The 144179-nt window shown below is 37.4% G+C and overlaps 1 protein-coding gene across 2 annotated transcripts; it reads left to right on the top strand.

Moving 5' to 3' along the window:
* Positions 1-57411: 57411 nt before the first annotated feature.
* UGT8 (UDP glycosyltransferase 8) lies at positions 57412-143659 on the top strand. 2 transcript variants are annotated; one of them, XM_007087623.3, is made up of 6 exons: positions 57412-57617; positions 87053-87876; positions 134039-134181; positions 135919-135995; positions 138836-139055; positions 141042-143659. In XM_007087623.3, the coding sequence occupies exons 2-6, from the start codon at positions 87055-87057 to the stop codon at positions 141403-141405; spliced, it is 1626 nt and encodes a 541-aa protein (XP_007087685.2). In that variant the 5' UTR covers positions 57412-57617; positions 87053-87054; the 3' UTR covers positions 141406-143659. The 2 variants fall into 2 exon arrangements, with proteins under 2 accessions (XP_007087685.2, XP_042839945.1); XM_042984011.1 differs by lacking the exon at positions 57412-57617 and adding an exon at positions 57666-57699.
* The last annotated feature ends 520 nt before the right edge of the window (positions 143660-144179 follow it).

Here is a 144179-nt window from a genome sequence, read left to right as displayed (position 1 = left end):
TCAGGGATATTGGCCTATCGTTCTCTTTTTTTACTGGGTCTCTATCTGGTTTAGGAATCAAAGTAATGCTGGCTTCATAGAATGAGTCTAGAAGTTTTCCTTCCCTTTCTATTTTTTGGAATAGCTTGAGAAGGATAGGTATTATCTCTACTTTAAACGTCTGGTAGAACTCCCCTGGGAAGCCATCTGGTCCTACACTCTTATTTGTTGGGAGATTTTTGATGACCGATTCAATTTCTTCTCTGGTTATGGGTCTGTACAAGCTTTTTATTTCTTCCTGATTGAGTTTTGGAAGTGTGTGGGTGTTTAGGAATTTGTCCATTTCTTCCAGCTTGTCCAGTTTGTTGGCATATAATTTTTCATAGTATTCCCTGATAATTGCTTGTATCTCTGAGGGATTGGTTGTAATCATTCCACTTTCATTCATGATTTTATCTATTTGGGTCATCTCCCTTTTCTTTTTGAGAAGCCTGGCTAGAGGTTTGTCAATTTTGTTTATTTTTTCAAAAAACCAACTCTTGGTTTCGTTGATCTGTTCTACAGTTTTTTTAGATTCTATATTGTTTATTTCTGCTCTGATCTTTATTATTTCTCTTCTTCTGCTGGGTTTTGGGTGTCTTTCCTGTTCTGCTTCTATTTCCTTTAGGTGTGCTGATAGATTTTGTATTTGGGATTTTTCTTGTTTCTTGAGATAGGCCTGGCTTGCAATGTATTTTCCTCTCAGGACTGCCTTCGCTGCATCCCAAAGCGTTTGGATTGTTGTATTTTCATTTTCATTTGTTTCCATATATTTTTTAATTTCTTCTTGAATTGCCTGGTTGACCCATTCATTCTTTAGTAGGGTGTTCTTTAACCTCCATGCTCTTGGAGATTTTCCAGACTTTTTCCTGTGGTTGATTTCAAGCTTCATAGCATTGTGGTCTGAAAGTATGCATGGTATGATTTCAATTCCTGTATACTTATGAAGGGGTGTTTTGTGACCCAGTACGTGATCTATCTTGGAGAATATTCCATATGCACTCGAGAAGAAAGTATATTCTGTTTTTTGGGATGCAGAGTTCTAAATATATCTGTCAAGTCCATCTGATCCAATGTATCATTCAGGGCCCTTGTTTCTTTATTGACCGTGTGTCTAGATGATCTATCCATTTCTGTAAGTGGGGTGTTAAAGTCCCCTGCAATTACCACATTCTTATCAATAAGGTTGCTTATGTTTGTGAGGAATTGTTTTATATATTTGGGGGCTCCCGTATTCGGCGCATAGACATTTATAATTGTTAGCTCTTCTTGATGGATAGACCCTGTGACTATTATATAATGCCCTTCTTCATCTCTTGTTACAGCCTTTAATTTAAAGTCTAGTTTGTCTGATATAAGTATGGCTACTCCAGCTTTCTTTTGACTTCCAGTAGCATGATAAATAGTTCTCCATCCCCTCACTCTCAATCTGAAGGTGTCCTCAGGTCTAAAATGAGTCTCTTGTAGACAGCAAATAGATGGGTCTTGTTTCTTTATCCATTCTGATACCCTATGTCTTTTTGTTGGTGCATTTAGTCCATTTACATTCAGTGTTATTATAGAAAGATACGGGTTTAGAGTCATTGTGATGTCCGTAGGTTTCATGCTTGTAGCAATGTCTCTGGTACCTTGTCTCACAGGATCCCCCTTAGGATCTCTTGTAGGGCTGGTTTAGTGGTTTTTGTTTGTTTGGGAAGACCTTTATCTCTCCTTCTATTCTAAATGACAGACTTGCTGGATAAAGGATTCTCAGCTGCATATTTTTTTCTATTCATCACATTGAAGATCTCCTGCTATTCCTTTCTGGCCTGCCAAGTTTCAGTAGAGAGATCCGTCACGAGTCTTATAGGTCTCCCTTTATATGTTAGAGCATGTTTATCTCTAGCTGCTTTCAGAATTTTCTCTTTATCCTTGTATTTTGCCAGTTTCACTATGATATGTTGTGCAGAAGATCGATTCAACTTACGTCTGAAGGGAGTTCTCTGTGCCTCTTGGATTTCAGTGCCTTTTTCCTTCCCCAGATCCGGGAAGTTCTCAGCTATTATTTCTTCAAGTACACCTTCAGCACCTTTCCCTCTCTCTTCCTCCTCTGGAATACCAATTATGCGTATATTATTTCTCTTTAGTGCATCACTTAGTTCTCTAATTTTCCGCTCATACTCCTGGATTTTTTTATCTCTCTTTTTCTCAGCTTCTTCCTTTTCCATAATTTTATCTTCTAGTTCACCTATTATCTCCTCTGCCTCTTCAATCCAAGCTGTAGTTGTCTCCATTTTATTTTGCAGTTCATTGATAGCATTTTTTAGCTCCTCCTGGCTGTTCCTCAGTCCCTTGATCTCTGTAGCAAGAGATTCTCTGCTGTCCTTTATACTGTTTTCAAGCCCAGCGATTAATTTTATGACTATTATTCTAAATTCACTTTCTGTTATATTGTTTAAATCCTCTTTGATCAGTTCGTTAGCTGTTGTTATTTCCTGGACGTTTTTCTGAGAGGAATTCTTCCATTTCGTCATTTTGGCTAGTCCCTGGAGTGGTGCGGGACTGCAGGGCACTTCCCCTGTGCTGTCTGGAATAACTTGCATTGGTGGGCGGGGCCGCAGTCAGACCTGATGTCTGCCCCCAGCCCACTGCTGGGGCCACAGCCAGACTGGTGTGTGCCTTCTCTTCCCCTCTCCTAGGGGCGGGATTCACTGTGGGGTGGCGTTGCCCGTCTGGGCTACTTGCACACTGCCAGGCTTGTGGTGCTGGGGATCTGGCGTATTAGTTGGGGTGGATCAGCAAGTTGCACAGGGGCGGGAGGTGCAGGCTCAGCTCGCTTTTGCTTCGGAGATCCGCATTGGGATTTTGTTAATTTGATTTTCAGACCCAGTCAAGGACCCTGAGAGGTTCAAAAGATTTTTTTGCCTCCTCTGTAGATTCTTAGAGGACACATGATAGAATACAAAGAACACCTGAGATCTATTCTTACCTAGGCATTTATCTTTTTTGGTCTTCAAGTTTTTCATCTATAAAGGAGACAAGATTAAAGAGCAATAGTGTTGGGGCGCCTGGGTGGCTCAGTCAGTTGAGCGTCTGACTTAAGCTCAAGTCATGATTTCCTGGTTCGTGAGTTCAAGCCCCCCATGGGGCCCTGTGCTGACAGCTCAGAGCCTGGGTCCTGCTTCAGATTCTGTGTCTCCCTCTTTCTCAGCCTCTCCCCCACTCACACTCTGTCTCTCTCTGTCTCTCAAAAATGAATAAATGTTAAGAAAAATTTAAAAAGAGCAATAGTGTCTTTCTAACTTTACAGAATTATTGTTCCATTTTAATAAGGTAATATTTGTGAAAGCATTTTAACAAAATTCAAACACCATGGAAATGGGGGTAATTTTTAATGGTTAATTATGTAGAACTGAAAAGAAAACTAAGGGAAATTGTATTTCTACTGATCTCCAGGTGTGGGAATATAAAGAGATAAAGTAAGACAAGGGCAGTGCGTGCTGAACGCAGCACATGCTGCACACAATAGCTGCTCAACCAAGGAAAAACCAAGACATACTGAAAACAGCAGAAATATTTTTCCTTCAAAAATGAAATGCTTAGGTTACTAAGGAATATGGAACCCATGCTTACCCCTTACTTCGCCCCATGCATTCTTCCTGAGTTTCCTAATGTATACGTGAGATGGTCATGTAGTTAGAGTCATGGTATGTCTCATATGATTGATTACCTTGTTATTCTGCTTTCATTTCCACGTACCATTGTTTACTCCGCAATAAATACAAGAGAGCTACCCAGGTCAGGGCTGCCCCCAGCCCTCTCTTGCTTAAGGGAGCTTTACTTGGTGTAGTCTCTCCCAGCCTCTCATTGTTCCAAACCATTTGGACTCTGAGTAATCCTTTCAGTCTTGCATCACACCCAGCAGCACGTGATACCCAGGTTATGAGTTCCTTGAGGAAAAATGCTACATTTTAAAATCATTATACTCTTCACTACCTAGTAGAGCACCTAAACACAAATTACATATTCTGAGTATTCACGGAAAAATGATCTCATCCATTTAGAATTACTCATTTCGTAAATGAGGTGACACATGAGACAAACCTTAAACACTGGACAGGACTTTGAAAAGCAGAGTTGTTAGTAAAGTCTCTCCAAAGTGAAGGAACAGCATCACAGTAGTAGGAGAAGAGAGAGTATGTGGGTATGGAACTTATTGAGAAATTCCCCAGGATGCTCTGAGATATTTCCTAACCATTTATTTCTTCATTATTTCTAGAGTCAATATAAGCAGGTCTAAGGGTGTATGGAAATCTTCATGACAAATCTCCACAGAACATTTAGATTTTATCCCCATCAAGGTCCCCTTATCCAGGAGTCAGTTCTCTCTGAATTTTTAATCTTTCCTTAGAATGCAGAGCATACAAAAAGTCAAGAGTGTTGAACAAGTTTCAACCTTTTAGTTAATGAAACGAATATAAATTAAATCAACAAACATATCCTTTTTGGGGGGAAGCTATCAGATTGACAAAGATAAAAGGAATTATAATACATGAAGCCTAAAGTTGATGAGGGCATTGAGAAATAGATATTTTCAAAGTATTGCTAGTGAGAGCAATGTTGCAGTCTTTGAACAAATAGTGCAGTTTGGAGATGCCTGGGTGGCTCAGTGGGCTGAGCATCTGACTCTTGATTTTGGCTCAGGTCACGATGCCAGGGTTGTGGGCTGAATCACTACATGGGGCTCTGCTGAGCATGGAGCCTGCTTAGGATTCTCTCTCTCTCTCTCTCTCTCTCTCTCTCCCTCTGTCCCTCTACCATGCTCACCCTCTCTCTCTCTCTCTCTCTCTTTCTATGTCTCTCTAATAAAATATGTGTATGTATATATATATATATGTGTGTGGATATATATATATACATATACATATATATATCAGTTTAGCAGTGTTTGTCCAGAGCTTTTAAATTTTGCATACATTTAAGAATTTATCCTAAAAGACTATATGTGTAAATTAAAAATAGTGATCACAGGGGCACCTGGGTGCTCAGTCAGTTGAGTCACTAACTCTTGATTTCATGATCTCACAGTCATGAGATGGAGCCCCACATTGGACTCCACACTCAGCATGGGGTCTGCGTGAGACTCTCTTTCTCCCTCTTCCTCTGCCTCTCCCCTACTCGCACATGCGATCTCTCTCTCTTAAAAAAAAAAAAATACTGATCACAGAATTATGTATAACACTGGAAATTTGGAAGCAATGTTACTACCTCAAAAAAGGAGATTGATCAAATAAATTGCCACATTCATAAAATATAATACTACGCAGGTATTAATGTGATTGTGAAAAAAATTATGCTATATAGTACAAAAAGAAAAAAAAATATTACCAAGTTTTAAATGGTTTAAAAAATTCAAGTATTTTATTTGTCACATTTCTTTATGTGGTTGTGGAGAGAGTAACCAAAATCTTGAGTGGTATTCTCTTGGAAGTGAGAATATTTGCATTTCTAAAATTTCTTATAATAAAAAAGGTATTATTATATAATAAAATAAGATTTTTTTAAGTACGTTTTATAACCATGTAGGTGACAAAGATTCTTTGTTTGGCCACACTTTTGTCAGTTTTCTGAACTTTTTCCACTTCCATGTAAGACCTAATTTTAGCAAGAACCCTACGAAGTCAGTTTAATCAGGACCCTTCGCCCTTGACATCACCCTCAATATGTGACCAGGTTCCTCATCCTCTACCATCATACCGGTGATGTGTCATCACCCTGGGCTGTCTTCAGCAAAAATTCTTTTAGGTAGGTTCAGATAGAATTCCCGTCACCCATGATGTTGCCTCTTAGTAATTTTCCACCTACTGACTCCCACCCTGTAAGTTGGTTATAAATTCCCACTCACCCCTGCTATATATTTGGAGTTGAGCCCAGTTTCTCTCTTCCACTGTAAAATGCCTTTGCAGTATTCCTTATATCTGTTGCAGCCATCCTGAATAAAGTATGTCTTATCATCTTAACAAGTGTCATTGAATATTTTTTTCTTTGACGTAGTTACCCTTCTCTTTTCTTCCCAATTCTCAGTTTATACTGTCTCTAATAATAAGCAATGTCGAGAAGTTAAGAGATCACAGTTTTGCTAAAGAATGAGATTCTTGAGGAAGATCAATAGTGATAAGGGTGGAAAAGTAGGTGAAGGAGTCTAAACAATAAGCTGGCAAGTTAGAGTAGACTGGCTATATTGATTGGTGAGTGAGAAATTGTCTTCAAATAAAATGGGTATGTTCTTTCTAAGAACAAGAGACAGAAGATTGAGAGCACTGAGTTTTGCATTGTAATGGCTTTTCACATATTTCCTCTGTTTGGCTTTACAGAGAACAAGCAGTAGAATATTTCAAGGTCTCTCCAGATGGGATGCTGTTAACACTCAGCTATCAGTAGGCAGAGTTGGATAAGATAGTAAGGTCAGCCATACAATGACAAAGTATGCCAGTCTATGAAGAACATTAAAACAAGAGAGCAGTAACAACAGTGTATTTAGGGCTTCGTGGAGAATTCTAGTTGTAACATGGAAACATGTAATTCAATTCTTCACCTGCCAAAGTGGAAATGGCTATAATGTTTCTTAATAGTATTATGGTTTTGATTTATAAAACTTCTTTTTAAGTACTGTCTCTTTATTAAATAAATATAAAAGAATTAATACAAATAGCATATTATATATACAAAATAATTTTTCAGCCTAAGACAGTCTTGGTTATAGTCTATTCTTTCGTCCAATTATAGATCATAAAAGGGGATTTGACATGATTCTAACTGGAAGAGAGTAGGGAAGTTCAATGACAACTCATGATTCCATTAGAAAATACCCGGTCTAAAAATGAGAAAACAACCAAAATGTTTGGACTTATAGCAGTTTTTATAGACCAAGATAAAGGGAATATCATACAACACTGAACCAATGCAGACTTCTTAAATGACCTATCAGAGAAACTAAAAGAAATTTTTAGATACTCTTTGGTAGATTTTTTTTAAAGCATGTTCTCTATAAAAGAGGGGTAGGAAGTAAAAAAAAAAAGAATATGAGAGTCAAAGGGAATGTATTTGCTAGAGAAAAATTATAGCATGGTTAAATATGTAATTTTAATGACAATAATTAAAATCCATATTGGATATAGAAAAGAGTGAAATTAATAATTCATAGAATAGAAGCAACAAATGTGATAAACCATTCCAGAATGCAGGAAAAAAGTTAAGTAGTACAAAACATGAAAGCTATCAAAGAGAAGATGATAGCTGTGAGAAAAAGAAAAGAGATATATCTCATGATTGACAGGTATTTCTGAAGAAGAATCAAGTCAGAAAACTTGAAACAGGAAAAGTAATCAAGTATATAATTTAAGAAAAATTCACTTTCAGGGAGCCTGGGTGGCTCAGTCAGTTAAGCGTCCAACTTTGACTTAGGTCATGATCTCATGGTCTGTGAGTTCAAGCTCCCCGTCGGTTTCTGTGCTGACATCTCAGAGCCTGGAGCCTGCTTTGGATTCTGTATCTCCCTCTGTCTTTGCCCCTCCCCTACTCACACTCAGTCTCTCGTGCGCTGTCTCAAATATAAATAAACATTTAAAAGAAAAAGAAAATATTTTTCTTGAAAAAAATTATTGATTGAAATAGCATTCATATGTTATTGAAAAGGAGACCTACTTCCTAATTAAATACTTAAATGATGAGGATTTAAAATAATCAAGGAGTATTTGGACTCAAAGGAATAAATTCAGGCCAGCCTCAGTTTTATTTGAATGTTAAAAGCTAGAAGAATTTTTATACATTTTTGAAAGTTACGATCTTCAGAAATCTGCCTGTTTTGTTTACTCCTGTAACCTTAAAAAACTGGAACAGAGTCTAGCACATAGTAGACACTCAGTAAATATTTTAACAAGTGACTGAATGAATAAATAAAAGTTAGTTGCCCATGATGCATGAAGGCAAAACATTGTTAAAAATTTAATTTTACAATCATGCATCCTTCTTGGACAACAAAAGAAACCTTTTAACATGGTACTTTAGCAGATGAAAATATGTACTGTGATTAATATTTTGAGCATTGAGAAGTCATAATATCAAGTCAACCATCAGTGCAGATAGTGGCATGAGGGTTGGGCAAAATCACCACTGTAGACAGCCACACTAGTGAAACCAGAAGTTGGTGGACAGGTTGCTTTCTTCTAGTTGAAATATTGAAGGGAATAATCTAATTGTGAGTTTCTTTCACTTTTTATAAACCTAAACTGTAATTGCCACACACACACACACACACACACACACACACACACACACAAATTCTCTTGAACTGACTCAATTGATTTCTTAAAGGAGTCAATTCTGCTATTCCTGGAGAGATGCCACACCCTTTACCCCCTACACACAGAATGGGAACATACCAAATTATTCTTGCATATAAAATATTTGGGGTGAATTATTTGTATTTTTTGTCTGTGTTTTCTGATTTTATTTTATCATGCATTTATATTGAATGATTTTTTTTGGAAAAATAAATACAAAATTACCATAGTGGTATGTTGGCCCCTGGTGGTTAAACATCAATGGAATGTGTAAATGAAAATAAGAATTCAGTTTTTGTACTGTTGAAAAAGAATAAACTCTTCATTTGAGAGTCCAGTAAAATACTGAGAAGACAAACGTCTTCTCTTTTGCACATGTTATGTTTGATTTTCACAACTGTCTAGTCATAAAAGCTCTGAACAAATTTTCTCTAAGTTGGCTATTAAACTCCTCATTATATCTTTCTGCCAAATCAACAACTCAAATTAGATCTTGACCCTGCATATTAGCTCCTGGTTCCCTGTTTCTTCCCCATGCCTGAAAAAGCCATCACTGACTTTCATAATTCAGGCCACTTTCAAGAGTCTTACTCGATTCAGCAAATTTGCCTGAGAGGGAATGAAGCGTGGAGATTTAGATGGAACTGTCTAACACAAGAACATGTTATTCTATCATTAATGAGAAAAACTAAGTCATTGGTTCTGCTGTTCCCTGGGTTTCAAAGTCAATTTGGTTTTTCTGAAGGTAACTGGCAAAAGTGAGGAGTCAAATTATTAATTCACAACAGGAGACAGCATGTTATTTGTTACACAATCAGCCTTCGGTGTTCTAAATGATGCACTCAATGAAGATGAACCAAAAGAGGTCACCTTCAGATATATTATTATAATGAAAATTATTGATCTGGGATCAGTGGAACAAGATTATACCAAAGACCCCTTTCTTTTGTGAAATACAATTTTTCAAATATGACAAGAACTACAAAATAAGATTAATGTTTTCTAGAGGAAAGCAGATTCTTCTGATCCACTATTTTGGATTGTTTACCTCTGCATCCATAGGCAGAGTTTTAGCTCTATGTAACAGCAGAAGGACTGAGAAGGCTCTAGGATGTTATTGTAACTAAGTAGTTACTATAGGGGACAGGAAGAAATTCTTTAGCTAGCAGAAAATAATTAGCCACCCAGAGTTTGCATCCAGGTAACAGAGTTATCTGCAAATTTGTTCCAATACAGAAAAGCTAAAAGAATACAACCAACACCCATAAAGATGGCTACCTATTATGAGAATAATATTGCAAGTTAAAAATAGTTTGGATAGAAGAGAAAATGGTTTCAGAAGTGGTTCATCAACCTCAATGCAAATTTTGCACAAAGAGGAGTGCACTGTGAATCCATCATACTCCACTATTGCCTTTCACTAGACTTTGTTTCACCTTGTCAAGGAAATAGTTAAAAAACATGAAAGACTTTGACTAGGATGCCAGGCTATTAAAGCCATTTTAAAATTATCAAGTTTCCATCGAGTGATTATCAGAGTGAGTGGAAATGGGCCCTTGAGGAACCACATTTCAGTGTCAAATTGTAAAATTCAGTGTTGTGTCCTAATAACCCATTTAAAACCTTTAATAACTTAATGTGATCATTAAGCAGATGAATACATGCTTTTATAGTGTAGAAATTAGAAAAAGTGGCCTCTGCTTTGTTGATAATATAGTTCATCTATTTGTTCAATATATATTTGAGTACCCATTAAATGCATTGTAAAGTTACCGAGGCACAATGTGACATTTACTTAAGGTCAGATATTAATTAATTAATTATTGAAGTTTATTTATTTTTGAGAGAGAAAGCATGAGTGCAAGTGGGGTAGGGGCAGAGAGAGAGGGAGCGAAAGAAAATCCCAAGCAGGCCCTTCACTGTCAGCGTGGTTCCCGACGTGGGGCTCAAACTCACCAACGGTGAGATCACCACCTAAGCCAAAGTCAGACACTTAACCGACTGAGCCAGCCAGGTGCCCCTTAAGGTAAAATATTTTAATCAAATGTTGATTTTGTTACTCAGCAATTTTATTCAATGTTATTATCTCTAGTAATTTGTTCATAAATTATTTTGGGTTTTCTTTGCAGAAAATCATAAAATGCGCAAATAATGACAATTTCATTTCTTTATTTCCAATCATTTATTTTACTACTATTCATTGTTTCATTTTACTATAATTTACTTATGAAAATTGACAGAGATTTCTTTGGCATCAGTTTATTCCTTCACTTTTCTTTCTTTTCATTTTTGATATTTTTAACAAAGTATAATACACACATAGAAATGCATGGAACAATGTGTATAACTCAAATTACTACAAATAAAGTATCTGTGTAGCCGTCACCCTGATTAAGAAGTAGAACTTTACAAGAATACTGGAAGCTCCCAATAGGCCCTCTCAATTACAACCTCTTCTTTCTCCCAAAAGAGTAATTGATAATCTGACTTTGAACATCATAGTTTTGTTTTCTTGTTTTGAATATTTTGTAAGTGAAGTCAATAGTATGTTTGTCTTCTATTGCTCCATATTATATTCATTATTTATTCTTGTTTTCATTTCTAAGTAATTTTTTTCATTTTAAAAACTATTGTATATAATATTAATATAACATAATATATATATTTCTGCTGATGGACATTTGGATTGTTTCCAATTTTTACTTATATAAGAAAGACAGCTCTATACATGATCACATGTGTCTTTTAGTGCACATGTGCATATATATATATATACATATATATGTGTATATATATATATACACATATATATATGTGTGTGTGTGTGTGTGTATATATATATATATCTTAGCATATATCTGTAAGTGGAATGAATGGCATTAGCAGATACTGATACTCCATTTTCCAAAATGGTTGTACCAATGCATATTTCCATCAGCAGTGTAAAAGAATTCCTATTGCTTCATATTCATGCCAGAACTTGGTATCATCAGTTTTTAAAATTTTGCCATTTTAAAATTTGTATAGTTGTATCTAATTGTTTTAAAAAATTGTTTTCCTGAATATTAATGGGGTTGGTCATCTTTTTGTATCTTCATATGTCAATTAGATATCTTAAAGCTTTATTTTGCCTTTCACATTTAGATCTATAATCCACCTGTAATAGATTTTTATATATAACGTGAAGTAGGGGCAAGATTCTAATTGTTTCAGCACTACATACTTCAGTTCTACCTTTATGTAAATCAAGAATTAATACCATTAAAGTTATCTTACTATGTTCTGGACTTTTTACATTTCTATATAAGTTTCATAGTCATATGCCATGTAAAAAAATCTTGCTGAGAATCTTGAGATTGCATTGACTCTCTAAGTCAATCTGCAGTGAATTAACAACTTCAAATTTTGATTCTTCCAATCTGTGAATATAGTATATTTATCTACTTACTTAATTTTTCTCTTATTTCTCTGAACATTTTGCTTTCTATTTTTTTATTTTCTAAGTATTTTCTTGCACATATTTTTTCCAATCCGTTAAGTCCCTAATAGTTTTCAAATATTGTTAATTTTTAAAATAATTTTCTGTATATGGAAATCATTTTCTGTATATGGAATTAAAAACTGATGTTTGTACATTCATTGACCTTGTATCCAGCAATCTTGCTCGATCATATATTTATTTTACCTTCTCTTGTATTTTTCTAAACTTTTGTCACTTTCTAATTCATTTTCAGTGTTTCATTCTAATTTTTTTTTAATGTTTATTTATTTTTGAGAGAGAGACACAGTGTAAGCAGGGGAGGGGCAAAGAGAAAGGGAGACAATCAGAAGTAATCTCCAGGCTCTGAGCTGTCAGCACAGAGCCTGACACAGGGCTCAGACTCACAGACTGAGAGATCATGACCTAAACTGAAGTTGGACACTTAACGACTGAACCAACCAGGCGACCCTTCAGAGTTTCATTCTAATTTACATTAGACATTCATAACTTTCTCTCCAGTTGTGTCTAATTGACTGTTAACCCATCCATTGAGTTCCTAATTTTAGTTATTGTATTTTTTAGTTCCTGAATTTGTCCCTAGTCATTTCTTTCATAATTCTAGTTCTTTGCCAAAATTCTCCACACACACACACATATATATATGCGTATATGTACATATATATGTATGCATACATATATATGTGTATTTATACACACACACATATATATACATATATGTACGCATACATATATATGTGTATTTATACACACACATATATATAATCTATGAACATATTAAGGATAATTATTTGAAAGTACATTTGCTAATTCAATTATCTGAATTAACTGAGTTTATTTCTTCTTTTTAAAAATTCTGTTAATGTTTATTTTTTAGAGAGAGAGAGATGGGGTGTGAGCAGGAGGGGCAGAGAGAGAGGATGACACAGAATCTGAAGCAGGCTTTAGGCTCCGAGCTATCAGTATAGACCCCAAGGAGGGACTTGAACTCATGAACTGCGAGATCATGACCTGATCCAAAGTCAGATGCTTAACCAAATGAGCCACCCAGGTGCCCCTCACTAAGTTTATTTCTATTGTCTGTTTTATCTCCTTGGTTTTGGCACAGTTTAGCCTCCTGCTTCTTTAATGCCAGAAATTGTGCATTTAATTTATATTTTATATTTAATACCAAATATTTTAAGTAAAGAAAATTATAAAAATATTAGAAGACTTAGAATGAGAACTTAATGTTATCTTCCTCCAGATGTTAACTTCCTCCAGAAATTATCTGTAGTTGTTTTTTCCCCAGGAGGCTAGAACCAATCTCAGACTACCTCAGACCAATTCTGGAACTGAAATTATTATCCTTACCCCTGGAGCTGAACGCTTTTGGATGTATACCAAAACTTGTGAATTTCGTAGTACCATTCTCCCACTGGCAGGCTCTGAACATCAATTGTTTTTAGCCTCAGTCCATTGAAGATGTTGATTTCTTCAGTTTCTCATCCTCTCAGTTTTCTTTCCCAGGATCTGCATATATCCCTAAGGAAAAATTGGCTGCAATGCCACATTTACTTAGATGCATTTCCTTCTTTCTCCTTCCAGATCTTATTTCCACAATTTCTCATTGTTTCTTTTGTTGCTGTTGTTGTTTCAGTGTTTTCTTTTTATTTTGGGGTTTTTTTTGGTTTTTTAGTTCTGCCAATGGCTTCAAATGTGTTTCTTGTGTTGGTCTACTTTATCCAGTTATTTTCAGTTTAAGTGTGGAGCTTAATTATTTAATGTTACTCTGCTGAAATTTAATATTCTTTCTTTCATTCCTTATTTCCATTCTAGCTCTGAAAGAAAATTATGAGAAATGTTCAACAAAAGGGAATATATAGGAACATCTATTGAGTGTCTGTTATGTGCCTCACTATCAGCTTATATTTTCATTAATCATCTCCAAATTCTGTGAAATCATTACTTTTTATCTATTTTTCAAGTTTAACAAAACAAGAAAAACAAAATAACCCCAGGAAACAGTGGCTAGAAATTCAACCCCATGAGTGCTTGTCATATATTAATGGGGATAGGGTTAAAATGCAGTGCTTAATTCAGGAGGTCTGGGCTATGTCTTGAGACTGTATTTCTTATAAACTTCCAGGCGAGGTTGTTGTTGCAGTTCCATAGATAATTCACTAAGAAGCAAGGGGCACCATCATACCACCAGAATGGTTTTTCATCTTTGCCTATAGAGCCTTGTAATTCTTATTAGCCCTCCCCATCTTCCAGAAAGTGTATCATCTCTTTTCCTCTCCAATACTCTCCTCCTTTGTATCCTAAAATGACTGCTCCTTCCCTATACAGTTGACCCTTGAACAATTCAGGGGGTCGGGTCACAGCCCCTGCACAGTCAAAATCCATGTATAACTTTGACTCCCCAAAACTTAACTACCAAAAGCATACTGTTGACTAGAAGCCTTACTGATAACATAAACAGTCAACACATTTTTATGTTCTATGCATCATGTACTGTATTCCTACAATAATCCCTAACTTTTTCTTAATTTTTTTGGTATTTCTAGGCTATACACTTCATTTGCAAATTTCTTCAAATTGTCACAAATCTGAAAAAAAATTCCAGTGTATTTTTTTTTTCAACATTTTTTTTTTTTTTTTTTTTTTTTTGGGACAGAGAGAGACAGAGCATGAACGGGGGAGGGGCAGAGAGAGAGGGAGACACAGAATCAGAAACAGGCTCCAGGCTCTGAGCCATCAGCCCTGAGCCTGACGCGGGGCTCGAACTCACGGACCGCGAGATCATGACCGGCTGAAGTCGGACGCTTAACCGACTGCGCCACCCAGGCGCCCCTCCAGTGTATTTATTGAAAAATACCCACACAGGGTGCCTGGGTGGTTCAGTCGGTTAAGCATCCAACTCTTAATTTTGGCTCAGATCATGATCTCACAGTTCATGAGTTTGAGCCTTGATTGGGGTTTGGCTCTGACAGTGCAGAACCTGCTTGGGACTTCTCTCTCCATCTCTCTCTTTCTGCCTCCTCCACTCATGTGCTCTCTCTCTCTCTCTCTCTCTCTGTCTTCAAAATAAATAAACTTAAAAAAGTAAATTAAAAAAAAAAGAAAAGAAAATTACCCACGTAAAAGTGGACCCGCACAGTTCAAACTGTATTGTTCAAAGGTCAACTGTATTTACTTGCAGTCATATTCTAACTAGGTTCCCTCATTCCTCATTTTAAAAATCATCATTTGAACTTACTCATTCCTGAATCCCACTTCTCACTTCCTGCTGTTCAACCATTAATCTGCTTCCTTCCCTGCCACACTCTCATTTTTATTCAAAATTTTCATCAGCTGGAATGATTGCAGACTTACATATAACTTAGTCAACAGCTTTTTAGCTTCATGCTTTCCGGCCTTCAGTTTTTAGTTGTGTCTTTCTCTTCATTATTTATTGCTGTCCAGTAAATGGAGATTGAGTATTAACATGCAAAACATAAAAGAGGAAGAGCAGTAGTCTTTCTAAGTACAGAAACCAAATAGAAGGAATTCTAAATAGTATTTTCCAAAGTGAGGCTCATAAACTTCCGTGCTCACCCAGATAGGCTCTTGGTAATAGGGGGAATATTGAAATAGTTGTGCCTATCATAGAAAAAGCCTAAGGAGACTGAACACAGAGAGTAGAAAAAAGGACTACTAGATATTTATTTTAGGGAAGAGTCACTAAATGGGGTTTGTGATAAGGGAAATTACTTATATTACCATCACCTTTAGATTAAGCATGATTTCTTAGTCTTCTTTCTGTCCTATGCTTCCCAACTAAACCCATTCTAAAATGTCTGTTTATTTGAGTCATACAGTAATAAGTGAAAGGAAGAAAATTGTGTCAGAGGAAGAAATCAACTTTATATGATCTCATAGCAAATGCTTTCAACATGTAATATCTAACCTTCTCTTCATTTAGCATATAAATAATGGCAAGCTCACTCTCCTGGGGGAAAATAAAATCTTATTATTATGTAATATTAAGAATACTCATCATTTTATTTTACATAAATTTTAGTTTGAATATTGATTAAATATTTAAGTGATTGTTAAATTTGATGCTAACTTTGCAGGGCTTCAATCATTCCAAGACTTCTAAGACTTGTATGGTGGTTTCTTAAACAAAAGAAACAAATTACCACTGAGTTTACTTGAGAATCTTATCAAAGAACACAAAATCTTTATTAATAAAATTTCTAGCCCACTCAGTTAAAAATACCAAATGTCACTCTTGAAGAGATATATGGGAAGACTGAGAGGATAAATGTGTTAAGGATAGAAAGGATAAAAGATAAAGATTAAAAGATTAATTTTTTTAAGTTTATTTACTTTTTGAGAGAGAGAGAGAGAGAGAGAGAGAGAGCAGAATAAGGGAAGAGAGAGAGGAGAGAGAGAAAATCCCAAGCAGGCTCCACAGTGTCAGGGCTCAAACTCAGGAACCATACAGAGATTAACAAACACTTAACTGACTGAGTGACCCAGGTGCCCCAAGGTTAAAAAGTTTTAACCTTTACTTCAGTCCATGTTTTTGTGTAATCCTCTTCTACTAGAAAACTTAGATCTCAGTGAAATGCTACCTAACAAGTTATATATTATCAACAAGGTCAATTTTACTTTAAAAGCAGTTAATTTTTACTTTATTTTGATTCTATTTTCTGAATTCATACTAATAATATCTGTACTATAAACAGTTGTGTGAGCTTAAATATTTTAGTTGCCTTTCCTTGATTAAAAAATAATGGTGTGGGAGAGGGATAATAAAGAATGCAATTTAGGAGACAATCAGCCAAACAAATTTAAATATACAATCACTGACTTTTATTTCTGACTCTAATCTTTATTCAAGTTAATTTTCATTGCTTCCAAATGGCATTGCAACTTTTCTAGTAGAGTCGATTTCTCAGTTTTTAAATGTTTCTCAAATATGGATTCTGATGGCTACTTCTGATTTAAAAAGCATTAAGAGTAGTCATTGGTTTCCTTTGGGCATATGTAGCCCATGATAACAAGTGGTCTATTCATTTATTAGTTGGAAAATGTAGATGTACCTACATCTTAAAAAGGCAATACATATTAAATGTGTGTATAATACATATATATAATAGGATAGGCTGTATATATAGGATAAGAAATAAATTATAGAGTAATAAAATATAAAACCTGTCCACATAAACAAAATGAATAAGCATAAATAGTGTTTTTACAGCCATCTAAGTATGTATATGTATATATATATATATATATATATATATATATATATATATATATATAGCTACTGGCCTACCCAAACTGGAACTTTATGTATCTTCCAACCAGCAGTGTTTCAGTGCATTTAAAGGGGATCAAGTGAGAATGTATTTGGTATAGCAAAGCCAATCCAATGAAAGGGAAAACTAGCCAAATAAGTATCTTTGTGATGGCGTGTGGTCAAAACCTAGTAATTTAGGAAACCCAGCTAGTCAGTGGGAGTAGTAGAAGCATCATAGGCAATGCTGAGCGCTTAGAAGGAATAAGTTAGTAGGGAAATACCAGGAAATTCCATGTCGCTGACTCTAAAAAGAAGTGAGCTGGTAGAGATGTAAGTCTATCTTCCTCTGTGTTTTTCTCTCCTTCCTTCTTTTGACAGAGTATGAATAAAAATTGGATGGCAGTTTGGACTAAATTCAGAAAGAGACCACGGTTAGCACCCAAACTAGCTGACTTCCAGACCTCTCCAGAAAGCTCCCAGGCATTTTCAGAGTGCAAGAGCTGCTGATTTGGCAAGTTAGCTGAATTTCCTGGTTTGTTTTGTGACCGTCCCTCATCCTTTTCTGAGTCCCTCTCCAAATTGCCCCTTTGAGCCCTTTTACCTCCTCCTCTTTCTTTTCCAGACAGCCAAAGATCAAAAACCACAAAGCCTGCTTTTTCCCTGTTAAATCACCTTTTTTTCAGCAAACAAAATCACAATTAAATGTGAATATAAGGATTTTCAGTATGGTTAAACTGATGAAAATTCACTGTAGGGTATATTCGTCCATTCCTGCCATCCTCAAATCTCTACTCCGCTCCTGTTTCTTCCCACTTGCCTAGTTAACAAGAGATAAATCACCATCAAAGCCAAATAATTTCATTGCTTGTTTTTCTTACTCTTGATAGTTGCAGATCCAAGAATTAAAGCATCGTTAGTCAACTAATTTGGAATTTTTTTGGCAATTGTTGTTATATAATATGAAAAGTAAAAAAGAAGATTAGAGCACTCCTAAGAATCTGGTAGATGAAAAATGCTGCCTGAATCTCTAGAGCATATTTATTTTAACCAGGGCAGTATTTGCATCATTGTGGCTGTTGGACAATGTCCTGAGTGTTATCAGATATTAGTGACTGCTAAATCATTCTCTATATGAATGTTAAGACAGGTACTCCAACACTATATCATACAATACTGTCAAGATAATGTAATTTAAATAATATACCAAACTTGAATGGCATCAGAATGACATTATTTTTTGAATAAATTTGAGTCACTATAACCAAGAAGAGATTTTATCCAAGAGAGGTGAAGTCTAGCTGTAGAAGGCTGGAAAACAGATGGATGATCAATAATAATAATAATAATATCTGGTTTATTTATTCAGGTGTCACTTTACACAATAAAAAAAATAGGGTCAAAATGTTGATGGGTCCAACCAATAAACATTATTGACTCAATTGCAAAAAGCATTTCTTAGGTATCTTAGGTTGGAAAAGTTTGCTGATCACATATTGTACACTTTTGCCAGGCTTACACAACATATTTTATGACTATATGTATTAATCTAGGATGATTTTGGAGTAATTAAAAAAAGTGAAGTTGGTTTTAACGGTAGGAATAGGTATTGGTTAATAGAATTAAAAATCCAAAAAGAAGCAGGCTTTCAGCTTGGCTTATCTGGCACTTTTAGAAGGTCATCAAGTCCCAGATTCTTTCTATGTCTCTGCTGGGACCTCCACTGTCATCTTTTTTCCTGAGATTGATCCCTTACAGGGTCTTAAAATGGCTAACAGTTATATATGAAGATACTTGAATATTTGTTCATGGCAAATGCAAGAGAGATAGTAGCCTCCAGAAGGTCTTCCAGAATAGTGAAGAGAAAATCTTCCATAAACTCCCTACCAATCACTGTTAGCATCTCAATATTGTGAATGCTGCTGGTGCCCGTCTCTGAGCTAAAAACTAAAACTGGGCATGTGGCTAGCATTGGAACTACCAGGCCCACTCCTAGAGCTTCCTAGCAGGCACTTAAGCTACACAGCTGAGATGTAGTTAACTAAATAATATTGGAATTCACTTTGGAAGGAGATATGAGATAATGGATTCTGAGTAGTGAACAGCATGTCCATGATAACATCCCAAAAGGGAAATTGTTCATATATTTTTAATGTCAGTGCACATAAGAAAGAAAAAAAGTATTAGCCAGGGGCTCCTGGGTGGCTTAGTCGATTAAGCATCCAACTTGGGCTCAGGCCATTATCTCATGGTTCACAAGTTGGAGCCCCATGTCAGGCTCTGTGCTGACAGCTCAGAGCCCGGAGTCTGCTTCAGATTCTGTTTCTCCCTCTCCCTCTGCCACCCCACCCCCACCCCGCTTGTGCTTTGTCTCTCTCTCAAAAATAAATAAAAATATTTTAAAAAGTATTAGCAAAAGGATAATTTCCACTAACAAAATTGATTTTCAGAAGTTGTTGCTGAGGAGTAGATAAAATTCAAGTTCAAAGATATGCTTGTAAATGGGAATTTCCTGCCTTGCACACCTCAGGGAGACAATCAGAACCTCATTAGCTGTCCTTCAAGTTAGGCCTTCTTTGCCCTCTTGTTCTACAAGAGCCCTGTCCCTTTTTTCAAAGCAGAGTTCTCTCTCTGATGGCATGGCCCAGACAGACTCAAACTTTTAAGTGATTGAATCTTTGAACCAGAAAGCATGTTGTCCCTTTAGCTGGACTCAAGCTCTATAGGTAATTCAATTTTAAAGGAGTTTCACTTTTAGAACATAGTTACAAAGTTCAGATATCATTGATCAAGTCCAATTCAATTATAGTGCTTATTATGTATATCACTCTAATATGTTTACACATTAAGCAGAAAGTCCTCAAGTTGTATACCTGTATTGTCTGTACATCTTGTTCATAGTGATAAAATGTCTTTTCCTAAAAGACATTGGATCTTGCTTATTTATAACCAACACTCATAAGTACATAAAGTATAAGCCTTCCCCAACTTAGTCACTTAAATCATATCTATTTCTAGGAATAAAAAATATCCTACTCTAGGGGAAAAATGCCTCAAATGGATTTATATTAGATTTCCCTTTGTATTAGTTTATGGTGAAGACTACAGCAAAGAGGTCCAAAAATGCAATGGCTCACATGGAGATAGAAGGTTCTCTCTCACATATAAAACTCCAGAGAGGGTAGTTGGACATGACTGCATGACATCACCCAGAGACCCTGGCAAGTAGGGCTGCTGTACCATCCTCTGGGGCATTGTCCTCATCTGCACATTGAAGTCTGGTCACCTCCATGTACAGTTTCTCCCAGTGGGAAGGAGGAGGAGTAGAATGGTGCACTCATGTAGTGTGATAAAGCATGGCCTGAAGGTGGCATGAATCCTTTCTCTTGCATATTCCATCAGTGAGAATTCAGTCACATGTTTACTCTGGCTACAAGAGTGGGAGAGAGAGTAGCTCTGGCTGAGTGATCAACTATGGTTTTAATTCTTTGTTCCTATGACAGAACTGATTCCAAAAGACAATAGTTTCTGACACTATTCATACATATTGTTATTTTGCATTCATTGTGTCATATATTTGAATGTGAGTAGTCAATCTAACTTGAACTTTATAAGTTTGAAAGGAAAAAATTGACATCGGATGATTGTTCATTAATTTATTGATCTTTTCCTTCTTAGCCCTGATAATATTCTTTCATGAACAAAAGTGATTTCTGCGGAAGGACAATAATAATATTTATTAAGAAATGATTCAAAGTTTCCTTTAAGCTGAAAAATGAAATCAGCTGAGTTATAAGCAGAGTGGAATGAGTAAGCTGTTTAACCGCTCAGATACCCACCGCTACTCCTACCATGAGTGTGGATCCAGTCAGGTGCAGTGATACCTTCAAGGCAAATACTTTGGATGCACAAACCATTTCAATGTTCCTGTTTCTCCCAACAGGAGAATTGCTTTATAATTCCCAGTTCCTCATATATAATTTGGTTTAGAAGTTTAAATTATTGCCCCTGTGAAAAACACATTCTTATTGAATTTATAATTCAAAAGTAAACCATAGCAGATGCTTTTGCTCCACTAAGAAGTGAAACAGAAAGGATGAAATAATAACAAAAGTATACTGAATGGAAAATTCTGAAGAAAAATTTCATTTGAATTCAATTTGATTGGAAGAAGGGACACGTGAGAGAGAGAGAGAGAGAGAGAGAGAGAGGAGAGGGTTAGTAGAATCAAGGAGGGTGACAACCACACCCCCTCAAGGTGAGTAAGAATATCTTTCTAAGCTATAGCAAATTTATATTCAGCCACCACTATAGCTAGCTGAAACCTTTTCAAACTTAGAGCAAAACTATGTGTGTTTAGAGGGAAGAGTGATAGGAACTCTCTTGGCACAGAATTTCCAGAGTTATGTAAATCCAGAGATGATCTCAGGGTATATTGGACTTGTATCAGCAACACTATCTTTTTATATGTAGCTTAAAGCTGTGGAAAAACTAAACACACGTGCATACTATATACTTTTTTCATAATCCTTTACCTCACTAAACTTTGCTAGAGGTGCTGGGTGGCTCGCTCATTTGAGCGTCGGACTTTAATACGGGTCATGATCTGGGCTCAGTTGGTTAAGTGTCCGACTTCAGCTCAGGTCTTGCAGTCCAGGAGTTGGAGCCCCGCTTGAGGCTTGTGTGCTGACAGCTCAGAGCCTGGAGCCTACTTTGGATTCTGTGTCGCCCTCTCTCTTTGCCCCTCCCCCACTCACACTCAGTCTCTCTCTCTCTAGGTCTTCCTGAAAAATAAATAAACATTAAAAAGGTTTTTAAAAAAGTACGGGTCATGATCTCACAGTTGTGGGTTTTTTGCATTGGCAGCGTGGAGCCTGCTACCGTTCTGTGTCTCTGTCTTTCTGCCCCTCCCCCACTTGTGCGTGCTCTCTTTCCCTCTCTCTCAAAGATAAATAAACATTTAAAAAAATAAAAATAAAAGTTAGGGAACTGCCCTTCGAGAGGAAGATGACTCCCTATCTTCCTTCTAAGTCATACGTTGTTGAATCACAAGGGAAGGAAGCCTAGCCATTCTCTACCACTAGAGAAATGTTTACACTTCACACCATTCCTATACTGTGAATCCATCTCTTTGTGTTGTAACCACAGTGATGATAATGGTTAGCTGCTGTTTTTCACCTTTATGATACCATCTAAGTACCAAGTCACTGTTCTTAAGCTACCCAGCTTTCTTCAAGAGGAACAACCTCCTTTCATCATGTGATCTCTTACTGTCTAACTCATATGAGTGCATTTGTGGCCACATATATAATAAGCCGTGTGAAGGATATAAGAACCTACAGTATCTTAACTGGACTTCAAAGAGTACATATTTATTTCAATAATCTATTTAGAAGAGAAATATGATATAGCGCCTTTGGACTGGATCCTCAGCAAAGGAAAAAGAGGGCAGTTGCTCCTGGTCTGGCATGGCTTCTGCAAATTCAAGATCTTCCTGGCTGGAAACCTACATCATATGTGCAAGACCAACTTTCAAGTTCCACACAAAACCATAAATCTTGATTGTGCTCCCAGCTGTTCCAGAAACCCTGGGAAACACAGATAGTCCTAAGCCAAGTTTCAAAGTACGAATTGGTATGGCATTTTTTTTCTTTCCCCACTCATCTCATTGTCTCTTCCATTATATTTTATACCCCCAGAAACCCTATGTTCCCATCTTAGTTGTCATTTACTCCCCTCATACTATGTCACCTGTCAGAGGCTACTTTGAGTTATCGTATTATAAAAGGAGTAACAGAGATAGCTAATTTCAAGGACTGTATCATTTGCTCTTACATATTCTAAGGCATATTCATGCTCTTACATATTCTAAATGAACACAGATCTATTGTTTACCTAAAAATGATCAAATTTAGAGGCTGGATTTTAAGCAGAAGTACAAGCAGGTAAAGAAACATCCCAGAGAAGGAGTCCTTTTTCTATAATTTCTAAAATCCAGCCTCATAGAAGGATTCTGACTTCATCTAGGCATGTATTTGACCCTGTTGGGAAAGCTACCTGACTTATGGAAGGTGTGCCTCCTATCTCATGTCATCACATGTTATCTAATTTAAGCAAGCTGCAGGCACACAGGAATTCCATTAACCTCTGAAACATCTTCCTGAAACTCTGGTCAGAGAAAGGATCCTGTTCCTCAAGAGAAAGCTTTTGGTAAGCCTATGGGAATTTTGACTTAGGGTCATGTTGAAATAGGTAATGGCCAAGGTGGCCAAATCAATTGCGTATTTATGGCTTTATGATTAAGGCACATATTTAGGCGAGTGCTTGAATCATAGATGCATATTCAGACACCACTCTGAGCATAGAAGGATGTGAATAGATGGCCTGCTTGTAAAGAAAATAAAAAAGTGTTTTACAGATCAAATTCAGAAACAAATAGCTATAACAAAAACATTCAGGAGACATGGCTTGTCCAAGAAAAAGTAATTTATTAAGTATTTAATAACACTGGACCCCAAATCACTAAGGGGAGGTTTATATTAAATAGTAGGTATGGTCACTATCTGTAAGATAGAAATTTGTAAAATAAGATATATAATAATGTGATGCAAAGACACATGTAAAGCCGATCATAGCGAGACTTAAACTGAAAAGTTCCCAAGAATGGCTTCTAAAAAGTTGCATGAAGTTCATTTCACTATAAGAAATGATGTGATGGATGACAGGTGACTGATAGAGAGAGGGTATCCTGTTTTTAAAAATACCACACTGACATCTGACAATTCAAGTAGCCTAACAGAGACTGTGTGATAACTCCTGTCACTATTTAACTTTCCATGTTATCAAAATTCCAAGTGTGGCATAACGAAATGGACATGGAAATAGGAACGGGGACTTTTACACTGTAAAGTTATGGCAATTCGCAGTCTCTCTCAATCTCAAGCACAGGACTAGTGCGTGTAAGAACGTTTCAGCTCGTTAATTGTGTGATTTTGTGAATATGATATACAGGAAAGCATCCCAAAAATACACCAGCCTAAAATCATAGAATTTTAAATGAGTGTTTTATGATAGTATGGTGAAAGTGTAAATTAAAAAAAATGTTTTATTTGTAGGTTTTATTTTCAACTGATAATAATTAGGTAATAATAATAATAATTAGGTATTTCTTATGATAATTAGGTATTTCTCCTGATATTTTCACTTTCTATCCTTTGTCAAAAGAAAACCAAATATATATTGCTACAAAACTAAGAGACGTTGTGAATAGATATTTGAGGCAATCTGAGTCTTCAGCCCATTCTGGGGGTTGAGTTGCCTACCAGGGACCTAAATCTCTGACATCAGACAGGATAACGTCTTTATCTGTATGAGCATAAATCCCATGTCAGGAGTCTTGGAATACACGGAAGAAACACAGACATAGTGTCCATTTTTCTACATAGAGATAGATGTCTGTCTTGTTGGGCCTCATCTGGTTCACTCTTCCTAGAATAGAAAGAGCTTTGAGGCTGGAGATCTCAAGCAGCTCAAGAGAACCACTGTAGCCCCTAAAGGATGGAAATGAGTGGAGGAGATGATAGCTGTCATGAGAGCAAACCTTGCCTATCCCCTTAGCGTGTTATGACCACATTAGCAACAACAAGAAGGAACTGGCAGACACCTTGGGGATGAAGTGACTTGCCACATGCTTAACATAATTACAAGATCATCATTTTTACAAATAACATTGAGTTTTTAAAGAGCTCTTTTGGATCTTTTTAAAGATAATGTTTATCAACGTAGTATAGCTTTTTCGATGAGAGTTCAACTCTGATTTCGAGTCACACTGCCTACTGCCTGGCCTCAAAGTGCACTTTACCATTTACCTTGAGCAAATTATTTAACCTCTCTGTGTGCCAGTTTCCTTATTGGTAAAATGCTGATAAAAACAATATGCACCTCATTGGATGGTGGGATAAAAGGAGTACTTAGCAAGTGCCTATTAACAGAATAACTAATATTTATTAATCATTATTGTTATTATTATACTTTATGTAAAACCAACTCTTTGCTATAGATTTCTAAAACTAAAACCTCAGGCATCTGGTAAATGTGTTCTTAAAATCTGAACTACACTAGCATTTCTTCCTTTCTTTTTTTTTTTTTTTCATTTCCTTCCTTGATAGTCACAGTAGTTCAGATGTACTATTCCCAAAGTCTTTCAAAATTATGATTTCTCTCAGGGCGTTCATCTTCATGCTTGTCATTCAATTTTCTGTAATTTCCACTTTCTCTCTCCTACCAGCATTATGCAAAGTTGTGAAATGGGTGAAGTTAGTAGATACTAACACTAACCTTATGATCTCATATTCCAATGGTAAGTGTTTGTCCTTGCTGTTTTTGTTGTCTGTGAAGTATCCCACCCATGAACTTTCTAGTGGGTTTGTGTGGACTTTTCATTTTATTCTCTCAATTATCATAAGCATTTAGCTAGTAAGTATCATAGAAACCTGGAACTATAATGTTCAAAATTTCAACCACTTTATTTTATAGATGACCAATTAAAGTTCCCAAAGAATTGAGACTGTCTTTCAAATTCTTACATATTTTCTAGCTAGTGCTGTTATGATATAAACTTCAGATTCTGTGATTTTGTTCATTTCTCTTTTTAATGCACAACCTGTCTTTTGTTCTCTTTCTTGCAGAGTTCTTAGCAGCATTCTCAAGTGAGAAATGATGACATTCGAGTTATGTCTCTTAATAGATACAACATTAGCCTAAAATAATGCATGCTGATTTCAACATGTTGGTAGGCAGAGGAAATAACAGGTTTAGATGCTAGAAGTGTCTCAGGACCATACAAATTATTATATGTAGGCACCACTTTTTCTATCAATGTCTCCAAGCAAATTACCTCTGAGTATAAAATATGTTCCTTATTGAGGTCAATTTCGCCTGGCATGGTATTTTACACACACTTTACAATGACTCTGCTAAGATAAGCTAGTTTTAACCTGCCATATCTTTTCACTGTAACTAACTCTTATGAATGATGTTGCTAACAAATACTGTGTTGATAACAAATCATTTTTTAAATCATTTTAGAATCACTTACACTTTTACATAAGCTTCTATAAAAACAGTACCCGGATTCTTATTTCTCTTTTGCTTAATATCCAGCTAACAGTAAGCAATTACCTGAAAGGAGTAAAAAATGGAATGAGAAATACAATCACTCCTCTGTTCTTCAAAAAGAAGACAAGTATTTTAATAAAACATTTCTCCAGGAACTGTGGTTAGAACTAATGATATACTTTTTAATAAATTATCCTCCTTGTTTTGAGGTAGTATTTTTTTAAGTGTTTATTTATTTATTTGGGGGGGGGGAGGGCAGAGAGAGAGAGGGAGAGAGAATCCCAAGCAGGTTCCATGCCCAGCTGAGTGCCTGACACGGGACTCAATCTCACAATCGTGAGAGATCACAACTTGAGCCAAAATCAGGAGTTGGATGCTCAACTGACTGAGCCACCCAGGTGGCTCTGTGAAGTAGTTTATAAACTATTAAAAGAAAATAGAAAAATAAAAAAAATACACATAACCATATGTTGAAAGTACATATAATCATGTAAGAATAAAAGTGCATCCAAGGTACCAGAAGAGTTCAAATAAGGGGTATTGATTCCAGAGTATAGGAACCACAGAAGTTTTCCAGAGCAGGTGACTTTCATTTAATTTGTGTTAGAAATTAGCTAGGCACAAAAAGTGGGATCTTATTCCAGGAGCAGGAAAACAAAACATGAGCACTATCCATGAGGGAAAAAAAATGGGCCCAATGATTCCAGTATCCCGTTAGATGCTCTAAGATGGGTTGGAAGATGAAGAGAGTAGAATGGGGACCAAAGATTCATCAAGCATTCATAGATCCATGGACTGACCGTGTAATAATGAAAAATGAAAGGAGTTGAGCTATGGATCCTTTACACCATCATTGCTGTTCCCTGCCCCCACTCTGCCTCACTTGCCTCCACCTCCATGAGCCTGATAATCTCTCCACAGCTCTTCACTTACTTAAATGTCATCTCTGGTAAAATGTCCTTTAACACTATTAATGGTACTTTGGAATTATCTCAAGCTATGAAAAGAACCATAATTGACTGATAGGTGATGTAAATTCCCAAGATTTTTACCATATTTTCATTCTCTGCACTCTGTGCATCCTTTATAAATACAGTGTTGTTTCTTGTCATGTTGGAAATGTGAGCCCACTGTGACTAAGTTCATATTTAATACAAACACAACATTTTGTTGGCTCTCCCTAAATGTTTTTTTAAGTACATTTTATTTTAGTTTTATTTTAGAAAGAGAGAGAGAGAGAGAGAGCACTAGCAGGGTGGAGGGCCAGAGGGAGAGAGAGAGAGAGAGAAGAGAGAGAGAGAGAGAGAGAGAGAGAGAGAGAGAGAGAGAGAGAATCTTAAGCAGGCCAGACATGGGCTTCAATACTACAACCCTGGGATCATGACCTGAGCCGATCGAGAGTCAGATGCTGAACTGACTGAGCCACCATGGCACCCTGGCTCTCCCTAACATTAAATATTAGTGAAAAGAGATGAAATAGTACAAGAACAAGACAGTAATTAAAACAGATCCAAACTGGGGTGCCAGGGTAGCTCAGTTGGTTGAGCGTGGGACTCTTGATCTCGGCTCAGGTAGTGATTTTGTGGTTTGTGGGTTCAAGCACCACGTTGGGCTTCTGCACTGACAGCATGGAACCTGCTTGGGATTCTGTCTCTCTTTCTCTCTCTCTCTCTCTCTCTCTGCACCCCCCCCCCCGCTTATGTTTTCTCTCTCTCTGTCTCTCTCTCTCAAAATAAATAAATAAACTTTAAAAAATAAAACAAAATAGATCCCAACTGCTTCCACCTTCATTGGAAACATAAGGGGAAAAAGTGAACACTTCTTAAAATATAAAACAGAAAATATTTCTTGGAAAGCATGGGCTATTTAAAGTCATCAGACATTTTTGGACTGAAATTCCTTTATATACAACAAAAAAGTAGTTTCCGGATGTCCTTACATTCATAATAAGAATCTAAGATATGTTTACCATGTAATTTGGATTTTTAAACATTTTCTCCACGATTCCATTAAAGTACGAAGTTTCGCTCCTCATTGTTTTAGATAATCATTTAGTCAGGTAATGAATATCACATGGTACAGGAAAAACTATATACATATATACATTTTAATTTTAGCTTCTCTGAAACCCCATTGTTCCCTTCAGGCTGCCTTTCTGAGAGTCCTTGCACTAAACGCCTCTGGTTACATTCCATACAAGACAAAGGCATATTTTAGGGATGTACCTCTTACAAAGAGGTATTGATGGACCAGGAATCAGAGTTTGGACAAATGAACATTTCATTATAACACAGCCTAATTGTTAAAGCTCTTCTTTTTGAAAAGAATAAAAATTTCATTAGTCATCACAGTAGCTCAGCACAAACTCCTCCTCCTTTCCCGCACAATGCACAGAAAGAATGGCAGTTCTAAGCTTAAACATCTTGGAACCTTTGGTTCTTCCTTACTTTGGCTCCAAGTGTACTAAGAAGTATTTTACTAACAACGATGAAATAACTCGGTAATGTTTTAAGCTAAATTTTAGAGATGGAATTGTTTAAAAAAGAAAGAAATCTCAATGATCCCATGCAAATGTAGTTCAAGTTAAGAGCTGCCTGCAGGGCCTGCTCTTCATTTGTAGGGCCCCAGCGTGATTTTATGAGACTATTAAGGATTCATAGGGTCATCCTGAGGGTTAAATAAGATAAAGGTAGAAGTGCTTTATAAATTATAACAGTTTTGTAGCTATAAGGAAATAAAATTTGCGTTGGTAATCCTTATCTCCACATAGCTTTTAATTTTAGTATCTTTTCAGCCTCTCCAGGAAAGATATGTATTGATTATTGCCCTAAGCATAAAAACTGCCACAGGGAAGGACCAAGATACAACGAAAATCACTAATTTAGAATCAAAAGCCCTGCCATTAATCAGACAATAATATTGAATAAGTCACATATTATATTGGAAGCTCTGTGTCCCAGTGGTGAAAATGTGAAGGTTAGACTAGATGAGGACCACAAAGCATATGGCACCAGTAGTCCTGCATCTGAGTGAGAATTGCCAATTAATGACAGAAGGGTTTCTGGCTCAGAATCTTTGCCAACATAGCACCTCAGTTAAAGTTGGCTCTCTGAGTTTAAACCTACTTCACCAGTTGGGACTAGATAGTCTTTTTTTTTTTTTTTTTTTTTTTTTAAGTTTATTTTAAGAGAGAGTAGGAGCACTTGGGTGGCTCAGTTGGTTAAGTGTCTGACTCTTGGTCTCAGCTCAGGTCTCTTTTTAAATTTTTTTAAACATAATTTATTGTCAAGTTAGCTAACATACAGTGTATACAGTGTGCTCTTGGCTTCGGGAGTAGATTCCCATGATTCATAGCTTACATACAACACCCAGTGCTTGTCCCAACAAGTGCCAACAATGCCCATCACCCATTTCCCCCCCCATCAACCCTCAGTTTGTTCTCTGTATTTAAGAGTCTCTTATGGTTTGCCTCCCTCTCTGTTTGTAACTTATTTTTCCTTCCCTTCCCCCATGGTCTTCTGTTAAGTTTCTCAAATTCCACATATGAATGAAAACATGTGATATCTGTCTTTCTCTGACTGACTTACTTCACTTAGCATAATACCCTACAGTTCCATCCACATTATTGCAAATGATCTCAGGGTCGTGAGTTCAAGCCTTCATTGAGCTCCACACTAAGTGTGTGAAGCCTACTTAAAAATAAAATAAAATAAAATAAAATAAAATAAAATAAAATAAAATAAAATAAAATAAAATAAAATAAAATAAAAAATAAACTGTAATGGAGAGAGAGAGAGAGAGCAGGGGAGGGATAGAGAGCAAGGAGAGAGAGAATCCACACTTTCAGCAAACCAGACTGGACTCAGGGCATGATCTCATGAGCTGTGAGATCATGACTTGAGTCAAAATCTAGAGTCAGAGGTTTAACCAACTGAGCCACCCACGGGCCCCAGGACTAGATAATCTTGTAAGTTTTCTTTCTTCTAGGTCTAAGAAGCTGTAGTTGTCATCTATGATTGTGGATAAATCACATTCTCTGCTCAAAATTTTCCAGTAGCTCAAATTTTCATTGAGGGTAAAAGCCAAAGTACTTAAATGAGCTACTATTCAATCTCACCTTTATTACCTCTTCCCCTTCATCTCTCACCTGTCTCTCTCTCTCTTACACAACCTGCTCCCATCACACTGGCCTACTGCTTGTTTCTAGAACATACCAGGCATTCTCTCACCTCAGAAATTTTGCAGTGACTGTTCCCTCTGCCTAGAATACTCCTGAATATCCATGTGCTCACTCCCTTATCTTCCCCAAGTCTTTACTAATTTCAGCCTTTCATCTGTCTACATAGGAGTTGGCAAACACATTGGCCAAATCTTGTCCCTGCCTGTTTTTGCAAAGCCCACAAGGTAAGAATGGAATTTACATTTTTGGTTGAAAATATATAAATCAAAATTGTACACTGTGACACGTGAAAATTATATGAAATTCAGATTTTGATTTATGAATATAAATAAAGTTTTATTGAAATGCAGGCTGCTTTTGTAATAAAATGGCAGAGTTAAATAGTTACAGTAGGGACTTTATGGTCCACAAAGTCTAAAATATTTATTATTTGGCCCTTTACAGAAAAAAGTTTGCTGAACCCTAAGAAAGATTTAGCAATTTGTTAAAAATTGCCAGAGGCACTGGTAATCATGATTCCTTCTCTTTCTTAATTTTTAAAAATGAAATTAATCAAATTATACCATATTACACAAGTTCCTTATATATTATGTATACTTATTGTCTATTCAGAAGAACACGAATTCCATGTAGTTAAAGAATTTTATTGTTTTGTTCCCTGATATATTCTCAATACCCTGAAAGGTGCTTGCACATAGTAGGTATTCAATAAATACATTTTCAGAATGAGTAAATTCTATGGAAGATACCTACATAAAGTACAAATAGATTAGACAGGGAAATCAGGGGAAGATGATATTTGAGGGTTAACAGGTACTAAGGACTCATTTTTCCTAGAAACAGTACTAAACAAAGAAAATTTGTGTAGAGTAGTCTGAAGTAGAGTCCATGAGATGGAGAAAAGAAGGTTGAACCCAGGTTGTAGATGGCCTGGAATGTCTGATGAAGATGCTTGAGTTCTAATCCTATAAAGTTGTATATTTTAGAAAGATTTGTATGATAATGATACAATATATAGTATGGGATGGAATGGGTAAAATCATCATATAGCTGAGCTGAATCTTCTTTTCAGGAAGAAAGTCCAAAAGAATGAGGGTCATCAACTACATTGTTCCACAATGGTCTGGGAGATTGCCAAGTCTATAGATCACCAGGCATCCGAGTGCCCACTAAGCCCAGTAAACCAAGAAGTGATGTTAAAGAAATGGACACTGGCTGATTTGTATGAACTTGTTTAATCTGTTCTCAATAGGTAACATGATTACATCAGATGATCTATTTAAGATACACCTGGATTCAGAAATGAAGTCATTAGGTTATGAATTATCTATTCATCTATTTATTTGTCCAATCAACCTCACCCATTAGCCCATTTATGACATAGTCTTCCTAAACTTTACCACCTATCTCTGTTATTCTTCCTCAACAGTTTATAAATCATGTTTCATAAAGTTACCTGTGTTTCCTCTTTAATAGGTCAGATTTCTGGTGGATTCTTATTGCAACGTTTTAGTTTGGGTAATGTGAGATCAAATAGCTGATAAGGACTTAACCTGCTGATCCCTGAAGGACAGGGTGTGGTTGAGGACAGCTCAACCAGTAGATTGATAGCTGAAGATAAAATAAAAGTGCCAGTAGATAAGATAGCTGAAGACAGATCAAGATCATAACAGAGCACTTAAAATAGTACACCAAGTAAGCACTCCTTCAGATGCTTCCATTTACACAACTTGCAGTCTTCTACCCTCTTGCACTTGTCAGGCACCATATATCAAATAATTAATACAAATGGGGTTGATATTTGAGTAAATTGGACCAGAGGAACATTAGAAGATTTAATCTTTTGGAGGCAGTAGTGAAGGGCAGGATGTTTCATGAACATTAAAATGTTCTCTATAATTGTCTTTGATTCTGTCAGTGACAGCAATATTCTGCCATTTACTGATCAAAGGAATGTTTGTTGACGACCTACTCTAATAGCCAATGTGCTGTAGTTACAGATCCAATGTGAAGAAAACAGAGTCCCTGTATCATTGAACTAGGAAAGTTGTACAAGTATAATACAAGTGATAGGAAAACTGTAAAGGACAGAGAAGTACCAAACCCAGGCTTTGGGTTTCAGAGCTGGTGTCTTGGAAGAAATATCATCATATAGGCTGAGACACAGATCAAGAGGTAGTAGTGAGTTGATGCAGAAGGAAGAGTCCTCCCACAAAAAAACTTTTTTCAGGAAAGCTGTGGCAGGAGTGTCAGGATTGGGGTCCCTGGATCACTTTCTAATACTTTTTCAATGTGCCCTCTACTTTCCTTACATAGCACTTAACACAATGTGTAATTCGATATTTATGTGATTTAAAAAATGTCCTATCTTTCCATTACCTGTTTTGTTCTCCCAGCTTTTTGGTACATATTAGGCACTCAGTCGATATTTGTTGAATTAACAAATGTCTGGGAGGTGAAGAGAGGAATAGCAGAAAAGACACTAGATGGGTAGCCAGGAGTCAAACTAAGCAAGACTTTCTTGACCATATTAAGGAGTTCTTACTTCATTCTAAAGATAGTAAGAGAGAAAGTGCTGTAAACTACATTTTGCATTTTAGAAAGTTAATTTTGACTATAATGTAAAGGAATAGATTGGAAAAGAGCAGAAGTCTGTTTGTGACTTACCTGAGCAAACTGGAATTATGCCATTGGGAGTGGACTTGAAGGATAGTTAGGAAGATAGATAAGGCTGGTTTGGTTAAATAAGGAGGGAAGAGTAAAGGAGTTCTCCAAGATGATTCATAGGTTTTGCATTGGGCAGCTAAGTGAATCATGTAGAAAAAGTGTTTTGTCTTTGTTTTGGGTGATGAAGGGATACATGAGAGGTTCATTTTTGAGCATATTAAGTTTAAAATGCCTGTGTTGTCATCTAAGAGATGTCCAGGAGGAAGTTGGATAAATATCTCTGACACTCATGAGAGAAATCTTGGCTGCATATAGAGATTTGTAAGCCAGCAAAATACAGATAAAGTTGTCTTTCGTTGATGTAGCTAAGGACTCTTGTAAAACCTCCTTCCATTGACAAGCTCTTGAAGGTGTCTCTTCAAAGCCGACTCCAACCAGTTCATAAACTGGTAAATAAATCACAGAAGAAGGTTTATAACTTTGGAGAATATCACGTGGTCTCTGTCAGTATTGTAAAGGCCAAAATGATGCGACAGCCAACAAAGTGACAGCTGGACTGTATAGGCCTCTACTCCCCAGTTCAGAGTTTACTCCTTCAGCTCCCTACTGGGTAATAATTCTGGGTTGCTAGTTTATTTTGAGGCTTTTTGAGAAGGGACACACGTACCAGGGGATCGTCTGAGCATTGTTATCCTACAATATTGAGTTAATCATGTCATTACACTATTTACGCATATAATTGCCTTTCACCTGAAATTTAAATCGCTTTTCTTATTTGCTACTTCTCAACACTGACCTCTCATTTCAGTTATGCTGTGATCCATGTAGCAGAAGAGGATGGTATGTGCCTTGGATGTATTTTGTTTGATTCTTTTGTTATACTGACAATGTTTTTAAAGGCAGTTTATCTAGTAGGTGTTATACTTAGTTACAACACAAACACCTAAGCATGCATTGTCTTTCATCCTATTTATCTGGCATTTATATTAAATGTACACCATCTGCAGGTATTTGATTCATGTCCCTTACCATACGGTTTTAACATCAACAACAAAAGCATGTGTATAGCATAAAAGTAGAAGAGTAGAGGAGAAGATGAGCTAACATGTGTGTCAGGCATTGGTAGGAGGAATACTTTGCAAAAAAACTTCCTGAAGAAGTTTTACAAAAATGGATATGCTGTTTTTCCAGGTAGACTTGGCAGAGGGAACCACATAATCAAAAGCAAAACATGAACAAATGTTTTCACGAATGTATAGGCAGTACGGTGTTGATGGTTTGTAATATTTGCAGGCAATAATGGGCCTCAAATGCCATTCAAAGGGTTTTGGAATTACCTTAGACAGTGGGGAGTTAGGAAGGTGTTTGACACAGAGAAGTATAATCCAGCTTTCACTTAAAAAAAGAGCACCTTGGCAGCGTTACTGATCATGGACTTGAAGGAAGTAACGAGCGGTTATGTCACTTTTCATGGCATTAGTATCTACACAAATTCAGAATCCACTATACTACTGAAACCTTGATCTCTGAAATCTTCTAATATAACCTCCTGATCTTTTAAGTCTCCCAGTAAACACAATCCTCATTATTTTTAAGGACCAATAGCTCCTTAATCTATCTTCCTTGCCCAAGCCTAGTGTTCCTTCTTGGCTTCACTTCTGTATCCCTATTCAGCCTGCAATGCATGGATCAGCATTTCAACTGCATAATCACAAACACCTCAGATTCCTTTGCCCTTGACCTGAGCCCAACCTTTTTGCGAATCCTTAGTTCAAGGTACACTCAACCAAATACACTTGTCCTTTGTCTATGAATAATGTTCATGAAAACAAATGATTAGATTATCTTTATGCGGAATCCTCACTGTTATCTTCTAATCCTTTTACTCTTTGTTAATTCCTTATCTCTTGTGTTTTCCAGTTTCTGACACCTGGCAGTTATATAAATCTCTCAAGAGCCTTGTTAAAAATTTTGGAACCCCAACTCAGATTGAGAGAAACAGAATCTCCAAGAAAATCTGTATTTTAAATATTTTTAAAAATATTTTCTAATGCTTATTTATTTTGAGAAAGAGAGGGAGAGAGGGAGGCAGAGAGAGAATCCTGGGCAGGCTCTGTGTTGTCAGCTTAGAGCCTGATGTGAGGCTTGATCGCATAAACCATGAGATAATGACTTGAGTGGGAATCAAGGGTTGGATGCTCAACCAATTGAGCCACCCAGGTGCCCTGGAAATCTGCATTTTAAAATAATATTCTGGTTGATCCTTATAATATGATAAATTTAAGAAACAATGCATAGATAATTTCATATTTACATAGCAACTCCTCTGAATATATTTCACAAGTGTAAAGTTGTAGCTCAATTCATCTTACGATTTTGCCTAAGTTAAACACCAAAATAATGAAACAACTTCATTCTTAATTCTCTTATAACATTCCTTTACTCATTTTGTCTTCTAGTCCATCTTCCTTTCAAAGTCTGACCCATCTATGTGTGTTCTCTCCCCTACACTCGTATGTTGGAGCCTAACCCCCAATTTGACGGTATTTGGAGACAGGACGTTTACAGAAGTAATTAATGTTAAGTGAGGTATTTATAAATAGAGACAACAGATCTTTCTCTCTCTCTCTCTCTCTCTCTCTCCTATTTTTCTGTGACCTGACATACTTTTCCACCTCCATCTCACATGGGAAAGAAACTCTTTCAAACCTACAAGACCAATCTGACAAATCACCCTTTTTGAGAAGCCTTATCTGGCACTCCTGTAGCTTATATCCTCTTGAGTCTCCAAAACACTAGGAATAATTGTAATGATGTGTTTATATGTTACTAGACAAGTAGTACTCCTGTTTTTTATATTCCAATGCCAGGTATGTACTTAATATTCACTAAATATGTATTGAATAAATTAATGAAAACAAACTATCTTTTTAATTCAATCTTGTACCATATAATTCTGTGTCCCATTCGGATCAAACTAGCATGAACATTTCTTTCTTAATACTTCTCTTCATGCTCCTTTCCTCAACCTGAAACATACTGACCATCTCTAACATGTTTGCCTAACTCCAAAGACAGCACCTTTTTTACCCATTAAATTAAATACAGATATATATATATTTTAATGTGTATTTATTTTTGACAGAGAGAGAAAGCATGCAAGCAGGCGAGGGGCAGAGAGAGAGACACAGAATCCGAAGCAGGCTCCAGGCTCTGAGCTGTCAGCACGAAGCCTGACATAGGGCTTGAACTCACGAACCACAAGATCATGACCTAAGCCAAAGTGGGACGCTTAACTGACTGAGCTGCCCAGGCACCCTAAACACAGGTATTTTTGATGTGACAGATAATGCTGTTTTACTGAACCTAAATCACTTAGGTTCACTTAGTATAATCACTAAGTGTTCTTCATGTGTCACTAATTTAATTTTCACAACAACCCTATGAAGTAGAAATTAATTATTATCATCATCATTTTACAGATCAGGAAAATAAGAGACAAATGGCCAGTAACTTGTCTAGTAAAACGATCCAGACTCTCAAGAACTAAGATTTGGATCAAGGCATCCTAACTCTAGAACCTGGGCTTCTGACCAGAATGGTTTACTTCATCATTGTTTGCTAAGTCTGTGTAATCAAATCTCATACTCAGTCAAACTGACCTGAAGTAATTCATCAATGATAATTTAATGAGATATCACTTGATAACTTTATAAGCTCTTATTCATTTAAAGAGAAGTATCAAGATAATTATGAAATCTGTTGGAATGGAGTATCTTATCCAATGATTGCTGAAAGAGAGAACATAAAAATTATTTTTAGCCATATTTATTACTTCATTTATAGGTGTAGTAATTCTGCAAGATGGTTGCATAACACAATAGAGGAAAATTATAGGTAAGATTTCCTGGAATGAGCTATTGTGCTACCATTTAAACTATTTTAAATTGTTTTGCACACAGAAGTGGATCCCAACCAACAAAATATCAAATTATTGTCAATATGTAGTCTGACTGCTGTGGAGTCTGTCCTACCATGTATTCTACAATGAATCAATTACCCTCCTATTTTCTGTTACTTGAACTACTGCCAAACTTTTCTTGCTGTCACATCCTGTGCTGATATTTGGCCTTGAATTGATGGGAACACATTTGTGTTTGTGTTCATAGGTTGTCTTCCAAAAGATATAGAATGCACTAAAATTAATTTTAATTTCTCATAGAGTACTCTAGTATACCAAAGAACACATAGCAGCTGAAAAATTGTTGGCTAGATAAAAAAAACAGGCCACTCTTAGAAACACATACTCTGTTCATGAGGTCTTAACATCACAGAGGCTATGGCAGAAGTGAGATATACAGGAATAAGGAAACAGGGTCAAAAAGAAAGTAAAATGTCTTTATTTTTTTATTTTAAATTTAGTGTAGTTAACTAACATACAGTTTAATGTGAAATCTCCTTATTAAAGGTTACAGCACAGCTTAATAAGTTGCTCAAATCTTTTTCTTTCTGACTCAGGCCATACAAGACTTAAGGGAATGGAAAGATAGAAAAGCTATTCAAAGCACACAACAGGAAGACTTTTAATTCTTCCAAATCACAACAAAAGCTCCATCCACTTACACAGTATTAGGTTTGGTTTTTTACATCTTAGAAATGAATGAGGAGGGCTTAGGCCCCCTTAAATTACTACAGTTTAGAGTATTCAATAACAAGTAGCCTAAAGACGGGTGGCTTGAAGAGAAGACAAACAGTATGGGTTTTTTGTTTGTTTGTTTTGTTTTTTTAAGAGTCCTGGGCTGAGAGTCAGGAAGCATGGAAATCAGGTATTAACCCACTGTGAGACTTGAGGCAAATCGGTGCCATTTATTTGTTCATCAGTATCCTTTACTTTCAAACAAAACAGTTGGACCAGGACAGAGGTCTCTGTTGTCCAGTTCAGACTTTAGGCCTTATGATCTCTGAGGTGATTGCAGAACATGATGGAGGAAATCATAGTTAAGATTTCCTGTAATCAAGCCACGGTGCTGTGCTAGTATCTGTGTTGTGGGATATCATTAAGATATTTTAGCAAGTAACATTCTATCCTCTTGGATAGGGTTTAAGACATAACCTCTCTGTTCTGCTGTATTCAGTGGAACGTACATTGTGTTCCAGTCTGTACTTTTTGGAAGGTGGAGTGGAACTTTTTCTTCTTGGGAACAAGTTACTCCACTCTGACTTTTAAAGGACTTGATGAAGATGGATTATACATTTAAACCAGGGAAAGCAATTTTAACACTACACCTTAAAAATCATCTATCAGGGAAGTATTATTTCATTACATTAGTAAAGTAGCAGTAAGTCTTTTTAAGGTGGTAACCTGTCATCTGTGTGTTTAGTCTGTATTTCATAAGAGTACAAATCTACAATGTACATGTATGCATAAGCATGTGTATATTTAATGCAGTTGATGGTGACACAAGCATAAACAATGTAAGAATCATCAATCCCAAATAAAGAGAAACCTACTTTTTTGCACCATGTATTATGAAGTTAGTCAAATGTAGATACTTCTTTCTTTAAATAACTCCAAATAGCTCCTTGTATATCACATGTAATAACTTCCAAGCTTTGTGTTCAAACGAATTACCTGGAGCTGTTGCTAAAAAAATACTGATTCTTGGTCACCACCCCTGACTTCCAGAATCTATCTCTAGCACAGTCACTCAAACTTTGGTTGCATGCTGAAATCACAGAGCTTTAAAAAAAGCACTCACATTCATGAAGTCAGACAGAGAAAGATAAATACTGTATGCTTTCATAAGTATGTGGAATCTAAAAAACAAACCAAAACAACACAACAACCACCCCAGAACAAAAAACATCTATAAAACAGATGGGTGCATGTCAGAGGTGTGCATGGGGATGGGAGAGATAGGTGGCAAGTGGTGGGCAAAATGAGTAAAGGTGGTCAAAAGGTACAAACTTCCACTTATAAAGTAAATATAGGCATGTAATGTGATGTACAGGGTGATGACTATAGTTTATAATACTATATTGTGTATTTGGAAGTTGCTAAGCCAATAAATCTTAAAGTTTGTATCACAAGAAAAAAAATTGTAACCGTGTGTGGTGACAGATGTTAACTAGATTTATTGTGGTGATCATTTTGCAATATATACAAATACTGAATCATGTTGTGCACCTGAAACTAATATACTGTTATATATCAATTATATCTTGAGAAAAAATTAAAACAAAATGAATTCATGCCCCAGTTGAGCCCTAGAAATTTTGATTCAGTCTGTGGTATGGCTTGGATATCTGGATTTTTCAATGTTCCCTAGGTGATTCTGTGGGGCAGATGAAATTGGGGACCACTGCTCTAGGGAATAAAATCAAGAATGAACTGCTTTACAAAGGTTCCCAGGTGATTCCAATCACCAGGAAAGTTCAGAGAACAATGATCTTCAGATGACCATCTTCAGGGACAATGATCATCTTTCCAAGATGTCTTCGGAACCCATATAGATTTAATTTACACTGTGTTTTAGATCCTAACTCCATATCGCACCTGTATTCTGATTCACTCTCACTCTGGTGCACCTAGCTAATCTTCAAAGCAATGATTCTGTTGCATTAAAACTTCTCAACCAGTAGTTGCTTTTGAAAACACAAATTTTTAAGCCACACCCCAGACCTGAAGGTGGAGTTCAGAGATGTGCAATTCTAACAAGCCTCCTGAGTGATTCCTGGCTGGAGCAAAGGTTGCAATCTATAGCATTAAAACCTGCCTGGAATGGAGAGCAAGAGAAGACAATGAATGGTAGAAGCTCAAGAGGCAGATATTAATATCCTGCTGTCATTTCCTCCCAAGTACAGCACCTTTCATAAAGTGAACTAAGCCATTGTGTCTTAATACTGAAGAAACCTTTTGAAAGTATTCACTTTGTGGATTGAGAGAGCTGTACTTATGAAGGGTGGATATGACTTATGAGTCAGTGAATAATACCTTGTTACTTCAAAAATACAGTTGGCTACCTACAGACATTTAAGTTTGGGGGCGTGGGCTAAAATCAGGGAAAGTAAGGTTATCAGCAGATAGTCACTTTGTAGCTCTTTGATCTTGCTGAGTTTTCCATGTAACTCCTGAATTTGAGATAATGAATTCATTTTCCAGAAAAGAAAATCTTAAAATTTTGATTACTATAATCCAGGTGTATATTAAAAGGTTTTTTCTTATTTTCACCAAGATCTCCCAACATCTCAGAAATAAATGGCCTAAAATTAAAGATTAAAAACTTTTTATAAAATACCCATTTGCTTAACATATATTTAACATGCTAGACTGTAGAGCAGTGCTGGAACTGGATATTCTGTCTTGTTACCACTGTATAACTAGTACTTGGTTCTGCACCTAGCATATAAGTGATTAAAAAAATATTTTATGATAAAATTAAGGCCATATCTGTTGTTAAAAATTCTCCAAATATGGGGGGGCACGTGGATGGCTCAGTCGGTTAAGCGTCTGACTTTGGTCATGATCTCACGGTTCGCGAGTTTGAACCCCACATCAGGCTGTCTGTTGTCAGCATGGAGCCCACTTCAGATCTTCTGTTCCCCTTTCTCTCTGCTCCTCCCCTGCTCAGGCTCTCTCTCTCTCTAATAAATAAATAAATAAATAAATAAATAAATAAATAAACAAACAAACAAGCAAACATTAAAAAATTCTCCAAATATGAAAAGTTGGAGAAAAAACTCACTTATAGTTAGAATCATGTGGAGAACAACAAGAACAGTAGGAGAAACAATCTAGTAACTTCAATCATGGAAATATACAATAAACTTACAGTTCCTATGGCATTTATTCTGTATAGGAAAAATACAGACATTCTAATCATCCATTTTAGATGTGAAAAGTCATGATTCTTGACCCCTTCATCCAATACCTGAAAGCCCAAATTAGATGCTGGACTAGTTAGTGCTTTTTAGCCTTATGTAAGTTATGTAGTTAATATTAGCTACATAATATAACTCTATCTAGATGGGTTCGTAGATGGTAATCCAGCTAGCAAAATATATATCTATCTATGGCTGTATTAGAAGTGAAGATTATTTAAAGACCATGTGATTGCATGACCAACAGATTCCAATATGACAGTTTGTAAGCTTTAAACATAATCTGATTTTTGTTAATTTATTTCTTTGCTCTTCTTCTTTTATTATTATTTAGAAAATGATGACAAGTTAATGAAATTTCATATAGGTTAGCCTGATGATACGAGTATTTCACAGTAGATAAGAGCCGTGACTGGTAGACTGGCCAACTCTGGTTCTTGATTATCACTTAATAGCTGTATGTATCACTTTATATGGGTCAAGATCCGGTCAGGAGAGAGAATACCAGTAGCTTGAATGTTACCTAAGTATAAAGTTGTTATTTAGGTAAATGAAGTAGAATTCTAGATTTCTCAGAAGTTGCAAGTGCAGGAAGCAACCCTCATCTCCAATACTGGGAGAACTGAGCTACAGAGTTACGAAATTTAGAAACTTAGGGGAAAGACCCCGTGGGCAAGGGACCCTCACGCCCCCAGGAGAGGAGCTTAATGAGGCACACTTGATTCTCCTGCATCTAGAGAAAGGACTTCTGCTACTGGAGTAAGGAAACATGCAAGGCTAATTGCCCAGAGCACACAGAAGCAGACATGAAGCCTACTGGGAGCCTGCAGGAAGCAGCCAGGAAAGAGCACACCCCCATCTTCCTCCTCCAGCCTTGCAGTTGCCTTTTCATGTCCCCTCTTGGCAGAGCCTTACATAGGCCCAGCTGGAGAAGCAGAAATGGGGCTTCTCAGCCTCAGAATCAAAATCACAGCAAAGAAAGGTGGTTTGAAGCTTAGAGATAAGGTAATGACTGGGGCAGGGAACACAGTGATAAGTGTAGCATGGCAGATAAGAGCTGGGACTGGTAGGTTGCCCTAATTTAGTTTCTGACCCCATCACTTAATAGCTATGTGACCTTTGGTTACTTATCCTTGATCAAATTAATTTTCCTTAGGTATAAAATGGCAACAGTGTTAACATCTTGAAGTTTTGGAAAGTAAATTCAATATAAAGTAAACTGCTTAGCATATAGCCTGAGATAAATGTATGACAAATGTTAAGTATTAAACGTTTTATTTGTATTATATAGCAAGATAGTACCCTGATTTCTTTTAAGTAAGACTTCTGACTATATTACTGATCAGTGGTTTTCAACTTACATGTCTCCAGTACCAAGGGACACTTAAACTTATAGTCACAAACCTGTAAATTAATATGCACATTTCAACCAACAGAATTCTGAAAGTATATCTACTATTATTCTTTGATTCACCTTTTTCCCATTATGTACCATGCCCCTGGAATTATAGAACTTATGGTTTAGCGGAGGATAGAGGCAACTAAAGAATTCAATAAAATATTATAAAGACCAGAATAGGAATATAGCAGAGATGGGCACCTAAACTCAACAAGGTCTCAGAAGATGTCTTCCAAGGAGTAGAAACTTAAGACCTGAGTAGGCTAGCCAGGCAAAGTTTGCAGGGAAGACAGGCACTCCACATACTTCATAAAATTAAAATTAAAAATTTACAAGCAAAAGGTGTGACAACTTTTTAGTGACAATGTGAAAGCTAACATCCAAGGAACATATTAAAGATCTTCAGGTTGCACAGTGAGAACGTTTAGTCCTATTTCTTGAAAGAGGACAATGTCATCTGTGTTTTTTTGTTATTGTTGTTTTCAATCCTAGAGAACTCAGTGGAGTTCTGAGTAGATCGTCAAAGCTCAATACAGACTTGTCAGAAAGTAGAGTTCTATAGTTTTATATTATAATAGCTCAGGGTATGCCTGGGTAAGATTAGTATCTATCACATATTGAGGCCCTGAATAATCACGGAGATTATTTACAATTTTTATATCTTCTTGTTGAACTGTTCCCTTTATTATTATGTAGTCTTCTTCTTTATCTCTTGTTATGGTCTTTGTTTCAATGTCTATTTTGTCCAGTATATGTATTGCTTAGGTGGCAACCTAGTTCATGCATAAGTATCATCCATAGATCTAACCATTTTTTCCTTCCATCTTGCAGGTTTCTTTTGACATCCATTTGCCTGATAAATATTTCTCCACCCCTCACTCTCAATCTACAGATGTCTTTGGGTCTGAAATGAGTCTCTTGTAGGCTGAAGGTAGATGGGTCTTATTTTCTTATCCATTCTGTCATGCTGTGTCTTTTGATTGGAGCATTTAGTCCATTTACATTCAAAGTAATTATTCACAGATATGTATTTATTGCCATTTTGTGACCTGTTTTGTGGCATGGAGATTACAAAATGTGAAAGGAATTGAACAGTGTTCTATTAATCCAGTTAATAACAATCTAGTTTATTTATTTGTATCTATCTCTACATACATATGATATACTTTCAGAATCCTGTATATGAATAGCTGAGCATTCCTGCACACAACAGTTATAGAGTGATGCTTCAAAGGCAGTTGCATCACATTTTTTTTCCCTCTTGGACCTTTGTTTTGACTGCTGAAGAGATCAAAGAACTATTGCTGTGAATGTCTTGGCAGAGTTATCATTGTAGTGTGAAATGACTGTAGACATCCCTGATTTCTTTTTACAATTAAAATAACAATTATAAGGGATAAATTTAATTTTTGTATTTAGTTTTCATAAATGGTATTATTTGTTGTATAGAATACCATTGGCCAGGACACCTAGATCTCTTCATTCAATTCCAGACCTGCTTTTAATGATCTCTTATCCTCTGACCTAATAAATCATACTTTGTCCTAGACCATTATTACTTTATAAAATACATATGGTGTTAACAACCACAAAACAAGTAACAAAATGGCATTAAATACATATCTATCAATAATTACGTTGAATGTAAATGGACTAAATGCTCCAATCAAAAGACACAGCATGACAGAATGGATAAGAAAATAAGACCCATCTACCTTCAGCCTACAAGAGACTCATTTCAGACCCAAAGACATCTGTAGATTGAGAGTGAGGGGTGGAGAAATATTTATCAAATGGATGTCAAAAGAAAACTGGAGAAGCAATACTTATACTGGACAAAATAGACATTGAAACAAAGACCATAACAAGAGATAAAGAAGAACACTACATAATAATAAAAGGAACAATTTAACAAGAAGATATAAAAATTGTAAATATTTATGCACCCAAAATAGAAGCACCCAATACATAAAACAGTTAGTAACAAGCATAAAAGAAGTAATCAATAGTAATACAATAATAGAAGGGGACTTTAACACCTCATATTTTATATCAACAGACAGATCATTCAGTCAGAAAATCAACAAGGAAACAGTGATTTTGAGTGACACACAAGACCAGATGGATCTAGCAGAACATTCCACCCTAAAACAGCAGAATACATATTCTTTTATTTTCTTTTTTTTAAAGTGTATTTATTTATTTTGAGAGAGAGAGAGAAAGAGAACACCTGTGAAAGAGGCAGAGAGAGAAAGTGTGTGTGTGTAGGGGGGTAATACAGGGGTTAGAGAGAGAATCCTAAACAGGCTCCACATGGTAAACATAGAACCCAATGGGGGTCTTGAACATGAATTGTGAGATCAAGACCTGAGCTGAAATCAAGAGTCAGAAGTTTAACTGACTGAGCCACACAGGTGCCCTACATTCTTTTCAAGTGAACATGGAACATTCTCCAGAATAGATCACATATTAGGCTACAAAACAAATCTCAACAAATTCAAAAAGATCAAAGTCATACTATGCATCTTTTCTGACCACAACACTATGAAACTAGAAATAAACCACAAGAAAAATCTGGAAAGACCACAAATACACTGAGGTTAAATAACATACAACAAACAATGAATGGGTCAACCAAAAAATTAAAGAAGAAATCAAAAGGTACATGGAATCAAATGAAAATGAAAACACAGTGATTCAAAAACTTTGGGATGCAGCAAAAGCAGCTCTAAGAGGGAAGTTTATAGCAATACAGGCCTACCTTCAAAGCAAGAAAAATCTCAAATAAATAACAACCTTACACCTAAAGGAGATAGGAAAAAACCCTACAAATAAAATCCAAAACCAGCAGAAGGAAGAAAATAATAATTAGAGCAGAAAGAAACTAAAAACAAAAACAAAAACAAAAAAACCCAAAAATCAAAAACCAAAAAACAATAGAGCAGATCAATGAAACCAAAAGCTGGTTTTTAAAAAAGATTTTAAAAAATTGATAAACCTCTAGCCAATTCATCCAGAGAAAAAGAGAAAGGACTCAAACAAAATCACAAAAGAAAGAGAAAAAATAACAACTAATAGCACAGAAATACAAACAATTGTAAAAGAATATTATGAAAATTACATGCCAACAAATTAGACTACCTAGAAGAAATGGATAAATTCCTAGAAAAATAGAATCTACCAAAACTGAAGAAGGAAGAAATAGAAAATTTGAACAGACTAATTCCCTGCAAAGGGATTGAATCAATTATCAAAAAACTCCCAACACATAAAAGTCCAGGACCAGATGGCTTCACAGGAGAATTCTACCAAACATTTAAAGAAGAGTTAATACCTATTCTTCTCAAACTATTCCAAAATAAACATAAGAGGAAGGAAAACTTCCAAATTCATTCTAAGAGGCCACTATCACCTTGATACCAAAACCAGATAAAAACACCACACACACACGAGCTTTATAGACCAATATCACTGATGAACATAAATGCAAAAATCCTTAACAAAATACTAGCAAACACAATGCAACATTACATTAAAAAAATCATTCACTGGGGCGCCTGAGTGGCTCAGTCAGTTAAGCGTCCGACTTCGGCTCAGGTCATGATCTCACAGTTTGTGAGTTCGAGCCCCACATTGGGCTCTGTGCTTACAGCTCAGAGCCTGGAGCCTGCTTTGGATTCTGTGTCTCATTCTCTCTCTACCCCTCCCCCACATCTGTTCTGTCTCTGTCTCTCAAAAATAAATAAAAATGTAAAAAAATAAAAATAAAATCATTCACTGGAGTGCCTGGATGACTCAGTTGGTTAAGATCCAACTTGAGCTCAGGTCATGATCTCCTGGGTCACAAGTTCGAGCCCCATGTCAAGCTCTCTGCTGTCAGCGCACACTTGTTCAGGGGTCAGTTTTTGTGCTTCTGCTAAATGCATCAGGTTATAGTTTTCTCTTGGCACTCACCATTTATGTTTATATGTGTGTGAGGGGAAGTTAGAAGATATGGGGTCAAATAAAAGAATGAAAGATATAGTTCATGCGCACAAGGAACACACATTCTAATAGAAATCTGACATGTATATAAATAATCACAGACCATATCGTCAAGGTAAAATTTGACCAAAGAGCTATGGTACATGAAAGAAGGAGAGCATTCAGGAATGCTCACAATGGAGTTTAAATTTCATGATAGTTAGGATTTTTTAAAAATGGAAATGGAGAAGACTATGTTCCATAACTCTCCGTATTTATAATATATTTTCTCCTGCAAAGCATACATCCCTAGCTTGGAGACTGACTGGTTTTGCTCGAGTGATGATCTTACAATGGGATGTAGTCAGTTTGGGCTGTATCTTGAAGGACATAATTGAGCATCTATAACCAGTTTTCATTTTTCTTCATTCTGTTTCTGTTCAACTGACCCAATAAGTTGTTTTATGTGAGTTTTTGTCATATGATATATCTTTTGCTGAATTTAGGTCCAACCTAGCAGACCATGTAAATGTATGTGTTTGTGGGGGAATTTTAGTGGAAGAAGTGAGCCTACTTTTCTCTTTCTTAACATCAGGCTATTTTGGGGAGGTTATTTGTTCTTTGTATCAGACCTTTTCTATTTCCTAAAACTTCATGTTCCCCTCCCCTGGAAATTTCAAATCCAAGACTGGAGTCATGTACTTAATCAGCCTGACTCCAGCTGTATTTGAAATTATGTGAACACCAGTGGTGTCACGAGCTGTCACATATATTTAGCTATGGTTCAGCTGCCTAGGGAGTAAATATTTTCATTCAGGGGCTTCTGGTACTAAGCAGCCATTCACTTATTTATTGATTTAACACAAGCATACCTTTTAGCATACCTTGAACCAGGTAGTGTTCTAGGTCCTGAAGATGTAACAGTGAATTTAAAAACCAAAGTCTTTCTTCTCATGGAGATTAAATTCTAATGGTAGCTCTGATTAGCTTGAAAATAAACTAGCTATCAAATTCTGCTCAAATGTCATTTTCTCAAGAGAGACTTCTCAGACATTTTTTAGATTCTGTTCCCATATTACTCTGTTAGCTCTGTTTTCTTTCTCCCTCATAGCGATGATTTGCTCTTCCCTTTGTCTGTCTATCCTTATTTCTCTTCTCCCTGGTCCCCTCACTAAGCTGTGAACTAGAAGGCAAAGACCAATATGTCACCATCTTTGTATTAAAAGAAAATATATTCAATAGATCTTTATAAGTGAATGAATGAATGCAGTTAATATTTGGTAATCACTGTTTGTGAAAACATTAGGGGCAACCTCACCAAAATGTCTCTCTCGATATGTCATGGAAATTCAGTGTGTATGGATTTCTAACCACATGAACCAAACGTGATATTCCATACACTCCATTCCATGGAGTTTGATGGTACATGTTTAATTAACAATCAGCAGTTTAAAAAAATGTCATATCTTGAACTTCTGGGCTATAAAACATGTGTCTTTTAAAATACCGTTGTAGAGAAATGTAGGGAATGGCTCCAAATGTTTTGGAAGATCAGCTCACTAAGCTGAGAATTTCCAGAACTTGATGTTAATATGTATTAGCTAACTCTGGTCATGCAACATCATACTTTTCTTTTATTCTACTTTGATACCGTATTCTGCAGAAATGTATACAAGGAAGCTGCTTCCCAGAAATGACATTAAAATTGAGTTGTGGGGTGCCTGGGTGGCTTAGTCTGTTGAGCATCTGACTCTTGATTTTGGCTCAGATTGTGATCCCAGGGTTGTGGGATCAAGCCTCCTGTCAGAAGCGTGGAGACTGCTTAAGATTTTCTCTTTCTCTCTGCCCCTCTTCCCCATTCACATGTGCATGCTCTCTCAAATAAAATAAACCAAAAAAAAGTGAGTTGTAAAGAAAACTGGTAGTTGAACAATCTACTTCACTTTCACCATGTCTAATATACTGGGGGAAAATAACTATTAGAACTTTAGCAACAACCTACAAGACCAGTACTGGCCTCACTTAGAGTCAGCCGTACCCAAGTTCACTGTGTCAAGGCTGTAGTCAGTCTAGGGAAAACTGATTTGACTGCTGAAGATACATGAAAAGTGAACACATTTTGCTTCCATGTTGTATATATAGGGCTTCCTTAGAAAGTGGAAAGTATTACCAAAGATGTCATTTGGTGACTTATACAATACTGGAGACTTTAGAAATTCTCTTACATCTTACCTCATTTAATCTCTACGACTCTCTAAAAGGTATTTTATTGACATTTTGCAAGTTGGAAAATGAGGCATCAATAAGTTGTGTGATATACTTAAGTTCACATGCACCTAGTAATTGGCAGTACCAGAGTGAAAGTCCAAAGTTCCAAGGTTGCCTCAGTGAGGTCATTTAATATAAAGGGAGGCATTTTAGAGGCCATAGTAAATACCAAATCAGTTCTGACAGTATACTGATAACATGCTGATAAACATGCTGGTTGAGACTGTAACTTTTTTGTGTGGAGGTGATTTTCTTCTATGAAACTACCAGCAAGTGGGTGTGAAGAAAGGTAGACTGCTTTAAGGAAATAGTTAAGGGGAGGGGATTAAAGAGAAAAGAGGAAGCAAGAAAGAATTTCCTATTCTTTGAGCAATGTAAGCTTCTCATTAACTTTATATACACTGTATTAGTGCTGGCATGGTGCAGAAAAATATTTCAGCAACGAATCTTAATACTATTTAATATTCATGGGGATATTGCAATCCACTCCATTTCTCATTACCATTTCAAGGGTTTTAAAATAAACATTTGTTGTAATTAAGATACAATTATTATATTGCTATTGTTCAGTTATAAGTCGAGAATCCAAATCAGGGTGAATTCTAAGATATTTCAAAGAAAAATTTTTTAAAGTAGGCTTCATGCCCTACACTTGAATTCACAACCCTCAGATCAAGACCTGAAATGAGAGCAAGAGTTGGATGCTTAACACACTGAGCCACCCAGGTGCCTCTACTTCAAACAAATTTGTATCCACAATTTACAATAATCATAATTTAATAACTTCTTTCTATTATCTCTAAAAATTATTAGAGCTAGACAAATGCTTACCATCAAAGTGCCTCAAGTTTTCTCATCTATAACATGAAGGAGTGAAAGAAATAATTCTGAAGTCTGGCTGACGATTAAAATAAAATTGGGAGCTTTTGGGGCACCTAGGTGGCTCAGTCGGTTAAGTGTCCGACTTCGGCTCAGGTCATGATCTCATGATCCATGAGTTCGAGCCCTGTGTCGGGCTCTGTGCTGACAGCTCAGAGCCTGGAGCCCGTTTCAGATTCTGTGTCTCCCTTTCTCTCTGCCCCTCCTCTGTTCATGCTCTGTCTCTCTCTCAAAAATAAATAAACGTTAAAAAAAATTAATACAAAAAATAATAAAATTGGGAGCTTTTGTTTTCAATAATTAAAAAAAAAACCTTTTATATAGTTTTATATTTACAGCAAACTTGACGATACAAGTCGAGAGGCCCCATATCCCCATACCCGTTTCCCCTTATTAACATCATATATTCATATGGTGCATTTGTTATAATTAATGAACCAGTACTAACACATGATTATTAACTACACTCTATACTTTATTCAAGTTTTCTTACTTTATCTTATGTCCTTTTTCTGTTCCAGAGCCCATCCAGGATACATCATGTTAAGTCATCATGTCTCTCCTTATGCTCCTCTCGGCTGTCATAGATTTTTAGACTTTATCTTTCATGACCTTCATAGTGTTGAGAAATACTGGCCAGGTATTTTGTACAATGTCCCTCTACTGGAGGTTAGCTGATGCTTTTCTTCATAATTAGACTTGAACTTTGAGTTTGGGGGAGGAAGACTGGAGATTTCCTAAAATACACATTTTTGTACTTGTTTCTAATTTGGTGCTTCTGGAGTGGGAATCAAGACTAAAATTTTTCAAAATCTCCTCAGGGTTCAATCATTAATTACATTGTCTCTTCTGGTAGGTGCTATTTTCTATGTCTAAAAACAATCTGACGAGTTAAGGATTAAGGTTTGAGGATCTAATCTTCAATTCTCAAAAATCTTTAATTATTTATTTCCTTTTGATATTCTAGCCTTTTTTTTTCTTCTGAAACTCTGTATGTATCATTGAGTTAATATATTCTCCAGGTCTCTTAACTTTTGCATGCACATGTATGTGTGTGTTTCTCTCCTTCATCCTGAAGGAATTTCTCAGATCAAGATTTACTAATTCCTCTTCACAAATGTGAAGAATTTATTCCATAGAGTGAAGCTTCCACTTTCTTCATGTTCCAACTTTTCTTGAGATAGGTTTTTGTTTCACATTTCAAAAAGAATTTTTTTTTATTTTGACTTTTAATAGATTTATTCCTTCATTAAGTGTGTTTTAAAGCCTTTGTCAAATAGCTTCATAAGATTAATTTTATTTACAGGGGCACCTGGGTGGCTCAGTTGGTTAAGCATCTGACTTTGGCCCAGGTCATGATCTCATGGTTCCTGAGTTTGAGCCCCAGGTGGGGCTGTGTGCTGACAGCTCAGAGCCTGGAGCCTGCTTCAGATTCTGTGTCTCCCTCTCTCTCTGTCCCTTCCCTGCTCATGCTCTGTCTCTGTCTTAAAAATAAATAAACATTAAAAAAGATCATTTACAAAGAATTCAGGTTTTGGGCCTATGGTTTTAGTTTGCTTTTCTTAACACTAGAGTTTTTTGTGTGTCTTTGGATTTTAGGATACATTTTATTTTAACTGGAGAGGACTTTTTTCTTGCCTAATTGTTTTCAGTACCTCTAATTGCCTTCACCTGGCACTCCTGAGCCACCAATCCAGAACCAAGTTTAGTAACAGCATTTTAAGGCTCCTGCTGTAGGTAAATATTGGGGATATCAAAAGTCCAGCCACTCCAAAATGAAGAAATCAGGAGACTATAGATGCTGGAGAGGATGTGGAGAAACAGGAACCCTCTTGCACTGTTGGTGGGAATGCAAATTGGTGCAGCCGCTCTGGAAAGCAGTGTGGAGGTTCCTCAGAAAATTAAAAATAGACCTACCCTATGACCCAGCAATAGCACTGCTAGGAATTTATCCAAGGGATACAGGAGTACTGATGCATAGGGGCACCTGTACCCCAATGTTTATAGCGGCACTCTCAACAATAGCCAAATTATGGAAAGAGCCTAAATGTCCATCAACTGATGAATGGATAAAGAAATTGTGGTTTATATACACAATGGAATACTACGTGGCAATGAGAAAAAATGAAATATGGCCTTTTGTAGCAACATGGATGGAACTGGAGAGTGTGATGCTAAGTGAAATAAGCCATACAGAGAAAGACAGATACCATATGGTTTCACTCTTATGTGGATCCTGAGAAACATAACAGAAACCCATGGGGGAGGGGAAGGAAAAAAAAAAAAAAAAGAGGTTAGACTGGGAGAGAGCCAAAGCATAAGAGACTGTTAAAAACTGAGAACAAACTGAGGGTTGATGGGGGGTGGGAGGGAGGGCAGGGTGGGTGATGGGTATTGAGGAGGGCACCTTTTGGGATGAGCACTGGGTGTTGTATGGAAACCAATTTGACAGTAAATTTCATATATTAAAAAATAAAAAAAAATAAAAAATAAAAAAGTCCAGCCACTAAAGTCAGCTAGCAACTTGATTTGATTCCTAGTTTTGAGTTTCCAGACATCCATACAGCGACTGTTTTCTATGTAGCCAGGTTTCCAGCCTTTTTATTCAGACTTTGTTCACATGTGTGGGAGTCCTGGCCCACTCCTGGTTTCAAGGAGTAAATCTGGCTGATTATCCTCTTCCTGTACAGAGCAATGAATTAGTTACCAATTGCTGTATAACACAGTACCCCAAACTCAGTAGGCTAAAACAACACACATTTACCATCTCACCATTTTGTGGATAACGAGCCTGAGTATGGGTTGCCTGGGTCCTGTGACCAGGGGTTTCTCAAGGCCAAATTCTAGGTGTTGGCCAGGCTGCCTTCTGACTGGGCAAGTATATACTTTAAAGCTCATTCAGTTGTTGGCAGAATTCAATTTTCAGCAGCTATATGACTGAAGACCACAACTCCTTGAGGGCTTTTGGTTCAAAGCCACTCTCAGGTCCTAGAAGCTGCCCATAGTTCTTTGCCATGAGGACTTCCTCAACATGGCTGCTCATTTCATCACGCCTGTAAGGAGAGTCTCTCTTCGTAGGGAGGGCCCAGCTCCTCTTTTAAGGGCTTTCACCTGATATTCTTAAAGTCACACCTACCCAGGATAATCTCCCTTTTGATTAACTCAACATTCCTGAGATTTGGGGTCCTAACATATGAAAATTCTCTTTACCTTTGTCATATTCTAATGGCTAGAAGCAAGACAAAGTCCTACACACACACAAATGGGAGGATATTATAGGAAGCAGGATGCCAGGAGGTGAGAATGATGGGGTTACCCTGGGGTCTGTCTGTTACAAGCACCTTTAGTCCAAAGACCACTAACTGTGTCCAGTTCCAGAAGTCGCAACCCTTGGCCCCAGCTTGGATCTCTGCTTTGCATTTCTGTCCTATTTCTAGTTCAAGAGGATGTTTACCTTGTTTCTTAATTCCTCTATGTCTAATTGGTATGTTTTTCCCTTCTGTATTATATCAGTCATCAATTTTTGTATGAAATAGAGGTTATGTGAAAGTATAAATTTAGAGAGCTATTTTACTCTATCCATGTTTTGTAAAAATTTCTACTTGATCAGGGTTAGAACAGGTTTCTGAAGCTCTAGATGTGTTTTAATGGTAAGGAAGTATTTGACCAAATGTTTTTGGGAAGAAGGTCTGGTAGACAGGATTATTTATGGTATGAAAGGATAAGTAATTGGTAAATGAAACTAGGCACATCTAGCCATCACATTAAAAAAAATTAAAGTAGTTTGTGTCTGTTTTACAGTAAGAACCTCAACTTCTAATGATACCCTGGAAAGACCCATGCAATATTGATATCCTCACATTATAGAAATATGCTGTCACTGAAGTAGGTTTTTTTCTACCTGGACTGCCCTTTTTATGGGATGTTCCTTCAGACAGTTTATTTTACAACATAGTTCTTTGCTACACAAAAGTAAGGGATACAATGAATGAAAAACAAGGCAAGAGTAGAGATACTCGAAACAGGATTCCAAATATAAAGTAAAATACACACAGGTAACATGGTAAGTCTGAACACTAGGGCCAAAGTCCTTGGTTTTATTGTTTTTCATTGACATAGAAATCTACTTTCTCTGTAGACCTTGGGACGGTCAGGCTTAGCGTTGACACTTATAGACAAACATATGCCTAACAGTTTTATTTGGGAGCCAAAGTCTGAGAAAGTGACTATTGAAGCACTATAATCTCAAGAGAACCACATGAAATGAGTCACGAATAATTGCTTATACCAATCTGCCAAGGCAAGACCCTTATATCTTTTCTGAAAACAATACAGCTAGTTTTTTATGTTAAGAGGCAGAGGATATAATCCTAAAAAAATAATAATGGATTCTGGGGGTATTTAAGCTTCCTAATAAATGCAAGTTGATTCTGCAGGTTAATTCATGTTTACTTTGGGAAGCACACAGACCATGATACCAGAATGATGGAATATAGGTTAGGAAATTTTGATATTTTAGAATTATGTATGATGGATCTGAGAGCTGCTATAGACAAGTGATAATAAAAAGATATGGATGAAGATTAGCATCTATAAAAGTATAAAGTGGATATGGTAAACATGACCACATTCACCCAGTTCTGGAATATTAGAACTGGTTGGTATTGCATGGAGCTTGCAATGTATTTAGGTCAAATAAATTACGTGCTATAATTGCAATATATTATAAAACTCTTTAGTTCCGGGAGGCATTACAGGCTAAATATAGAAAGGCTGTCATAAGTAACACCTGCAAAATGGGTGGGAAAGGAAGCTGTTGTGGACACAGCCTTACCTTTGATGTCATGCAGCACCACCTTCCTCTCCTTTAAAATCTTGGCTGGGGGCGCCTGGGTGGCTTGGTCGGTTAATCGTCCGACTTCAGCTCAGGTCATGATCTCACGGTCCGTGAGTTCAAGCCCCGTGTCGGGCTCTGTGCTGACAGCTCAAAGCCTGGACCCTGTTTCAGATTCTGTGTCTCCCTCTCTCTCTGCTCCTCCCCTGTTCATGCTCTGTCTCTCTCTGTCTCAAAAATAAATAAACGTTAAAAAAAAAAAAAATCTTGGCTGGATCACTGAAACTCAATATAGGGCTATATAAGAATCCAGTATGGCAAAGTTTCCAGTTCTGAAAGGCCAAAGGCCAAAAAATTTGCTACATCCATAAGTTTTCTACAACTAACTCTGAACAGGGTTCATCATGAAGTTTTGGAAATTATTTTATAAGATTTAACTTACAGGGTACTAGATTAGATAGCAAAGTTTCATTGATGCCATTTTCTAAGCATGCAAATAAATATTGCTTTAGAAGGACATATAGAATAAGCTAATGATGTCTACTATCATGTAATCAAAATTATTAAAAGTATAAGCTTTTTTGGCTTGCCTTTTATATGAGATAGTCTTTTAGACAATTAAAAAAAATATTTTGATGAGAATCTGGAAGTTGTCAGGTGATCTAGACATCTCCGTGATTTCTACAGTTCCAGAAATCCCTCTTTGTTCCTCTGAGCCTTCTTCTGTTACAATTTGAGCCATAGGTTAAGATTTTCTAGCATAGTCTATAATGCATAATAAAATCAAATTATGATGAAAATGAAAAAAATATTTTGCACACATTAAAATTATGGAAAATGGAAGAAATTAATTTGCACATATAAAAACATGGAGTATGGCACATAACTATAGAGCGTTTAATTGAAACTGAAAGCCGGGTGTTTGGAAGGTAATAAGAGATGGACAAAAGGAAAAAGTGAAGAAGTGATGGTGTGCCTGTTTTTATCTTACGGACTTTGTGCATGATCTTCATTCTCTGTGCTCTCAGGTTTAGTGTTCCTATAAATACAGCAAGTCAGAGTCCACAGGAAACAGGAATTAAAATAACGGCAATAATTTTAAATTGGATGTATGGAAAATTACATCCCTCTTATCACAAAGCATCTTTGTACTGTGCTTGCTTATTGAGCAGTTGTTCTGGGGTAAAAGAGGAGACACAGCACAGGGACATAATCCACACACAATCTAGTAATGCATTTTCTTTCCGAAAGTCTGGCAAAAATCTCACCTGATGTTCAGCTTATATGCTTTTATTAAGCAAAGGAATGTGACACAAATTTTAGAAAGTTTTTCATAAATAAAAGTTATAGTTGTTGCTTAATTTCTAAAGAGTTTTTTTTCCAAGAGTTTACATGTGTAAGATCAAAACAAAGGCTTGCAATTGCTTGAACAATAGCTTGAAGCTTGACACTTGAGGGAACAGAGCTTTTAAAGTAATGCTTAAGTTCTCTTATGTCAGATCATTATCTGTTATGTCTAATGTTTATTATTTTTAGGTTTTTAAAATGCAAGTTAAATAAAAAGCAAATATAGAGGACGGTAATCTCCTTAGGCCAGGTACAAAGACTGAGAACATATTTCTAGTGTTTTTCACAAAATTTCAAATTTCTAGTCTGCAAAGAAAACCAGTGCATTTTTTTTTGTTTTTTGGTTTTTTTTTTTTTTGGAAATCGGCATTTGAAAAGTCTACATCAGTGAACATTCTTTAGAATATGGACTTTAAATCCTGGACTTATTAAATATAGGAACATTAATAAAATGAGAACAATTATGTTTATTAGCGTTTTTCCCCATTTATCATTAAGTAATAACATACAAAATAAAACAATTTCCGGTTTCTTATCTAAGTGCAGAGTGTCCCAACCTATTTCTGAAATTCGGTTCGGAGGAAGGAAAGAATGTCCTGACATGGCATTTTTAAAATTTTCAGTGTTTAAACGTGTAACGTTTGTGCGCAGTGGCAGCGTTTTAGCTTCTGGAGTTTATGCCCAACATGATTTTTGCTTTTCTGAAAGCTGTAACATAAACAACTCTGCTCACGTCGTATATGTATTTATTGAGTACAATGCCAATCAGGCTTAGAGAAAAATCGAACAACTCTGTTAGGTTTTCCTGATTCCCAGGAAGCTCACAATCTACCATCAGACTCTTAAAGGTGCTTGGCCTTTCGGGTCTGAGGCGCCGCAGGAAGGCTGCTCCAGTAGGCCTGGGTACGCAAAGTTGCTTCCTGGCCGGAACGCCAACTTGGCAAATATCTGCTCCTGGCAAACACAGATTAGTAAGGATAAAGTCTTCACAGACTCAACCAAGCAAAGCATAAATGGCCCTTTCAGCTCGAGCCTGCAAGGAGGGATGTTACTGAGCCCAGAACCCAAATTACTTTTTCCGGGCTCCCCAAACTCCAGTGTTTGTTTTAACGCTTTCGGATTCACGAGGCAGGTGCCTAACTCTCCTCCCTCGATTTCTTTCGCTTATCTCCTCTACCTCCTTGCCCAAGTTCAACTTTTTAATGGATGCAGGAAAAGCGCAGTGAGCTAGGAGGATGGGAAGGTGAGAGAAGTGGCGCTATCACCACGTAGATTCGTGCTGAGCTAGCGTGATGGGGGGAAGAAAAAGGCGGGCACCGAGAGCAGAGGGGTGGTGGCAGAAAGGGCACAAGGCACGCCTTGCAGGGGGAACAGGAGGCGGGGCCACGTGCCAGTCCCAGGGTTCCCAGCTCGAGCGCGAGCGGAGGGCTCCCGAGCATTCCAGCTTGCCAGCCGACCGCCACTCCGCAGGCGAGCATCCCTATCCCAGGACCTGCCCCTCGCCCAGCCCTCGAGCGCGTGGCAAGAAGGCGCGTCCGCATCCATGCCCCAGCCCGGGGAGCACAAGGCGTTCGCAGACCCAGGCGTGTGACGAGAGGCTGAGCGCGTGGCACCCGCGTCGTGCCCCGCTGAACCAGACGCGGGAGGAGAGGGGCGCGCTCCAGCTCTTCCAGCAGTGCGCTGGGCGGGGCGCGGCTGGGTGGGTTGGGGGGGGGGCGGCCACCCGCAGGGAGCAGCGGAGGAGCAGGCGCGCTGCGGCCCCGAGGGAGGGCACCGTTAAAGCTTTGCCATCAATTGTGAGCCCAGTGAGTCCGTCCTAAGCTAACACACTAACGCTACAGCCTCCCTCACGCCCCCAAACCACCGAAGGCGGCGACACCTGATCTAGCGCACAAACACGGGTCCCTTCTGTCCCCGGATACAATTACGCGGCAGACACACTCAAACTCACGCGCAGCAGCCAAGAGCCGAGGTAAGTAGAGTGAGCACGCCGTTCCAGCCGGCGGAAGGGGGGCGGGCTAGGAGGAGGAGATGGGCGTCGTTTGCTCCCAGAGGTGAGTGCTGAGCGAATGGCTACGATCCAGGGGCGGGGGGGGGGAGGGGAGGGATTGGAAAGTGCAGATGGGGTTGGGCTGAACAAGATAGGCAATGGGGGAGTGGGGTTGGGGGGTAGGGAGAAAGGTCAGGGTTGTGGGGCTGTGAAAGAGATTGTTCCCAGCTACACTCGATTGCTCCCCTACTCTTTTCCTCTCCCATATGGCACCGGTTTGAGGGTCTTTTCGAATTCGTGTGTGAACTCGGAGAGAGGAGGAAATAACTCGGCGCGGATCTGGTCGAGGACCTTGCACTTGACCCTGGAGGGATGGGCATCGGGGAGTCCCAAGGCCCGAGCCGCTGAGGGCAGCGATGGGGTCCAGGAGGTTTCGGACCTCTCCCAACAGTCTTCTACTTTGTCCTCTCCCTAAAGGGGAACTGGATGTGTTGGGGGTGGGGAGTGTCTCGGAGCTGCGCGCGCGCGCGCGGACACAAGCTCACACGCTCACTCACACTCTCTTTGGACCTTTGAGCTTCTGCTGGAGCCCGCGCGACCCCCTAGGAATGTACAGTGGTGGCAGGGTCGCGCGCGGTTTCCCGCGCGGTTGGGGAAACCGTGCGGCGTGCCCTCGCAGTAGAGAAGCCTATGCAAGCTGCTAAGGTTAGAGAGGAGTTGAGAGGAGGACGCGCTGCAGGAAGCAGGGCGCCTTCCTCGGGCTGGAGGAGCGGCGAGGGGGCCTGGGATGCGTGATTTGGGTTTGTACGAGGCAAACCGCATCGGCAGGCGCAAATATGTGCAGTGCGATGGGGCAAAAGGACAGGCAGAGGTGGCGAAGGGCGTACCCAATCTGTATGTGTCAATTTGCTGGTTTAATTTTAGGTGTATAAAGTTGTGTACGGTGAATGTACTACTCTGCAGCACTTCCTTGGGGAAAGAACCGCGTCTGTACATGTACCGCTGGTTGCCATCACCTTAAAGCATACCAGGGCACGGGGGAGGGAGATGGGGAGGAGCTGGATGTCCCGAAGACTGACTCTTCCGAAGTCTAGGTCTTGTTAAGTAGCCTTTCTTAAGGAGAGGGAGAATCAGAAGAGGACGGTGGTGGGCGGCGTTCTCAGCCAGGAGTGACCCCGTGCCACCTCTGTATGAGTCAGTGTTAGTAATAGGGACAGCCTTTTATTTCAGGTGGGTTCCACCTAGAAAAGATCAAACAACAAACAAACAAACAACACTACACCAAAAAGCCTCAGCCCCCTCAGGCTGTCACCTTGTATGATGAATTTTTGCGTGAAGGTGTGGCTGTTTGGCTATATGCCAAACTTTACTTTTTCTGGTAATTTCATGTTCCAAAAAAGGTCTCCACTCAGAATTGCTGTGCTTTATATCTTTGGTGGAGGGGAGGGGGGGAAATGACTGCCATTAGTACGAAGGATAGAAAGTCCTTTTAAACTGGTTTTCTAATTATATTAGGATTAATCACACTTTGTTCTCTGGAGATTTTTAAATTAATTGAAGAGTCATGCACCTCAATGTTATATGATAAAGGAATCCAGAACTTTGTTCACTGAGTAAAATCATAAGTCAGCATTTTTTTTTTTCCAGTCCCAAAGTGGATTTAGTTTTCTCCTATCTCCTGATGGATAGTTTAAGGTTTTGCTTTAGGAATGGAATTCTGTTCAGCAACTATTCTAGATAATTCCAGTGATAAATAAATACTCTAGTATTATTTGATTTGCCTGCCACCCGCAAAATAAAATTGACATCTAGCGTTGTGTGATTTATTGCTATAGGATTGTTTAAAAACTACAGTGAAGTGTATTGCCTTGACATTTGGTAAAAGCTTAATAGTGTATAAGTACCTGGGCATAACTTAGTAGAAACAATACTTCTGACTTGATCTGGCTAATACTACTGAAGACATTTAAACTCTTCTTAAATCTACACTTCCCAGAGCTTTATGCTTGTTATGTTAATACTTGGTGCATTTATTAGGATAAGTAAACCAGTGGAGTAAAGAAAGATATTTACAACAAAATTTATTTTTTGTAAAATCTATTGTTTGTGTAAAGAGTTTGACAGTTAACGTTTAATTTGAATTACTTAAAACATTTCAAGGTACCTTATCAGCTTAATTACCACTTAAATATTGATAACAAAGGAAGAAAACAACCATATTCCCAATTCTCAAACTCCTTTTCAAAGTTATTTATTTATCGAATAATATTGATTTGATGTTGCTTAATTCACACTAGATTTTCAGAATATACCAGGAGAATGAGAACTTTTTATTGCTTTTGTAATATATAATAATACTTAATTTATTGATATTGTTACCATCTGGGATGTTGCTTATTTAGATAAGCGCATTTTCTCCATAGCTGACCTCTCACGTGATTAATTACTGAAACTTAAAAATTAAACTATTAAAACAAAAAAATAATTTCTAAATCTTACACTCTTAGTTGCTTCCTTGGATTTAAGTTAATTTTTCTGTTGGGTTGTCTTTATGAGCATGAATTCATAAAGAATTGAATAGTGCTATTCGTTGAGGTGTATAGAGCTGTTTTTGTTTATAGTAAATGGTCTTAGTCTGCCCAGTTGAAAAACTAGATTGAAGACAGAAGTACTATTCTTCCTTTTATGGTTTTTCTGGGTCCTCTTTCTGTTATCAGCTGTCAACTTTCTACTGTCAGGCTGTGAGCGAGTCTTGCTGCTATATTATCTGTTGTCTTTTTTTCTGTGAAATGATGTGGGCTATTGCCTGAGTATAAAGCCTGTGGACTTTGGACAGATACTTGCCGTTCTCATGCTTTATTTCTGGGCTCAATCACAAGCTATATGGTGCGGTTCCTAAAAGGATGACCTCTACATAAATGGTTTTCATGTTGTTTTATAGAATATTTTGTGTGTGAGATCTTAAGAAGAAGAGTGACTTAGTTTCAGACAGTTCAGTCTTGTGAAAAATCTTCGCTTTTCTGAGAAATTGAAGCAGCCCTTAAAAAAGTCGGTTGAATATCTGACTCTTGGATTTGGCTCAGGTCATGATATCACGGTTTGTGGGATTGAGCCCCGCCTCAGGTTGTACACTGGCAATGCAGAGCCTACTTGGGATTCTCTCTCTCTGCCCTTCCCTCTTTCTCTGTCAAAATAAATAAATAAACTTTAAAAAAAAAGTTTACTTTACACTAGGCCCAGAGTGTCTTTGTTTGAGAATATGAATACAGTGATATTTTCCATACCACTTCCTGCCACTGAAACCAGCTAGCCATATATAATATCGTTAATATTTTCCTATTCTGGAAGCCACGAATAAGAAGTGTGGTTTGATAATCTTGTTAACCATACTTGAAGGTAGGTCAATCATTTCAATATTATTTTGCATACCTACCTACGGAGGAACTCATCAAATTAGTTTGAATAAATTAGTTTAATTTAGTCTTGAAAACAGTAGCAATCAATATCTTCCCAATATAAAGCATTTCACAAACATTCATTCTTCTGTTCAACAAATATTTATTAAAACCACACTGTGCTCTTGTGCTCTGGGGATATACAAACACGTAAGAGCCTGGAAGGGCTCTGGGTGTAAGAGGGTTAGTTAGATAGAAAACAAACTAGTTTCAGTATGTGCAAAATAGTGCCATAAGGTCTATGAGTGTTGTGATGAGGATATGCAGAGTGCCCTGAACAGGTATTGGAAGTGATCGAAAGACTAGAGAGGCTTCATAGAGAAGGTGACATAAAAGGCAGGGGCAAGGTCATGAGGGGCTGTTTGCCATCATAAGGAATATGGACCATTTTCTGTTCAAGTCTGTTTCAAACAAAGGAGTGATTTGATAAAAGACAGCTCTCACAGCCATCTAGAAGGGTAGATCTGAGGAATATGAGATAAGAACAGCAGTTTAGAAGGTACTGGAGTGATCTTGTTAAGGACCTTATATCATAGTGGTAGCAGTGAGATGAAGAAAAGTGTTTGGTCACATAGATGTTAAGGTAGGAGAATCTAGGATTAGGTGAGCGATTAGGTGAGCAATTACATGATGGGTGACATAGGAGGATGGAATAGGGACTTTAAAAGGTTGGAGGGGCAAAGATGATAGAGTTCAGTTTTGGACATGAAGAATATGAACTACCTATAGAAAATCTAGTTCTGGGCAGAGAGGTCTTGGCTGGATAGATCAGGTAGATAAATGGATGGATAAGGATGGATGGATAGGTAGGTAGATAAATGCATGGATAGATGGATGGATGAATGCACTGATTTAACAGTTTTCAGTAAATGGGTGGTTGTACGAAAAAAAAAAAAAAAAAAAAGGAAGTCTATAGGTCTTCCAGGGCAGGTACAAAGACTAAGACGGAGATAGAGACCTAGGGAGATCTTAAAGTTTAACAGTTGGGTGAGAATCAAGGAGCCAGAAAAAAAGAGAGGTACAGAGTGGAAGGCAGGAGGACAATTAGGAGAGAACAGCTTTTTAGGAGCTGAAGAAAGAAATAAGTTCAAGAAGTAAGATCAGGTACTTAAATGGGGGTATCAGACAGTCCTGGTTCTGCCCCTAACTCTGTGACCTTAAACTTAGAATTTAGTTCTCACCTATAAAAAGAGAACCAAAGTGCCTACACCATATGTCTACTGTGAGGATCAAATGAGATGAAGTCTGGCAAGCTCCGTGCCTAGAAGCTTACTGGTTTGTGTTCAATAAATGGCTAGCTGTTTTTATGAAAAGCTGAACTTGGATTTGGTGATAGTTTATGGGGACTATTGCTTTCAGCAGTACTTGCTCTCAGGGTTTCAGGAGGGTGATTGAAGGTATATTTCAGATGAAAACTTGATCAGATTTACAGCCTTTGGGGAGGAAGCCAGTAGAATAGGGGTAATTGGAAATTTTGAAGGGAGCAGAAAGAGCAGTTTGAAAGCATTGCCTAAGGAGAGGGTGGGAATTGCATCAAGAGCTCTGGGAAAGCCCCTGGGATCCTCTGGACAAGCCATGCCTCTACCAGCCTGAGGGTCTTGTGCCACACAGGTTTGTTTGGTCTTTTTGTTCTTGTTGTTGTTTTAAGTTTATTTATTTTGAGAGACCGAGCAGAGGAGGGGCAGAGAAAGGGAGGGAGAGAGAGAACCCCAGGCAGGCTCCATGCTGTCAGAGCAGAGCCCGATTTGGGGCTTGAACTCACACACTGTGAGATCATGACCTAAGCTGAAACCAAGAGTCAGACACTTAACCATCTGAGCCACCCAGGCGCCCCGCACACAGGTTGTTTTTTAAAAGCCTCTAGTAATCAAATCATAGACATTTTAAATGTTTTGTTAAACTATTTTTGGTACCATAAGTGAGTTCTAGTTTCTTAGATAATCTAATAAGGATATGGATTATCCATTTTAAAAGAGTCTGAACAAAAACAACAAAAAAGACAAGTGATATTAAAACTGAACAAAATATTTAATATTTGATGATTCAGAAAGCACTTCTATATCTTATGGACTCTGAAAAGTCAACACTATGGGAAGCAGTTATTAACTTGTATAATGGACTGATTCATTATTTTTTTTAAAAATTAGATCTACTGTAATCATATTTAAAAATAACCTACTTTTTTTCTTTAGGATTTTCTCTATTTGGATGAAGTAATGCTTTGTATTAGTGATAAATATCTAAAATTAGATTTCTACTTTAATATGTGTGTACAATTTCTACCCTGTAATTAGTGGACATTTTGAGGAAATGTTTGCATGTATAAACTGGTTTGGGAACCAATCAACAATTGAACATAATGCATATTATTTACTAATTGGTTGTAAGGTATATTGGTAATAATTGGTTATAAGTAATACTGGTTTTTCTTTTTTAGTTCAAATTAGTATATATGTTTCAATACTTACTGTTTCTCATTTGTCATTTGTTTATATACCATTTAGAGTACACATAGTTTTTCAAATTTCTAATAAGTGTTTTTGAGTGAAATGAAATTAGATGATCAGCATGTTTTAGTTTTTTATTCTTATCCTTATCCTTATCCTTATCCTTATCTTTATCCTTATCCTTATCCTTATCCTTATCCTTATCCTTATTCTTATTCTTACTCTTATTCTTATTCTTATTTTTTTGAGAGGGGAAGAGGGCAGAGGGAGAGAGAGAATCCTAAGCAGGCTCCACACGTGGAGCCCCATGCAGGACTCCATCTCATCACTGTGAGATCATGACCTGAGCCGAAATCAAAAGTCTGACGCTCAATCCACTAAGCTCCCAAGGCGCCCATAAAGTCAATATTTTTAAGGTGACTCATTATGTGTGTAGTTTTCATGTGTTTTATGTGTGCAGTTTTTAATCTCTGATGATGTTCTTTACTTAAAATTCTCTAGTCACACTTGTTTTTTTTTTTACCAGGATCTCTGTATTTTGGAGTTGAATTTTGGTGCTTTTTGTTCACTGCACTAACTTCCTCACAGTGTATGATCTTGTTCTTGCAAAGCATAGTAGTCTGTGTAGTCCCATGTTGTGTATTCACCAACTCAGTTTTAGACTATGTACTGCCCTGCTCAACACTGCCTTAAGATATGACAAATGCTAAGTTGAAATTGATTTGGACACACGTGCCATGCTTAGGTCAGCATTTCCGAGTGCAGAGCCAGAGAAAAATGGAACCTTTGGATTTATGAATGGCAGGTATCTAGGACAGCATAGGTCAGTTCGTACTCTTTGGCTAGAAATTTGTATAAGTATTAAAACATTTGGAAAGCATGTGTAATTAGGAACATTTCAGACATACTGTGTATTTTGCTCTTAGCCTTGTGCTATTTATTTGTATTGTTAATAATCAAAATAATCACTATATTTATTATATTTGCCTTGACTTGAGTTAGATAATAGAAATACATCTGTAGGTATTCCAATTTACTGACAATTTTACATTATAACTGATTTGGTAAATATTTGCTTGATTTTGGAATATCATTCATACAAAATATGTGTAAAATTATTATGCACTTTTCAGTCTGTTTTTAAAAGAATTAATACTTGAAATATTTTCAAGATGCTGAGTCATAATTTTTTAGCTATTTCATTGGCTATAACTAATTTTAATAAATAATAACTGTAATAACCGTAGGGCTGATTTTCCCCAAAGTGAGATGTTTTAGTTTAATAATATGTCCTCATGAATTTTTAAAAACTTTTTTAATGTTTATTTATTTTTGAGAGAGAGGCAGCGTGCAAGTGGGGGAGGGGCAGAGTGAGAGAGGGAGACACAGAACCTGAAGGCTCCAGGCTCTGAGCTGTCAGCACAGAGCCCTATGAGGGGCTCAATCTCATGAGCTGTGAGATCGTGACCTGAGCTGAAGTGGGACGCTTAACCGATTGAGCCACCCAGGTGCCCCCTCATGAATTTTTTTTAATGTTTTCCTGTTTGTTTGTTTGTTTGTTTTTCTTAAGTTTATTTATTTTGAGAGAGACAGAGAGCGAGTGTGAGTGGGGACAGAGATAGAGGGTAGAGAATCCCAGGCAGGCTCTGGGCTGTCAGCAATCCCATGAACCATGAGATCATGATCTGAGCCAAAACCAACAGTCGGCACTCGACTGATTAAGTCACCCAGGTGCTCCGTCCTTGTGTATTTTTAAATTATTTTTTAAAAAGGAAGTAGAATCCAGTGTATTTTTTGTATGTTCCTGAAAAGTTGTGTAAAAATTCAATTTTTATAAACTGACTCATGTTTATAGAATTTAAAATAAAGGTGATGGGTATACAGATGTTTGTTAGTCTTTATACTTTTCTGTATGTTTGAAATATTTTACAGTAAAAAATGTGGACAAACGTGGACACTAAGCATATCAGTGTACCCAGAGACTTTGTTATTTAAAGCAAAATTTTATTTTCCATAAAAAGAATCCTATTTTGATTAATCTGTTTTGCAAATTCAAATTTTCCTAATCTACTTAAGGAAACACACACCACCACCACTCTGCCACTAACTTAGGCATTCTTCTATACCACATTTTTGAATGTAGTCATAGCCACCAGAATTTCTTAAATTTCTAAATTAAGATAAAGGCTTAATGTAATCCTCATCTCATAAAATCCCTTATTCTTTTTTTGTTTTTTTGAAGTTTATTTATTTATTTTGAGAGAGACAGAGACAGCAAAAGTCGGGGAGGGGCAGAGAGAGACCGAGAGTGTGAGAGAACCCCAAGCAGGCTCTGTGCTGCCAGCTCAGAGTCCGACATGGACTTGAACTCAGGAGACCTTGAGACCATGACTTGAGCTGAAACCAACAGTCTGATGCTTAGCTGACTGAGCCACCCAGGTGCCCCATTATATCTCTTATTCTAAAGGGGAGACATCAACAGAAGGATGTTTCCTTTTTTTTACACTAGCAGTGGAATGAATGATTCAGTAGTGTTGCCTTCCTGCTTTGAGAGAGTTGTTCTAAGACTGGGCAGTTAGTGCAGGCCCTGCAGGCCCTTCCCTGTGGGTTCTCATACAGAAAGGCCCTTGTGCTTTACATAGCTTTTGCATTTGTGCTGTTGTGCCTGTTGTTCATTTGTACTCTACCAGCCAATCAGGAGAGCAGGGCTTAGAGGAAAACTAGTCAAACAGGTTTTCCCCGTCTATTTAAATGGGGGGAAAGCAGTGAAATTTGTGGATAAGGTCAAGGGTGAAACTATTTTAAGGAGTATTAATGCTAATCACTGACTCTTATTTTCTCCTGGGTTTTGAAAATACTTTGGGGGCATATGTGAGAATATATCTTAATGGAGCTAGAGTGAGCGTAAGGGAAACAGAAAGAAGTAAATAAGAAATAGGGAATTAGAACAAGGTAGAGAGAGGGAAAGGGAAAACAATAGTGGAGGGGAAAAAAACCCAAGAGGAAGAGGACAAGTGTTTCCACGTCCTATCTAGCCTTTGTGTAAGCTTTGATCTGAGAATGAGTTTAATTAAAACAAGCAAACACCTGCAGTCTTCAATATCCAAAATAGGGAACATTCTACTGGGTCAGGGCTGAGGCTTGGTAGGAATATTCGTGGGAAAATGTTGTAGTTACTATCTCTTAACACTGACTTTATCTTGCAAGTAAGTACACAGTTCCTTGAACAATAGTAAAATGTTATATTCATACAGCTTTTTTGTAGTTTGCAAATCCCTTACTCATACACTCTATTGTTTTATCCTCATTCCTCTCCTGAGCATCCAGTAGATAGTCATGTTTTACAAACCATGATCTGGGCTTGCAGAACTCTTAAGTAACTGCTGGTGGTCACTAGGAGAGGCTGTGAGGATTTGGTGTTGGAACACAGGCTTCTTTCCTAGAGCTGTGCCCTGGAACCACAGCTGACCGACCACCTGCTGAAACCTGGACCCTATTGAAATGACCTCTAAGTAAGTCTTTAGACCTCACCAGAGTCTTTTTACCCACCTACTGAGATTTTCTTCCCCTTTACCCTCTGGAATGGTGAGCTAGTCATGCTCATGGATTGGGGTTTTATTACGAATAAATGATTCACAGATTTGCAAGTCTAGTTCGGACTTCTTAGGTACACCTCTCTCTTTGTAGAGTCTCCAGGTCTGACACCCTCACTTGCCGGTCTTCAGGCATAGATTTTGGTGTTATTTTGGAGTCCAACCTCTCCTTTTCCCCTTATATCTAGCCTGGTCCCTAATTCCATCACTGTCTTCACAAAGATCTTTCACACATTGATACTTTCCATTCACTTTCTGCTGTCCCTGTCGCTTCCTGACCACATCAGTGCCTCCTTCTCACCATACCCTGGACCTTGTTTTCTCCACTCTCCATTCCTCACTGGGTTGCATTTGCCTTCCACGAGTGCTATTTGACTGTGCCATTCGTTTTCACATGAGAAATTCCAGCTTTCAGGGTTCTTACTGTCCAGCTGCATTCTGATCATCCTCCAACAGTTTTCCATTTATCAGGTTCCGTTTATTCCTGGAGGTATAAATGGATATTCCTCCACCTGATTCTTCTGCTTTTGTTTCTCTCTGTACTTAGCAAAGTTTCATTCTTCACTATGTTGACCCTCAAGTCCCATCTCAGATATTGCTTCCCAGTCTCTTGTGCTTTTCTTTGGATTTCTTTTTTACCTGTGCTGATGATCCTTTAACACTTAATTAGATTAATTCTCCAAGGAGAGTATGAGCTCTTAGAAGGTGGGCTCTCATTCATAGTTGCCTCGTAATGCCTTGGACAAACATACTGATGACAGGATATTCAAATATAATTGAATGGTATCTTTAGTGACTCCTAAGGCAGCAAAGAAGGTCCATTCTCCAATTTTCTATATGTATATTGCTGCTTTTGCCCTTTTGTTCTTTCCCAACTGCATTATTCAAACTTGAAATGTTCCATCATTTTATTTTTAAATGAAATATTCTATTCTACAGAGACCACTGTATCACTTAGTCACAACAGACAAAATAAAGTCTGATCTGTCATTATCTGCTACCTCTATATTATAGGTCCTTTGAACTCTTTATTATAATATAATATTTATTATAGTTTAGTAGGTTTTTCTTTTTGAGTTTACCTGGGGCTTCTAATGGATGGAAGTACACTCACAGCCAGCTCTAGGTAAGGCTAATAAAAGGAAATAAGGACAGAGATAACTAAGTGTATTTAGTTTTTGTTTTGTGTTTATATTTGAATGTAAACACACCTGATATCATGAAACAGTAGGTGGAGAAAAAAAATGATTACACACATGAGAAAGATCTGACTTCAGAGTCATTTGAATGGCTCCCTTCCTCCCCACCCCCCAGATAAGACATTAGATACTAATTAATTCAAAGCACCAGTTCAGGCCAAGTTCTTTTTTCCCTCTTCTGTGGTTATTTCCTCCTTTGGCAATCAGCAGAATTCTCTGGTTTGAAACGTCTCCTTCCCTATGTCTTTCTGGGTAGGGCAGTAGGAGTGGGAATAGGAATAAGAACATATTTTAAGGAATCTCTTCACTAAAAGAAAAAGAAAATAAGCAGGTTTGGTAAAACTATTAATAAGAAATGATGCCTGACTCTGTTATTTGCCGGTTTTAATTTTTTTTTTTTTAATTCTCCAGAGCTATGTTATTTTGATCAATTAGACTTTATCTGAGCATATGCTTTGGAATACTGTTTTTCTTCAAATTTTACAACTATGCAAAAATATACGGATACAGCCTCCTCTGGCTGTCCTGCTCCCTCCTTTTGCTATCTCTCTCTCTTTCTTTCTTCACCAGCCTGCCCTTCTGGAGATAATGTCCCTGTCTTTGATGGGGAATTCAGAAGAGGGATCCTAGTGATTGGGTTACAAATTGGAGGGAGGGATAGCGGAGCTGGGGCATAGGGTTCTGCCCATCACTAACATAGGAGGTGGTCATTTTGTTCAAATCACCCTGTATAGGGGTGCCTGGATGGTTCAGTTGGTTAAACATCCCACTTTGGCTCAGGTCATGATCTTGTGGCCCCGTGTCAGGCTCTGTGCTGACAGCTGAGGGCCTGGAGGCTGCTTCAAATTCTGTGTCTCCCTCTCTCTCTGGCTCTCCCCTGCTCTCTCCCCTGCTCGCTCGCTCGCTCTCTCTCTCTCTCTCTCTCTGCCTCCCTCAAAAATAAATACACAGTAAAAAATCTTAAATTTTTTTAATTAAAAAAAAATCACCCTGTATAGTAGTTATCTAGCCTCTGTATGGGTCCTAAGTGCTTTTTGCTTTCTCATCATTTTTTTTACCAGTAAAAATACTTCAGCTTACAAATTTGATACTGCTTAAATGCATTTCTATTCCTCCTCATACACTTCTGCCCAAAGGGTATGACATAGGAGACGTTTTGAATCAGACACGCTGGAGGACTGTATGGTGAGTATCTGTAACATACACAAATTCATTCACCCATTCATTCAACAATCAGTCTATTATATGATAGAACTCTTCTACCTTAGAGCCAAAATACATGATGTTTTTTTTTAAAAATCTAGTATAAAATTTAAAAGTTTTATGTAGAAAGGTTTAAAAAGGTCTTTATTAAGGCTTCTCAGAAACTGCTTTTGATTTGTATATCTCAGAATTTAAGAAAAAGTTGATCGATTATCTGACATATGACAGTGGCAACTTTTGAGAGTCTTTGTATGGTACTGGTAAAGGGTCCTGGATTAGGACTAAAGAAACCTGAGTGCTAGTTCCAACTCAGCCAGTGAGTAACTACAAACTTAGCCAGGGGATGCTAGGCGACCGCCCCCTGGAGACCTTGTCCCTTTCTCTACAGATGAGAGGATTTGAACTTGGTTATCTTTAGTCTTTAAATTGGGACTTTGACATTTTTTAAAGTGAGAATGCATACTTTAAGAATATTTGGTATCATTTCATAACAAATATATAAAGTACCAGTGTTTAAGTATGTTTATATTATGTTTGCAAGCCTAATAACAATAGCAATGCTATACAAAAGACTTCTCTGGACTTGATTCATCATGCTGAATATCAGTTACCATTCTGGATGCTAAGAAGGCACAAAATTATGTTTTCGCCTGTTAGTAAGAAAGCATCAGAGAAGTAAGTTTTGTCTTTTTACAGAACCTACCAAAATCTTCCTCTTCTGGGGAATAATGTAATTTTGCTGTTTTATCTAATACCCTGCTGTTAGTGATTATGCTGGCATTTTATAGGACATCATTGGGAAAATTTGTTGTTAGTTCATTCTTCTGGACTTCCAAGGAATTGAACAGGGAAATATCCAGAAGTTGTTTTTGTTCTGATTTGGTTTTGGTTATATTTGTACAGGCATTTTTGGTTCTAAAATATGTTTAAGATATCACTTGGGAATTTATTCTGTGACTCTTAATCTTAATGTAGATAATGTTAAAATCTGCTTAAACTATTGATAGTAGCAAAAGGATATTATTAATAAAGAAGAGAAACAGTCTTGTGATATTTTGTGATCCTGGTACATTTCTGCAGCCTTAAGAATGTCTGTATAATGATGTGTTGAAAACCTGTTTCCCTGGGGGGGTGCCTGGCTGCCTCAATGGTAGAATACGTGACTCTTGATCTCCGGGCTTTGAGTTTGAGCCCCATGTTGGGTATAGAGATTACTTAAAAAAATAATAAAATATTTTTTAAAAACCTGTTTCCCCACACGTGAATAAACCTTGAGGTGGGAGAGGATGAAAATTTAATCTAGATTTCCTCCACATTCACTGTGGTGTTCTAAGAATTAAAATCCCAATGAAAGAGAGTTATAAAAATTCCTAACAAAACATTTTAAAACATTAATCAGGCATCAGTTTTCTTTTAAGAAACCATATACCTATAAGAATTTAAAGTCTTATGCAGTCTTATTTATGAAACTTTTCTCATTTGCTTAAAGATGAGATCAGAATAAAAACAAAGAATTTCCTTTTTGTTCGCTGAATGTTGATCACATGATGCAGTTGCCTGGAGATAACTGGTACCGAGCTGGTCTTGAGGAGATGAAGAAAAAGAAACCCACACTTATTCCTGTATGATTTATATATATGTATATCATACATACATATTTTTTTAAAACTGGTTACGTGATAAAGATCGAAAGTGTCTTTTTTAAAAAATATTTATTCATTTAGAAAGAGAGAGAGCATGAGCGTGTGAGCTGAGGAGGGACAGAAAGAGAATCCCAAGCAGGTTCTACGCTGTCAACATAGAGCTCAGCTCAACGTGGGGCTCAGTCTCACAAACTGTGAGATCATGACTTGGGCGGAAATCAAGAGTCAGACACTTAACTGACTGAGCCACCCAGGTGCCCCAAGATCGAAAGTCTCTTAATGCCACTGTTTTCTATATTAAAAAAGAATTACCTTTGTTAAAATTCCAGACTTTTATCTCTGTCAGTGATCCTTAAAATGGTGCCTAAACCAGCAGCATCAGCATCACCTGGGAATTTGTTGGAAATGCAAATTTGGGGCTCATCCCAGATCTATGGAATCAGAAACTGTGAGGACAGGGCCAATAGTCTTTGTTTTACTAGCTCTCCAGGTGGTTCTGATGCATGCCAAGGTTGGAGAACCACTGATCTCTGATACTAAATATAATCAATTCAGGTTTTCTGATCATTTTAGGGACAAAAGAAAAATTAGGTTTAAATTTCAAAATGCTTTCCTGTTACTAATTCCCTGGTTAGTTTTTATAACCTAAACTTAAGCTATTGTGTTTTATTTACAAATTGCTTATTTACGCATATTCAAGTATTCATAGTGCATTTAAAACACACACACACACACACACACACACACTCTCTCTCTCTCTCTCTCTCTCTCTCTCTCTCCTCTGTTTATTAAAAAAAACAAACAAAATGGGTTGGATTAGTTGTTTACTTTTGTGTATTTTGCTATGATTTTGTGTAAGGGCCGTCCAGTGGTTCTCAATATTATAATTACTTGGAGAGCATTAAATAAAAGCAAAAAAATAAATGCTAAGACCTATGAGGTCTTATCTCCAGAAATTCTGATTTAATTGATAAGTTTAGGGGTAGTAGGCTTTCAGGCATCTCTAGCTTTTCCAAACATCCCAGGTGATTATAACGTATGGTCAGGATTGAGAGACACTGGCATGTAGCCATATGTTCAAAGATTGGCTTACCTACCACATAACGGTCCCTTAAAAAATTATATAGGTAAATTAGTTCCTTTCCTTATTATAAGCAGATTGTCTTTTGTTTTCCAGTAGGTTACTGTATTGTTGACTGGTTGACCATGTTATTAATCAGGTTTTATTGCTCTTAATTCTAACCCTTGGCTTTACCCCAAATCCTTTCTTACCAAAGTACAGTCCATGTACCTGCATCACTGGATAGCACCAGAGAGCTTGTCAGAAGTAAATAATTTGGCACACTAGACATACTGAGTCAGAATTTGCATTCTAACAGTATCCCTGTAAAATTTGTCTTCACACTACAGATTCTTTGTAACATGAAGCTTAAGATTCATTTTCTCAATTTTTTTTTCCTTAGCATCTATTTGGTCTTAACTACTTTTATGAACCAACTCATACCAATGTCATTACACCTATTTTTAAAATTGTTTTTAAGTTTATTTATTTATTTTGAGAGAGACAGAGACAGCACGAGTTGAGGAAGGGCAATGAGAGAGGGAGAGAGAGAGAGAATCTCAAGCAGGTTCCACACTGCTAGCACAGAGGCTGATTTGGGACTCAAACCCAGAAAGCCAAGAGTCAGACACTTAACCAACTGAGCCACCCACGACCTTTTAAACCTATTTTTACATCTATTTTTTTAGTAAGGTCTTTTAATTGTAAGAGATCTCCAGGACCGTCTAATTTCATAGTCTTAATTGGCAGATGAAGAAAATTAGGCACCAAGAAATTAAATGACTTGGCCCAAATTACAAAGGCTACTGATTTGGGGATCTATAGACACATGCCATACCTATTTTTATTTTTTCTTGCATCATAGAGACTTCACTGTAGGGTCACCTAAAATGATGTTATTTTCATAGTGTAAGCAACTGGAAATATGAGCTTCCCAAAAAGATAGTCTTAGGTTACCCTAGTATGACACACAGCTAAAACCCAACATTTTAAATACACGTTGACATTTGTTTAAATTATCTAGTGTGACATTGATTAATACTTTACTAATACTTTAATATTTCAAGTTATCTTATTATAATTTGTGGGATTAAATGATCATGGGAAAGTTGAATATTAAACTGAATGAAAATGAAAAGCTACTGCCGTGTTCTTATAAATTTCCAAAACTGCATTTGTGTGCCTGAGATATTATAGGTACTTTATAACAGTACATTAAAAACATACACTTTGGGGTTGCTTGTTTGTTTATTCTGAGTTCCTCAAGATCCTGGGCTGGGGATTGTGACTTTTCTGAATACCCAGAACAAGTGAAATTTAACTCGGGTCTTTATATTTCAGATCCACATGCCCTTTGAATCACTTATGTATCTCTTAATGCACATAAGGATTGAGTAGTAGATCCTTGTCTCTCAATCCGGTGGTTGAACTGCATCAAAATCTCCAAATGCTTATTAGAAATGCAGATTTTGGGGGTTCTTTCTCCCCAGACTTCCTAACAGCCTGTGTGATGAAGAAACCATGGAATCTGTATTTTTAATAAGCACCACAGGTGATTGTTTAGGACAGGAACGTTGGAGAACTATTTCATGAGATTAAATATGTGTGTTTAAAATAATTAAATTTAATCACTGTTATCAAGCATTAATTTGACCCATATTATATCCAAGGTACTAAGTTGCAATGTCTGTTGGTATCCATATTATCCTATTTTTCTTTCCCTTTTTTTTTCTTGTTTTTATCTTACTTCCCCCCACCTGATGATCAGAGAAGGGCCCCAGGAGGGCCTGGGCCAGCTATCACTGATAAGGGAAGAGCATTGGGTTTCTCCTGACAGCTTCACCATCTGTACTAGATGTCTGAATAGATACTGGTAGTGTAGGTAAGTGTTAAGTGCGGCTAACTCGGAGTGCGGGACGACAACAGAGGACAACAAAAACATTCTTCATGACCTCTCCTGCGCGAGGAGGTTTTCATGAGCTCCTTGGCACTAGTCTAAGTCCCAGGTGCAGGATTAAAAATTTTGAGTGGTCTTACTACTGGCTTATTCCTTTCAGTAATTTGTGTGTATGAAGAAAGATCTGCCTGTGTGTTTCTTTTACAAATTCATATTCATCTTGTTTTCTTTAAGGTGACATGAGAGTGTTAGGAATGTGGTGTGAATAATAGACTATTTTCTGTTGTGCCTTTTGATATTATTAGACACAAATAGTATCCAAAAAAGCAAAAATGTGTTAGAAATTTTGGCTAAAAGCTTTTGACAAGTAGCTTTGATTTGTTTTTTGTTTGTTTGTTTTGTATTTTTGAGAGAGAGAGAGTGCACAACAAGCAGGAGAGGAGCAGAGGGAGAGGGAGAGGGAGAGGGAGAGGGAGAGGGAGAGGGAGAGGGAGAGGGAGAGGGAGAATCCTAAGCAGGCTCCATGCTGTCAGCTCAGAGCCCTATGTGGAGTTCAATCCCACAAAGTGAGATGATGACCTGAGCGGAAATCAAGAGTCAGGCGCTTAACAGACTGAGCCACCTAGGTGCCCCTGGATTTATTTGTTTTTTTTTAATTTGTGAAATGGAGCCCACTTTCTTTCTTTGCATTTAGCATATTCCAGTTGAATTTTTGTAGTTAAATCGTGCACTTCCATACATATATGTAAGTATCTGTGATTTTTCTCAATGAGTAAAAACCATTAATTTGGGAAAGTGGTAGTTTTGAAAATCTAAGTTATCTATCTTTATTAACGACTGACAGACAACCTTAGTGGTTCTGTTGCCAGTGTAGGGTTTTTGTTGTTTTTGTTGTTTTCTTTTCCTTTCCTTTCCTTTCCTTTTCTCTTTTCTTCTCTTTTCTTCTCTTTTCCTTTCTTTTCTTTTCTATTTTCCTCTCTATTTTCTTTTCTTTTCTTTTTTCTTTCTTTCTTTTCTTTTTGTTTTTTAACCCAGATTGCACCCTTACTTAATTACAAATGCCTATTGCCAGATCAACAGTTTTTGTGAGGTGGGAAGGAATATTAACCAACAATGGGTGGCCTTAATTTTCTAAATTATCTCTCCTCACCCTCCCACACCCAGTCAAGGTGTTCCCATTTCATAGTGTGATTTTAGGGGACTCCTTCCTTTTAGTAGTTTACTTGCAAGAAGACAGTCCTAATTAATTTCAGAACTCAAGATATTGCCTGCATATGAAAGATGAATGCTTAAACCTGGGCTGTTGAATAACTCTGTAGCAATAAAATGGAGCCATCCCCGAGTTAGCCCACAGTTACAGTTTTCTTCAGCTTTATTTTCTTCCTCCCTTCCTATGGTGGGATAAAAGTAGGTTAAAAATGGATATGAACCTCTGAAGTATGCTACATGTAGATCCTGCTCAAGTTCTTGTCCTACTCAGTCTGACTATCCTTGTCCGTAAAATGGGAACAACACTTTTTCTTTGGTATGGTCTCTCAGTGTAAAATGAGATCATGCTCATAAAGCCTGTAATGCAGGGAAGGTACATAGTACAATGGAGCTCTTTATAAGATATGCTGTTTATTGATAGTTTTACGTTAGGATATAAGTCACAAACCATAGAGGGACCAGCTCGTTCCATTTTGTCCAGATAGAACACTGAAAGTTCCACATCCTGGAAATCCCCTCAGTTCTGGGCAAAGCAGGATGGTTAGTCATCCTAGTGTGGGAAACAGAGACTCAAAATAAAGTGCCTTTAAGACAGTAGTTTAGTTGTGTCACAGAGAATGGCCATAATGAGCATAAGCAAGGAAAAGGGCTGGTATTCTGCTTCCACAGTGTGGATTCAAGTATCTTTGTTGTTGCACTATTCCTGGTTTATACTTCTGCCTACGTGGTCAGTCCGGGATGTTAATCATTACCCTGTGCTCATTCCTGCTAGCAGGAAGGTGAAAATTGAAACCTCTCAAGGCATAAATCAGAAACTGCACATATCACTTTTGCTTCTGTCCCATGCACATGTACCAGAACTTACTTATATGGCCAAAACTAGCTCCTAGAGAGGCTAGGAAATGTCTTAGGTCTTTCTGGCTGTGAGCCAAGTAGAAGTAGAGGATTCCATTACTAGAAAAGAAAACTATATGCCACAGCAGTCTCTTGTATGCCTATTATGGCATCCAACAAATTCCAGTTTCTTGTCACATTCTTTTGTTATTTAATATAATGGTCACTTGCAAATTGAATGTGTAAGAAGTTAACAAATAAGATGAAAAAAGACCCCTAGACTTAAGTAAAAACTGAAATGGAACCTATACTTTGATACTTTCTTCCTCCAACTGCAATATCCATTATCCTAGAAACTTTCTCCATTATTGGGATGTGTAACTAATGTCAGTACCTCAGGCTTTTGATAAATCAAAAAGCTTTTGATTTAGAATTTTGTTTAGAAATAAGACAATTGATAAAATTACATTTCATTCATTTAAGATTAAAGAAAAAAAATGGGACCATTAGTGGCTGTGCCTGTGGTCCAACTACATACCCTGGCTCAAAATCACAATTGCAGTCAATTCATTCAGTAACTATTTATTGAGCACTTACTACATGGTTAACAATGGAAATAAAATAGTTACCTACTTTTACTAAAATTCCAACCTTTTTGGAGCTTAAATTGTGCTAGAGGATACAGAAATTAGATTTTTTTTTTTTTGGCTTTTTTAAACTGGAGTAAAATTAGCATTCAGTGTTATATTAGTTTTAGGTGTACAATAATTAGTTTTAGGTATAAAATAGTGACTGGACAATCCTGTACATCACTCGGTGCTCACCACGATAAGTGTCACTATTTGTCACTGTACAATGTAATTACAATATTATTGACTGTATTCCCTGTGTTGTTCATTTCAATTCCATGACTTGTTTTATAACTTTTGTACCTCTTACTTTATAGATTGTACCTTTTAACCCCCTTTTATCTATTTCACCCACACCCTCCTCCCCCACTTCCTTCCCTTTGGCGACTGCCAGTTTGTTCTCTGTATTTAAGAGTCTGTTTTTTGTTTGTTCATGTTTATTTTTTAGATTCCATATATAAGGGAAATTATACAGTATTTGTCTTTCTCTGACTTGTTTCACTTAGGATAACACCCCCTAGGTCCATCCATGTTGTTGCAAATGGCAAGAACTCATTCCTTTTTATGGCTGAGTAATACATTGTGCATATATACTGCCTCTTTATCCATTTATCTATCGATGGGCACTTTGGTTGCTTCCATGTCTTGGCTGTTGTAAACAATGCTGCAATAAACATAAAGGTACAGGTATCTTTTCAAATTAAGTGTTTTCATTTTCTCTGGGTAAACACCCAATAGTGGAATTATTATTGGATCATATGATATTTCTGTTTTTAATTTTTGAAGAATCTCTATACTGTTTTCCACTTTGCCTTGCACTAATTTACCTTTCATTAACAGTGCACAAGGTTCCCTTTTCTCTACATCCTCCAGGACACTTATTATCTCTTGTCTTTTTGATACTAGCCATTCTGATTGGTGTGAGGTGATATCCCACTGTGGTTTTAATTTGCATTTCCTTGATGATTAGTGATGTTTGTGGTGCCTAAATGGGATGTCTCTGAATTGGATGGGAGCCCCTGAGGTGAGGATCTATGGAAGCCCAAGACAAAGGAGGTGAAAGAATTCACCTGAAGCAGAACAAAGGAGCTAAAAGTTTATTGAATAAACCACTAGGCAGTAGAGGGCAGGACCGCAGAGAGGCTATCTGCTAGGAGGCAGGAGGGGGCTTCTTTTACTGAGGGAAAGTGAGGAGTATGGGGACCTATGGAATTTTCCCTTTTTTGGTAACTGTGCCTAGTTGTAAGTAGCCCATTGTTTGGTTAGGGCCTGTGGATATTTTGAGATATGGGTGCCTGATGGGCCTGTGTGTATTCAGCCAGGTGGTCTCTGTGGGCCCTTTCTATATTCCGTTGCTCAAGCCTGTTTGCCTGAAAGTGGCCTCCAAAATGTTGGACATCTTTCTGTGGGTCTGTTGATCATCTGTATGTCTTTTTTTGGAAAAAAATGTCTATTAAGGTCCTTTGCCTAATTTTTAAGAAGATTTTTTGCCGGCTTTCTTTTGGTATTGAGTTGTATAAGGTCTTTGTATATTTTGCAAATAAACCCCATATTGGATATATCCTTTGCAAATATCTTCTTCCATTCACCGGGTTGCCCTTTTGTTTTGTTTATAGTTCCCTTTGCTGTGCAAAAACTTTGTATTTTTGTGTAGTCCCAGTAGTTTATTTTTTGCTTTTGTTTCCCTTGCCTAAGGAGACCTATCTAAAAAAATGTTGATAAGGCTGATTTCCAAGAGATTACTGTCCATATTTTCTTTTAGGAGTTTTATGGTTTAAGGTCTCACATTTAGGTCTTTAATCCATTTTTACTTTATTTTTGTTGATGGTGTAAGAAAGTGGTCCAGTTTCTTTTGCATGTGGCTGTTCAGTTTTCCCAACACCATTTATTGAAAAGACCATCTTTTCCCCATTGTATGTTCTTGCCTCCTTTGTTGTAGGTTACTTGACCACTTGGGTGTGAGTTTATTTCTGGACTCTCTATCCTGTTCTCTTGGTCTATCTCTATGTTTTTGTGTCGGTACCATACCGTTTGATTACTATGACTTGTAGTATATCTTGAAATCTGGGATTGTGGTACCTTCAGCTTTGTTCTTCTTTCTCAAGATCGCTTTCACTATTTGGGTCTTTTATGGATCCATACAGATTTTAGGATTCTTTGTTCTATTTCTATGAAAAATGCTATTGGCATTTATTTAAAAGCACTAGTAGTATTTAAAAGCACTAGTCTTTATTTTGATGGATTTGATTTTTGTTTATTTTTCTTTATTTTTTCTGGATGGCATTTTCCTAGGTTTACTTATAAAAGGTGCTTTGAAGACAGATGAAATTATTCTAATATTTCATGTAGTACCAAGGTTGACTTCTGGTGGCAGTTATGATTGACATGTTGTTTTCATGTTATTGCAGTCATTATAATTAAATGCCAGAGAAACTTAAAAAGTACTGAGAATTTTAGCTGTTCATTTACCAGACTACATAATCTATTTTTTCTAAATAGTTCAATTCGCCACATACAGACATGATTTTAAATGTCCCACTAGCCTTTTTTTTTCCTTTAATGCGAAAACACTTTGATTCTTATTTAAAATGACAGTCTATTTTTTTTTAAGTTTTTATCGAAATACCACTTAGTTGGGATGCCTCGGGTGGCTCAGTCAGTTAGGCGTCCGGCTTCGGCTCAGGTCATGATCTCGGGGTCAGTGAGTTCGAGCCCCAAGTCGGGCCCTGTGCTGACAGCTCAGAGCCTGGAGCCTGCTTCAGATTCTGTGTCTCCCTCTCTGTCTGCCCCTCCCCTGCTCACTCTCTGTCTCTGTCTCTCTCTCAAAAATAAAAATTAAAAAAAAATAGAAATACCACTTAGTTAACATACAGTGTAATATTAGTTTCAGGTGTACAAGATAGCGATTCAGCACTTCCATACATCACCTGGTTCTTATCACAAGTGCACTCCTTAATCCTCATCACCTATGTCACCCATACCTCCAACCACTTCACCTCTGGTAACCATCAGTTTGTTCTCTAGAGATAAGAGTCTGTGTTTGGTTTGCCTCTCTCTCTCTGTCTCTCTCATTCCCTCACTCTCTTGTTTTCTCCCTTTGCTCCTGAATTGCTAAGCTGCTAGGCTGGTTGGCTGTCAAAATTTAACTTCTTCCCTGTAGTTTATGTGCTTGCCATTTTTTTTATATATATAGTTCATCCTCATGTACGCTTTCCAGCTCAGTATTATTCATGGTTTAATCTCAAATAGCAAAAACCAGAGAAATGATTCTTTCATGTGGTAGCCAAAGACCATTCCCCGTCTGTCTTTCTTCCTTCCTTCCTTTCTTTCTCTTTCTTTCTTTCTTTCTTTCTTTCTTTCTTTCTTTCTTTCTTTATAAGTAGATGGAAATAGCACTTTAAAGTAAGGTTGCTCGAGGTCTAGTAAGGTATTAGACTCTGGTATTTTTAGACTCCTGTTTGAGAAAATAAGAAAAATCAGGGGTTAATGAAGCCTATTTTTTTTTATCTTTAAAAAAATCTCAGTAGAGTAATGGGGTGTTCTGGTGTCAGATTTCAGCTGAAGTGAACCATTGAGGTTTAGGAACAGGAAAAATACAGCTAATCTATTTTTTTTTTGGTGTTCTAAGGGTTTGGTCTTAGAGGGATCACTTTTGCAAATGAGTGTTTTGGATTTGCAGCGTTCAAGTAAAGTGCCACTCTGATATCCTTGTTTTGCTGAATCCATTTACCCCTAAATGTTAAACGGCTTCCCTATGCCCTGAGGTGGGTCCTTTGATTAAAATTGGCATTGTTTCTTGTCTCAAATGCAAGTATATAGATAATTTTTAATTTAAGAAGAAAGGGAGAGCTGAAATGCAAAAGGAAATTTGTTTAGAGTCTTTGAATTCCGGATTTTCTTCAATATTGTGACAGTGGAGTACAAGTAGCAGTGGCATCTCAGAGCCAAGAGAGAATTTGGAGGGGAGAAGGGATTGATCATCAATGTATAGCGTTGGAGAGAAGTCCAATCAGGGAAGTGTTGGGGGAACAAAAGGGCATTTGTGTGAATATTAAGAGGTATTTGGTGCCCTCAACAATGAGTGTTTGGGCAGAGTGGTGGTGGAGACCATGCCAAGCTGTAATCATTTGGGGAGTAAGTGGAGCCCAGCAAATAGACACAGATATTTTTAGACATTGGACTCCAAGAGGAGAGTGGGAGTAAGGCTGCAGCTAAAGAGGCATGGAAATGGAATGAGTGTGTTATAAATATTATCTAGTTTTGGTAGAAAACTTCAAAAGCCTGGAAATATAAAATAGGAGGAGAAAACAAAATTCCTCAATTTGACAATCCAGATTTCTGATTTCTGTTTGTTTGCAGATTTCTGATAAGTTTGTTATCAGATAAGTTACTTTGTCATCGATATAATCATTTAGTGTATATACATAATACATATAATTTTATTTCTTTATGTTATGAGCATTTTCTCATGTTAAAAATGTTTAAAATTCAGTTTTGATGGTTCTGTAATACTCCATCGTAAAATGTACTATGATGTGATTAATCCTCTATTGCTGGATTCCTGGTAGTTTCTGGCTGTTTGCTGTTAGAAGTGAATACAGGAACATCTTTGTACATACATGTTGATATACCTGATTTATAGTACTTACATAAATAACTATAAAATGATGGGCCAGTTGTTTTTCAGAACATTTGCACCGATTTATATTTTTACCAACTGCCTAAAACTGTGTTGTCATTCAAAATGATGTACTTGCTAATTTTCACGAAAGTAAAATCTAGTTTGTTTTGTTCAGTCATTCAGCAAATTTAAGCTCCTAGCCTCTAACTGGGAGGTTGAGTTCAAACTGTGTGTATGGATGCGGCATGTACAGTGACCAGTACTTTCTCTAGGGTGACAGGTAAGGGGCTAAAAGCCACCTCTTGTAAACCAGCATTAAGAGGTTTTACCCTGAGTTATCAGTTCTCATCACTCTTGGGGCCACCGATCTGTTCATCTAGGGAACCAATGTGCATTTTTACTTTGGGCAGTACATGCGGCTGCGGCTGCTTTGCGCCCATGGGAGTGAAGAGAAGATGTGATAGGTGGGGGAAACAACTCTATCTCCTCTTTAGAGAGCTCTTCCCCTTGGTTTCTTGCTGCTCCCACCACTCTTGCTCCCAGACTTGTCCACTGAAGCTCTCAGCCATTCTGGAAGCAGTTTTCACCTCTGCTACAGGCTTCTCTGTGTGTTCTGGGTCATGACTTCTTCCATTCACTTTTATTCCTCAATAAGCTATTCTTGGCATTTGTTTTCTAGAAATCCATTTCACTGATGACTGTAGCCCTGCCCACACCTCATTTCCTCATAACAATTTTCAGAGATATTAGGTTTCCCTATTATATTCTTGGCTGTCATTTCTAAAGAAGCTTTAGGAAGAAAGGAATAGAAACACTTATGTTCAGTTAGCCATCTTGGGCTGGAAACCTCTGCTCCAGATGTCTTTTTTTTTTTTAATTTTATTTATTTATTTATTTATTTATTTATTTATTTATGTATTTATTTAACGTTTATTTATTTTTGAGACAGGGAGAGACAGAGCATGAACAGGGGAGGGGCAGAGAGAGAGGGAGACACAGAATCCGAAGCAGGCTCCAGGCTCTGAGCCATCAGCCCAGAGCCCGACGCGGGGCTCGAACTCATGGACCGCGAGATCATGACCTGAGCCGAAGTCGGACGCTCAACCGACTGAGCCACCCAGGCGCCCCAGCCAGATGTCTTAAACATTCCCAAAATATTTAATGATTATGTAGTCGAATCTAATAGTATCTGTAATGAGGATTTCTTTCTTTGCTTTATGCTCATTTTCCACCTCTTTCCAGTGATCATTTAAAGTGCAACACTTTTATTGGATGTATTAAGAAAAAATTAACACTAGTCTGTCTGATTTATCAATTTATAATATGGGAACGATTGACTTTTCTCAAATACCACCTTTCATTAAAGTAGTAGAGTATTTCTAAATACTTAGTATTATTTCCATGTGTATGCCTTTGGAGAAAGGCTTGCCATACTTAGGATAGCAAACAAATATCCTTTTTAGTTAATTTCAAGGCATTTTATGTACTTTATTATTATAAATGAGATTTTTTTATCACATATTATTTAAAAGCAATGCTTATTATTTTTATTAAGAGAAGAGTAACACCTACATGTCCACTGTAGAAAATGTTAAATTAAAATCCTTTGTTATTTATACTATTATATGCATATTATAAGTAATATACATTTCACTTAGTAATATGCATTTAAGTTTCTTTGCTTTTAATGGCTTGTAGTCCATATTCTTTTTAGTATTGAGTAATATTCCATTCTACTTTATTTATCCATTTACCTACTAGAAGACATCTTGGTTCCTTCCAAGTTTTGGCAATTATGAATAAGGCTGCCATACACATCCATGTGCAGGCTTTTGTGTGCACATAAGCTTTTAGCTCCTTTGGATGAATACCAAGTAGCACAAATGCTGGATCATATGGTAAATGTATATTTAGTTTTGTAAGCGGCCACCAGCCTGTCATCCAAAGTGGCTGTACCATTTTACATTCCCACCAGCAACAAATGAGGGTTCCTGTTGCTCTGTATTCTCTTCAGCATTTAGTTGTCACTGTTCTGGATTTTGGCCATTCTGACAGGTGTGTAGTAGTATCTCATTGTGCTTTTAATTTGCATTTGCTTGATATATGACGTGGAGTGTCTTCTCATGTGCTCATTTGCCATCTGTAGATTTTCTTTGTGAGTTGTCTATTAAGGTCTTTGGCCCTTTTTGAAATCAGGTTGGTTGCTTTCTTCTTGTTGAATTTTAAGAGTTCTTTGTGTATTTTGGAAAACAGTCCTTTATCAGCTGTGTCTTTCCCAATTATTTCCTCCCAGTCTGTGGCTTATCTTCTTATTCTCTTGGCATTATCTTTCTCAGAGCAGAAGTTTTTACTATTAGTGAACTCCAGCTTATCAGTAGACACATCCTGATAAGTCTGGACTAGCAATAGCCTCACCATTTGTTGGTAGTCGTGTTGCTCATTCTGTTACCCACTACAACGATGTTTATCAGAGTAAAGTGCTGTTGTAGTACTTCATAATTAATTTTGTATTTGAACAATTTTATATCTGTAGAAATGATGCTTCTTTGTTGGTCATTAATTTTTTTTTCACAAAGCATCAGTAGACATTGTTTTTAGAAGATATTTTTTCCCACAAATATTGGTATGTTTACATAACTACTTTTAAAATCTATATGTACAGAATGTATGCACTTTTTCTAACCTTATATTAGTACTGTAGCCACTGGTACTAAATTAATTAAGCCACATGTTAAAATTTAAAATTCAGTTCCTCGATCACACTAACTACACTTCAGCTGCTCAATATTGGATAGTCGTGATAGAGAACATTTTCATCTTCACAGAAAACTCTTTTGAACAATGCTGTTCTTGAACATAAGCACTTGTGCGTTAAAAAAACAGCCACTTTCCTCAGTCGATTGGGCATCCGACTTGAGCTCAGGTCATGGTCTCCTGATTCCTGAGTTGGAGCCCGGTGTCGGGCTCTGTACTAACAGCTCAGAACCTGCAGCCTGCTTCGGATTCTGTGTCTCCCTCTCTTTCTGCCCCTTCCTCGCTTGCTATCTTTCCCTCTCTCTCTCTCTGTCTCAAAACTGAATTAACATTAAAAAAAAAAATCGCAGAAAATGATGTCATTTTACTTTGTAGTAATTTCTGAAATAAAATATTAAAATAAAAAAGTAAGACTAGAGTAAAAAGCTCAGTGAAAGGATTTGTTTCCCTACTATTATTTTTTGTGTTTTGTTTTGTGTCTTATATGTCTATGATAGATAAAGCAGTGGTTTTAACTGTAGCTGAATGAACTGTGTGTTCACTGCTCAGCTAGATGCAAAACACAGTAGACAAAGCCGTTCCTACCATTAGTCCATCCGTTGGTATGTCTTCTTGAACATGCAAACCATGGCAGGTAGTATTAATCACAGCAGTGGACACTAGCTGCTGAAATAACTGCTTTTGCATAAATCTCATCCCTGGAATTGAGAACGTGTCTACTGAAAATCCTTAATTTTTAATTCCTTGGAATTGGGAGCCTGCACCAGAGAGATACATTAGAGAGATGGTACAGAGGAATGAAGGCCTGGAAAGTTTCCTCCAGAATTGGCTATTTAATTTTTTTTCTTCATTGACCTTGTAATTATAGAATAAACTTACTTCATTGCTATAGAAATAGTGTTTTCTCTAAATTTGTTTTTTTAAAGCCCTCATTAATTCAAGCAATAGTTAACACAGGCTCTTCTATGCTTATAATGGGCATTACTTCAATTTACTCTTAATGGTATAGTATCAACTCATCTAGAAATAGTTTGAAAATTTCCTTGGAGTGAGAGAAGGAAGAGGCACCTGGAATTATAATGTATTTTGTAGTTTAGTCTTTTTTTTAATTAAAAAAAATTAGTTTTTATTTTTTCTTGAGAGGGAAAGAGAGAGAGAGAGTGAGCAGGGGCAGAGAGAGAGGGAGACACAGAATCTGAAGCAGGCTCCAGGCTCTGAGCTGTCAGCACATACCCCGATGCGGGGCTTGAACCCATGAACTGTGAGATCATGATCTGAGCTGAAATCGGACGCTCAACCGACTGGGCCACCCAGGCACCCCTATAGTTTAAATCTTGATATGAGAAGAATCTATCATTTGCCCGCTATTGATTTCTTTTTTGTTTTTTGCAGTGTGTTTGAATGTTGAGAAGGTATAGTTGCTAAAACTTCATTTAGATGGTGGGAATTTGTACAAGTAGGGTAGTTAATATATGATAATGAATGAAAATGGTTATTGATTTGGTGATGTGCATATAAATCTATTCTAAGTTGTTCCTTGAAGTAAAAATATCCAGTTTGCATGGGTAATTATTATTTACATGGGTTTTGTTCGTGTGTTTGTTTGTTTTCAGTTTGGAGGCTAATTTAGAGTCTAAGTAAAAATTATACTGGGTCAGGTAGGAGGAATTTGCACACTATATAGACCCCACAGGTAGAACACTTATTTCTAAAAACTGATTGAGGACAACTCTAACTATTGTACATAATCCACTAACATGAAAAGGTAGAAGTGATAGGTATCACCTGTACAACCATGATCTAACTTGCCATTTGCACCTGACTTACAAGTACAACACAGGAAGTGTGGTCTGGCACACACTTGTTAATCAATCACTTCTATAAACATCTACATAGATCTGGTTAACTCCCTTGAACTTTTCTATTAAAAGTTTTTCTTTTAATGTCCGGAAATGAATTAGCAAATTGCTATAAATTACATAGAGACTGCCAGGATACATAAGTGTATTTAGATAGAGGGGAAATTCACATAAAAGGTAATCTTTCCTGTAGAAAAATGTCCTTTATATAGAACTGTTACTTGAAAGGATTATTTTTTAAAACAATCTTTCTTTGGTATGCTTTGGTCATAATTGGGAACGTAACTGCTGTGATAAAATGATTTAAAGAGACACATACATGCTGATGCACCCAGAAATCAAAAATCTTGGCCCTTCTTCCTGGGATTAACATTAATGTTCAATTAAAAGATAAACAGTGTTGGGGCACCTTGGTAGCTCAGTTGGTTTAGCACCAGCTTCGGCACAGGTCATGGTCTCGCCGTTTGTGGGTTCGAGCCCTGGTTGGGCTCTGTGCTGACAGCTCAAACAGAGCCTGGAGCCTGCATTGGATTCTGTGTCTCCATCTCTCTCTCTCCCCGTCCCCCACTCCTGCTCTGTCTCTCTCTCAAAAAATAAATAAACATCAAAAAAAATTTAAAGGAAGATAAACAATGTTTCATAGATATCTCATCGTGATTATTCGAAGAAGAGAGATCTTTCATTCAATCTTATAGAAGTTTTATTTCAGATTTCTGAAATCTAGTTCTCAGAAAGTATCTAGTTCTCTATTACTGATGGAGTTATGTGCTCTGCAACGGATATATTTTAAATGTATTTCAGTTTCTGTCAGCTTTGCTGTCAGTTCTGTACTTTAAAAAAATTATCTTTTAAAAATAGAGAGGTAATTAGAACAAATATCAGGATACTTTTAAACAGTGATCCTTAGACAAAATATTGGATCATCAAATACTTTGAAAGAAGTCTTTGTAATTGTTTGTTTTGAATGGTAAGGACTATACTTTGTTTTAAGTCTTTTTCTGGTTGTCATTTCAGCGATGAAGTCTTACACTCCGTATTTCGTGCTCCTGTGGAGTGCGGTTGGGATAGCGAAGGCTGCCAAAATCATCATCGTGCCGCCAATTATGTTTGAAAGCCATATGTACATTTTCAAGACACTAGCCTCAGCCTTGCACGAGAGAGGCCACCGTACAGTGTTTCTTCTCTCTGAAGGCAGAGACATCGCGCCATCTAATCATTACAGCCTCCAGCGCTACCCAGGGATTTTTAACAGTACCACCTCGGATGCTTTCCTGCAGTCCAAAATGCGGAATATTTTCTCTGGGAGATTGACAGCAATCGAACTGTTTGACATACTGGATCACTATACTAAGAACTGTGATATGATGGTTGGCAACCGTGCCCTGATTCAGGGTCTAAAAAAGGAAAAGTTTGACCTGCTGCTGGTGGACCCTAATGACATGTGTGGATTTGTGATAGCTCATCTTTTAGGGGTTAAATATGCTGTATTTTCAACTGGCCTTTGGTATCCTGCTGAAGTGGGTGCTCCTGCCCCATTAGCTTACGTCCCGGAGTTTAACTCACTCCTCACAGACCACATGAACTTGCTGCAAAGGATGAAAAATACCGGCGTTTACCTCATTTCCAGATTAGGGGTCAGCTTTCTGGTTCTTCCCAAGTATGAAAGGATAATGCAGAAGTACAACCTGCTGCCGGAGAAGTCCATGTATGACTTGGTCCATGGGTCCAGTCTGTGGATGCTGTGTACAGATGTAGCACTGGAGTTCCCGAGACCCACTCTGCCTAATGTTGTGTATGTAGGAGGAATCCTAACCAAACCGGCCAGCCCACTACCAGAAGTAAGGTTTGCTGAACTCCTTGGTAATCTTTTCTAAATACAGAGGTCAATTTAATCGGTTTTGAGTTTCGGAAGAGATAGGATTGGTTATTGTTGGCTAACCGATGCTGCTCTAAAAAGTAGTTAAGACAGTAGATCCCTACCAGGGTCCCTTCTTTTGTGGATGCCATTCCCCTGGAACACGTTCCTGCTTTGATGGAGCATTTCTACACTGCTGAGGGGCCATTCTATATGGTCAATAGAGTGGCTGGGAAATCTATTTTTGATTAAGTAATAACGATAGTGTGTGAGGAGAATGTAGTTATTAGATAGTTAGCTTTAATGAATGTGAGTTTTTTTGCTTTTAATTAAACAGAGTTCCGTCTGTTCTTTGCCAGAAGCACGATTACAGGTCTCCACATCTAGATTAGGTTCAGTGAACTCAAATAAATAGGAGACCATGTAAATAGAGGTTCTTCTTTCAGCAATCACAACCACAAGAAAGTCCAACAATGAAAACGAGGTAGTAACTTCCATCAAACTAGGGAGCCAACTAATTTTTAGTAAGCAACTATAACTCTTTTAAAGAAATCCTGTTCTGTTGCAATTTCATTTCAAAGATGGAACTGATTGAACTTGAACAAAGCCTGTCTCATATCTAAGTCAGACCTAAATTCTTTTTTCCTGGTTGAGCTGTCAATAAATCCCTTGTGTTCTCTTCTCCATCACAGTGTGTTTTCTTAGGTATCTCAAACTTGCAGGAGCCATGCTCATATATCTGTTGTTGTAGGGTTTCCTAACCCCAGATTGGTTCTCTGTATTTAATCTCAGCATCTGATGTCATTTACCAGGAAGCAATGAGTTGTTCTACGATTTTGTCCTCTACTGAAACTATTTCTACTCTTGAAAATCTGAAAAGAGCCACTCACAACAACTCTGCTAAATTACTCATTTCTAGCTCTCGTCACTACGTATCAAAAAAAATTTGTTAAGGACTTGATGAAGAGCAAATCCAGACATTTTTATATATGCATCAGATAAGGACAATCACTGGGCAGCATTTTCTCATGGAGAAAGAATGTGATTGGAATATACAGCCAGCCTGTAGGCTTTTCTAATCCATTTATTAGAAGTATATTTAATAAATAACACCTTGATATATTTCGTGTAACATGAAAAAAATAGAACTTGCCAGATCTGTGGCCCATACCACCCTAGCATTTCAATCAGATGTCGCCAATGGAGGCTGTGAGGGCACAGTTGTTCTCTCTGCATCAAATATAAAGGATAGGAATTAACCTCAGCTTTTCTCAGCCATTCACAAATTTATCCAAGCCCATTTCGAATCCTTAAGTATTCTCTGCCAGAGTCACTGTGTTATATATTAACTCCTCTTCCTAAAGGTAGCTAAAATCAGATTTAGAAGTAGCTTCTACAAGACTTGATAAGGAAGTCTGTTTTTACTCTGAGTCATTCATAATATTACACAGATGAGCCCTGTTCCCTCCCGGTGTTCATTTTTTTTTTCTCAGCCAGAGCACTGTCCTTCTGCCTGCTCCATTTGGTTTCTGTTTTGGTGCTGTCTCCCTTCGGACTGAAAAAGAAATGCATGATGAAAAGGAATGTTCTGATGAGTCTTCAGTCCCTGTACATCTGTCTTGAGTTGCAGCAACTTGAGCTACATAAGCACAGAATAATATTTTATGTTTTGTTTTCTATCCACTGCCCTTCATTAAGATACATACATAGCATGTGAGAATGTTTCTTTTTTTCCTATAACCCAAGCTTATCTTTTCCCCCATGGGTCCCTCTGCCCGTTAGTTTCACTATTTTATTTTACTTTTAAAGCATCTTTTGAGTGGGTTTGGAGCCTTATATACGATTATTACTCCAAATGTTTTCTGATTTGCATAATTTCTAGGGTGATGCTGGTTTGACCTACTTTGTGGGCTTCCCTGTTCTTTTTTTCTCTTTGGGTGTTTTGTAATGATTCTTTTAAGGATGTGCTTTTTATTTGCAATGGACACTTTGGCTGTGCCAGTTATGGTATGTGCATGTGTTATGTAGATCTAGGTAAATGTATTATTCCCATTGAAAGTGTCTTACTTAGTTCGTAAGTGTGAAGGGCCGTTTTCAGTTCAGTATGCCACTTACAAAGTTTTTCACCAGGGAACATTTTGAAGAATGATGTGTCTTACACTTTCAGATATTTCTTACTCTGGTGAGGTTTTATATGCTTAGGAACACATGTGTTCCTACTGGGATTTCTCTAGTAGACTTCTCTGATATGATAAACTGTACCTCAGGGTTCTACAAGTTAATGAGTTTCTCAAATGCCTGTATTATTTTCAGGTCATAGTTGTGACACTAAAATAATAGGGCCCAGCAAGTGGCCGTTTAGAACACATGATTCACTAATAACAGCTTAATTGTTAACTGCCTTGGTATCTTACATTGGGGATGGATTAGGTGTTCCAGATGTCTGGAAATGATTTGACAGTGGGATTTCATTTCAAAACCTGGGATGAAAGGCTACAGAAAATTTCTAAAAGACACTTTTTAGAAGCTTTCATAATGTTTGAGCCTAGAGAAACTCTAGAGAGCATCTAGTTCAGTTCCATTAATTTAGTTTATTTTTCTCCCCTCAAAATACAGAGAATAGTCCATTCATTTGTCACATAGGAGATTCAGTGAATTTGAGTGTCCCATCCAAGGCCATACAGCTGGTTTGTGGCACAGCCAAGTAAAATGTGGATTATTTTGCTGTGATTAGATATTTTGTCAAGATGCCTACATCTCTTGGTACTCATTTTACTCATTTACACATTTGTAGTGTATACAAAACTGTGCAGAGACGAATATTTCTCGACTATTTGATATCTCAAAGATTGTGAGGACTTAATATGAGAATCAAATTTTAAGTCATGCATACTCTTACTTATGCTTTAGAGATTTAATAGTAGCAATCAGCCCGGTCCAAATGCTTTTGATTACAAGGTGCTTTATTAGCATAGAGTGAAGCAATTGAGTTCCTTGATAATACAATTATTTAACAATGCATGTTAGCTATGTGCCTAACTTGCAGTATTATTTACTACCTGACTCCCTAGAGTATAGGTCCTTAAAATGTGTCAGTGAAGGAGAAGAGGTCCAGATTGGATTATATCTTACTCTATCATTGCAGGGTGGTAGAGAACATGAATACAGATTTTTTAAAAAAAAAGATTTGCCTTGGGCAGGAAAGGGGTGTGGAAATAGATCCCTACTTGATTAGGTCCTTTAAGTATTAAATGTGAATGAACTAATATCTAACAGAGAGTGATTAAAGCTTTTAGCAGTTTTATTAGTGGGAAATAATAATGCCAGTAAGGAATCATACATTTACTTAGAGAGTCTATTAATTTTTAATTTTTTTCAACATTTATTCATTTTTTGAGAGAGACAGAGCATGAGTGGGGGAGGGGCAGAGAGAGAGGGAGACACAGAAGCACAGGCTTCAGGCTCTGAACTGTCAGCACAGAGTCCAACACAGGGCTCGAACCCACGAACCATGAGATCATGACCTGAGCCGAAGTCATATGCTTAACCCACTGAGCCACCTAGGTGCACCCTAGTTTTTAAAATTAACATATTTCAGGTGATAATTTTTAAATGATTTCTCATTGATGAAATGGTCTGACCCTGCCAGGCAGCTGATCTCTGCCACTGTTCTGCTTCTACAGTCCCAAACTGTTTTTGCACTTAATAGATTGTACTTTAAACATTGGTTTTTCACATGGCTTTCTTCGTAACTAGAGTGTGGATGCCTCAAAGGGGGTGGATCCTCTACTTAATTCATCTTTCTCCCCTGAGTACCCAGAAAATGGTAGGCATTCGGTGAATGTTTAAGATTAAATGAACTGCATCAAATAGAAATAGTTGCCAAAAGAAATAGGTTTCAGCTAGTCCAACAATGTTGTTAATAGTATAGGCATTATCTGTTTCTTTCTAATTTATGTCCACATACCATCCCAGCCATTAAGCAACCAAACATTCCAAGCTAAGTTATTTTAATGAATTAGAATTGCTACATAATGTTATTGATATTGACAAAAGATCATTATACATTACTCAGTTGGTGAACTAAATGGCCTCTACTGTGTTCCAAATATGCACGGGAACAGGGTTAGTAGAGCGAATCAGCCCAGCTCTTGCTGTCTTGAAAGATGTTTTGGGGTGGGTAAGGTACTCATTTGGTATGCCTCAGAGGTGCTTTATTGACAGGCGAGGAGTATTAAGGGCATCTTCAATTCACCAGTTGTAGAAACATTTTTAATTTAGGGAAACATAGTTCTGGGGAGAGATACAGATAAGAGATAAGCAGAGATAAGAAAGAGCATGAGACCAAGGACAGGGTCGTGAAATACTCACTGCTTGTCATTTTGTTATTTGCCAGAACTCTCTCACAGAGAAACGTTTTGGGGAAAATGAGATATTGAACAACAGATTCATTAGATTAACCACTTGTGAGCAGATCAGGTTATAAGAAGAAGAATAAAACTGAGAAGCAAAACATTGGCTTTCCATTTTCAGTTTCCATTGATTCACCTGTAAGCCATTCCTTAGTATAGTAGTGGAAAGCTGACTTCCTGAATAATGAATGAAGTGTTTAGGCTGAGAAATGGGACCACAGTTGCTGGTGCTAACAAACTTGATCCAAGATTACAGCAGTTGTGGAAAACTCCGGCCATTTTAATACTGTGTTATATATAAATTATATTATCGTGAAATATAAAGCTACAGATGGGATTATAACCATTGTACCACATTGATTAAAATGCCCACTTAAAAAATTTTTTTTAATGTTTATTTTATTTTTGAGAGAGAGAGAGCATGCAAGGGAGAGGCAGAGAGAGAGGGAGACAGAATCTGAAGCAGGCTTCAGGCTCTGAGCTGTCAGCACAGAGCCCAACGAGGGGCTCGAACTCATGAACCGTGAGATCATGACCTCAGCTGAAGTTGGATGCTTAACCGACTGAGCCACCCAGGCGCCCCTAAAATGCCCACTTTTAAATAAGTATCATTTAATCAAATTATATATCCTTTGTTACAGGTTCCTCATTTTGAATGCCATCACTCACAAATGACTTAGTAAAATGTCTTCATCTATATAGTACTATTGTGCTGTTAGCAGCTGTGCGGGGATCAGAAATTGACAACTGTAATGTTGGAAAGAGACTGAGGTAGTTCCAATGACTAATTCTGAGCTTAAATATTCACTACCACAGGATAGTTGGGCAGAAGTGATAGATTCGCTTTGGGAACTTATTAATGTAAAATGTTGTTGGAGATATTTATTGCAAAAGTTTTATAGGTTGATCATATATTTTGTCTTTATTTTGTGGTAAGAAACCAGATTACCTTGCTCAATGAATCTATCCAGGAAGTATATCAGGCACTGTTAGAACCATCAGTAACTTATTGTTCAGTTTACTGATATGGTAATTTTCTAAGCTGCACTGTAGTTTTAAATAGCTTATCAGTTGCTTCTGTAAGCATTATGGGTTTACAAAGATTTCCTGATATGATACAAGATCCAAATATAATTGAAGGTACAGAGTCTGATAGGATTTTTAAACACCTTCCTTCTTGTGCTATTACATATTTAAGCTTTAGGATGCCCGATAGAATTGTTTATGTAGATATTAATTCAAACACTGGCCGTGTTAAGGGAAATCTTTATAACTGATCATCTTTACAAATGCCAGTTTTCATAATTAAATTGCTGTTGGTACCAAGTTTTTGGTATGATATTCATCTCATTGTAAGCCAAACAGTTCTATTTTTGAAATTAAAATCTCTACTGTCAGTTGAGTTTGCCAGACCTATTCCTGAGTGCAGATTTTGACGGAGAGGATGGAGTGAGCATAAGCTTCTGAAGATTCAGTGTCACTGGAGACAAACTACCTAATTCATACTTTTGTTTATGGAATTTTTTGTACCAACTTTACTGGAGCTTGTGGCAGAAGTAGCAAAGTGGAAAAACATGGGCTTTTTCAGCCAAATGGCCCTGACTTTTAATCTTGGCCTTCACAGGACTCTTGGATGAGCGATTCAGCCTCATTAAAGTGAGGACGGCAGTGCTTACCTCGGAGGGATTGGTGTGCGAGAGCCATGGCAAAGCTGGTGGTGGCGGTTGTTGCATCTATTATTGTTTTAGTAGCTCCTATTAAGTAGCTCCTATTAAGATGAGCTATAATTGCTGAATCGCTATCACTTACTATTTTCCACATGGCAAATAGAATGGTTTCAGGGGCGAAGGGGGGACGTGGAGGAAGTCTCCACATCTTCCCCTCTACTTATTTTAGGGGTTGGCACGTGGTCCTTCTGCTCCTGTCCTGGGGATGTTTATTTCTCTTTCTTTCGTCCTCTTTTCTCATCCTCATTCTCACAGAAATAGGAGGAAAATGACAAGTGAGATAATGCGACATTAGCCCATTTGAGTGTTGTGAGAAATTAGTAGAAGCAGATGGGTACATTTCTCAAGGGTGAGAGAATTAAGGGTGTAGCTTCATGGTACTTGGGAATGCCGGCTTCCTTAGGCTCAATGATACTGTCTGTGGCTTTTCAGACCTTTACATGGAGCAGTTGGGACCCTAACCCCTGTCCTGCTGGCTCTACCCCTGTTCATTTTCCTATGTCTGTGCTTCCCATTCCTAAAAGAGCTTAGGGCAAATAAATGACTGCCTGCCTTCTAACCAGAGACTCTCCCCAGATTCTCCTCCACACTCAGACCCTGTAAACTAGATTATTAGATTGGATAGCCTAGAAACCTAAAAACATAAATAAATTCTAGGTTTTCTTCTAAGATCTAGAATGCAGACTCAGCAACAAACCCCAGTCTTTATCCTGATTTCTTGCAATATCTCTGTATCCTGCCCCAGTTCCTCAGTATTGTTTGGATCAGAATGCCATGACATTCTTGTCAAAACATAGATTGACTGAACAATTAGTAGGTCTGGGATGGGCATACTAATTTCTGACAAATTCCTAGCTGATGCTGATGCTTGCTGGTCTGAGGACTAACCATACTTTGCAGACAAGCTGTGTGATCTATAAATTTTAATTGTATTATGTAATATATTTGGCATGAGAATGGAATTTTTTTTTGTGATCATTATAGGTTTTCTCCCTTCTAGACACTTGTTTTCAGCATAAATTGTGTAATGTGTATGTGTGTATTTCAATATCTAGAAGAGCCCTGGTTTCCGTTATACACATGGGGAGCTTATTATCTTACACCTCTGCATTGTGAAATTAAGATGATGCTATTGAATTATCAACCATTGCTTTAAGACACAGTCCTAAACAGAATGTCCATGTGCAGCCATGTTAATAATAGTTAGTTACGCTTTTCAGAATGAATACCCTCAACTATTTTCCCTATTTCTTCATTCATCTCCACTATATTCTTTTTCTGTTTTTGCAACATTCTGAAAATATTTTATCCCAGGTTAACGTATAGTATTTGATCAAAGCAGGCTATGATTTTATTTTTCTAAGTTTTTCTTTATTTATTTTGAGAGAGAGAGAGAGGGAGTGCACAGGCAGGGTAGGGGCAGAGAGAGAGAATCCCCAGCAGGTTATGCACTGACAGCACAGAGCCTGATGTGGGGCTTGAACTCATGAAGCATGAGATCATGAGCTGAGCCAAACCAAGAGTTGGACGCTTAACTGACTGAGTTCCCCAGGGGCCCCAAAGCAGGCTATGATTTTAAAGTCACATTATGTAAATGCCTGTTTTCTAAAATTCTAAGAAGTTATATGCTGAAATCACGTTTTTTCTTATCTACAGTCTTATATCCAAAATTTAGTAGTGAGCAGAATGCCATATATTTTATGTAGCATTCTATAAATGCCAGCTACCCATTATTGACATACTATAAATAAAAAATATGAGAAAGGATTTATTTTTTAGTGTACAGTCTTTATGTCAGCTTGCTTGCTCAGGAAATATTTTTATGCTATGAGAACCACTTTATTTTTTTAACTTTGAAGGCATCTCTCATAAGTTTGCAAATCCTGAACATGTACTTAAGGAAAATACTGGTTCCTGTCTGATATGCCCAGAGTCAACTTGGGACAGAGGGTTACTTTGTAATGGGTACTTATAGCAAGAAAATTGGATAAACAGCCAAAGAGAAATAGGCACTGAAGTAATGGGACAGAGTTTTTCAGGCACTTCTTAATCCTGAATGTGTTCTAATTCCATCTAGAATCAGAGAGGTATAGAAACTCCTCCTAGCACAGTGCCAAAGAAAGATCATTTCACAAAGCACAGGGGAGAGGCAGCAAGGTGCTCGCAGTGCCTGCGATTTGCCTGTACTCAGCAACAGGAACTGGGTGCCAAAATAAAAATGACACAGCTATGCAGACCAGAACCCTGGGCATTTGTGGAAGAAGGCGTATTCTTTAAACGTTGGACACAAAGCAGTCACAGCCCAAGAGACCCTCCATACAGTCAGAAGCAATGGTGCTACCAAATGAGGCACAGAATGGGCCAGAATGGGAAACACGTACCTCCACCATTTTCCTTTGGCTTTCTGTCAAGATATTTTTTGCAAAGCAGCACTTATTGCTGTTACAGGGGACCACTTTTAGTAGAAGACTCAAAAGTTGTGATTCTACCAATATAATTAGACTGTTAACAGGCATTCGTTATAGAAAGTGCTGTAAGATAAAAGTGCTATGGGATATGAAAGAGAGAGAAGAAAAGAAAGAGGGTCATAGAGAGGCATGTGTTCCTTTTTCCTGAGAAGTTTGCTTCAGAGAAGAGTGCTTATTAAAATGGGCATTTACATATAATTAAGATTATTTCATATGGTAGCTTTTTGACAGGATAGCTTCTTGGGACAATTGTCTTCTGATACAAGAGAGGAAACCTTTATGCTATGTTGAGGATGTTCTTTCCCTTGATTTGCTTCTGCTTTTTAGATCAAAAATTTTCAAATATATGATATAGTAAAGATAAACGTACCAAAGTAAGCCGACCGGATTTTACACTTCTTTGACTATCACAACCACTTAATAAATGTCTGTTAAATTGTTCTATCCCTAATTCGAGTTAGAGAAAAGTTCTTTTAATCTCAGTTGAAAATATTTAATTTATGTAGCGCTTTAAGAAGAGCACTAGGTTCTGGGTTGTTTGGGTGACTCAGTCAGTTGAGCTCGGAGTCTTGATTTCAGCTCAGGTCATGATTCCAGAGTTGTGGTATCGAGCCCTACATCAGGCTCCACACTGAGCTTGGTTCCTACTTAGGATTCTCTCTTTCCCTCTCCCTCAGCCCTCTCCCCTGCTCACATGCATGCTCTCTCTCCAAAATAAAATAAAAATAGAAATAAGAACACTAGGTTCTAAAAAACTGAACATTTTCAGAAAGAGTAATGGAGGAAGCAAAACTCTTTGAGAGCAGAGGTCCTGGCTCATCTTTTATATCCCACCCACTTCCATACCTCGTGCCACAGCACTCTGCATGTATAGGCCTTAATATATTTTTTTTGAATTAATGTAATTTCCAGTTGTAAAAGCCTATGTAATTGCCCAATTTATTTTGCAAAAATGAGATGAAATTATTTTTAAGCTATAGATTTCCAGAGCTTTTATCAGTGCAAAGCTCAAGTGGAGGGACAAATTATTACTAAAACTTTGAAGCTAAATAAATGCCCTGACTACCAGTTCCAGGCCACCATGAGGAGCAGCGAAACCAGCTTGACATTTTCTTTTTCACTGCAAGGTCCTTTGAGAACTTTTTTTGTGTTGGGGGCAGTGAGAAGCTTTTGCATACCACAAAGGGATGGCCGTTCAGAAAAGGAATAGACAGCCATTTTGTTATGCATTCGGTATGTACTTACTGAGAGCCTAAAATGTACCAGGCACTGAACTAGCAATATTAAGTGCAAGTCCCGGTTTCTTTGTTTGTGCCACTTAGAGTCTGATGGGAGAAATGATTAATAAAGATGTAAATAAATTAATAAGATCCATAATTTCAGCACTAAAGTGTTGTGGAGGAAAGCCATCAGGGTGCATTGATGGAGACGAAGAAGTCTTCTCAGGAGATAAAGTAGGGCTTCATGAGAGGTTGGAGCCAGCCACGGGAGGGGAACATTCCTGTCAGTGAACACATCATCCCAAGGTGCATTTTGAAGACCTGAGAAAGTCCAGTGAGGCTGAAGAGCAGGAGGCAAGGGGCTAGGGCAAGGTGGCTCAGGTAAACATCGACAGCTGAGCAGAGATCATCTCACAGAAGCCCTTATACACTGTAAGGGGTTTGGATTTTATTCAGTGAGTTAAAAGTGATTGGATTTTAGAAAGAATTGCTCTGGTTACTTTGTGGGGAAATCTTGTTAGAAGGAGAGAGAGAAGACATGAGGTCCAACTGAGTGAATGTTGCCATAACTCAGGGAAGTGGTGGGCTGGTGAGAAGAGGGATGTTTCCAAGTGTATTTGGGAGGTAGAATTAACTGGTGGAGTTGGGTGAAGGGGATTCTAAGAAAACAGCAGGTTTCCTGCAAGAGTAACCAGTCAAAGGCATTTCGTTAAAGGGAAAGACTGAAGGATGAGCGGGTTTTTGAGAGAAAAGACATCGTTCAGTTTGGACATATTAAATCTGAGAAACCAGGGATCTATGAGCACAAATGTCAGACTGACCTTTGAAGATACGAGCATAGAGCTGAGAGGAAAAGTCAGGGCTGGGTATTCAAATGTGGGGGTCATCTTCCAAGAGACTGGACTAAAGCATTAGGAATAAATGAAATTACTTACAGAGAAGTGTGGAAAGAAAGGAGGACTTTGGTCTGAGCCAACAATACTCAACCATGTACAAGCTTTGTAAAGGAAGACGAGACTTCAAGAACTCCGGGAGGTGAGGAATATCCAGGAAAGAATGGTGTTTTAGAATCCAAGAAATGAGTGTTTCAAGAAGGGAAAGTCCACCAGTTATCACTACTGCTGAATTGGGTGTTTCCACATGTTAGTTGGGGACATATGCAGGGGTCCTATGTCACTGGACAATTTTGGTTGTTTACTGAGTAGATAAGTAGCAACAAAAAACTAAATTTATGCTCTCCTTTAACATTTTCTTATATCTGCTACATCGGTCCAATGGTAAAGTTGAAAGAGTGCTCACTGGGAACCAGGAAATTATATATATTCAAGGTCTCAAGGAGGTTCTCGGGAAGATCACTTTACCTTTCTGGGTCCCCATTTCTTTATCATTAAATTGCGGGCAGGTCAGTGGGCGGGATTGGATTAGTTTTTAAGTTTCCTCCACTTCAGTGATGATATGGAATAAAACATTTTAGGCACCATACATAATTAAAATGTAGATTTATATCCTTAAAACATTTTAATCTCTGGTGTAGTTATGTTGACAGAACTGAAGTCAAGCAGACTTTCTGTGTAGGTATGGTGTAAGTAATAGTTCATGAAGGTGGGGGCTCACAGAGGATGGGCAAGGGATAGCTATAGGAAAGGAATTTTACAATTTATATGTAGCAAAGCTTTGATTTTTCTAGTAAATCATAAGCAATCATTAGAAATAGTATTAAGGTGAGTAGTTTTGGTCTTATAAGAATTTATGATTAAAAATTCAGGGGCGCCTGGGTGGCTTAGTTGGTTAAGCGTCTGACTTGGGCTCAGGTCACAATCTTGTGGTCCCTGAGTTCGAGCCCCACATCGGGCTCTGTGCTGACAGCACAGAGCCTGGAGCCTGTTTCAGATTCTGTGTCTCCCTCTCTCTCTGCCTGTCCCCCGTTCATGCTCTGTCTCTCTCTGTCTCAAAAATAAATAAACGTTAAATTTTTTTTTAATTCACGCCATCATTTGGTTTTATTTTGCACAATACAGAAAATTCATTTTCTTCCAGAGAATATAATTGAATTACTACTTCTATTGAACAAGTTTTATTTTTCTTCTTGAACTGTAATCTCAAAGAGAATTTTAGGACACAAGCCATATATATATACATTGGTTTCTTCTCACTTGAAAAATTCTGGTCTTTCAGCTTTTTATGGTAGATAATTTGTGAATAGATTTTGCAAAATGTGTTTCTTCTGAAAGGCAAAAATTGAAATAAGAAAATGCTTAAGGCCTTTGCAGATTTAATTTCATTTTGGTAAAGTACATACTTAGTTGAATATTATATAGAGAGGTTAAAAGGAGGGATTTTGTCCTCTATGCTGCCAAAGCTTAGGGAGGGCCATAAAAACTTGGCTTAGTCAGAAATACCTATGATTCAGAATAAGCAATCATCTGAGGGACTTAGTACTAACCTGTTTTATATTACTGTGCCTACCAAACAGTGAATTTGGTTTTCTTTTTGCAACTTACAGTTCTTTCATTTAAGCCTTAGGTAATTTGCTTCATAAATAAAACTTCAAATGAGATCTGTTTACAGGATCTTTACCATTTAAAGGGTAGAAATTTATACTGATGCATGTAATTTGGGTCACTTCTGTTATGGAGATAGAAAAATCTCCACTGGTTTTTAGCTATTTATAGATGTTGGATGTTACCAGAAGAAAGTTAGGAAAGAGTGAGGTTATTTATGTGCTAGATTATGTACAACTTTTTTCAGGTGCATACGGAAAAGTTCCTTTTTTTCAAAAAGTATATGGGTTTTCTTTAATAATGTTTCAAAGTAGATAGCTTATCTCTCTAGACTTACTTAGTAATAAGGTCTTTTTTAAAAATTACGATGAGTTAATGGAGATCCATATGTAATGTGTCATATCGTGAGCTCAACCAAGTAAGTTCCTTCAGCTTGGCTTATTTTCTTTTAGTCCAAACAGCTTTTCTACAGAGTTGACAAATACTACATCTCTTAGCTTTATCAACATGTTATATATAACTCCTGTTTATATTTATAACTTTGCTTCTTTCAGCTGAATAAGGCCTCGAAAGTTTTGTATCCAGTATTTGAGTACTTTTGTTTTTCTCTTTTAAAAAGTCAGTATTAGGCACTACTGGTTACTACCAGCTGAAGCCTCACACAGCTGTGTATTTAGCATTTAATCATGCTAAGAATTGCTAATTAGAACATCAAACTGGACAAAGCGTACCCAGTGGAGTTGATACAATACCATTTTTGTTTGAAAACCATAAATAAATAATCTTTGCACATTACTGGTTTCATTAATAAGCATTTGTGTTGAGTACGTAAAGCAGGCAATCTTTAACAAAATGTTTTAACCTGCTAGGAATAATTTAGCAATATCATCCCTTCACCAAATTTCATAATTTCTCTAAAATATGGCCAGCCTTAGTAAAAAATTGCCATAGTTAACATGTGACCTTTTGATTTCTCTTTCTATTCTTCACTTTCTTTATTCGCTCCATTTCAGCAGTGGCCCCCACCGGCCTGGCTGGCCCCAAGCCCCCACCACCCAGAATCTTTCTAAGGCTCTCTTCCCCTCTGCTTTGCTTTCCCCCTAATCGGAACCCTGGGGCCAGCAACACCTCTGTAGCACCTCAGTCAGCCTTAACTGTGGCTCAGACTGCCTTATGTTCCCAAATCCCCATCTCCTATCCTTTTACTAAAACCACCTTGTTTCAGATGCAGTTAGCAGTAGCAAAGATCAAGTTTAAGAAATTTGTTTAGTGCTGTGTTAATGGCTGATAGCAATTTAACGTATTACCTTTCTAGAAGTAGTGAATATTTTATACTGAAATTGGAGGTCTAGTGACAGTAAGACATAAGTCAGAAGAATCAATAGCAGTAGCGTTATTAGTCTGGTTAGTAACAGGCAGAGGTAATGGTTCCCGGGGATGAAGGGCACACTGTGTATCCTTAATATCAGTTCTTAGTGCTCACTCATATGGGTGGTTATACTCTTAATTTTTTTATTTTTTTATTTTTTAAGTTTAATTTTTATTTATTTTGAAAGAGAGAGAGAAGGAGAGAACCAGTGTGGGAGGGTCCGAGAGAGAGAAGAGGACAGAGGATCTGAAGCAGGCTCTGTGCTGACAGCAGAGAGCTGGATACAGAGCTCGAACACATGAACTGTGAGATCATGGCCTGAGCAGAAGTCAGAGACTTAACCAAGAGCCAACCAGGTGCCCCTGGGAGATTATACTCCTAAGGGTTCAAACTTTTTCTAGGGAGGAGGAAATGCAGCATTTTTAGCTTTTTCAGCACTGGATCTCACAGTCATTGTGAGTTCAGAGAGAACAGGAATGTTCCCAGGCCTGACATGGTGGTCATAAAATGTGTGCCTACCGCTCTTGTAGACTGACTTTGCCTTTTTGCTTTGAGGATTAAATGGGCCAGACAAGTAACAATACTACATTGAGAAGCTGAGGTGTGCAGAAAATATTTAAATACACTTTGAGTGTTTAAATGGCACAGATTTTGTTGAAGATGTTTTTTCCTTCAGGAATATGCATTTGGAGAAGTAATAAGGTAATGATCCTCTGAAATTCAGCAGGCGCACACTTCTTAGTGTGGTGTTGCTATTCGTAGCCTTTGTAGACCACCTGTGCTCCACTAATTCATATAGTCAAACCTGTGTCACTGCAGTGGCAGAAGTGTCCTGGGAGTCAGGAGACTGGAGTGTGAGTCCCCTCTCTGCCACTTACTAGCTTCGTCTTCGTGAGGGCTATCCATAAGAATTTCTCAAGTGTAGTTTTCTTAGTCATAAAAGGAGAAGATTTTTGTCTGTATCAAAAATGTTCACTGAAGATCAGTTTAAATAACATTTATAGGTATCTATCAATTATAGAGGATTATATAAAAGCAAAGGATTGTTGAGGCATTATGTAGGAACTATAGGTGATGAATTTTGAGAGATGTATCATTTACCTAAGACGGGCTGCATTTTTAAGAGAACATTTAGTGGAGATCTGAGTTCGGATGCCATTTCTTCTTCTAACTCCAATTACCGACAGGCTCTTTCTGGCAGTCTTACTCATCTGGATGACAACCAAGAGCTAAAAAAACAAGTCAAAAGGACATTTGAGAAGCCAAAATCAATGCCAAAATGTCCAGGAACTAAAGTTCATTTACTTGACTCCCAATGGATACCTTTAGGTCTTCTTGACTCAGAGTTCATTCACTCTTAATTATGTACCTTCAAAACAGCTTGGTTATTTTCTTCTCAAGTCCACTAAAAGAAGAAGATTAAGAGAGAAATAATATTAAAAGAGCAAATAAGTTTTTGAGATAGGCATGCTGAAAACAGTGAAATGTGACAATCTGGTAACTTGAGACCCTTCCAGAATAACTGTAGGAAGATTTTAAGTCATTCATACAGCATAGCCCTCTTGGGCCATTTAGTGTTGTAGACCCTCACGATCTCTCTCTGTTATAGTGACACAAAAATAGAATTGGGTTTGTGTGTTATATATTCTTTGTGTAATCAGGGACAGAAATGCGTGGCGTGCTTTATGAGTATGATACAGTTCACAACAGGCTTCAGGTAGTTGTATCTGTACTGAGGCCAAGGTATCTAGAAATCCTTCATCAAGGTAGGCCAAGTTTATTCATTCACAAAACAAAGAGTTTGGGCCATACTAACCTTTAGAACCATAAACCAAAATATGTAACCTCACATATGCCTTCTACCAGATTAATATTATGTTTTAAAACCCTGCCAGATTTCTTGCAACCAATTTTCCGATAGAATATAAATGATGTAGGTTTAGAATGACATGTGGTACTTGCTTTATTCACGTGAAAACACCAAAATGCTTTTATCATTGTGATCTGACCATAAAATAACACTTAGAAATATTTAGGTCATTTTTCATTTTCTTAACAAATATGCATGGAGCCCTTTCCTAAATCCAGAGACTACATTAGCTCCTGGGACCACAGGGTTTAGCAAAAGCAGTCTTGTGTCCTCAAGGAATTTAAGTCTGGTGGAAAGGATAGATATGAAACTTGTAATCACACTAAATGACATTTGGAAGTACTCCGGAAATGCCAGGCATCTGGAGAGTTTGGCATTAGAACCTAGGGATAAGGAACAGGGTCCAGTAATTGCTTTTTCCCTTAGAGTCCTAAGGATGTTCCACTATAGTCTTTCTGGATCTGGGTTATGGAAATGCTTTTTGAGTAAGACCACTGCCTTAAAGCAAGACCCTTTGGAGCATGCCCAGAACCAAAGCTCCATGAGAGGAATTGGAAGGAAACACCCCAGATTAGGCACATTTTGAGGGACAGTCATTTGTTTTTCTCTCCCCACTTTGCTCCCCTCCATCTCTCTTTTCTTTTCCTTTGTCATCATTTCCATAATTTGTTGATAGTCACCATGCATGAGGCACTGTGCGTTCTCCCATTTTGAAACTCATCTCTTTGACAGGGAGCGAGGTCCACCTTCTGCTACCACTGAGGCTCACATTTCAGGTCGTTCTGATCTCTGGTTCGTGCTGAATGTTCTCTACTTATTGGAAAGTACTATTCCCTCCCACTTATTTGAGCAATGAATTCTCTTTTGCATTTCACGATTTCACTAAACTTTATAGATTATTTGAGCTGGTCTTTGAGCAATGAATTTGAGCAATGAATTTGCTTATTTGAGCAATGAATTCTCTTTTGCCATTTCACAATTTCACTAAACTTTATAGATCGTCTGTCACCAGCACCTCCGTACTCAGGTTCAGCTGTCATTCTTAGATATTGCTTAAACTGCAGAGGATTTTTTTAGCTTCCTTCCCATGCTCACTGAGGATTTCTAGGTCTCTCAGACTTTTCTAGTCTTATGAGGATCTTGACTGAGAACAGTACTTCATACTTATAAAAGAAAATGCCCAGTCTGCTTCATACCTATATCTTTGGTTTATTTATTCATTCATTCACTTATTGAGCAATCTGTTGAGTGCCTGCCATGTGCAAGGTACTCCATTATGTGCTGGGGATGCAGAATAAAACATCATAGTCCATAAAACTGTAAAGGATCTTAAATGCAATCTGTTAGGTTCTATAGCCTGGTGGGATCTAGTGCTAGTTCCAGCTGTGAAAGAAAACTCCCAAGTGGAAATAAAGACCAGCAGTCTCCGGAGCTCTGTCACCCTCTTTATCAGACTCCGTTCACTCATTTCATCCATTCATCAATTCTGTCACTGAATAGTTATTGAGGGTTAGGTATTGTTCTTAATGCCATGACCAAATGGAATATTACCCATACCCTCCATTCAAAGAACTGGAAGGGCTTGCCATCCCCAAACCTGGTCTTGTGGACATTCTGGTGTCCCTGGATCTTCTGTTTAACTTTCGTTTTCCCGTTATGCCTAGACACACAGTTAAGGCAGAGTCTGAGTGCTCCGAAAGTGGTGCCAGGAAAGGCAGTCTTGCTGGGCTCTAAGTAATTTGGAATAAAGAATCTAAACCCTGTAATCTTCTCCACTTCTTTGCTTTACCTTTTCTTCGTTTATCATTCCTTGACTTTTCCTTTTGGAAACCATCTTTGTTGGAACTGACCTAACTAAGGAGGCCTCCTGGAACAGGAATGGGCACAGACTTTAACACAAGGCAAACCTGTGTTTTAATTACTAGTTTTAGGTTATAGGAGAAGTTATTTAATTTCTCTGAATCTCAACTTCTTTATCCATGAAATAAGAAAAACAATTTTGTTGTAAAACTAAATGAGGTAGGGACACCGGGGTGGCCTAGTTGATTGAGCATCTGACTTTGGCTCAGGTCATGATTTCATGGTTCGTGAGTTTGAGCCCCGTGTTGGGTTCTGTGCTGCCAGCACAGCGCCTGCTTCAGATCCCCCCACTCTTTCTAACCCCCCACTTACGCTCTCTCTCAAAACTAATAAAAATAAAACTTTAAAATATAAAATAGGAGCACCTGGGTGGTTCAGTCAGTTGAGCACCTGACTTTGGCTCAGGTCATGATCTCATGGTTCATGAGTTCGAGCCCCACATCAGGCTCACTGCTGTCAGCACAGAGCCCACTTCAGATCCTCTGACCCTCTCTCTCTGCCTCTCCCCACTCATGCTCTTTCTCTCTCTCTTAAAAAATAAATAATAAGTAAATAAATAATAAAATTAAATTAAAAAATGAAAATAAAAACTAAATAAAGTAAATTGTAAGTGCATGGCACATGTAGACTTAGTTTCCCTTGGTTGCCTAGTGTTATCTCCCAGAAACAGCTATTGAGAGGAAAAGTGGCTCACAGGTAAACATTGAACTGGAACGGAGATAATGGATGCTTTATTGGATGCATAAAACACAAATTGTTGACTTTTCTTTTGTGTGACCTTTAGTACGTTTTCCCTTTCACTATGATGATCTCATAGATGGATAATTTTCATGTAGAGAGATACTAGAAGAGAAAAGTTCCTAAGAATTTTTCTTAGAAGAGAACATTTACTCAGTTCCCACTTCTGTAATATTTTTCAAGAAGAATAAAGTTATAGTTGTTGACTCCAGTAAATGTTAGCAGCCATCCAAAATAAAAGAGTATTTTAAAAAATAGTATTAGAGTAAAACAAGTATACATGGGTCACGTATTTAAGTAATCTCTAACCCCAACATGGGGCTCGAACTCACAATCCCAAGACTAAGAGTTACATGTTCGACCAACTGAGCCAGGCAGGCACTCCTGTATTGCTGGAGTTTATTCATTTTAAAGATCTGTCCTAGAAAATATCACCAAAAGGACAGGATAGCCTCGTCTTAAAATTGTGAAGCCTTGGTTTTCATGACATTTTAATTATTGTTGTCAATCTTAGAGAGATTTCTGTGGAGAAATTCTGGTAAGCTTTTGATGTTGCTGTGTTCAAAAACTGACAGGCAAAATCTAAATTCAATACCTAAAATTAATAGCCTTTAGAAAGGCTAAGGATGAAGTTTTAATTAATAATTTGTAATTAATCTTTGTCAGCTAATAATCAATTGCTGAAAAAGAACCACACAAGGCCTACTGTTGGTAGAATTGCTATCTTCATAGATAATAATGTTATCTTAAAATACAGTATCATTATTAATTTGTTCCTTCCCTTTCCTCCATCCTTCTAAGAGATACGTCCCTCTTTGCTCAATCTCACTTTGTTTTTATTTCCACAAACAAAGCAATGCTTGAATTGGATTATATTAAATTTTGGTCTGGCAACTGTCCTATGACATAATCATAGGTTGCAATTCATACAAGTGGTGAGAAAGTTATCTTAATCATTTATAAAATATTAGGTCTATAAATTTGTCAAAATATAATGTTAGAAAGAAAAGGGGTACCTACATGGCTCAGTCGGTTAAGCATCCAACTCTTGATTTCATCTCAGGTCATGATCCCATGGTCCTGAGACAGAGCCCTGCGTCAGACTCCGTGCTGAGTGTGGAGCCTGCCACAGATTCTCTCTCTCTCTCTGCCCCTCCCCTGCTCACGTGTGTGCTCTCTCTCTCTCAATCTCTTGGGAGGGAGGGAGGGAGGGAGGGAGGGAGGGAGGAAGGAAGGAAGGAAGGAAGGGAGAGAGGGAAGGAAGGAAGGAAATAAGGAGGGAAGGAGGGAGGGAGAGACAGAGAAAAGACAAGAAAAAAGAAAAGAAAAGAAAAGAAAGAAAAGAAAAGAGAAAAGAAAAGAAAAGAGAAAAGAAAAGTTAGTTTGATGTCTACAGATTTTGATGGTTGTTAGACATAGGTTTGTTCATACACATTAACTGGGGTTACAATGAAATAAGACGCAAGTATATTGATAGTATTTACTGATTCATAAAAGGAGGGACTAACCATTGAAGTAAATTGATAGAAAAATGAGAGAAGGGTGGAGAAAACGATTGTAAAAAAATTTTTTAAAAGACTTATTTTTTTAGAGCTGTTGTATATTCCACTGCAAAATTGAGTCAAAGGTACAGAGAATGCCCATAGATGCCCTGCCCCTACACACGCATAGCCTCCCCGACTATCAGCATCCCCCACCAGAGTAGTATGTTTGTTACAATTAATGAACTTACATTGATACATTATAATTACACAAAGTCCATAATTTACAGCAGGGTTCATTCTTGGTGTTGCACTTGCTTTGGTTTGGACAAATGTATAATGATACGCATCCATCATTATAGTATCATGCAGAATAGTTTCACTGCCCTAAAAACTCTCTGTGCTCTGCCTGTTCATCCCTGCCCCCCAACCCCTGGCATTCACTGATCTATCTATAGTTTTGCCTTTTCCACAATGTCAAATAGTTGGAATTATATTGTGTGTAGCTTGTTCAGATTAATGTCTCTGCCTTAGTAATATGCTTTTAAAGTTCTGTGTCTTTTCATAGCTCAGGAGCTCATTTCATTTTAGTGTTGAAAAATATTTAATTGACTGTATGTACCACAGTTCATTTATTCACTTACCTACTCAAGGACATGCTAGTTGCTTCCAAGTTTAGCAATTACGAATAAAGCTGCTGTAAACATCCATATGTGTGTTTTTGTGTGGACATAAGTTTTCATTCTCTTGTATCAATGCTAAGCAGTGTGATTGTTGGGTCATATTTTACAAATATGTTTAGTTTTGTAAGAAACCATGAGGTTGTTTGTCTTCCAGAGTGCCTGTGCTACTTTGCTCTCCCACCAGCATTAAATAAGTGTTCCTGCTGCTCCAAATCCTTGCTAACATTTGGTGTTGTCATTGTTCCAGATTTTGGCCATTATGATAGGTTGTAGTAGTACCTTCTTGTTATTTAAATTTGTTTTTTTCCCTGATGAAATATGATGTGGAACATTTTTTCATATGCTTATTTGTCACCTGTATATCTTCTTTGGTGAGGTGTTGGGTCAGGTCTTTGGCCCATTTTTAAATTAAGATATTTGTTTTCTTGTTGTTGAGTTTTCAAGAGGTCTTTGTATATTTTGGACAACAGTTCTTTTCAGATGTGTCTTTTGCAGATATTTTCTCCTATACTGTGGCTTGTCTTTTCATTCTCTTGAAATTGTCTTTCACAGAATCTTCAATTTTAATGAAGTCTAGTTTATCCATTCTTTCTTTCATGGATTGTGCTGTTGTCATTGTATCTAAAAAGGCATCACCATCCCCAAGATCATCTAGGTTTTTCCCTCTGTTATCTTCTAGGAGCTTACTGGGTTTGTGTTTTACATTTAGATCTGATCCATTTTGAGTTCATTTTTGTGAATGGTCTAATTCTCTATCTAGATTCATTTTTTTGCCTGTGGATGTCCAACTGGTCCAGCACCATTTGTTGAAAAGGCCATCTTTTTTTTTTTTTCAATATATGAAATTTATTGTCAAGTTGGGTTCCATACAACACCCAGTGCTCATCCGAAAAGGTGCCCTCCTCAATACCCATTACCCACCCTCCCCTCCCTCCCACCCCCCATCAACCCTCAGTTTGTTCTCAGTTTTTAACAATCTCTTATGCTTTGGCTCTCTCCCACTCTAACCTCTTTTTTTTTTTTCCTTCCCCTCCCCCATGGGTTTCTGTTAAGTTTCTCAGGATCCACATAAGAGTGAAAACATATGGTATCTGCCTTTCTCTGTATGGCTTATTTCACTTAGCATCACACTCTCCAGTTCCATCCAGGTTGCTACAAAGGGCCATATTTCATTCTTTCTCATTGCCATGTAGTACTCCATTGTGTATATAAACCACAATTTCTTTATCCATTCATCAGTTGATGGACATTTAGGCTCTTTCCATAATTTGGCTATTGTTGAGAGTGCTGCTATAAACACTGGGGTACAAGTGCCCCTATGCATCAGTACTCCTGTATCCCTTGGGTAAATTCCTAGCAGTGCTATTGCTGGGTCATAGGGTAGGTCTATTTTTAATTTTCTGAGGAACCTCCACACTGTTTTCCAGAGTGGCTGCACCAATTTGCATTCCCACCAACAGTGCAAGAGGGTTCCCGTTTCTCCACATCCTCTCCAGCATCTATAGTCTCCTGATTTCTTCATTTTGGCCACTCTGACTGGCGTGAGGTGATACCTGAGTGTGGTTTTGATTTGTATTTCCCTGATAAGGAGCGACATTGAGCATCTTTTCATGTGCCTGTTGGCCATCCGGATGTCTTCTTTAGAGAAGTGTCTATTCATGTTTTCTGCCCATTTCTTCACTGGGTTATTTGTTTTTAAGGTGTGGAGTTTGGTGAGCTCTTTATAGATTTTGGATACTAGCCCTTTGTTCAATATGTCATTTGCAAATATCTTTTCCCATTCCGTTGGTTGCCTTTTAGTTTTGTTGGTTGTTTCCTTTGCTGTGCAGAAGCTTTTTATCTTCATAAGGTCCCAGTAATTCATTTTTGCTTTTAATTCCCTTGCCTTTGGGGATGTGTCGAGAAAGAGATTGTTACGGCTGAGGTCAGAGAGGTCTTTTCCTGCTTTCTCCTCTAGGGTTTTGATGGTTTCCTGTTTCACATTCAGGTCCTTTATCCATTTTGAGTTTATTTTTGTGAATCGTGTGAGAAAGTGGTCTAGTTTCAACCTTCTGCATGTTGCTGTCCAGTTCTCCCAGCACCATTTGTTAAAGAGACTGTCTTTTTTCCATTGGATGTTCTTTCCTGCTTTGTCAAAGATTAGTTGGCCATACATTTGTGGGTCTAGTTCTGGGGTTTCTATTCTATTCCATTGGTCTATGTGTTTGTTTTTGTGTCAATACCATGCTGTCTTGATGATTACAGCTTTTTAGTAGAGGCTAAAGTCTGGGACAGTGATGCCTCCTGCTTTGGTCGTCTTCTTCAAAATTACTTTGGCTATTCGGGGCTGAAAAGGCCATCTTTGCTCCATTGTACTGCCTTTGCTCCTTTGTTCTTCAACAAATTGACTATATGGAGATCTACTTCTGGGCTCTCTTTTCTGTTCTATTGACCTATTTGTTCTTTTGTCAGTACCACACTGACTTGATTACTACAGCTTTACAGTAAGTTTTGAAGTCAGATAGGATTTCCCAGCTTTGTTCCCCTCCTTCAAGATTATGCTGACTCTTCTGGGTCTTTTGACTCTCCATATAAATTTTAAAATCATTTGTTGATATCCACAAAATAACTTTCTGGGAATTTGATAAAGTTGGAGAAAAACTGATATCTTGACAATCTTGGTTCTTTTTGCCCATGAACATGGAATATCTCTTTATTTATTTAGCATTTCTTTGATTTCATTCATCCAGAGCTGTGTAGTTGTTCTCATATAGATCCTATACATCTTTTGTTAGATTTATACCTATGCATTTCATTTTTGAAGATATAAATTTAAGTGGTACTTTAATTACACTTTTTTTTTTTTTTGAGAGAGTGTCTGCATGTGGGTGGGTGGTGGGGGGGAGAGGGAGAGGGACAGAGAGAATCTTAAGCTGGTTTCACACAAAGCATGCAGCCTGATGCTGGGCTCAATCTCACAACTGTGAGATCATGACCAGACCTGAAATCTAGAGTTGGATGTTTAACTGACCGAGCCACTCAGGTGCTCCTAGTACTCTCTTTTTAATTTCAAATTCCACTTGTTCATTGCTAGTGTATAGGAAAGTGATTGACTTTGTATATTAACCTTGTATCTTGAAACCTTGATATCACTTAGTTCTAGGAGTTAGTTTGTTGATTATTTTGGATTTTCAGCAGAGAAGATTATGTCATCTATGAATAAAGACAGTTTCTTCCTTCCAAATCTATATATTTTAATTTCCTTTTCTTGCCTTGTTGCATTAACTAGGACTTGCAGTGCAGTATTGAAAAAGAGTAGTGAGAGGGACATCCTTGACTTGTACCTGATTTAAGTCGGAAAGCTTCTAGTTTCTCACCATTATGTATGATTTTAGTTGTAGGTTTTTTGTAAAAATTGTTTATCAAGTTGAGGTTATACCTCTCAAGTCCTAGTTTACTAAGAGTTTTTATCATGAATGTGTGCTAGATTTTGTCAAGTATTTTCTCTGCATCTGTGATATGATCGTGTGATTTTTTTATTTTAGCTTATTAATGTAATAGATTATAATAATGTATTTTTGCATGCTAAACCAGCACTGCATGCCTGGGATTTTATTAGATATTTAGAACCTAAAACAGATGCAGTTAAACTTGAAGGAATTATAGATTCATAATTTCTCCATTGCCTGAATTAGTCATCTCATCTTCACTTACAATTTGACAGAAAAACAAAAATTTATAATCATTATATTTTTTTCATTTACCTGTGTACTGAAAGATATTACAACATAACTGATAATTTAAAAAGTGAATTTGAAATGTTATAACAAAAGGAAACTTCATAGTTTAAAAAAAATTTGTAATGTTTACTTATTTTTGAGAGAGACAGAAAGCCAGTGGGGGAGGGGCAGAGAGAGAGGGAGACACAATCCAAAGCAGTTTCCAGGCTCCAAGATGTCAGCACAGAGCCCTTTGCGGGGCTCAACTCAACAATCAGCGAGATCATGACCTGAGCCCAAGTCGGACACTTAACTGACTGAGCCACCCAGGTGCCCCGCCCCTATAGTTTTTAAGTATATAGAAATTCCTATTAAGGAAAAATAAATAAACATCAATAAGAGGAGGAAGTGGGCTCATTATGGTTTGTAAGATAGTAGATATGGGAGTTAGTGCTATCTATATTCTGGGTAATAATAGTCTCCTCTTGAAGTTGTTAACATGGGCTTCACATATTTAATACAATTGTAATGTCTGATGCAGCAATGACTGGCAGGAAGATGATGGAGGTTTTTCAACTTACATTAACCTTGGTGAAGTTTTTTTGTTTTTCTTTTGTTATTGCATTTTGTTTGTTTGTTTGTCATTTCTGTCTTTGAAATATTAGGACTCTGAGCCTGCAGTTTTCTCATCTATGTATGGGAAAACTGTCTTATGGTGATGTTTTGCCTTCTAAATAGGATGGTAGAGTGATTAAAGCACATTATTTAATGCCATGACCATATTCTAGATGCTCAGTAATCAGTGGTTATTAGCTTTATCAAGAGAACATGATGTTACAATTTTTTTTAGTTAGAATTTTATTGATATGTTCTTTGAAGTAGGAGATTCTTTAGCTGTTCTTTTTTACCAACTCGTTAGGCTCTGACTGTTTTGCTTCCTGAATTCTATTCCTATATTTTCACTTGAATGAGCAGCTGTATAATAAATCACCCAGCCTAGACAGCTGAATAAACTAGCACTCAACAATTCAGTAAATAAAACTTCATTTATGTCACCTTTCTCTTTCATAGCTATTTTAGTTTGTAAGCAATGGGATTTAAGTTTGCTGTTTGACATTTGGTTAGTTTATGAGAAAAATGTATTTATTTCAAAAAACATGTAGTTTTAAAGGCCCATAGATAAGTCATAGAAAAATAAGTAGGGGTGTGGAATTACCTGATTAAAGACACTCTTCTCTTGCATTTTAGGTAATTTTTTTAATGCCAGATATGGTGCTTTTCTTTTGGGAAATATTATCTGTAGGTCTCTGAGATATGTGATCTCTGATAAGTATCATACTTCAATCAAAACAAAATTAGAAATAGCTGCTCCTTTAAAGGATTCTTTTTTTCTAAAATGGGAAATCACCATTGGGAGTTTTGAAAGAAAAACAAAAAAACCTTTTAGGTTCTTATTATTTTAATAGTATTTTAGTTTGTATAATTTTGGTTGAAGGGCCCAGGAACTAAGATGCATGGTCACACTTTCTCTGATAGTTTTATATATATTAAGTTGTAAAAACAATGTCTGGATGCAAGGTAATGGCAGTGACATCAAATGCAGTTCTTAGGTGATTGAGCACTTGTGTTCAGGAGGACAGAAAGAAATACGGTCAACCTAAGTTTAAATTTTAATAGTTACAGAGTATTGGTGAATGATAAAGCACCTAAGCAAGCCACTTGAGTTATATTTGGGGCAATTAGTCAGAAAAATCCTTGGGAAAAAAAATTGTGCTAAGTCATATGATATCAGGGAGTAGTAGTTTGTGGTATTCCACTTGGCGCTGATAAAAAGGAGCTTGTGGGGTTTAGAAGAGATGTTACCATGTTTTCCTGAGTGAATTACTAATACTCGGCCTTTAAATAGCTTCTTCAGGGCATTATTTTAGAGTAAGGTACTATTTCACAAACAAAATAAATCACTCAAGCTTAATTTCCTTCCGGTGGTACTGAGCTCATTATTTGGCATGTATGTAGTAGGTAGTCTGTGAATCTCTGTTGGATGCATGTTAGTTTTTATGTTAGCTTTTTTTATGTTAGTTTCTCAGATGGAAACTAACTCTGCATAATATATAGCAGACCTATAGAAAGGAAATCTGTTTGGCAAACTTAGACATTCTTTTTTAATGTTGTATTGAAAACTCTTGGAAGCCATGGCACATTAAAAATTAAATACATATTTCTTAAACTGTTTGAATGTATCTGTCTTTCTGGCTTCAGCAAATACTGATGGTTCTTCTTTGGAAATGATATTTATCCCTTTCTGTTCCATTTTATTTCCACTCCCACTTTTTGCAATTCATAATGACATCATGTGTGAACATTGACGGAGCCTGTTGACTTGTTTCCCAGGCTTCACCCTTCAGTCATAGTGCCCTTTTCCTGACTCTAATCTACCCTAAAAGCAATGATGGATTAATTTTCAAGTATTATAGCACCGTGAAATTGTTTCTCTTATGACAAATTCTCTGATCCCCTTACATAAATGATCAAGTTCAAAAACCTGAAACTTGTAGTCAGGCCTACCTACTTGCTTATATCTAATATTATTTCTTACAGTTTACTCACACTGCATCTGCTACCCATTTTTTTAAATAATTTTTTAAGTTTATTTATTTATTTTAAGGGAGAGAGAGAGAGAGGGAGGAAGGGTGCGAGGGTGGGGCAGAGAGAGAGAGGGAGACAGAGAATCGCAAGCAGGCTCTGTGCTGTCAACGCAGAACCCAACGTAGGGCTTTCACCTTAGGAGCACAGCGCAAACCATGAGACTGTGACCTGAGCTGAAGTCAGAAGCTTAACCAGATGAGCCACTCAGGCACCTCTCTGCTCTCTATTGTTAACATCACTTCATCTGAGAGGCTTCCCAGACCCTCTTTTTGAATTCCGTAATCGATTTCGGCACATTATGTTGCATTGTAATTATTCGCCTGTCTTCCCCTATGAGCCTCTTGAGGTAGGCTCCTTATTTCATCTCCGTTGTATCCCTGGAGGTGTAATATTGTAGGTCTTCTATACATATGCACCGAATTAATAAGTGCATGCAACTTATAATTTGTGGTCTATACATTTTTAAGTCTTTACCTGCCTAAAATGTCTTATCCTACTTTATTAAAATCCTTGATCTACCTCTTTGTTTTGTTCAGTTAAAGCTTATTGAGTGCTGAGTATCTGCAGGACATTGTACTGGGTGATTAATAGGTCGTGGTGAGTATACTTCTGTGCGTGGTCCTTCTATAGCTAACAGTGGTGTGTTTGCCTCTTATGTTATCATTCTGATGTACTGCTTTGCTGGGACTCATCACATTGCTAGTAATTCATTTAGGTCTGTTTATTTATTTATTTATTTATTTAGAGAAAGAGAGAGAGTGAGAGGGAAGGGGCAGAGAGAAAGAAGAGAGAGCCTGACATGGGGCTGGATCCCATGACCCTGAGATCATGACCTGAACTGAAATCAAGAGTCTGATATTACTGACTGAGCCACCCAGGTGCCCCTCATTTAGGTCTTTATGTGTTAATATTCCTGACCTGGATTATTAGCTCATTAAAGTCATGTTCAGTTTCTATTATAATTAAACATGTGTAAAATACCCAGTACATACTACACCAGAGACAACAGGCATCCTCATCATCTTCAAGACTGAAAATAAGGAAACTTTGTGAGAAGGATTAAAGCTGTATTTACAGAGGAGAAAATTTATTGAGCAAATAAATGAACCAGTCTAGAAACTGGTCAAACATTGTTAGGAATGTCATTGTAGATTTTCTGGAATGGGAATAAGGGTTCAAGGGTCCTTGAAAATTGTATCAGTGGGTGTCATTTGGTGCAGACTTATCATGGAGAGGCATGGCATTGAGTGCTTTACAGGCAGGATTTCATTTTATATAAACTCCTGCTTGTTAATTAACAGAACTGTGGAAGACCTGTTGTGAACACAGGCAGATGTTCCAGCTTATGCATAATGTAGTGTTCTTGCTTACAGTTAAGGTATGTCAATTCAGTGTCTTTTATTTACTAATTGAAGGGGTTGGTTTCTGCCCTGAAGAAACTAAAATTTAATGAATTTGGCCTTTCTTCTAAAGACCTTTGCCTCGGGTGCCTGAGTGGCTCAGTTGGTTGACTCTTGATTTCAGCTCTGGTCATGATCTTGTAGTTTGTGAGTTTGAGCCCCTGTGGGCTCTGCACGGAGCCTGCTTGGGATTCTGTCTCTACTCTCTCTCTCTGCCCCTCCCCTGTTCTCTCTGTCTCTCTGTCTCTCTCTCTCAAAATAAATAAACATTAAAAACAACAACAACAACTTTGCCTAGTCAGTACCTGGATATATATAAGGAAAGATTTCTTGTTTCGACTCATCTTCGTTGTATAAGGCAGAATGCCGTTCCAGCATTTTGAGTGTAGTCTTAGTTGGTCAGTAAGTGATACCATTTATGTGCTTTATTAATACTCAAAATACATGAGGAATGAAGAGTATGCACTTCTTGCCTATGGTAGGGAAGGAGGATTGTGTCATGAACATGCCACATAATATCATTTATATGTAACCTCAGACACAGCCTATTTTTTATTCGTTTTGTTTGTTTGTTTGTTTTAAGTCAAATCCAGGGTATTTAAGGGCTGCTATTTAGGCTGTCCGTAGAGAGCTGGGGGAAAGCCATTTTTTTAAATCTGGCCTTATGATACAAGAATGAGATTTGAGATATAGGTACTTTTCATTCAATTTTATCACAAATCGTAATTAAATGAGAATATATTTATGAGGGAGGAGCAGTTGGCACATTGTTTAAAACTCCATTAGCACTGATTCAGGTGGATTAATACCTATGCACTTAAGAAAGAAAAAAAAATTAAAGGAAATAAAATAAATGAGAAAATAGGAAACACAAAATATTTAACAGTTGCAAAATTGGTTAATGTTTCTTTATGCATGTCATTGTTTTTCTTTTCCCTCCAAAGCACAGCAAAGAGGAAAGTAAAATGTAGTCTTTGAGAATATAATACAACATCGTATCTTTTCACTGAGCAAGTAAAAAAAAAAAAAGCATTTTGTGAACTACTTGGATTAATACCCTCAATTTACGTAACATTATCCTTCTGAGGCACTTCACGTAGTTTTTGCATTATCTCCTGTCCATAAATGGCTGGCTTTAGTTCCTTCAGCTGTAGAATAAAGTAGTAGGACAACATGAACTTTAGCTCTTCAAACTTGATGACACCGGGATAATGTTTGATTTTCAGGTGCAACTCCTGGTTACCGGGATTGATCATATAGTACGGGTAGAGTATTCTAGTTTCAGAGCAACCCAAGTGACCCGGAAATTAGTATTATATTAATAATTTGCATTGTTGTACGTGCATGCCACAAAATAATGAATGTGCTCACCTGTGTGATACTGGGATAGCAGTGCACAGTCAACCGTGAGTAATGGACATTTATTGGAAGCCTCCTGTTTTGCATTCTTCATGATTTCTCATCACTTAGGATTACATTTTAATGTGAATCACATAAAACAAATAAGAAGCTATACACAATGGCAGTGTAGGCAGTGTATTTTGCATCACATAAAGGAAGTACTAAGATGGGTAGTCAGGACAAGTCAGCAGGGATCCAGCCCCCTGTTCCACTGTCCTGGAATGCTGCTCTCATCCTCACGGTCAAGACGACTGCTGCATTTCGGCCACTGGCAAGTCCACTTCTGCTCACTCATTGTCCAGAGCATTGGCTAGTCACATATTTGTGCTCAGCTTCCCCTAAGGCTGGCACATGTTGTCTTTACTGGAGCTGCAGTGTGCCCGGCTAAAAGTTGGGGATTGTTCTTCAGGAAGTGGAGGAACCGGGTATTGCTAGGTAACGAACAGGTTGCTCCTACAATGATATACCTTCGTTTGTTTTATTTTTTTTTTAATTTTTTTTTAACGTTTATTTATTTTTGAGACAGAGAGAGACAGAGCATGAATGGGGGAGGGGCAGAGAGAGAGGGAGACACAGAATCCGAAGCAGGCTCCAGGCTCTGAGCCATCAGCCCAGAGCCCGATGCGGGGCTCGAACTCACGGACCGTGAGATCGTGACCTGAGCTGAAGTCGGACGTTTAACTGACTGAGCCACCCAGGCGCCCCCGTTTGTTTTTTTATAAAAAAATAATATAAACGTTATTCACGAATTGAAATGGGTTAAAGTTAACATTCCAGGATGATATATTTTATGGCTTTATGGTGTTGTTCCTGGCACACTTGCGTGTTTTCCCACTGAGATACACAGATTTACACGTGATTGTTTAAATTCAGTAAACACTGACCTGAATGGTATGTGAACTGTTAATTAAAAGCAGTGTTTTGGGCCAGTGGGTTTTCTTTGTTTCATTTGTCTGTTTGTCTTGTTTTGTTTTTTAACTACATTGGATTGGTATGCAGAGATTTTTTCCTAATTGAGCTCTGGAGGAGATTCTGCATTTGCCCTGAGGACCTGGTGTCAGGATCACTGAGTCCCCTCTTCCCAGGTGTTAAATTTTTTGCAGAGATTCCAGCCTGGTAGTCACACGGTTGCCTTTAGGGTTGTGTTATTTCAAAATGACTGGCAATTGGCCAGCCCTGGAACCCTTTTTCTTACAATCTTACCTGTGTATTCTCTTCCTGGAGTATATCACAGTATTACAAAAAGTACTTGTTGGATAATTTTCCCACATTCACATACCTCTTGTGTATGAACTGTTTTTTAAAGGTTCATATGCTTTGAAGCAGGGTGTGCACTACTACTCCATACAAATATATTAAAATTAATTCGTCTATTTTTACTTTAAAATGATCTACATACGTTCTTACATTTTTATGAAATACTTAGTCCAATATTGTTACTATGACATTTTTATGAAATACTTAGTCCAATATTGTGACTATTATTGCTGGTTCCATTAAAAGAATTTATTTCTTGGTGATGTCTTTGATGGTTGCTTGTTGGTTTTTAATCTATTTTAAGTATTATTCAGTTTGTCAGAATCAACTGCCAGGTAAGAGGGATCCAGGACGATCTCATACACTCAGGAGATTTTTACTCCTTTTTTGTAGTCTTTGAGCTCTCTGCCATCTACTCTTTAATTGACCATGTTCACTTCTTACTTTTCCGTAGAGAAGATTTTTTTCTTCTGTAAATGTGTGAGTTCTCATTCTATTCTGCAACATCTTTCTTATTGCTTTTTTTCCATTGAACATGCCCTTCTCTTTGCCCAAAAAGTCCTTTTTTACTCTTCCATTTCCTGCCTCTAATATAAACTTTTCTACCTGAAACTCATCTCTTCCTTACTTTATTGATCCTGAAATATCTGATCTCTGCTTTACTCAGTGTTTCTTCTGTACTTTTGTTCACACTCTGCCCTGTCTTAGACTTAGATCTTCTGAGCTAAATGAGATATTTGAGATACTTGCTGCAAACATTTTCCTTATAATTGTTAAGGGGGTTGACGGTGGGGAGTGTTATGTATCTAGTTTTCTAGTTTTTCATACTAGTGGATGATTGTCATGCAAACTTTCCTTTGGAGTCCTAGAGTAAAATAAATCACACATATCCAGAAAACATGTCAAAGAAAAAAGGAATATATGTCAACAGTTTGACTTAAAAGATTTGGCAAGCCTTGATTCTTTCCTTTTCTCCTCAGTTGGGAATAGCTGAAGAATCCTCTTCTTAGAAGTAATACTTAAACCTTTTTCTTCAGCCATGTTTCTTTTTACAATATAAAATTCTCACATATTTTAATTTTGTGTGAAATTTAAGACAGTTTTAAGATTTAAAACAAATACTGGTTGGTTTTCCATATATGCATCATTTTTGTTCTCATTCTTACATGCTCTGATAAGGGTTTCCTTCATGCCCCCTCTGCTACCAACTGTGTTATGAAACACAGTTTCATAAACCCTTCAGGGTATTTATTGTTAAACCTATACAGAGAGGTGATTTTTTCGAACAGGTGCAGAAAGTCTGTCAGTCACTGCCCAGAAATGGGAATAGAGAATGTGAATTTGTTGTCTCAAAGTTCCCATCAGAACAGTGTTATTATGCATCACAGCTAGGTTCTTAAGGCCTCTTCCAAATGTCTCTTAATTAATAATTGATCCAAATATACTGAAGTCCCAAAGTGCAACTTCAATTATCCCAAATAATGTGTATAACAACATTTTGTGAAAATGCACATAGATTTCAGAAAAAGATTTACAAATGAACCTTTGGAATAAATCCATTTATAAGTTGATGGATGTTTGCATGTGTTTTAGCAAAACAATAATGAAAATTTAATATAAGTTATTAGACACATATTCAGTGAATGTTTGAGTGTATGTGAATTATGGGCAATACAATGTTTTGGGTGCTTTAATATTCAAGGAATTTGTAGTCTGCTAAAGAAGATAACATATGTATACAAATCATTTTATAGTAAGTTCAAATATGAACACTACCATAAAAGAGATATAAAGTACTATCAAAAGAGAAATAAGTAATAATTCCTTAAAATTGGCAAGATCAAAGATTGGTGTAGAAGGTGGCATTTGACCTGACCTTGAAGGTGCTGTTTGATTTGGATAGATGGAAGTACCATGATGCAAAGGAAGCCAGAGTGAACAAAGTCACCAGTGTGGGCAGGGATGGGACAGGCTATGAGAATGTATAATGATATAGTGTGGTTCAGTGTAGTAAGTGAGAAACAGATTGGCCTTGGATTATTAATGAAAATCATAAGGTTTTTTTTATGGATGAAGTTAAATAAATGGAATTAAGAACTTGAGCATTGGGGCGCCTGGGTGGCTCAGTCGGTTAAGCATCCAACTTCTGCTTAGGTCATGATCTCACGGTTGGTGAGTTCGAGCTCCGTATCAGGCTCTATGCTGAAAGCTCAGAGCCTGGAACCTGCTTCGGATTCTGTGTGTGTCTCTCTCTCTGCCTCTCCCTGCTCATACACTGAGCAAAAATAAAAAATAAACATTAAAAAAATTTTTAAGAAGTTGAGCATTGAGTGGAGAGTACTTGAATAAGTCATTTTTAATATACTGATTTGGATTGGGCAATAAACTTTTTGAGAGACACTAGGAATTAGAATAAAAAGAAATTAGTGAGAAAGTAAATTTTAGTTGGCTTATTCAAAGATAGACTTCTATTACAGACTTCTTTAGGAGCATAGTGGTTAATTGTATTAATGGAAGAAAGTCATGGTATTGGCGAATTAGAAAGAGCAAATAAATCCAAATTTTAATTCCACAGGGTTGACTTGAGAGTGAATAGTTTGATGGAGTGCTCCTGTAAGAACAGTACCAGGAGTGGGACTGAGAGACAGGACAACCCCAAACAGCTTTATGATGTTTATCCTTCATTTATGTAGCCTTTACTGGGACCAGCTAGGATTTTTACCTTTTTCTGTCTTCCTGTTCTCTGTCCAAGCTGTGGGTGAGATTTGTTTTGTAAATTGTCTTTATATAGGTTAGTACATGAAAGATTACACCATCTGGCAGCACTGTTACCATGGCTCCGCATGTTTCTGCCCCAGGTAGAAATGCTTTCCCTGAGATGACACAGCTCCTCATGCCAGGATCAATGCACCATTGCCCAGACCCTTCTGGGTCATTGGCTTTGTTGCATAGGAGGCATTGTACTTCCTGAATGGTTGTGGAAAGAGATTACATAAAGGGAGAGTGAGGTTGAGGGGAAAGGGTAGACCAGTTCCTAGTTTTTTAGTCTATATTGTCACTCACCCCAAGAAGCAGCAGATGTAAACCAAACACGTCTCCTGCCTTCTTCCTGTCCATGTACAGTATTCATGCTCAGCATGGAAAGACACTAGAGTTAATGGAAATATCTGTGAGGTCATAGGATCTGATCTTATTGCATATTTGACTTTGTCTAACTTCATACACATTTCTTTAGACATTTGGGAGAAACTGACTTAGGTGCACTCTTATGCTATTATTGACCTGGAAGAATCTAATTGAGGGATTTACCCTGTAATTGACTGATCTTAACCAATTTCTGCATTTATTAGTCTTCTCTTTATAGGTTTATAATCTAGAAACACCAAATACCAGTATTACAATATCAGAAAAGAGATTTTCTTTACTTTATGAAGGGATTCTTCAGCTGCCAAAGAATTTTTGACATTGTATTTAATTGAACTATTAATGTGTTTCTAACTGATTTTGGAACCATTTGCAGACAACTTTTAATTGCTAGTTGCCATACTATGGCACTGGGAATTCAACTCTGAAATCAAGAGAAAACTGAACTATAATTTACATTAATGTAAATGTGTTTTTTGAAATTATATTATTTATTTCCAGGTCTCCATTTCCCCAGCACAGAGGGAAGAAGTAGGACAAAGGTAGTATTAATGTGCTGCCAGTAGTGAAGTGTGAACTGGACTATGAACCATTATCTTACTCTTTTGTATTCTTGGCACCTAGTGCCTGGCACATAGATATTGACCAATAAAAGTTTAACTGTTATTGAATTATTGAAGAAATGAATATGTCTGCAGATTAATTAAGGAAAGTGTACTCAGTCCTTGGTAGTATCACTATACTTCAGAAGGGAACAGGGCTATAAGAATTATTTTGGAAAAATACCAGGTAAATATTACATTTTCTCTATTGAAATATTGAGGAGGACCAAAGGTCCATTGCTAAGAATTAGATTCTTTAGGCCTCAAGTTTATTCATTACCTTATTTTCTTAGAAGAAGCAATTTAGAATAGTTTAAAGTCACAAAGTGAGTATTCAGTGCCTGTAGTTACTTCCTATTCTCTCAGTCTTTTCTGAAAACAAAACAAAACAAAAAAATCTAGGACTTCATGTGGGTCTCTTAGCCTTGTTTTTAAAACCTGTCTGTGACTCTTAAGAAAGGTACCAAATAAAGGTCCATTGGGATGTTTCAGTTACCGGAGCTGTAAAAACAATCTCAGTGGCATTTAAACAATTTCTTATGTCTATAGAATCTGTAGCTGTAGCTGAGGGATTGAGGTAGCATCCAGCACGAATGACTTGCCTCTGCTTCTCACATGGTCTGAGGCCTCAGCTGAAGACTTGAGAAGTAAAAGAATCATCTTCAGGCTCATTCAGTCAGATGTTTGACTGTTGATATAAACTATCAGCTGAGACCTTAGCTGTTGTTAGCTAGAACTCTGTGTGTGTGTGTGTGTGTGTGTGTGTGTGTGTGTGTGTGTTTGAGAGAGAGAGCGAGCATATGTGCACTTGTGCAAGTGAGGGAGGGGCAGAGGAGGAGAGAGAGAGAGAGGGAGAGAGAATCTTAAGCAGGCTCCTTGCTCAGCACAGAGCCCGACACAGGGTTCCATCTCATGACCATGAGATCATGACCTGAGCCAAAATCAAGAATCAGACAATCAACTGAGCCTCCCAAGCGCCTCAGGTTAGCTAGAACTATTATTTGTGGCTTCTCCATGTGGCATGGATTTGCTCAGAGCTCATAACATGGTGATTGGGCATGAAGGGTGCATGTTCCAAGAGAGAGAGAAACAAGTGGCATCTCTATCCTTTCTGATGACCTAGCTTTTAATGTCACATAGCATTACTTCTACTATATTGATCAAAGAAGACACAAGCCTGCCCAGATTCAAGGGGTGTGGATACAAACAACCTCATTGGTGAGAAGTAGCAAGGTTCTGAAAACACATGTGGGACTGCAGTCATTGCTTTATTGCACACAGTTTCCATGTCTTTTGCTAAAATTTTCACATATGATTAATAATTTATAGCTATCTTGAGTACTTTTACCAAAGAGACTATCTACCAGTTCCTTGTATCTACTTAAAAAAACATCTACAGTTGGGGCTCCTGGGTGGCTCAGTCAGTTAAGTGTCCGATTTTGGCTCAGTTCATGATCTCACCGTTCCTGAGTTCTAGCCCTGTGTCAGGCTCTGTGCTGGCAGCTCAGGGCCTGGAGCCCGCTTCAGATTCTGTGTCTCCCTCTCTCTCGGCCCCTCCCCTGCTCACACGGTCTCTCTCTCTCTCAAAAATAAACATTAAAAAAAATCTATAGTTAAATGTGTCAAACAGATGCTGAAATTGATGGAGGGAAGTTTAAATTTAAAAGTGAAAATTCATAGCTTTATTTGTGTTTCTCAGTGAGGCGTTACACATTTGTTAATATTTTGGAGAGTGAATACTGAGGATTTATAATAAAATGAGATGGTAAGAGGAGTAAGAAGACTACATTCTTCTCTTACACAAGTAAATAATGAATACTCAGCTTCTAGGTAATTTTTTCCAGTTTCTTTTTGCTCTATGCTATTTAATTTTTCTATTGCATTTAATTTTAATCTAAGGCATCTTAGTTAATGCAAATAGCAATGGCATACTTTATAGTTCTAAACTATAATATGTGATTGAACAGGAAATTACAGGACATATTTTACACAGGAATTGTTGAATTCTAAGAAATACCAAAATTGATATGACTTCCCTTCCCCAAAATTCCTTTTTTGTTGTTTTTTATTCTCTTCTTTTGGGCTAGATGCTGGTTTTCCTTGTCAGGAAGTTCATTTCTGTCTGAACAGTGCTGAATTTTCAGGGCTATGCTCAGCCACTTCTGCTCAGCTCGAAGGTGGTCTGGAGAATCCTAGCATGGGACTTCCATGCAGATTAAGTTGGACTAGTTCTGGAATTAGGGCAATGGTCATTTTGATACTTTGATTTTGTTTGGGATCCTCCCTAAAGGAACCAGATTGAATAGGGGATGCAATAGATCTTCTGGACCAGAGCTGTATGCATGTACCATCAATTCTTACATTCCAACTAACTGAACTAGTGGATCATGTTCTCAATGGTGCTGGAACAGAAATATATCTAATTTATCCTGCTAATTATTCTAGACCCTGAGTCTCCTTTTTCTCACTCCTCTTTAACAATTAAGGTAATTTCTTTGTCATATTCTCTTTGGAAGAAAGATAATAAAGAGACCACTAATTGCCTGTTGTCCAAAACACTCATGTGTTTCCTCTTGATGTAGTTGAGGCACAAAGCTATATCTGTCGCTCACTTTTCCCTCCCAAGTTTCATATTTCCCACTGCTTTCTAGATAGTTCCACTTAGAACAGAAGTGGAAATCTCAAGTTTGTTATATTTAGCTATAAACTCTTCTTATCCCCCTCAGATCCACTTCTTGGTTAATTCTATAATTATTCCAAGCCAGAAGTCTGACTATCATGCTAACCACCCCCTCTTCTCAAGTTCTCACTAAGTCTTTGGTTCTAATAAACACTTAAAACATACTCATTCCTTACTCTTCTGACCAGCACATCCTGGTTCAGACCCTCATCTTGTCCTCTATCTCCTCATCTCTTCTAAACATCCCATGATAATTTCTCCTTGTATGAATTTCACTTTAGTACAGCCTCAATCTGCCTCACTCATCTGCCTCAATCCCAGACATGGATTGTGCCTTGTTCATTGTGTCTCTGTGGCATAACGATGTGATTGTCACAACGAAAGTTTGGGTTTTTCCTGGAAGGGAAGAAGACAGACAGATAAACTGGCTGGCACACCTACCTTTATTTTTTTCCAAGCAAGTTACGTAAGTTAGTAGAAATATTTGAATTTAAAAAATGAGACTTTTTTTTTAAGTTTATTTATTTATTTTGAGAGAGAGCATAAACTGGGTAGAGGCAGAGGGAGGGGGCAGGGGGAGAAAGAGAATCTGCACTAACAGTGCAGAGCTAACGTGGGGCTCAAACTCACAAACTGAGATCATGACCTGAGCTGAAACCAAGATCAGATCCTGAACTGACTGAGCCACCCAGGTGCCCCAAAAATGAGACATTTCTTTAAATACTTCACCGTTCTCTTTGTTGGCTCAAATTCTAGGAAAAACACAATCTTATTTACTTAATTACCTGAAAGAAAAAAATAAAGCAATGTATTTATCTTTTTTAGATGTAGATTACTGTTAGCTTTCTTGATTTCTTAAAATAAGTAGTGAGCACCAAAAAGAAAGGAAGTCTTGTATGTAAATTCTCAAGTGAGGTGGATTAGTGTCCTGGGAGAGAGCATGTCTCACAGACGAGATCAACAGAGATCAAAAGATATTTACCAAATATGTATTTGGTGTTTATATATATGCCATCGTAGATATTTACCAAAGTCCTGACAAAGGATCACCTTTATCAGGTAAATATCTGTGATGTAAGGAGGAAATCTCAAGCCCCACAAGGTAGGCTGTATGTGGAAAAATGAAGAGCGGAGAAGGCAACAACACCTGAAGAGAGGTACGGATAGAAATATGGCCATATTGTTAAGAATGTAAACTCTCTGAAGACAGAAATTTCTGTCCATATATTCTTTGAAATGTCTCGAGTACCAAAAGAATATCAGGTATGGTGCATAGCAGGTGTTCAGTAGTATTTGCTGAATTAATGAATGGACTTTGAAACCCAGCTAACTTATTGGGATACTGTCCGATAGCCGTGACTTTTTTTTTTCCCTAACAAAACTTAGAACAGGTAGCTGACAACAGCTTGTTGAGGAAAGAATGTTCCAGGATCACATCTCTATGCTCATATGCATAGTGTACTCAGAAAACATATGCCTCCTCTTTCTGGATCTTCATTCCTCCCCTCCAATCTCATTCTCTGTTGCAAATAAGCATACTTAAATCTCTCTCATTCTCTCTAAATCTCTGGATTTTTAGCTTCCTTTTGTAACAAAGAAAGATATCGATGTCATTTTTTTTTTTTTTGGACGGATTTTTTTTTCTAGTGAGATTTTCATTGTTTTATACCCAGTGGTTACTTTTCAAGGTCTTAAGAACCTTGAAAGCTTAACTTTCTTCAACGTCAAATCAGGGTTTCAAATTTTGCCTACTTTTCATTATAACTGTCATGGCAAAAATTAAAAGCCTTATGAGAAAGAAAAAAAGATACTGTAGAATCTCCGTGGAAATGAATATGCCTTTCTGTAGGTAGTGCATTCTCCTGAATATTGTGTGTTAATAAAAAAATCATCTGCCGAGGTTTTTAAAAAGTCGAACCATCACCTTGACACTTCTCTCCTCACTGTATTGCTTTAGGTTAGCTGTGGCTTAAGCCTCTTGGATAATCTTGGAAATCATTTGAATATTCTGAAAAATTGACAGCTGGATTTGATACTGCATGTAAAACATTTTTTGCGTATGTTACTTCTCATTTGTTTGTACCAGCTTTATCCTGAAGAATCGAAAACATGGTGAATAGAGTATAATGGAGAGGAAATTTCTTGGTGCAGAATGACTTTTTTCTTTCCTGTTCTCAACGCGGCCATTATTTCAGTCCCTATTCAGTCTACTGCTTATCAGACACCCTGTCTGGGGGAAAATAGCGGTAATTTTTATTTAACAAAGCACTTTTATATATTTGATCTCATTTAATCTTTGCAATGTCCTTGTGAACATTATCAGCACTTTTAAAGATGAGAAATCTGGGCTTGAGAGAGAATAGGCAACTTGATTGAGAGCACACAGATAACTGAACAACTGAGGTTTGAACCAAATCCCTGGCTGGTCAAATCAGTGAAGACAATGGTTGGGACGTGGCATTGTGAATGGTAGGTAACTTCTGTATTTTCAGTGGTATTTTTTGTTGTCATTTAATAAGTTTTGGCTAACTATTTTAGCAGAAGCCAGCAATCAAGTATGATGCCCCACAATGTTTTTTAAGCATTTTATATCAAACTGTTCATTATTATCTTAACTACCGAGTTTTGCAAAATGAGTATTGCAATTCTCTGCAGCCTACCTGACCAAAGCGGAACATTCTTTATGTCAGATACTTTAAAATGGGAAAAGAGGCCTATTGATGTTGGTGTTGGAAACAAGAAAAAAGGTCTCTCTTCTCCCATCGTCATCTCTGTGTAGGATTCTCTCACAGCCCAGGCATTCTTCATCTCAGAATGGACGAGGCTGACAAAGGATACAGTGTTACTGCTTTCTCAACAGCGCTGGGCCCCACTCAAGGCTCTTATTTTGTGGGGAGAGAAGAGAGTAGGTTTGGGTCACAGGCTGCCATCAGGACAGATGTAATGTTAATTAACCACAGCAGCACAGTCTGTCCCCAGGTCTCTGAGAGCAGTGGAAGGTCTCCCTCGGGGTCTCCAGATTCTGGTGCCTCAGAATGAAGCCTAGACAGGACAGAGGTGGGCCTGCACTAGCCAGCTTTTAATTAGTTATTCTTCCATTGATTCTGAAGTGATTATCTTTTTCAAATCTGCTTTTAGGGGTGCCTGGGTGGCTCAATTGGCTAAGCATCTGACTTCGGCTCAGATCAGGATCTCATGTTTCCTGAGTTCGAGTGCCGCACAGGCTCTGTGCTGACAGCTCAGAGCCCTGGAGCCTGCTTCTGATTCTGTGTCTCCCTCTCTCTCTGACCCTCCCCTGCTCACGCTCTGTCTCAATCTCTGATATAAAATTAAAACATGAAAAAAATCTGCTTTTACATATCTGGAATTAGGATGTGTTTTACATTGGCCACAACTAATAGGAAGTTTGCTGTTTGTTTTTGGATAGGGGGCTAAGTATATAAAAAAATGATTGTTTTCTCCAAATGTCTCAAGATCTTTCTTTTTTTCTTACCCCTTCTTTTAATTTTTTTCTTCTTACTCCTTCTTTTAATTTTTTTCACATCCTTCATTTCTTGGTATTCATCATGTCAAAGTATGATGTACAATTATTGAAAATGTCACACTGTGGGAGTACTTTCTCCCCCAGCCAAACTCTGGGACTTCTCTTGGTTCCAGTTCCAGCCCATGTCCAGTGTCACAGAGCCAGGCTCCTTCACCCTGGCTTGTCCTGAACAGCTCTCCAGGGAGGGAACAGGGGACGGTGCCTTATTCTCCCTACCACCAAGTCAAGGCACCCGGGGAAACGAAATCAGGCAGTACTAGAAAACAAATCTTTGTGTGTCCAGGTCAGGATTATAAAAGATAAAGAAAGGAAATACATTAACATGCAGTATTTGATTTTGATAAATATATTATCCATATTTCCTTATTGCACCTTTTCCCATAAAGGACTTAAGACCATTTAACCCTGAAAAAAGATAAAGTGGTTATATTTATTGTGACGTTCTCTTCTCAAAAGCTATATGTGTGTGTGTGTATATATATATATATATAATTATTTTATAGCAAAATCATAAGTATGTAAATGGTTATTTTAATTGTATAGGGATAGAAATATTCATAGTAATATAGTGAGGGAAGCACCTGTGTGTACTACTGATTCCCTGCTTAATGTTTGATCCATTATTGTGATAATTTTGATTTCATTTGCATTTGGAAAATGATAAGAGTTCTACCCCTAGACAAGGAGCAGGAAATACCATAGTGATAGACTGTGGGTTTGACCTGTCATGATGGTTGGAAGCCTGGGGAATACTCTGCAGAGACCAGACATCCATGCTCCGTTCTCGCTATGCCATCTAGTGGAGCAGTGTGCTACCTGTGTGCCGGCAGAGGACTGAATGCGATTTTTTAACTTACATGGTATGTTTATTCTGTAACATGTATGCACAAATACTGGTAACATACATAAGAAGTGGTACTGCTAGTAAGTGGCAGGTAATGTGTTCAAAGAGTCCTTAAAAAAGCTGCTACATACAAGAATAACTAGTAACATCCCAGGATGAAAATTAACAAGAGAAATCTAACACTGCAGATACGAACAGGTATTATACAATAACAATAAATAAATCTCGTTGGCACTGGCACAGGATCAATAGGACAGGATAGAATTCAGAAATCCACTGAGCAGGTGGCATTTTATGTAAATGAGGACAAGAATAGCTATCCATTGGGTTATAAATAAAGATGGATCCCAGCCTCATTCTTTCCTCCAAAAAGAGAGTCTAGATGATGAAGGGTTGAAAATTCAAGAAATGAAGCTATCAAACTAAAAGAAACTATGGGTATTTAAAAGATAATCTTAATGTGGGAAAACTTTTCTAAATATGTCAATAGGCCCAGAAGCCATTTAGGAAAAGATGTTTTATCCTTAGAGCAAAACAAAAAACTTGACAGAAAATTATAAAATAATAACACTTAAAGGTAAATACTGTATTCAATTCTTTAAGTCAAAATAAATTAATATGTTGACATCATCTAACAGAGTGCTGTGTAAAGAGGAGAGAGAATAAGAGGTAAAAACAATTTGAATTTGTGTTACTCTGGCTAGCATGTGAGGCTAAGCCTTTTTCCATGTGAATGCCATTTGTTTTCCTTCTGTGAAATGGGTGTTTCCTGATGTTGTTCCTGGAAGTTCTTTTTCTCATTATTTTGTTTTGGATATCAATCTTTTATTATGTATATTGAAACTATTTCTGCATATTATCATTATTATTATTATTATGCTTTTTTAAAGTGTCCTTTACTCTCTGGAAGTTTTATTGTTCTGTATTCAGATCTGTCGGTATTTTCTTTATGACTTCTGGGATTTGTGACTGGACCAGGAAGGCCTTCCTTGTCCAGAATAAAATTATCTTTGGGGGAGTTTTTTCAAGTGCTTCATATATTTTCATTCAAATTGGCTTTTTAATTCTTCTCTAATTTATATTAGTGGAGAGATCTAAACTCATTTTGTCTAAGTCAGCGGTAGATGACTCTTTTCTGAGGAAAACTGCTCAGTTTCCTCTTTCTGAGGAAACTGCTCAGTCTCTGAGTGCACAGCAGTCTGGCACTGCCTGCCACCCTCATTCCTCGCTCTTCTTCTTAAACCGGACATTTCATCGAGATGACTCTAAATTCTAGAGTGCATTTTAATATCTAGAAGGAAAATTTTCTTTTCCTGTTCTTTTTCAAAATCTTCTTGGCCTTTCTTATACATTTTCTTTTTCAGAATAACTTTGGACTCAGCTCTAGTTTCATAGCAGTCCTCTTGAAATGTAGGCTGGGAATGCAGTGAACTTAAAAAATATCATTTCCCTAATACTGATGTTTCCTTCTTGGCGCATGTCCCATCTCTCCACCTATTCAGTTTTTCTTTTTTGTCCTTCAGTAAACTGTTCTTCATGCACGTCTTGTGCATTTTGTTAGGTTTACTCTACTCTTATGTATGATTTTTGTTGATACAGTAAATGAAGTGGTTTTTATTTTTATTTTTTTACTCTAAGTTTTTAACTTCAGGGGAACATTCTAAAGTACCTTTTTTTTAACTGTTAAATTTCTGAAATTGGGTTTTTTTTTTTTTACATTGAACACATTTATTGTAAAGGTTATTATTTTTTAAAAGAGTTGTTATAAAATCGATTTGCACTTTATAATTGATGGGGTCTTAAATTCCAGAAAATACTGTATATGTGTATAGAGGCAAGATGCCACCTGGGAACTCTCATCCCTTGGAGAGCCAGGCATACCTTTCATGAAGTTCCAGTTCCAAAGTCTTCACCATGAGCTCAGCAAATTCGGGATCTCTGCAGACTCTGGCTCCTTCAGCTCTTCATGCAGCCTGAATATCACCCTCATTAGCCAAACCCAAAACTCAATTGGTGTTTTGTGGGAACATTTTATGTTTTAGGTTCCCACAAAATATCAGTCACACCAAATGTTCTGTGAATTTAAGCTGAGGATGGGAGATCAAGGGAGGAGCTGGTTATGTCCAGGAGACCAGTGTCAGGCTCACTGTTTCTTGGCCTCTGACCTTTTGCTTCCCCTCTTCCTTCAGTCCCCAAGAATAGCAGTTTGGAAGTCACCTTGAGGCCTCAATTCTAAGCCAAGTGGAGTATTATCTTCCAAAAATACTGAGTGCTTTTCCTGCAGGGAACTCGAATAAGTAAAATTTTCTCTGCTCCCTTTCATATCAATGAAAGCTATATACTTGAATTGTAAATGTATTGTAAATGGTTAATGCGTATGGTTAGAAAAAATCTGGAAAATACATTAATGGATTTTATTTTATATCACATAGAACAAAGAACAAATAACTGAAGTATTTATTGCATAGAGTCCATTGAAACTCAAAGACCTTTTAAGTCCTTGGGAAACAAATTTTAAATAACATTATTACTGTAAGTCTTAGTATATCTGAATGTAAGCTTTTTTTTTTTAAATGGCATTGACCCTGAAATTTTAATCTTTAGAGAATTGGGTAGTAGGTGATAAAGTGCTTGAAGACGAACCATAGGGATAAAACATAGTATTCAAGTCATTCTACCGTGCAGCATTTATATTTGTTTTAAGTACATCCGGCTTAGGACTGAATCTAAAATGAAAATTTTAAATCAGTTTGCTCTTGTTTCTTACTTTGAATCCACAGATAACACTGTTATATTTTCAGCACATGTGCTGTTCTTGGTAAATGGAGTAGAATACAAAATTGAAAACTTTAATAATTACAGCTTGTTTTAATCAGGAGCTAGAAGGGTGTGCCCCCTTCTGTCTTCATCCCAGTTATCTGGTGACACTATTCACTAACTCATTTTGGGCATAAAATGTGGTCCCCTCTTCCCTGTTAAGAATGAGTACTATAGAGCTGTTAATACAGATATCATTAAGTGATTTTACAAAAAGGGGGGGAAAAGAAAACAAAGGAAAGGAAGATATGTTGGGGCCTGATGTGCCATATAAATATTTTGTTTTGAGCTATGCGGTGATGTCATTGTGATGATACTTCTTCCCTTGCAGTTAACTCCCAGCCGCAAATCAGGGTATACCAGAAAGTGATGTGAAATGCAAAAGGCATGGGCTACACTATCGTAATTCATTCATCCTGAATGAGAGACCCGCAGGGTCTGGAGATGGAACTGTGATGGCTCACTCTGCACATTATGAATACAGAGTGGGTCTGGCCTGTTTGTCATGCCTGTATTATGGCAAAGGTGTTGTGTATGGACAACACATTTGTTTTCCTTGTAGTGGAATTATGTGTTCCTCTCAGTGCTGTGGCTCTATTAGTTTCCATATGGGAAAGTGATGCTCGATGTCTTTGACAAAGACTTATTCAAAGGGATAACTTACCATAAAAACAAGTTTGTGCCTACAGAGCAAAACAAAGCAAGGATAGTATCCCTTAAAACTGACTGCTTTCATTTTCAGTGTAAATCAACCATACTGGCAAAACTTTGTTAATGTGTCCTCCTCCAAAATGAGTGAGTCCTACAATGTTAGAATTGGCCCTTGTTAACATTGGATCTGCTATGGCCCAGCATGTGTTGGGTGTTGAAGGACAGGTTTGAGAATTTAGCATTTTCCCACACAACGAGGGAGAATAGCAACCAGTGGACATCTCCAGAACCCCTGGATGCCTCAGGATAGCACATATATGATCTGTGTTCTGTATGAGTTAGAGATATTTAGAGAAATGATAAAATTCATTAGGTCTATGGATCTTTGCAACTATTAGTAGATTCCTTCTCTTTCTTATCATAATACAGTATGAGTCCACAGATGAAAATTACCAAGTGTAGACCAAATGGAGTAGAATATAAACTGAAAGCTTTAATAATTCTTTTACAGTTATTTTACAGCCCACTCCTTTTATTTTTAATGTTAATTTATTTTTGAGAGAGAGAGAAAGCATGAGCAGGGAGGGGCAGAGAGAGAGGGGGCAGGGGATCCTCAGTGGGCTCTGTGCTGACAGCAGAGAGCACGATGTGGGGCTCGAAATCACAAACCGTGAGATGATGACCTGAGCCGAAGTCAACTGACCGAGCCACCCAGGTGCCCCGAAGTCAGCCCATTCCTAAAATAAAATCTTCCTGGGTAGGGGTGGTCATTAATGTTTTTGTTGTATGTCCAGACCACATCTTTCATTTGTATCCTTGTGCAGATTTATCCCTGACCATGTTTTAAACATTAGTTTTAATTTTTTGACTGAGATCTGAGGCCATTAGCTGCTGATTTGTTGTTGTTATTTGTCTGTCTTATCAAAGTAACTGTCTGCCCTCCTTATTTCTGTTAGCGTTGTCAGATGAAATATCTTAAACAAAAACAGTTATTTAAAGGAAAGCGTTATATCCTCTACTTACTAATCGTTTAAGATTACCTGAAGGCTTTTTAAAAACTGGGCTGTTGATGATGCTAATTACGAAATATATTGGCCTTTCATAAAATTAACTGCTGCATTTTGATTTATAGGATCTGCAAATGTGGGTAAATGGTGCTAATGAACATGGCTTTGTCCTGGTGTCTTTCGGAGCTGGTGTCAAGTATCTTTCAGAAGACATTGCTAACAAACTGGCTGGAGCTCTGGGGAGATTGCCCCAAAAAGTGATTTGGAGGTAAGGTAATAGCATCAATTGTTTCTTCACTGTGTATTTTTGTTATCCCCTTGCTTAACTTGCAGGGCCCTGTAAAGCTAGCACATTGGTTCCCCAGCAAGATTAGCGGGAGCTTCTCCTAACTTTTCATTTTTGTTTCTTAGTGTATTGAAATCTAGCGACTAATTTATAAGACTCTGTGATGGATAAAGAAAGAGACATCAAGCCTTGGAGCATAGAAAGAAAATATGATGCAAGGGCGCCTGGGTGGTTCAGGGGGTTAAGTGTCCGACTCCATTTTGGCTCAGGTCACCATCTCACAGTTTGTGAGAGTGAGCCCCCCACTGGGCTCTGTGCTGACAGCATGGAGCCTGCTTGGAAATCTCTCTCCTCCCCATCTCTCTGCCCCTCATTCTCTCTCTCTCTCTCTCTCTCTCTCTCTCTCTCTCTCTCAAAATAAATTTTAAAAACATTAAAAAATCTTTAAGAAAAAAAGAAAATATGATGCAGAATGATTTATCCTTGTGTCAGATGCATTTTTTTATGTTACCCTAAGCTTTATATCCTTATTTACCCTTCTATTAGTGTCATTTAAAAAGTTGTTTTAATTACATGCATTTCTATATACTTTCTACATACCTGCAAATCAGTGTTGGAATGAGGTAGAAAATGATCGATGAATGCATAAATAGGCAAAATATTTCATGGAACCTTTTGTCCTCTATAAATGCTTTTTATTTCTTTTACCCCCCCCCCCCCCAAAAAAAATATAGGCCTTAAAACCGCAATAACCTGCCAGTTAATGCTGGTTAAAACAGATCCTTAGATTACCCCACTTCCCGACAAGTGTCTGTGTCAGTCCACCATGTAAAAATCCGACGTGAACACTATTTACCATGTATTTATTTAGTACCTGCCAGTGCCGCTGGGCTCTGGGGATACAGCAGTGAACATCACCCCCCCAGGTCTCAAGCTGTTACAAGTAGGGTCTGAGTAATATGTCTTTTTCCTTTATAACAATGGTGTAAGGATTAGCTCCCACTTTTCCTGCCTGAGCTATGAAATGGATACATATTTTATTCCAACTGTTTAGGACTTCTTCCTTTGGATGCCAGATCTATTGCGTTTCCTCTAAGGGCTTAACCCAGAAAGCACCCTTCTGCTTCATTTAGGACAGTTTGTGTCTGCTCAGTTCAGACTCGTGTCGTTCTCTCCGTTGTGAAGTATGTTCATGGTTTATCTTTCATAGATCAAGGCACTAAATGACTTAATTATAAACTCTGCCCCACGGAGTGCCTGTCACTGGGGCCAAGCTGGAGAAGAGTGCTTTCTGGTTTCTTTCAATTCTCACACCTTCCCGTAGGCTCCACGTGTCAAAGATCGGAGCTATAGACTGCTTAGTGGTGGCCCTCCCAGCTTTTTCATGTTTCTCTTTCTGGGTTCTGCTGGAGAGTGACTTTCTAGCCCAGGTTTATTTATGTGCTTCTCACCTCCAGCCCCCATCTCTGTGATGGGGTGAGAAGAGCCGAAACATAATAGATCTCAGGATGAGAGTGTTTTTTATTTCTCTCACAATCAATGAAAATGTGAAAAAGAAACATAATTAAAATTTTGTTGTTAGTAAAGCCTGGTTCCCTTCTTAAGATAGCAATAAAAGATCATTTAACATTTATTTTAAATCTAATAATTTAAGCACAGAGTCCATACCAAGAGTAAAGTTCGGTTTTTGAAAGATTCATTGTCTGATGTACATTTTAGGTTTTCTGGAACCAAACCAAAGAATCTAGGAAACAACACTAAGCTCATAGAATGGTTGCCACAAAATGACTTGCTTGGTAAGTCAGTGACACGTGGGTACTTACTTGGCATTTAGATTTTAACTGAGTAAATGTGATTTTTGTATTTGAGCAGTTTATACAATATGTGTGTAGTTTATGGTAGAGTCACTAGAATGCCTAGTATCTCATGTTAGATTTCAAACCACCAAGTCAGATCTTTCTTTGTTGGAAAATGATTTGTAAAATATAGTCATTTTATGTCTGTAAATTAAGGTTTTTAGACCAGTCACCAATTTTAATTTTCTGGAAAATATGCTTAATAAGGTATATAAACCAGCAGTGGATAAAGTTGTACCTGATTAGACTGATCAGCTAAAGGTAGTAAAATTAAAACAGTGAAAATGTAGATTTGTGTTATAATTGTATTACAGATGTATCTGACTAACCTGAGAAATTCAAAGTTACTCATATGTTTGAAACTAAAAAGAAGGTCAAGAAAACATTTAATTCATCTTATCTTTATTTGTTTCATCTGTTCATTTCCCCTTAAGTCATCAGACATTTTTGAAACACACATTTATTTATTTAATTATTTATTTATTTGAATTCTGATCCTTAACTAAAAATTAAAATAACAGTTATATGAATTTATTTTAAGATATTTGATCGAAGAAATTTAACTCATTTTGTTGTCTTCAATAAGCATTGATAGTAAAACCATAAAGTAATTTCATTAATTTCTAGCAAAACATGATGCTGTCTCAACCTTTAAGATATTAAGGAAATTATAAAAATATTATTGATTTGGCAATATTGACATCATTTGTTCAACAACACTAAAATCTAACAGCTATATAAGCTGCTTTAAATTTTAAATTACATTATTAAAAATAGGGTTTGAAAAGTATTTTTTAGAAGCTAAAATGGCCATCCTAAAAACCAGCAAATTGAATTTTGCAACTAAAAAACAGTGAGGAATTTTCTTTATATAATTCCTTTTCATCTAGTTCTTCATATATGTTATTCTATAAATGACAAAATTGAATAAGAAACAGGGCAATTTACCTTCTTAATATTTGTATTTTTTTTTTTTATGTCTTTACTATTATGACTTCAGACTCCATAGAAGGTAGGAAGAAGCAGAGAATTTACATAAGATAACCTGGACTATCAGCTGTTTCAGTGCAACAGTGTGATGCTGCTCTCTGGGAACATTGAAACTGTTAGCATGGTTTTCTTCTGAGAGCCTCTACTGCAAGGTGTAGCTACTCAGTGGTGCACACCCAATGGCCCTCCTTAAGTTCAGAGCTCTTCTGTGTTCCTCAGAACCTCAGTTCTCTGCCTTTGCCAAGATCAGTGTCCTTTTTTATCATTAGGCATGACTTTATGAGTCCACTGTTGGCTTCTAACAATGATCAGAAGATTCCTCCAGGATGAGAAGTAGGAACCCAACCATTATCTTTCCCCTTTCTCCCTTCCATACTATCCCTTGCCCTCCACACACCAGCACTGTCTTATTTTTCACTGCTGGGCTTGGTGGTAAGGTTTTGTTCAGAGAAAAGGTTTTGCTGCAAAAAAAAAAAAAAAAAAAAAAAAGTTTGAAATGCACTGAGAGAGCAGATCCATTAGGTGGGCTGAGTTGAGAAGCCACTTGTAGGCAAAGGTGACACTGAGTAATTCTAATAGACATGGAGTGGGAGAGTCCCTGCACCCTACTGAGTGAGACCAAGGTTCTACATACCATTTTATACCTGGTGTGTGTATATTTAAAAGACTTATATTTCTGCAAGCTGTAATTCCTTTCTGGCCATAGCATACATTTCCTAAGTGCAATGTTTCCTTGTCCTACACTTATACAGGGTTTTCAGTTTCAGTACCTTTTATGAAATATTGGCTGCTCACGAGGGGATCTGTGTTTTGAAATACCTCATTAATTTTGATAAATTGTCTTCTTTTATCCCCTTGACAACTCGATGTTACATGATGTTCCATCTCTTACAACTAATTTTTATGTGTCAGTCCCTACTTGTTTATATACCTAAACTGTGAAATTGGACCCTAAAATTGTGAAGCCAGAAGCTGACATGACTTGAATGTTGTAAATACTCTGTACCATACAGTGTTCCTCCTTGGATAAGCACATAAACTCTTCCTGAACTTTAGGAATCTAGCCCCACATTTTAACATATTTTTTTTGTTTTCTTACAAAATGTGTTTTACTTTAAGATAAATGCCTGGGGATCCAGAAGTGGATGTCTGTTTGTAGCAGAATGTGGTTGCACCCTGGTATTTTTGGCATTTCTTGCTTTCGTTGACTTCCTATTTTGTATTGGCCTTTTAAATAGATGTTGCTAGCCAGTTGATATTTATGTTTGAGGGAAAGCTGTAATATGCTCTAAAAAGCTATAGATTTTAAATTTATAAATTTAAAAATGACTCTTGGGGCGCCTGGGTGGCTCAGTCGGTTGGGTGTCCGACTTCGGCTCAGGTCATGATCTCGCAGTCCGTGAGTTCGAGCCCCGCGTCAGGCTCTGTGCTGACAACTCAGAGCCTGGAGCCTGTTTCAGATTCTGTGTCTCCCTCTCTCTCTGACCCTCCCCCATTCATGCTCTGTCTCTCTCTGTCTCAAAAATAAATAAATGTAAAAAAAATTAAAAAAATTAAAAAAAAATTTAAAAAAAATGACTTAATTGATATATACAAATCAATTCACTATTTATATATAACAAGTGTTTTAATTGATATAGGGCAGGAATCAGTGAAATTATGCCTTTAAAAATTCTGTATCTAAAATATATATTTAGTATAGTGTTGACTTTTAAGAGATTTCTGGAAAATCTCTTTTTTAGAGTAACATACAATACCCTAAGTTGTTTTCTTTTTTAATCCTTCTTTAGGGCATTCCAATATTAAAGCCTTCCTGAGCCATGGTGGTTTGAATAGTATTTTTGAAACTATGTATCATGGTGTACCTGTAGTGGGAATCCCACTCTTTGGAGACCACTATGATACTATGACCCGGGTCCAGGCAAAAGGCATGGGGATATTGCTAGAATGGAAGACAGTTACTGAAGGAGAGCTATATGAAGCACTGGTGAAAGTTATCAATAATCCCAGGTGAGTTTACAATGAACATGAAAGCAGATGAAATATATATACCATAGCATATTGTCAATAACCAATTATTGCCAAGAAGTTGTCAATAAGCCATTTATAAGAATATCCTTTACATTCCTGTGTCTAAATCCTTGTGCATGTTTTCTATAATTTTAAAAATAAAAATGGCAAGTATATATATATATATATATAGCCAGCCATGTATGACCTTGAATGATATTCTACCAGGATTTGCCAAATTGAGGGAGAAATTACAGTGGGAACAATCATCAGGTCCCTAAAATGTGTCAAATTTTATTTGTTCTTTGTCTCATTTTAATACTCGTAATATCTGCATATTACTGTTTTCACTATTCACATTGTAAAGATGAGGCACTTGAAACTCAGAGGGCTTAAGTAATTTGCCCATAGTTGCACTAAGCTATTAGAGTAGATATTTGAACCAGGAATGTCTGATTCCAAAGCTGGTGCTCTTTGTATTGACTGGTGCTAGGTTTCCCTAGGACTGAGTATCACTGAAACACAGAGATTTATTTACATAGTTGCAGAACTAGTCTGAATCTTTAGCTTTTTTAATTTTTATTTCTTGAATGTCCCCAGTTAACCACTGAGTTTCAAATAGTCTAGAGAGCTGGCCTGTGTAGTTTTAAAACAAAACAGTAGTTTTCCCTATTTTTTCATGACATTTAATTGATCTTGCATTTCAAATGGCAGTAATATTTGGAGGACAATAAGCTTTTTCTATTTTTACATGGGGCATATGGCTTAACACTTGGATTGGGAAACATTGAGATGTTCTAAGAAACAACCAATAATAGGAAAAATTCTCTCATTTAAAATGATGCAGCTTTCATATAAAAGGCTGGGTTCAAGTGCACCGAGGTTCATTGTGCTGCCTTACATGGGCTCAGAGGCAGCCATCATGCTCTGACCTCCTAAAGGATCCAGTGTCTTGGTCGCAACTCTGGCATTTGGAGCAGTATGTTCTCTAAGACGTGGGGTGCTTGAGTATGGGGATCCCTTTGTGTTTTATAGCTCTTCTTTTAAAGTTGGGTGTTTTTCAAGTCATGATGTTTTTATGGAAAATGATATATGTCTTTCAGGACTTTTTAGAAAGGTTTGTAGAATGGAGCCCTAAAGCAGAGTTTATGGGGGGATAGTTACAGAGCTACTGAGACTGGATTTGTTCCACAGAAAAAAGCAAAAGGCTGGATTATCCACATACCGTCATTCTGTCAGTGTTCTTTGAGATATAAACAGGGCGACACTATAGTCGTAGGTCACATTGCAATGAAATCCCAGTTATGCAATCTTCATGTATCCATAAGTACTCCGATTTCAGAATATTGACTATTTTAGAGGGTATTTTCATTATACATATATACATACGTGCATATATATGTACTGCATGTAATGTTATATATGGCTTCATGGTGTTGTTTTTCAACTCCTTGTCCTCTGTTTAATAAGTATAATATTCTCACACCATCCCTTAAACTTATTTTAAATCAGAGGCAGAATTAAATTTTATTGCTAAAAAAAAAGGTATTGAGACAAAGTGCTGCATTTTTCTTCATCTCTCCCTTTTAGAATCTAATAAATGTACTCCTCTTCCTGGTTGAGATTCATTGGTTAATAGAATTTAAAAGCATATGGAGAGAAGAAGTATATGTGGGCAAGAGGTGTGGCATAGTATAAAAAAGAGCTGGGGTTCAGAGACAGAAAAACTGGAATCTGAATCTCAACTTTATAATCATAATCAGGTTGCCTAGTCTGTCTAATTTTCATTTCCCTCTTTCAAATTTATTTTATTGCCTTAGCATAAGACAATGTGTTTAAAGCATTTACCACAGTGCTTGGCACATAGTAGGTACTTAATAAAGAAAAGTTGTTTTTATTATTTTCCTCATTTTAGAGTGAGAAGGTCTAAAATATATTGAACCTTGTATCTCCATGATCATTCTGTGTTCTCCCTCCACTCCATAGCTACCGTCAGAGGGCCCAGAAGCTTTCAGAAATCCACAAGGATCAACCTGGTCACCCTGTCAATCGGACTGTCTATTGGATAGATTACATTCTTCGTCACAATGGAGCCCATCACCTACGTGCCGCTGTCCATCAAATCTCTTTCTGTCAGTATTTTTTACTGGATATTGCCTTTGTGCTTTTGCTTGGTGCTGCCTTGTTCTATTTCTTCTTGTCCTGCGTGACAAAATTTATCTACAGAAAAATCAAAAGTTTGTGGTCTAGAAATAAGCATAGCACAGTTAATGGACATTACCATAATGGAATCCTCAATGGCAAGTACAAAAGAAATGGCCATATTAAACATGAAAAGAAGGTGAAATGAGCCAACAGCCCACATGATAGTAACCAACCTGTTCAGTCACTGGATTTTTACTGCTATAATTTAGTCTAACAACTACTAAAAGTAAAATGTCAGTAAACAATTCTAACACTCCCTTATTGGATCTTACTAACAGAATTCTGTGGAATTAAGATGGCTGTAAAAAGCACAAACCTAAAATGCAAAAATGTATTTTATTTGAATACTGATATAGAGAGTTTGGGCACTGAACCTTTTAGAAGCCTTAATTATTTAAATCAATTAAGTGACCATGTCAGACCTTAGTTTTGAATCTTGATATGTGTGTGTCCCAGAAGAGGAATGGTTTCTTTTCTCTTAAAAAGATTTGTTTGTGTGCATGTGTGTATGGGTGTATGTTTCCTAATTAAGGGAATTTTTAGCTGGCTGCTTGATATATTTGTTGAAGGTACAACACATTCAAGAATGAAATAGAAAGACAGGATCCAAATGTTTCTTTTCTAGAATTTAATATATGTGAACTCAGAACACTACCATGAAAGAACACTTTTCCCTCAAAACTGAATGCAGTAGGAGAAAATGAAAAGATAAATGGCACCTTTTTTGTACTTCTTGGTTCGTTTGTTTGTGATAGTTTTTTGTTTTGTTTTGCTTTTTATTTTTGTTTTCCTTTTCTTACAGACCGTGGGCACTTCTGGGGGAAAAATACATGCAATTAAGTACATGTATAAGTTGGTTGTCCCATTTTACTTCTATTTTCCCCTTACCAATAATTTGTCTCTAGAAGAATTTTATAGTCCTTTCTATTTCATTTTAGTGAATAACATTATGTTAAATGCATAATTCAGACAAAGCAACAAAGCTCTGACTTTTGTTCAAAGTACTGAAGATTATTGCTTTTATGGCATCTTTAAACAGGGCTGTTTGAATGTTTTTGTAACCGATGGCTTTTTTTATAATGTACCTTTTGAATGTTCAGGTGTTAAGATTTCCAAAGTTTTAACTTTAAAAACGATCTTCTTCATCCCTTTTGTTGTCTGGGCCACACAATCTATATTTAACATAGGTGCCAACAGTTAATTAAGTGGAGCATTTACAGTTCTCTATACTGGTACCTACTTTGTCTGAGAAGTTTGAGATCTCGTTAACAAATCAAACTTTACATATTACGCAGAAGTGACGGAGAAATTGTATCACTTGTTTATGAAAATGAGTTTCTGTTTCCCTCTTCACTTCTTCACCACCCCACCTCACCCCGCCTCAGTAGTGTTTTCCAGTCATTGTGGCTGATATGGAACAGTGACAGTATTCATTTGAGGATAGGGATGCAAGTCACACACATAAAATCAGGACCTCCTGGCTGACCATTCACTAGTTGGCAACTATGAGTTTATTCCATGTCATTCTGTTTACCTAGCATTTGCACTACACATGTTGAGTGTATGCTTTATTTATTCGTAGCTTGAAATTCCATGGCTGACAGCTGAGAGTAGAAATATACATTTACCTAATGACATTCACTAACATGGGAAGAGTTGTGAAAATTCTAGAATGCTGTAAATCCTTGTCATACACTATGACATACAACTTCATTGCACTCCCACCAGGAGCCACTCTCCTGTACTTAGAAATAATGTCACAAGTAGTTTTCTAATGTACAATGCAGACAAACGTACTGCTCTCTGAATACTTGAAGAAATGGTATTATACATATAAGCCTATTAGTTATACCTTTTCACAATCTTATCATTATGTTGCCGTTAAAAGGGAAAAAAGGCACAGGCGATGAATGGTGGGATGGCAACAGGCTTAGAGTGTATGAATGAGTTGATTTTACTTTTTTGGAATTGGATGAAGTTGACAGTAGGCACTCACTGGATGATTAAGCATAAATTAATCTCCACTGTGATAAAAACTTAATAAACATGATTTAAAAATAGAGAAATGTTGTTGGAATAAAATTTTTATTCAGATTTTATTTCACAATATTATGTATATCCATTATAAACATGTTTCTAAGACATGTCTCCCAACTTTTATATGTGTATATGCGTGTAAAAAACAGTATGTTACCTGTGGGAATATTTTTATTATTATTAAACAGAGGGATTTACCTTATAAGTACATCAATATGGATCTTAAAATGATCCCAGAATTAAAAATGTTAAGTGTAGGTATTTACTGATCACTGTTGTTGGTTTTTTGTTTTTTGTTTTTTTTCTAGAAAGCTTATTGTTAGCCAGTTTTTGGTAAATAGAGTGATTTTAAATTTTCCACATTTGGGCTAGATTCTCTAATAAAGTAAAGTTTTCAAGAAGGTATTTATTCATTTGTTATTTAAAAAGAGCCTCTGCAAATATTTTCATAGCTTGTCATCATCATATCAAATGCAAATGAGACATTGATCCATTTTTCCTCCAGAGCCATAACTTTTAATATCCCTCCACATAGACATAGGGGCAGAATTTGGACGCCCAGGATTGGAGGGAGCTAATGTTTGGGTGAAAGCAATGGTTTATGATTGAAGGTGAAGCAAGCTAGAGATTCTTTCCCGGGAATATAGAAACCTTGTGTTACAATATGAAGACCTAGTCTCAGACTCCCAAGTACTGCATAGATATTTTCTGGTAAGGTTTTGTCTGGTGTTTATCAGCTTAGGCTTGTTGGTACTGTCCTCAAAGAATCACCTCTGAATGTTATACAACCGCACATTCACCCCCAACCCCTAGATTTTGATATACAGCACCCCTCTCCAACTGAGCTGGAATCCACCACACTGGGTCCTCAGATGACTGTCC

Source organism: Panthera tigris, chromosome B1, assembly GCF_018350195.1.
Source record: "Panthera tigris isolate Pti1 chromosome B1, P.tigris_Pti1_mat1.1, whole genome shotgun sequence".
Classification (NCBI taxonomy): Eukaryota; Metazoa; Chordata; class Mammalia; order Carnivora; family Felidae; genus Panthera; species Panthera tigris.
The sequence above is the reverse complement of the archived record's forward strand: the minus strand, read 5'-3'. Positions and strand labels throughout refer to the sequence as shown.

Excerpts from the sequence above, each read along its gene's own strand:
- UGT8 (XM_007087623.3), top strand. The coding sequence starts at position 87,055 with ATGAAGTCTTACACTCCGTATTTCGTGCTCCTGTGGAGTGCGGTTGGG. Across the intron at positions 135,996-138,835 it reads GCCACAAAATGACTTGCTTG|GGCATTCCAATATTAAAGCC; the intron begins GTAAGTCAGTGA and ends ATCCTTCTTTAG. Across the intron at positions 139,056-141,041 it reads AAAGTTATCAATAATCCCAG|CTACCGTCAGAGGGCCCAGA; the intron begins GTGAGTTTACAA and ends TCCACTCCATAG.